Here is a 123,677-nt window from a genome sequence, read left to right as displayed (position 1 = left end):
TCACAGCACGAAAGCCAAGTTTAAGCAAGGCTTCTGTTGTGTCTGCTAATGCTGCCTATTCCACAAGGCAGCGCTGTAGCACTCTAAAGACTTGCTACTCTTTACCTTGTAGTAAAACATCTTATCTTAAATGTGTGGGATAACAAACATTCATTCAGTTATCTTCAATCATATGAGGGATGTGAGGGAAGGGGAGAAGTGCAACTCCTATATATATGGGTAAATCTGCTCTACAGTCTTGCACATACAAAACAAGTTGAGGTTTTCTTCATAATTACAGAAACTAAAAAAAAACAACTTCAGAAGTAATTGGAGACTATTTCCTTAGTTTACGTAAAGACAAAAGTAATGATCATATAGACCACATAGATATAGATCATGTATTTTTTTTTTTACTAAGATAAAATTTAACTGAGATTCCTTAGTAATCCCAGACAATGTGATAGGGATATACTTGTGATATAACCTGCCTGTTAAACTTGTCCTACATAGTTATCTACAGCCTTCTCCATTTTGGTCAATATATACCTGTTATTTTTCATTACCATAAACTTGTAAATCACCAGCAGAAATTCTTCCTTACAAACACAGGAGGAACATACGATCGTGGATCCAAATCACGCTACACAGATGATGCAACTAACTTCAAATACAGTGCTTTATTCCTCAGTGTTTACAGCTGTTAACAAAAGTGTCTCTCTCAATTCCTGAAAAAAATCCCCAACCTATTTTTCAGGTCTTGAACAAGACAGTGTTCATCTAGGTATTCACTAAGTGTGACTAAACACAAAAATACTCACAAACATATATATGAAAATCTTTTACTCACAACGGAATTTTTGAAAATACTTTTTTCCAAGACAAACAAAACTTGAGGTTGAAATCAATTATTCTCATGGTGTTATTGCATCATTTGATAAACTAAAAGCATACATTCTGACAAAAGAGGACAGCAAAGGATACCTCTATGAAATGTGGTGGTGCTTACTTTAGTTTTCAACTCCTGACTTCAAATTTAAAATTATTTAAGAAAAACTGAAATTTTCTTTTTTAAGAAAAAAAATCTTAACCTATTTAAATGTCCATCTTTTACATGGTTTACACACATATAATTGAAATATGATATTGAAATAATTTAACTGTTAGAATTCAAATGGGTATGGACCTGGTTCACTCGACGATTTACTTCATTCAGAACTGTCCTGCCTACTACAAACAAGATGAACTGATGAGTGTAAAAATACCAACGCACATGCACCTTCACATTTACAACAATTCAACTAAACTGGTGCACCTTTGCATCCTAAGACTAACAAAATCTTTAAGCATAGAGAAGTAGTTTGATTTTCCTTGTGTATTTCCCTGGTGAAGCAACATGCTTGACTGTTGATTACTTGTAACAAAAAGTAACATTGGGATGAGCAAACAGAATTTTCTCTTAAGGCTTTGGTAGTTAAAAACTACTATCCATTCTTTTGCTGACCAGTACTTCAAGGCCAGCAGTCTCACTTGGTATGTCATCAGTTTCTGAGCTATTCCAGAGTATTAAGCAAAAACCATGCTCAAAATCAAGAGAACCAGTACTATGTTCCCATGTGACCCATGAGGGTCTCCCCATAAAAACTGCAGAGGCTGCCAAGGGCTTTAGGCCACAAAGGAGCATAGGAAAAAAAAAACAGCAAAGGAACTATATTGCTAGCAGCTGGGTGACATTTAGCCATTATTGCAAAAGTTCACATCCAAGCTAACATGTTCAAGCCAGGAAAACTCCTGCCTCTTTTTGTCAGGCACCTGCTGTAACCCTAAAGCCTGGGTAAGGTCATATCTATCACATTAGAAGCAGCATTCTCAGGCAAACTATGATCAGAGAGGACATAACAGGCAAAAAACTTTTGAAGGTTATCTGAATTAAAATTTCAAATTAAAAAGTTGGTGATGGATAGTTAATAAAAACTGCACAGGTTTTTGAAAGAGATAATAATTTGATTTTGAACAGAGCTTTACATTCATGCATAAAGCCGGCAATGAAACAGGACATGATGCATGTGTTTATGAAGGTAAAAAAAAAAATCTTTAAAGCATACCAATGGACTCCAATAGGAAATTTGTGCAGAAAGAACTTGTAACTGTGAAACATAAACCCAAAATCAAATCCTAAAGTTCAACCTGCAGTTAAGCCTATAGCTACAGGTGCTTCAAGGCTGCCACATTATTTAATCAACAGATACCCCCAGGCTTATCAGATGCCTTTCTGAATCTCTCTGTAGTAAACTGACCCTGATAAATGTTGTCATGAGTATGTACTCAGGCATCATCCCCCTGTTCCACCTCTGTTGTCAGGAGAGGCCTCACAGCAGGGGAGGAGATCTAAAAGTCACTGGACAGCAGAAACTGTCTTCTTTAAGTGACAGTTCTAAATTTCTGTCTACATATATTTACAGCCATAATTGTGTGACAGCTAACTCCTTCTAGAGTAACACTGAACGAGGGAGAAGGCACCCATACTGTATCAAGACAGAGATTCTTTCAGATTGGCAGAGTGAGAGAGAGAAATCACTGAGGAAGGCTGACTGCTGTATGAGATGTCATTAACTGGGCAGTTTGTGACTCCCAAACACAGAGCAGACAGGGGAGGAAAAAAAAAAAAGATGGGAGAAGAAGAAATGGTATGATTTTTCTTAAGAAGCTCAGCTTATTCAAACTTTATGTCTCAAGGCTGATTCAGAAGGATATATACATGAATTCTTACCACACATGATGGCTGCAGGTTTTCTGCCCAATCTGGTCTTAAAATACTTTCATGAAATGCCAATAAAATGGAATAAGACCCTATCAAAACTCACCATGATTCTGAGTTTACAGTACATGTTCAGACCTTCAAATAGTCTCTAATACATTATGACCATAAAAAACAATCTGATTTTATTAGTTTCTGTAAGAGTATTAATTCAGAATGTTAATTTAATGTGAAGTTCTGGAAGAATAATCCAATCTAACTGAATAATTTTAACCAAAGCCTTAAGGATTTCAACATTTGAAATTAAAATTCACTTGCATGTCCCACATGAAAACTAGATGCAGAGAAAAAGCCTGAAAACATTCTAGAGTCTTTTAAAAGTGGTTTCATCTGGTTCTTTGGCCTATTTTGTTGGTTTTTTTTACACAGCATTTTGGAGCAGGGGAGTAGATATGCAACATGCAATAACTAGAGAAGTCTGAACATTAGTATATTTTTGTTTGTTTAGAAAGGGTTTTATTCAGTTTTCTGAGGCTTATTTTAAATAAAATGACATAAAAAACACCATATAAGCAATATGAAAAACAAGGACTTTAGTCATCACATTTTAGTATAAAAGCTCTGTTAACTAAAAGGACTCAATGAGAACATCAGTTGGTCTAATGCAATGATTCATATGGTCATACTTAATTCTAACCTAAGCCCAAATCAACATACCTAATGTCTAATACCAGTAAACACCACCACTATATTTTGCCAGTTATTCTGTTAAGATTTACAGTACTTTAGTATCTTCGGTATCCTCCTCTTCCACCATATGGATCACTATAGCCTCCCCTGCCACCATAACCTCCCCTGCCACCTTGGAAGCCACCTCCACCTTGGAAGCCACCTCCACCCTGGAAGCCACCTCCACCCTGGAAGCCACCTCCACCTCTCCCACCACCTCGGAAACCTCCACCTCCTCCTCCTCTACCCCCTCCACCCCCCCAGTTGCCCCTTCCACCACCACCACCACCTCCCCAGCCACCTCTTCCACCACCTTCTTGTCTTTTTTGCCACGGAGGCATTTCAGGAGGAGGTGGTTCAATCTCTGTTGGTCTGCCTCCACGATCCGGTACTCTCCCCATCAGAACCTATATGGAAAAATAGGTCATTTCGAGTTAAAAAATAGTATTAATAACTTGAAGAGACATTGGATTCTTCTGCTATGGACAGAAAACCACTTCCAGCTCTTTTAAGGAAATATGGCCTCTCAGTGAGATGCTTGACAGCAGAATCACTATTCCCTGTGCTTGTAACACCACAACAGAGCTTTGAAAGTGTTCTCATTTTCCACCTATAAACAACGTAACAGCTAGCTAGCTCATATTATTTTTGTGACATTTTTATGAAGAACACTACACACAGGTGAAGTATTAGTATTGCAATAAGCAATGTACATCATTCATACATAATACATATGAATACCCAAATATATATATTCATATAGAAATGATTCCTTATGATGTGGCTCTGCTGCTTAACTCTCAAAGTTCAAGTTCAAACCTAATCAGCTGGCAAAAAAACAGATTGTCAAACTAATGTGCAACTCTCAAAGGAGTGGGTATTAGCATGAAATAAGAGAGACTGTACTGGACAAAGTTACACAAAACGTTAAGTTGAAAAACAAAGAGGTATCTGAGTAGGGGTTTTTGTTGTTGTTTTCATATTTTCTAAACTGTGTGATTAATGTTTACATTCTCTGGTCAGTCCCAGGCACTCAAACTAAAGTCCTCTCAAGAAAGAAAACAACTTTCTCTGAGATCCTAAAATACTTAAGACATTTCAGTGTCTTTCGGTTCAAAACATATTAAAGGGTATCTAAATGAGGCAGAAAACTTTAGAAAAATCTGTAAATACAGGATTAATAAAGCAGGTTTAGTCATCTTTTGAATGTCATTGCTTGCAAGCTTCAGCTTTTATCACACACAAGAAAGGAGTACCATGTTGATTTATTACTGTAGCCAAACCAAATAATTTTATTTTGCAGGAAAATGACATTTCTACCAAAGTTTTTGTGATTTATAATACACTGATGAACTAAGAATGCTGGTTTGCAAACCAAACAACACAGTCCTGACAACAGGTAGCCCAGGAACTGATACCAGAAATACTGACACATACCCTTAAACTTGAGGGTGCAGTTCCACTGAACTCAGGAGGTCATTTACAAACAAACCCCCCTGCACATGCGCACACATGAACACCCCCACCACTGTTCCTTCTCATCCACACCACTGTTTCATCCTGTTGCATGACTGACTGTGTAGCAAGATAAAAAAAGAAGTTGCTGCAACATTCACTGGAATACTGCAAACCTTCTTAACTGGAAAAAATGATATGAAAATGCTAAGCAAAGGATATAGTTCCGGAATTACTTTTGATAGGTCTGTAAACTCCCATGTCCTTTTATCACATCCCAGAAACAAAAAGTATACCTTGTTGATAGCACAGACGGTATTTTCCCGTGTTGAACCACTACTTGTTCTTATGATCTTGGATAAATCTTCTCGAGCAGCAAGCAGGTGAGCTAATGTAATAGTTGACTTGGGAGATAATGCATAGCGCTTGGGCTGATAGATACGTGCAATTTCATCTGTTTTTACCTAAATGATAAAATCAAACACAACTTACTTGCTATCCATAAAACACACCAATTTACTGTAAACCATGTACTGCTCTCAGTAAATTTCAATCTGAACATGAGGTATAGCTTTTGTAAATATAGGATTACCTTACAAAATACAGTACCAGTTATTTTACCAATTCTCTTCATATTGGTGGAGCTATTAGACAAAAAGTACTGCTGATTATGTATAATTGATGCTGAAACTTAGCATCATTATAAGAGAAACTCCTCTATCCACTGGCATAAAACAGATACTTTAATGTCTTCCAACATGTCTACAGATTAAAACTTAAGAGTCCACACTGCTCTCTCAAGAGCTTTACATAACCATATTTAAGAGATCACTTCTAAATGTGATGTTAAGAGCGTAGTTTCAAAGTAAGGTAAATTTGTGGAAACTTGAAAATGTATTAATGCAGCAAAATACTTGTGCAAGCCATGAAAAAGTGAGACCGAGAAGGGCAGAAAATAAGATTTTTTCAGGCATACTTTGAAAAAAGTTTGTTTAGCGAAAAAGAAAAATAAATACACTTTCTGGGAACATCTAGAATAATCTTCAGAGCAAAAAAACCATTTGATCTTGGCTAGACCAGACAACAGGTGCTGTTCCTTTGACTTGACTGTTTTGCTAGGTAATTACTGCACCATTTATGGACTCATTTCAGTCTGCAAACTTACCCCTCTTGGGGACTGAACAAGTTAAAAAAATAAAGACTAAAAATGCCACACCATCCAAATCAGAGAAACGTATCAATACCTATTTAGAGGTGGGGAAAATGGCAAGCTAATAAATAAATTAAAAAAGACAACAATTTGCCTCTTGGCTTAAAAAAAATAAATCCAAAGTATATCAATGCCAAAACATATTCCATCCCCAAAACTGTCTTGAAGAAGTCATGAACAAATATTCCTGCAACATGAATAGGGGAAAAAAAAAGATTAAAAATAATATGTAATTTTGAATTAATATGTAACCTTTTTATTTCTGTAACTGCACATATTTCACATCAATAGTCTTAAAAAGACAGAAAAATGAATAATGTGACTATCATCATTAAAAAGCTCTTTAAACTATTTTTCTGTTGCAAAAGTGCATTCATTGTTTTTCACATTGTTTGAATGGAACAATAGCAAGTGACTCAAATTTTAGTCTGCTTAAGTTAGTCATCAGTTAACATCACCTATATTTTAGAAGTATCCTTTACATTTGAAGATACATAATTGTCTTGGTACAGCTGTAAGGAAGTTATGCACGTAGGAACAACTCCTGGTTTCTGTGAACTAAATGCCCCCCTCTTCCTTTCTTGCAGCATAAAAGCATTCACAACCCTGTCAGAAAATACATAGTGAGCCATTCCAAAAAAGCACAGCAGCATCTAGACTCAGTCTAGACTCATCTAGACTTTAGTATGCATGTGTCAATGACAAATTGTAACACCACGAAGACTTGTAACAATCCATACTTTCAGTAAGCTTTTCAAGTTTTAAGGTTTAACCACCTTAAGCATTCTACCTTTGGAAGGAAAGCTGATCTCGCAACTCATGAGCAAAAGCATCTGTCTCCAGCTTCTCACATGTATATTCATCAAATTACAAACCTGGTGTATCTTATCTCTCCATTCTTTTGGAGAGAAACAAGATCTATTTCTAGATCAGAAATATCAGACTATCATGACTATTTTTTAATATACAGTTTTAGGAAATAGTACAAATGAAATGATCACAATTAAAATGATACCAGCAGGGCAAATCCAGGGAGCGCTCTGGAATTTTTAGCAACCTGAAAGATTAAAGTAATTGTGTGATTGTCTCACACAAGCTGCTATTCAAACAACCTGTTCAACCAACCAGCTGTTCACTCAGTAGCACTGAATGCAAGATAGGCAGCAGTTACTGTAATTTCAGTGACTTTATGAGCAGTCACTTTTTGCACCCGATCTCTGTTAAGGCCCAGTGTTTGTCTTCCTTTTGTATCTGCATGAGAAATGCTGAAGTTCCCTCCTAATTTACATGATAGGAGGGGGTTAGATATAGAAAATAAAAAAGGGAGATTCAAACTTATTAAAGTGAGAAACCCCAACAGAGGATGCTAGAATGTCTAACTGTGCAGCTATAAGCAGTCAAAGAGAATGGACTGTACCATCTGATTAAATCCTTCCCCTTCCTCAATACCTAGGATTTGAATATTACAACCCAAGATGAGAGGCTGGAAAAAAGACAACAGTAATGAAGTGTATTTACATGGTATGCATATTCTGTAGGAAGACCAGGGAACTGTAGCCGACTCCCACCCACAGGAAGCGAAGACAACTTTAATTTACCTTTGCTCTATCAGACCAGCCAAAAGATTGTACAGTCACATCGAGCCTCTTCATTAACATGCGTCGTCGACATTCGTACTCACTCCGAAGAGCATCATTGATTTTTTCCAATCTTTTCTGCAGTGTTACAATAAAAAAATTCAAACACTCAAATATATAAAGTTATAGAAGTTAATTCAAAGTTAACCCCATTCATCAAGTAAGATGTTTATTCCTAGGTGACCACTATAAACTACATTATATAGATGCTACTATATAATCCAACAGTAGTATGTATATAGAAAACATTTCGAAAGTTAATAATGGATGAATCAACACAAGGTCTGTTTTATAATGTTAATTCTGGAAGTATTTGATTATCATAGTTAATACTTAGCAATTGAATTTTAATACTTAGCAACAGAACAGTGACTACAAAATAGGCAAAGTTAAATGAAGCTGTATGCATTAATTTTGAACATCCTGTTAAATACTGAAAATAAATGGAGAAACTTTTCTTTACCACTTGGTCAGAATTCAGAGGTTTTGTTAGCAGTGATTTCCCCACATGTTTGTTTTGAACTTTTGCAAGAATGTCCTTTATCTGAAACAAAACACATGCATCTCAGAACACAAATGATATTTAGATTTATTTCAGCCCAATTCTTCACAATCACATTTTGCTACTCGTAAGATCAAACACAGCAAATCTGTTTTAGCAGACTCACAAAAGCAGGTACATATCTTCTGGCTTATGATCCATTATAAAAAGATTTCCTGAAGACTTGCATAAAATTACCAACCTCTACACAAAAATATTTTATGTCATGTTGCTTCTCCTGATAATAGAACAAAGCTATACAGCAAATTTATCAAATGGATATAGAAAGTAGGACTAGTTAAATTACTCGTTTTACACAGTACCAAATGTTCTAACTACAACAACTGGAAGCTAGCAGTTCTGTTGCAAAATGCTAGACGGGGCTACAAAATCTGGTGACGGGTGCTAGTAAGAAAGGCAGTAGAGATGATATGTATGCAGTCATTCTCTCAAATTTTGCTCTAATCCTATAATTGGCTGCAGCTAACATTATGTTTAAGACTTTTGCATTCACTCCAAATCAACCTTGCTTATACTTCTTCCATTAGCTCTTGCCCTGAGCAATCCCATCCAGAATGCTCTCTCTGCCTCCCAATCACCACTGCATTCTCCTCTCTCATTACAAGAAACATCTACCTCCTCTTCTTGAGTGAACTTCCTTTGGTACAGCTCTTCTAAAACCATTACCACGAATGCCTGCAACACTTGTACGTATCTTGCCAGCCAATTGATTTTTCAGCTGGAGTAGACTGCATGCATAATACTGTTCCGGCAAGTTTCGTATACAGTCTGATGGGGAGAAGAACTACATCTTCATTTGTTTTAGTAAACAGAATCATAGAATAGAATCATAGAATCAACCGTGTTGGAAAAGACCTCTGAGATCACCAAGTCCAACCCTTGATCCAACACCACTGTGGTTACTAGACCATGGCACTAAGTGCCACATCCAGTCTCATCTTAAAAACTCCAGGGACGGTGAATCCACCACTTCCCTGGGCAGCCCTTTCCAATATCCGATTACTGTCTCTGTAAAAAATTTCTTCCTAATATCCAACCTAAACCTCCTCTGGCACAGCTTAAGACCGTGCCCTCTTGTCCTACTGCTGGTTGTCTGGGAGAAGAGACCAATCCCCACCTGGCTACAACCTCCTGGCAGGGAGTTGTAGAGAGTGATGAGGTCTCCCCTGAGCCTCCTCTTCTCCAGGCTAAACAACCCCAGCTCCCTCAGCCTCTCCTTACAGGGCCTGTGCCCCAGTCCATTGCCAGCCTTGTTGCTCTTCTCTGGACCTGCTCCAGCACCTCAATGTCCTTCCTGAAGGGCCCAGAACTGGATACAGTACTTGAGGCATGGCCTCACCAGCCCTGAGTACAGGAGAAGAATCACTTCCCTGGTCCTGTTGGCCACACTGTTCCTGATCCAGGCCAGGATGCCATTGGCCTTCTTGGCCACCTGGGCACACTGCTGGCTCATGTTCAGCTTCCTGTCAATCCAAACTCCCAGGTCCCTTTGTGCCTGGCTGCTCTCCAGCCACTCTGTGCCCAGCCTGTAGCGCTGCAGGGGGTTGTTGTGGCCTAAGTGGAGGACCTGGCACTTCACCTTGTTGAACCTCATCTCATTGGAATCAGCCCATCTCTCCAGCTTGTCCAGGTCCCTCTGAAGAGCCCTCCTGCCTTCCAGCAGATCAACACTCCCCCCCATCTTGGTGTCATCTTGCAAATTTGCTAATGGTACACTCAATCCCCTCATCCAGATCATCAGTAAAGACATTAAACAGGACTGGGCCCAACACTGATCCCTGGGGGACACCACTGGTGACCGGCTGCCAACTGGATGCAGCACCGTTCACCAGCACTCTCTGGGCCCGGCCCTCCAGCCAGTTCCTAATCCAGCACAGAGTGCCCCTGTCCAAGTTGCGGGCTGTCAGCTTTTTCAGGAGTAAGCTATGGGAGAAAAATTATAATTATGGGGAATCAAGTAAAACAAGACTAAAACTAGTGTTAATTTTCTTTTATATGTCAAAAGAAGGATTAAGGTAGTGCATGATCTACAGTAAAACCTGTAGCTTGGGAGAGCCATTAGATACATCTGCAAGAATTATAAGACTTCATGTAGGCACACAGGCATTTACATTACATTTATCATAAAGGTATGGTTCAAAGCTCAGTTTTGAGCTCCATATACTACAGAAATATCATCCCCAGTGATTGCTAAACTAAGGTGTACATATTTTGTTATTTTACATCACCTCTGGGCAGCACTGACAAGTTAAAAACACAATACCTCAGGAAAAAATATTGTGCAGTGTGCAAATTATGGCAAAACAGTATTTTGACTCCAGCAGAAAAGATGGCTTAGTAGTATCTGAAAAGCAGTCATCTAATTATTGTAATATTCCCTGCTGTTATATTCCATTCGTATAAAAACCCACATTAAAATAAGAGGTAAAGTTCAGTTCCATTTACTCTACTGATGCCCAACACTCCTCTTTCTCTGATAATTTTTGCTTCTCTACAACCTTTATTTTCTTTACAAAAAGCACTCCAGGGTTGTCTGTCCATCTCCTAAATGTAGCCAACTTTTTTTTGATTTTGCTGAAGCACGTACATGGTGCCTCTCATATTCCACTCCAAAATTCAAATGCACCTAAGTGCAAACCTTTTTTGAATTTATACAAATGTCTGAAGAATCAAAATCTAAAGTTAATAATCAACAATAAAACAAGATCAGTATGACAGCAAGAGATGAAGAAATCAGTAATGAGTATAGAAGAAGGAATGAACAGCAGATGAATTAAAAATTCTACTGGGTAAGAAGTGTCTATCCATGTACGATTAAGGTCAGAAATATAACCTCAGAAGTTCTAATGAGCTGAAAAGAAGACAGTCTTATCAACATGAGACTGGCTGCTGGAACAAAAAACCAACACAACAAAACAAAAACAAATCCTCAATGTAATTTGCAGCTAGAATGTAAAAAAAGATCTGAAGACCAGTGATGCTGAATATTATCTAAAGATTAGAATTACTGCAAGTCACTGAGCTCCACATACAAAAGCCATACATTGTGCCACCACAAATCTATCAGCACTGCATACTCCTGACTCCTATAGACTGAAAAATTAAAGGAAGTTTAGAAAGAACAATTAAGGAAGATAATAAATGAAAATCGGAAGTAAAAGAAACAAGACCAGCTAAATAAAACAATCCTTTATTGACTGAGAACTACCCCCAAATTTCTGCAACCTCTTCTTTTCAAGTTAAAGAGAATACCTATGTAATTTTTCTCCAGTACTGGTTTACTAATCAAGGAGCAGCTAAGGAAGAATCTTTTCACTGGTGAACTTGTCCATGTTTGTGACACACTGTAAAGTCATACCCAGATTACTGAACCTCCACTTTACTCCTCACTCCCACCAGCAGCCTCATGGGGAAATCCTATTACTATAACAGTGAAATAAGCTGAGCTGCCTTACAGCTGCAGAGTACATTGTCCAGCCTTGACTGGTGACAGAGCTATGAGCACAAGGACTTTGACATACACTTGTCTGCCAGAGGACAAGAATACAATAAATATGAGACTCTACGCTATAAACCACATTCCCAAACATGACAGTTGCCCTAGATTAAGAAGGATAAGCGTGAGTTTAAAAAAACCCACCACAATACCAAAAGCAGCGCCCAGATAAAAGAGCAGTGAAAAAATACTCAAAGAAATGCAAAACAAATTGTCACAGCCAAATCATCCTCAAGTTTTCACACATTCAGCTGTAAAAAAGCAAACCAAATAATTAAAACTAGATGGAGATGAGTATACTTGACTATTCGACATACTGTGTAATCAATGACCTTGGTAACACTAAATATTTATGAAATTGCTTTGGAAGTTCACACACTCTCTAAAAATTGAATGAAAATAAATCAGCTGTTGGATCTGTTTGAGACAAAAATACCAACTTCAAAATCTGCTATATAAAAATACACAGTTATTCTACTGTTATCAAAAAAGCATATCTTTATGTATTGAACATGACATTTTTCACTTGTTTGTAATTTTGTACTCCTTTAAAAGCATTTAGCTCACATTTAATTATCATGTTCAATATATTTATTAATTATCATTATCCACTGTCAAAACACAGTAATTTTTGTTTAACACCTTTTGCACAGATAATCATGTATACATGCACCTCCAGGGTTTCTAAGATTTTGAAAAATCCTGACCTGGAGAGAGGCATAATTTTATTATTTTAAGTTAAACTATTAACATTTTAAGGAAAGAATATTGTCCTAATTAGTCATAAGGTGTACTGCACAATTGCAGAAAGATCACCTAAAATCACAAAATAATTTTAACCATCCTCTGCCTCTCTTCCATATACCTGCAGATAACTGCAGTATTTATCTAACTTTAAATACATTTTTGTTTGACCTTTATATCTGATGAACAGGACAACTCTTTTGTTTTGTTCCCTGAAACTACGTAATAAACTACGTAAATACTCCACTGTACAGGCATCATTACAGCTGTAAAATTACTACACACCAACAGTTAAAAGCAACATATTAATTTAAATATTAACAAATTCTAGGAAATGTACCCAAGTATTTTAAAAAGCATTCTTCTCATACTTCACTTAAATGTTATTTTAGCTTAGTTTTGATTTAGTTTCTTTGGTAATATTTTATAGTTTTTTTTCATTCTCTACTGATACGTAAAAAATAGGGAACTACTTTTCACATATCAGAAAGCAAATTACTTGGGCAAAAAAATTTTAGAAGTCTTTTGAATAGCATAACTTAAGACATTTTTCAGCTAAACAGTATTCCAATGTAACTTTGTAATTAGGTGTAAAATTCACACTATCTTGACTGGAAAAAAGCCAGATGTGAGCATGAGTTAAAAAGCACAACATTGGCATAAACTTTTCTGAATCTTTAATCAGATTCAGAATCTTTAGAATTTATGGGGCTTTTGGCACTAAATTTCAGAATGACTCCTAGAGTTGCCCTTTACAAACACACTTTAAAAGGGAACAGCACCTTAAAAAACTAAAAAATTGCTATTAGTTTTTCATTTCTATACAATAAAATAAAATATATTTAGTGGTAGAAGGCTGTAATACTGTCAATTTCTCTCTCACATTTTCCTATGTATGTTGATAACCACTATCCCAGTTAACGACAGGAGATGCAGAAGATATTAGCTATGACTGTATATTCAAAGTTTGAGCTACTACGAAACTCAGTTTGAATGAAGAAAGCAATTCTCATTTTATACTAGTCTTTTAAATAGACTAAAAATTATTTAAAACAATCAATGTTCTAACGTTCCATACCAAAACACAATGTGTGATCTGTCCCTTTGGTAGATTGCTGCTGCACAGCCAAACTACGCTCAGAACTACTCCCACAGCTACTGAGAATGCTGAAGATGCTAGACAGAGACAAAGAGCAGACATGTTGAAATGCTACAGATACAATAAATACATACACTAGATCACTATGTAAGTTTCTATTATGAGTGATATAATACTAAAAATCAACAGTGCAACTTTATGCAGAATCTAATTAAATCAAAAGGCACAAAATATTTGCAAAAATATTTTGCAATCATTTCATGTGAATTTTTGTGAGAATATTAAAAAAGGTAACAAAGGTGCTCAAAAAAATGTTTACAAAGCCAATGAAGTTTAATTGGTGGTATTACCTTTCTAATGCAGCTATACCTATAAATGTAGGTCTCTAACTCTATAATGTATCAAAATAACTCTGAACCTGTCCTATATTAAAATAATGGGTGAAGGACAAGTGAACAGATAGTAGAAATTCTACAAAATCTAAGAGGTAGGAAAAAATCCTTTGTTTATAAGGGATGAAACGTAGAGAAAAATTTACACTATTAATTTAGAGGCACAGAAGATGAACAAACTACTTTTGCTGCATTTCTAGAGACTCTGAAGTGAGAACAAGTGGTATAACCACTACGGAACTGACAGACCTTAAAACTACTGGAAAATAGCCCAGACAGTACTATTTAAAAAAATAAAATAAAAAAAGATAACATGCTTTAAAGATTCTGTTCACTTCAGTACTTCTGAAACCATAACAGTTTACACACTGTGACAGCAACACTACACACACAATTGAAGCCTGTGGTCTTATCTGATAGGAAATCTCAGACTTTGCAAAAGGTGGCAGATACCAGGTGTCTAATAATTCAAATAAAATCTTCTAGAATCACTACCCGTGTATGAATGAACTGGTGCACCAGGTCTGGTCTTGCTGTCCCACAACTGCAGAACTAGAGTCCTATCCCCATAATGGGATGAAAGTAAATCTGTACCTGACAAGTGAAGCAAGGAAGGCCACTGGCCATGGCTGCAGCATACAACACAGGAATGTAAACACAGGTAACACCCACAGAGGGAGATCAGCAGTAGCAGGCCAGTTTAAATCAATTAGTTATTAGCTGTAACTCAGACATTTTAATTCTCAGATAACAGTGCTAGAATTGTTTCTTCATCCTTTCAAAAACACATAACAGAAAGACTAAAGATTTCCTTAGAACTAAATAGATCAAGCAAAGTTAATAGTGCAGGAATAGGCATTTTCATTGTCACCTTAATTTTTATAAGTAAAAGGTTTTGTCTTGTCAGGCTAAAGACATAAAGATGTAACAAAACCAACCCCTCTTAAGGGGGGGTTGGTCACCTACTCTCTAAAGAGAGAAATAATACTAGAGAGAAATAAAAGCAAAACTTTCAGCTGTCTGACACAAAAGATAAATGCCACCTCAAGAGCCTATTTACATTCTGCAGTAAGGAAATCAGACTAAAGATCAAGACAGTGAAATGAATTAGAACCTGGAGGGACACTACACAAAGAACTATCCTGTCGAATAAGGTTTAAGGTGGCTGACTTTTAATATGGTTGACTACTGGCAATTCAGGCATTTTCATCCTCTTCTGCAACTAAAGCAATGGCACTAACAAATCAATACTTGCAATTAAGAAATTGACAAACTAAAAAGAACTAATTTAAATTTTGGATATTACATTTAAATACATGCCAGAAATAACTAGAGGTACACAAATGCACAATCAGTTATTACCCAAAAATCTTCTGCTTGCTGCAGCACATTTGAATGGGTAAGAGGAAATCTGACACCTTAAACTTGCATGGCAAAGTATGTCTCATTAAGTAGATGGCAACCTCAGGGAAATGCTGAAATACTTCACCTCATAACTAAAACAGTTTAACTTAGAACACTAAGCTGGATTTCAGAATTAAAATTCCCTCACATTTGTCAGGTAGGGCTTTTACAGACAAGACTGCTGGACCCTTAACTCTAGGATGAATGCTTACAGAGATAATGCTTATAGTTTAGCAATAGAGAGAACACATAAAAGCCCATACCTTTTGTTCCACATTGGTTAACAAGGGAGGAATACCAGAAGACGAGGAGTTTGGCAGACCCAGTGCATCGCAAATAGCTTGCACTTCCTGAATAATTTCACTGTGCTTTTCCAAATGAGAGCCTTTGATTTTCTTGCTGTGCAGTATCTTTAACGCCTGAAGTTCTGTACTTAGAAATACTAAAGAGAAAAGTGTTATAATGGCAGATTTAGAGACATAAATAATTCTGCATCCACATTCACATATACACTTAAAAGACAACCATGATAGATGGAAGACTCTCAGTTCTCTTCTGGACAGGTTAGTATCAGTTTCCTATTCTTTACCTAAACTCCTCTCACCTGACTTCCTACATTCAGTCCACAAATTGCATTTAACTGCTCAACTCACTTCCACCACCAGTTCCTTGGCTAGTTTTGTATTATCACACTGGTTCCTGCTGCCACTCCTTTGTCCAGCTTAAACTTTGACTTTGCTTCTCTCAATCCTGCTTTCACTGCTTTCAAATCACACAGCACTTCTGTTCAAGCTGTGCAGAAACCTCTCAGAAAAGCAGGAAGCAAGGTCTCAGTTTAGGTGAACTGGAACTGGATCAAGAGAAGGATCAGGAGGCCTCAGTAGGTTGAACCATAGTTTGAAAACAAATTTTAGTTTCAGCTAAACCAGTTTTCTAACACTTTTCTATTTTCCACTTCTGCACAAGTGAGCTGATGTGTGCTTAGCTGAGCTGCAATGATTGTACACATCAATTTAAAGACACATATAGAACTCTTCAATGTAAATCATACAGTAACGATAAGGCATGCACGTAAAATACTGTATTATAGATGGGAAAAATGGTAACTACTTACACAGGAGTTTAAGACAATCTTCTTTCCCTCTTAATCTGTCCTTGATGTCTCCAGATATAAGTGATGAATATGGACAAGCCATTTCTCTCAGAAAGCCACTCATCTCAAGCTGGAAGCTCTCTATATCTTTCATACCTATGGAAATAAATGCAAAGTTTATGTCTTTTTACAAAAACATCAAACTGCAATCTAATTTTAACTTATACACTTAAATTGCAGATTTCAACAGCCCAGACAAAGATTAACCACAAACCACACTAGTAACATTTTCTTTTTTTCTTGAAAACGTCCTATGAGCAGACAAGCCTTAAGACAGTGTATTGTACTCATGCTTTGAATGAGGTGAATTCATGTCTCTGAAGACACAAATGCAAACGAACATCCCAAGGAAGTGAACTGTTTATGTCACAAAATAGTGGTCAATGCAGTTAATTTTCTGATGAAGAAACTACAGGAGTCATGAGCCCATTATTTTCAGTTAGTTTTACTACTTTTTTGGTGAAAACATAAGTAATATGAAATGTCATCCAAATTCCAGCACTCAAGAGAAATTATCAGGTAACACTACTGAGCATCTCACATATCTACACACAGTGCTGAATGGAACATTGCATTGGATCAACAAGATGAAAATACCAGGCACTGCAATTTAAGCCATAAAAATATGATTACATGGGTGAATTTCTTTTTATATTTATGTAGACCAAAACCCATCCAAAATAACCTTCTTTTTTTTCTTTTGAAACTATCTTCACAACACAAGACCTTAATCTAAGAGGTACATACACAGAAATATCAGCCTCAGCTTGGCTATCTTTCAATTATTTGTAAACTTCAACACTGTAACTTCATTGTTAGCTGAACAATATGGGTCTAAATCCACTGGACAAATACAAAATTGCTTTACTAAATTTGCATTCATATACCATCTCCTGAAGTGATGCTTTCTTCCATATTGCAAAGTGATTTTATTTGGGAACCTAACCAAACACAAAGCTCAAAAAATTCTGGTGAAGACAATCCATTTTCTGCTGCTTTGTTCAGTGCTTCCTCCTCTAACAGGGCACCCGTGTACCTGCACAGACAGATAAACATTAGCAATAAGAAGCAAGTTTAACATAAAATCTACAGGCTTTTAAATTATTTTACTATAAGCTAGTTAGTAACTACACTTGAAGGAATTAATCCTTGGAAGTTACTTTTGTCAAAGAATAATATAGACTTTTTTTTAAACACACCAAAAAATTATTGGTCATTTAGAAACAAAATAGTTTATCACAAAATAGGAGGCAGGCATTCTCACATGATACGTGAAAACGGACTTTCAACTCTCAGTACATCCTTAATAGAGAACTTAAGTATTAATTCAAATGTTTAGTTAAATTTCCTTCTAATATTAGCAATTCACAGTCCTAGCAAAAAGACAACTGAAAATTAAACTAAATTTTACACCGTTTCTGCTCCGTATCATCCGAAGCACATCCCGGAAGGTCAGCAGGCACCAAAGAGCGAGGTGCTGCCCGACCAGACCGCGCGGCCGCCGCTGTGTGACCGGCCCCCGTGTGCGCCCCCGCACCCACGGCGCGGCCGCGCCCCTCTGCCCTCCCCCGTCACACCCAGGGCGAGCCCCCCGCACCCGTGACCGCGCTGCCGGGCGAGGCCCGAGGCCCAGCCCCACCGGGCCCACCCGGCACCACCGCAAAGCGGGGCCCGTCCCTCCGCCGACCCCTCGCTCCCCTCCTCTCGCCTCCGCCCCCGCCCCCGCCTCCGGCCCGGCCTCCCGCCCGCGGCGGCGTTGCCCCGCTCCGCGCCCGGCCGGGTTTTTCCCGGCCCCCCGCAAGGGAAGCTGCCGCTGTTCCCCGGTTACCCCAGGGCCTCCAGCGCGTCCAAGATGTCGCTCTCCATCGCCGGGCCCGGCGGCAGCTCCCTCATGCCGGCGCCGCGCGGTGCGCGCCCCAAACCGGCCCTCCGCAACCCGCGCCCGCCAGCGCGTTCCGCTGCCGCAGCGCGGGAGCCCGGGCGGGGGAGGCCCCGGGCTGCCCCCGCCCCTCTGCGGGGCCGCCCCCGCCCGCAGCTGCTGCGGAGCCGCCGAGGGCCGCCCGCACGTGGCTGGGGACGAACCTTTCGTGGAGGCCAGGCTGGCTCTGCCTTTCCTCCCGCACTGGGGCCCTCACCCTTCCCCCGGCGGGGCTCGTCTCCGGGCCCTGCGGCTGTGCCGCGGACGTGGCCCAAACCCTGCCCGGTGCATCGGCTCACCCGACACCTACCCGCTCCATTGGGCACCAGGCCCCTGAGAAATGCAGGACCAGGGGAGACCACTGCCACCGTTTGGGCCTCCGGACGTGGCTCATGCCAGGGCAGCCAGCTCTGCAGCCCTTAGAACTGCCCCAGGCCACTCTAGGACATGGTTGAAAAAAGCAGGTTTTTAGGTCTGGACCTCAGTGGTATTTCTGGGATCTCTCAAATTGTGAAATTCTGCCCGAGATGGTGCAGACCTTGTCTCCAGAGCACCTGTAGCCCTGACTTTCCTCGATTCTGCTGTGCTGGTTTTGACTGGTATAGGGTTAATTTTCTTCCCAGTGACTGGTATGGGGCTTCGTTTTGGATTCATGCTGAAAACAGGGTTGACAATATAGAGATGTTTTTGTTATTGCTGAGCAGTTCTTACACAGAGCCAAGGCCTTTTCTGCTTTTCATACTGTCCAATGTGTGAGGGGGCTGGGGATGCATGGGAAGCTGGGAGAGGGCATAGCTGACCACAGGGATATTCCACACTGTGTGGCCTCATGCTCAGTGTATAAAGCTGAGGAGAAAAACGAAGAAGGGCAGTGATGGCATTTGTCTTTGGAAGTAACTGCTGCCTTTGGGGTGGCTGAACATGTGGCTGTCTGCCCATGGGAAGCAGTGAATTAATTCCTTGCTTTGCTTTGCTTGCATGCATGACTTCTGCTTTACCTATTAAACTGTCTTTATCTCAACCTACAGTTAAGTCAAAAGTTTTCTAGCTTTTATTCCTTACTTCTTAACCTATGAGTGTTCTCAGTTTTACTTTTCAGATTCTCTCCCCAGTCCCACTGGTGGGGGAGCAAGTGAATGGCTGTGTGTTGCTTAGTTGCGGGGTGGGGTTAAACCATGACAGTCCTTTTGGGTTTTTTTACTGATGTTTTCCTACATGGGCCTTCAGAAAATCCAGCAGCTGAATCTGTGATGAAGACCCATAAAGACATATAATCAGATGGAAGTAATTACAACATAGATATTCTTAATGCGGGAAATCTCCACAATTTTTGAAGCAACTATTTTGAATTATTTCTCTTTAACAGAAGACGTGGTTTTCTTGAGTGCTAAGCTTTAAAAAGTGGGAATTAGGACAGCCACGACATCGTCCTGTTGCAGTTGGAGGGGTTTCTGGGGGGTCACTGCTGGCCGCTCTGTGAAGGTTTTCAGGGCTGGAATCACCCCCCCCGCCGCCCGTCCCTCGTGGCAGGGACAGGCGGCGGAGGTACTTAAGCCAGGAGACAGAGACCACGCAGGGAATCCAGTAGTGAAGAAGAGCTTTATTCAAATTTCCCGCAGCTTATAAGGGCTGCTGGGCCAAAGAGGGGATTGGCCATTTGGCTAGCCAGTGGAAGGAGACAATATAATAACTATGGCAACACAGAAACCAATGGTAGACAAGTGAGTTAACAACTTCCAAACCCCGGCATCGTCCCACACCCACAGACGGGAACTTAAAAATTAAAAACATTGTTGATGGCAGTTAGTGGAAAGAAGAGCATCCTAAAGCCTGATACGCTTATGTTGACCATATGTGTACACTTGGTGGTCTCTTTCACAACTCTCAACTGCCATGTACCATATGACTGAGCTTTAAAACGACTTTTGTTTCAAATGGGTTAACATGATAATTTCTGTAAATGAAGGAGTATGCATCCGAGAGCAGAGATTCTGAACATAAACTCTTGCTCCTTTTTAAACATTAACATTCAGCTAATAGAATGAGAAAACAAGATACACAGAAATAGACAGAAATAGCCAGTTCTTTTTGCTTTTGCTTTTCTTTTTTAAAGCTGTATCTCTGTGCTACCTACAGTAAATCATCACTGTACAGTTGTTTTGTAGTTTTCATATCACCCAACAGGGCAGGCTAAGAAAAAGAACTGGGAACAACTGGAATTGAAAATAGCATAACATAATCTATCAAAACTAGAAAGTAAACTGGTAATTTAAGAGATGCTTTCCCTGGATCTCTCTGTACATTTTCCTACATACCATAAAAGTATTTTGCTAATTTATGTTACAGGACAATACATAAACTAGTTATTTCTCCCACTCTCTTTTGATAATATTGCATACCTATGATAGCCAAGGACATGCATCAGTCGCTGCTTTAATTGCACGAGATTTCTTTGAAAAATCATAACTTTTCTCTATAGTAGAGACATTATGAGGAAAAACAAGTTTGAATTTCACAAACTGTATATGAACACCCACAATTGAAAGACATTTTTGCTTGTGGTCATATACTTAGGTTCTTCCCACAGGGTTGCCATTCTTTCACTCCACAGCTTTCTCCATGTCCATTTCTGAGTTTCCCATCTGTGAGGGGAGAAAAAGAATCTTGATAAAGCTGGCTAAAAAACATTTTGTAACAATCTGTGCCCATGGGAGTGGACTTTGCATTTGCCCCGTGCCCTCTGCAGTATACAGACATGAACATAAAAACACAAACACACAAGCAAGAACATTGAAGGAAGAGATCTCAGCATACAGCCAATACTTTCAAACAAAAGGCGCATGGAGCTTGGGTTAGGTCATTGCCCTAGAGCTTTTCAGCTTTTGTCAGGAATTCTTTTTCAATAGTCTGCCCATTAGCCATCTCCCTCAGCAGTCAGATAACTCTTGGTACTAGCATAAGGAAGGAGTAGAGGTGCATAGCCAAGGTTAGAAAATGAAGATAGCGCTGGGATCAACAGTGACTCGAGTCAACTTGAACTGATACAAAATGGCAGCTGCAGCTGTCTGCACAGCGAGATGAAGACAAGAATTTCAGGGACAGGTCTTTTGCCAATTCACATTAAATCTCTACAATTACAAGTTGCCTGTAATCTTACTAAAAACCAAAACACGTAACTCAATTTTCTATTGAGGTAGGTAAACCCCAACCACTTACCAAACTACTTGTATGAATATGACAAGTCACAAATGGTTATGCTGTTCAAAACTCCTTGAGCAGTGTTCCTTCTGCTAGGCTTGCAATAGGCACTGGGCATTCTCATACAGCCTAATGGCAAGAATGGGGTGGAAGGGTCCTGCTTACTCCTGCAGCAGACCTCTTGGTCTGCGCTGCCAACAGAGCAGACTGTGGGTTCTATGTGGTGGGTACAATCCCCCTGCTCCTAGTATGGAAAATAAAGTGCCCACAGATGTGCTAGCTGCATGTTTCAAAAGATTCTGTGCTTTGTTCTTCTCATATGCAGCACAGGAATGAAAAATGAATAAAAAGTGAGTTAAATTCCTTGAATTCAAACAAGGAGAAGACAGACATTGCTTTAATGCAGAAGAGGTACAAATAATTTGTAGTACTAAGAAACATCTAGCAGACAATTAATTGACCACTAGGGGGGATCATAAGAGTGGAGAAGGGATCGATTGTACAACACTTTCCTCTCACAGAAGCTCGCCTATGTGCGATGCTGTATTTTATGAGTACAGTTCAGAAATGATTGAGAAAAGACATCCCTTTGTGCATACTTAAGTTGATATAAGCAGCTGATATTGAGTTTTCAAAACAGATCAATAACAGGTTTAATTGTTACAATGAAGGAACTTCTTTACACAGATATTTTTTCATCAGTTTAAATTAGTATAGGATAAGTTCAGCTTCCATCATGAGCAAATGAAGTAGATGTGAATGATGTGATACTAACTTCACCGAACCTGATAAGTACAAGAATCCTTCCCATCAATTTATAGGCTACCCTACTGAAGCTGATGTCTCATCATAAACATTTGATTTAGAAATCACCCTTCTAACATCTTCCAGACCAAACCAAGCCACCTGAAGTAGTGACATCAAGTTGTCAATCCAAAATTAATTCCTTCAAGAAACTATGCACAGTGATAAGTTCTGCAGAATTCAAAGCTCAATTTCTTGACAATGGACTGCTCTCAAACTAATTCCTCAGGGCACATCTCTCTGCACAGGTAGTGGGGGAGAGGTCAGAACCAGGCAATCATCAATACCATGCACAATGACTGGAACATACAGACTTGTACTCTTTTTCCAGTATTTGACTAAGAAGATGGTGGCTTTTCATTGTCCTTGAGTTGGAATAAAATGAATAAGGCACAGACTAGTTCTGAATATTACAGACTTATTTGCACATAGTTGAAGTTACTGAAATTTTTGTCATTTACTTTAGAAGTAGTAGGTGTGGGGCCTAAATATTTCAGTGAGATGTGCTCGTACCTTTTAGCATCACTAAATAAATATAAGTAATTTGCTTTTGGTTTCTTCTAGTGGCATATTACAAGAGAAGTATTATGACTATTGAAAGAACCTAGATTTCTATTGCTTAAATGGAGTCTCACATTGAATATATTAATACACAACAATACAGAGCATTTAATACAGACAATACAGGCGTTGAACATAAGCAGTTTTACAAAAGGGAAAGCTGAGTGACTTGTGGAATTACCAGCACCTTTCACCTCTATCAGGGGACTCAGTTTAATTGTCTTCTCACTACCAAGATAGTAACTACACCGTGAGGACAAATTACTTCTGAAGTTTCTTGGCTTTTTTTTTAAAGAGAAAGTGAGAAGATAATTTAGCCTGTAGGTGCCCAGTGAACATTTCCTTGCAGAAGAGGCTGCGGAGTACTGGTCATAATTTCCTAGACACTATTCCATTATGAATGAGTTTGAAGCCACAAACTAGTGCAACACATTAAGTGAGCAAAAAAAGACAGACCTGCAGTAAGTCTGGCCCCTGCTACAGCAAATGTTCAGCCTGGCAGGACAAAGCAATGAATATTCCAAGTTCAGATTTCTCATTCTTTTAAAAATAAACTGTGCCCGTTTTGCTCTTCAGTCCATATGGCATGAATCATTTCAGTGAAGCATTCATCACATCATGATTTACAATGACATTATTTCTTAGAAGTTAAGTGGTGGGGCTTCATTGTGAGGAGCTTTATGTATTACAGCCATTCTCTGTTGTCTTTCACTTGTTTCACTGAAAGGTAACTTTATTAATCTCAGCTCAAAACTGGAGTTACTGGAGTGAAAAACTAAGCAGAAAGTGGTCCTGCTTTTAGGTTTTCTGGTTGAAAATTGATTTCCTTATAAGTGTACACAAGCTTTTTATTTTAAGCTTTTATACTCATGTATGATGTAGGCATAAGTGCTTGATTGCTATTTATTCTGTTTTCATTTTAAGAAAGTACAACAGAGATAAGTCTTATGATAGTTCTTATGCCAATGCAAATTTACTTAGAAAATTATGAATATTTAAGTGGCAAAGAAGGTATATGACCACGGGTGTGAGTTATCTGAGAGGGATTCTCTGATGTCAGAAACCTGCTACTGAGTCCCGATAACCTGTGTCAGTAACACTGGAAGGCTGCAGAGTTCTCTAGGAAAGTGTGTGTGTGAGGTACACACTGTACACAGGAACTGTGCTGCATCCACAGGGAAACTGGCTATATAGATTTGCAGCAGCCCCTTCTTTCAACTCATACCTTTTTTATCACTACCCATTTCTTTATTTCATGGATTTGCCATGGAATTAAGTGAATTTTCTGTGGTTTTTTTCCCTATTAGCTTCTTTCTGATGAGAAATCAGAGAAAGAAAGAACTTCTGCATATAGTAAGATAAAATTATTTCTGTGCTAGCCATTACAGAGTGTGACCTTGGTAAATTGCTTAAAGCTCAGTGCTTCAGGTGTAAAAACAGTGTTATCCGAGTAGTAAAGATGGTAGACCAGAACTTAATACATTTAAGAAATAATAATAATAATTGTACTCTCCCTGACTGATAAAATGTAAAGTATCAGACTATCTGTCTTAGTTAAAATATAGGAAACATGGAATATTATTAAATGATGGGAATAGTTTACTTCTTAAAAAAACCCAGGTCAAAACATCACAAGGTAGCAAATGTTGGATCTTGAATGTAAAGCTGAGACTTTCAGAGTATGAGACATCCATTCCACTGGGGCTTGACTCACAAGTCATACTTCACAATTTATAGCAAAACTGGATTCTTAACATATTGGAATAAAGATTTTAACAAGCTTCCATCTGTTAAACCATCAAGTTGGCTTGGTCTGATCATGCTTACTGTTTTAATAAATAGCCAGCGTAATTTTTCAAACCATAGCTTTCAAATTAGTTTGGAGCATTTGAACTTGCACTAGTTGTGGCCAGTCCTGAAAGATTGACGTTGCTTGTACGTTTGGAGTAGCCCACACCACAGGGAGGGCCCAACCTCCCGTCCCCGTGGCTTGGAAGAAAGGCATACCAGTGCCATTTAGGAAGGGTGGGCTGAGAAGTGACCTCAGGGATAGCCACTTCCTTGACTAATGGTATTGCAAATGAGACATAATTGGTCTCAAACAGGAAGGGAGTGAACCACTAAAGTCCAAATGGAACTCCCTGTCTGGAAGGTGTGTTTGCCACAGCAAAAAAAAAGCTTCTCTGTTAGCATGGGAAAATGAACTGAGGGCATATTTGTCTTTTTGTTGTGTTTGTCTTTTTCAACAGCACAAACGAAAACGTCAAAAAAGAAGTGTGTGTGCAATGAAATTCTTGCTTTTCCCTCTCCAAAATAAGACCCACTAATAATGTAAAGGCTTCGGTAGTGCAACACAAGCAGTTTTCAGGGAGCCTGGTAATGGAAAGGCTTCAACAAGCAAGATTAGATAGAAATTCCCTCCTAGTTAGGGAATTAAGGTCCAAATCAAAGTGTGACGTGAATGTAAATTGAGATAAACTTGTGATACTGAAACTGTACACAAGCTACTCACTTCTGTGTGTATAACTTGGAAAGTAAATAATGATGTATCAATAATAGGTACTTTGTGATAATCATGTTTTGAGGGAAAAATCAACAAACATTCCCCCTACCTTACCTGTATAACACATTTATCCTAGCAGTCACTACTGCCAAATTGCCTTTCCTTTATAAGCACTGTATGTGAGAATAGAGAGAATTAATTCAATATCCTAAATGGTTTTCTCTGAACAACAGATATTAAGTTAATAATCTGTTGTATGTATGCTCATTGAAAATGCAGGCTGCCAGAGTTTGTGGATAAGAATCTGAAGAGAAGCAACAGGAGTCTGTGAGAAGGTGGGAGAAGGAACATTTAGGATATATCTATATTTTTGATCATTTTATATATTAGTATTAAAGGTTAAAGCAAAGCATCAGTAAAGTTAAAATTAATGTTTGTGGTGCAAAGTAAAGCATTCAAGAAGCCATCAAAAAGAAGTCATAATGGGAAAGGTGATTAAAAAAAAAAGGATTAAAAAATGGCTAAATATTAACAGCTAAAAAGATACACTAGTAAGAAAGCCTGAGCATGCTTGATTATGTCCCATTCTTTTTAAACCCTGAGTGATAGGAGTATCCAAAATAGGAAGTGATTTGGATGTTAACCAAATTAAACCTATACCATTAAAAGTTTTCTTATGAGACAACAGGAATAAATGAATTGTGCAAACTTTTGTCTCTTCTTCATCTCTGTTTCTCCATCCATGCTCATCAGTTTCTCATGCATGCTTTCATGGGGTCTTTGATCCGGACTTTTTCTCCTCTCCTTCTCAATCTTGTCCTTGTCTCAGTTCCCCTCATGAACTTCAAGAGACTGCAAAGCACAGGAAGTGCTAAGGATTCAGTGAAATGCTTTCTTATATAATCTAATCTGTGTGAAGCAGCTGGGATGACATGGCTGAAATAATAAAAAAATGAGTAAATAAAGGAGCATGAAGCATTTCAGCCCAAATTATTGAAGTCTGACAGTATTAGAAGCCAATAAAAAATGTATGATGTGGCCCTTAATGTATGCAATCTTCCTCTCATGGAAAATCTAGTACAAACTCATACGTGCACACATCTATACATATACATATGTATATATAAAAGTAATTCCCTAACTTATGTTTCAGGTTGGGGTGAGGTTTTGGTTCTTAGGCTTTGTCTTTCAAATGATTCACCTATCTATTGCTTTTGTGAAAAGTTCTTAGCATAATTCTATTGGATTCTCCTAGAAAAAAAAATAAGGTATTTTTAGAAAGCTTATTTAGTTTTGCCTCAAACTGTAGGCCCTTTTTTTTTTTTTAATAGTATCTCAGCCTTTTGGTTTTATTTCACCCCTTTCACCCCCTCTGTTGCTATTCCTTGAGAACTGTGGGTGGCCGATGAAGCAGTGAGCATCACATGATGTCACTTAGCAACCTGATGTTCATAAATAGCAACAATCATTTTTCTAATGGCTATTTTTCCCCATCAGAAAAAATGTTTAGATCCAGTCTATTCTGATAGTGCCAAATACTTCCTCTGACCTTCCAGTACATTTATTGCTTATACTTTCCTTTTTAGAGATCCAATTTGACATGATAGTATCATGGCTGATGCTATTAGAATGCTTCTAATATATTTCTGAGCTTACTGGTAATGTATAATAACAGGAATTTTTAGCACAGTTGCAGCTCTTTAAGAACAGTCTCTTCTCCCTTTTCCCAAATTCCTGCATTGCATAAATCTCAGATGCTCTCAACATACTGTTTGTGAGATGAAATTGGAAGGGTCATCCACAAGTGTTTTTTTTATATTTTAAATGCCTTTGGAGAATGCTCAGGAGGCTCAGAATTTTTTCTATTGTTTCAGAAAGAATCTGGCAGGATTTGTGCGTATCTTCTTAATATTAGTATAACTGTTTGAAATAAAATACAGTTTTGCTGTAAAGCACTGTCTTTGTTAAATATCAAGTTTTTGCAAATAGCTTATCTTCATGTGAGTATTAAGACAGAACCCAATACATGAGATTATAAACTATGAAAAGTAGAATCGTACAAGCCTTTGAAAAAGATCTTGCAAAAAATCACTTAAGAAATATAGCAAAATTATGCAACCACCTAAGCCCAGCTTATCCCCAAGGAGATCTCTGTCTGAAAGCACAGAAAGAAAACCAACCCTAAATCCTGTCTGTGCAGCATCAGTTCCCCTCTCCCTAACCATATGGCTGCTCCTCAAAGAGTTGGGGGCTCTGTAACTGAGAAGAGGGAGTAATGTGGGTGAAACCAAGACACTGTCATCATGTGTGCGTGACCGCTTCCACAAATCCTGCAGCTACTCAGTATATATTCTTCTCCCTCTCACTATTTGCATTGCTAATTCATACACCAAGTAAGTAGTGGCTGAACTACGTGATTTTTTTTAAAAAAATTAATATACTACAGAGCAGAGAAGTAAGGAAGACATGACTTCCTTTCTATTTCCAAGACATCTTTGTCACTCGTACCTTCTTTCTGTGGAGCTGCATTTCAATTCTATAAAATTGGGGAGGGGGGAAACCTCTGATAGGAACATTTATCCACAGAGCTTTATACTGCTCTCACATAGCTGTGCTATGTCATATCAGCAAACTTTTGCTATCTGAGCCACTTTAGGCATAGTGGCTCATATCTGGAGGGTGACAGCAATAAAATTGCTACAAGCAGTCTTGAAATTTCAACTTCAGTGTGTCTGGTGGAAGCCAGAAGAATAGGAACTGTGAAATATGCCACTTCCTCTTGTTGGGGGAAGTGAGGACAGAGGGACCTAATCAACAGCTCTCAATCTACTAAAACCTTTAAACTCCCCTTAACAGGAGAGGCAGATAAAGTGATCCATGTAATATATTACTTTCTACAATTTCTTCCTGCAAGCAAGCAAAGTTAAGACTACCGCTATGAAAGATGAATTCATCCAAGCTGGTATTTTATGTAAATTCTGAAGACTGAAGAAATGAATGAGAGATTATGGCCTCTGCAGATGCATGTTTTATTCCCTGCTAATGCAAGAATGTTGTTTTGTTTTGTTTTAATTCATATTTTTGTTACTATATACATGATGGGATTACTCACAGAAACCGTCACATTCAGGACGTGCTGGCTGGAGACATAGGCAGAGCAAGTCCTTAGCCTGATTACTTCCCAACATATTTTTATTTGCCTCACAATCCTTTTACATGTTATAGTGTGAATTAGAGTCGGAAGACATAGCTAAATCGAAGACAGATTGTGGGATGTAGTAAAATTAAAATCTCAAACAGTTATGAGCTGCAATGAAGATGATTTAGGAATATTTCTTGCTCTTTTGATGTCAGTAGATGGTGCTCTGTTTACTATATGCATACACTATATACACATACACAATGTATGTGCACAGAATGGCTTTATAGACAGTGATTATTATATAACGTCCCCTTAGTGCAATGGAAAGGATTTCTGGGGAGAAAAGGTATATTAAATTCAAGCTGTTAATAATTTTAGTTATTTTTACTTGAAAATATACGTTTTGCCCCTTATTTTCTTTCTAACTCCTCTTTCAGTTCACATTGGTTCATAGAGGGGTTTTGATTCAGTAGATCCTTCTGGCTTCTGCAGCAGCATATCAGGTAGCAAATAAAAACAAACTAGTGCATAAGTTTGCTTCACAACTTAACTGATTTTCATTGTAAACCCCATACACACAGCCCCATATATAGATCCATTTCGGTCCTTAACTGAGAATGATATTCTTTAATAGTCTCTCAAAACCCCCATTGTAGCAATAAACTTACTTTTAATACATTTAATGTTAGCTCTTGATGCTGATCTTCACCAATTATTATTTTCCTTATTTGTTCTGAACATTAGGGGACACCTATAACATATTGGTATTATTTAAGAGTTCTCTTGTTGGAGCTTTTGCTCATCCTTGTCTTATTTCTTTAAAATACAAACACCCATTCAGATGCCAAACTACCTAGAAGTTTTCCAATCATCAATATGAAAAAAAATTAAGTAGGGTTGAGACATGACCAAACTTTGAGGTATGCTAACTCCTCTTTGCTTTACTAAATGAAGAGTTCAGCATCTTGCAGGACAGGAAGCTTTTTGTTTGGGAACAGTTAGAAATCATAACACGTACAAAGTAAGTAAGATGATAATGGCCCACTACGGTGTCAATGGAAAAGCTCCTTTAAGACAAATTGAGTACACCTTGTGGCACTCAAGGATCTTTTCACCACTCCTTTCTCACACAGGGTTGGTGCTCCTTGCTGTCTATTTAAACATAAATATAAAATAAAGGTAGCGGAAATGTGTTTTTAGATGGAAAAAAGTGGTTTTAGTTGGTGATTCCACTGAGACACTGCTTTGCTTCAAGAAGAAAAACAGGGTGGACAGAAGGGAGGAATCAGGACAACATGTTGGAGCAGTTTCCAGGCCAGTTTTCAGCTCTGTCCATCTTCTTGCAGACAAATTAATGGAGTTGCTCAAATCTTCCTCAAGGTTTTGCATGCTACCAGCTGTAATGCATGCTGTGATGTAAGTGCCCAGCCTATATGCTACAAAGCATGAAAAGACTTAGAAGTCAAAGGGTGAAGCTTGTAAGACTGATTGATCTGAGCAAGAGATAGCTTAGTTATCCAGTAGAAAATGTCAAGGGACATGCAAGGGTCTAAGTGGTGCTGTTGTTCTGAGTAACAGTGATCACTAAAAAAATAGGGTTGGAGGTGGTATACTTCAGCTCACTATTTCTGCATTTTCTTTGTGGGGGATACAAATTCAAAGCTCTAATGTGTAGCCTTTGGTCACACCCCTCAGGTCACACCCCTCTAACACCCCCCAGACCCCTCTGCCAACCCCCCCCCGGCTGCTGTCCCCACATCATGCCCCCAGTCCCACCCCCCCCCATCACATCCCTGTCCCCATCTCACTAGGATGGCTGAGGCTTTCTCATGCAAGCCGCCTTCATAAAGATTGTCAATTGTTAATTGTTAATAAATTGGTTTCACAGAGAAATTTCTAGAACTGAGTCCTCCCCTACCCACAGCATGCCTTGAAAATGTGCCTTTTTGACATAGCAGATATGTGTTTCATAGAAAGCAAACTGTACTAAAGAAGTTTGTCAGAGTACCCAGTGGAGGGAACAATCATCTAGGAACAATTCCAACAGCACTGATGGGGCCCAAGCCTGGGACCCATAGGTTACTCAGACAGGCTGAACTACTGGGACTACCTCACATGCCCTTCTTACTGGAGAATTTTAGGTAGTAAATCAAGAATCATAGATAAAATATTATGAGGAACCTCTGTTTTGTGAATCCTGGGCAGAGCCCCAGAGCTGCCAAGCAACCTGCTGTTTGGTATGATTGCAACTTGATGCACCTGTATGTCCAGCCAATAGATAACATAAATTCACACATGAAACATTAGGTATTGAATGATTTGAGGTGCTTTTCAGTGTTGAGTAGATAAGGAACTGAATGTATCTCTAAGTATCTACAGAGACACTTGAGGAAAAAAATTCTTGCTCTGAATTGAGCTCACAATCAGCTGGCTGTCCATGAAAAGGGAATACCTCCTGGAACTATTGTAAAGGAAACTACTTGGTAAGATTGAGAAGTGTACGGGCAGTACAGCTGTACAGAAAGGGAGGTGGGTTAGTGTATTTGATAGAATAAGACACTTTCTTGAAATATAGATTTCAGAAGAAGAACATACATTTTCAACCAAAAATGTTAAGTAAGTTTCTTCCTAGATCCTACAACTGTAGTAAACATTTCTGAAGAAATGACCGACTTGAAGAAATGACTAAAGATTAACAGCTTTAGTTTTATATGCTAGCAGCCAAAGCAGTTTCTCACTTTGTGGAATTCATCCAGGCTTCTACTCTCTAACTTTAGTGGCTTACTCCAGATTTAAACCAGTGTAAGCAAGGGCAAGTTAAAAATACTTGTGCCACAATTGGCCTTGGAAAATACATTTCTCCATGATAGACATTAAAGTGACTGCTGAGGCAGACAGCATGTCTTGCCCATAATAATTTTCTATTTGCTTCTTTTCCTCAGTCCTTAAAATGAGTTCATGACTTCATAACTCTAAGAGTAAATACATTGTATAATGAATACACTTTTTATTCAATATTTGGAGGAAATTAAAGTAAATGTTGTATGTAATAATACTGCATGGAAAAAGCAATGATAATTATCTGATGAGGGAGTTAATATGAAGGGCACTTAGTTAATCTTGTGGTCTGAGGTAAATGGCAGACAATCAAGTAAACCTAATTAACATCAAAACAAAGACAAAGAGCATTACCAGTTCTTAGCTAATTTCTTATTTTCTTCAGAATACCATTACATGAAAAGGTTAGGGCTTATATATTCAATTAAACCTAACTCCATAAATGAATGGTCATGCTTTAGTCAAAGCTGACCCAGACTTTCAATCTACACTCCTGCAAGCAGGCCTTACTCACACAGATAGACCTTGGAGTTTTGCCTAATGGCATTTCCACCCTGTTATTCTGGTACCTGAGCACTGCACAAGGAGAGGGGCATTAGTGACAAAAGAGACAACCATTGCAATAATTATGATATCAAATTTCAGCACGGACACTTAAATGAGAGCAGCCTTGCTGAAGCACCAACACCTGGGAAAAGCTCCCAAGAACAAGTATATTTTCTTTGGATTATATTTTTGGTTTGGGGGAAGGATTTCTGACATTTTCTTTGGGGTTTTATAAAGTGAATATCCATAATGTATCATTAAATTTAATTTCTGGTCATCCTGTTGGTTCCTTCTGCTGTTCATTAATCCTGGAGGATTCTACATCACTTTTAGATAATCTTTCCATGAATATAGCACTGTGGCTAAACATTATGAGATGTACTTTGGATGTCACATGCGTCATTTCTTCATACATTTATACACAAACACTTGGACAGAATATCAGAGAATGAACAATACAAAACCTTTCTAAAACTGCCTATTTTCACAAATTAACTTAGAATTGAGCAAATGGGACTTAGAAAGGGTTTTGAAAAGTGAATATTTCTTTTTCTCTATGTGAACCATTTGAGGTGAACACCTCAGATGAGGAGGAATACCAGATTAAAATATCTACCAGTATGAGGAACTAGCATATTTTTTCTAGGGAAAAGAGTAATAAAGCATTTTCATTTTTTTTTCTGTTTATGCAGTACACAGATGTTGTTTAAGAATAAGCAGTTCACTTATTTCATGATGTTGACTGTTAAAAGGTAAGAACACTGAAATAGGGTGCCAGCCCTGAATCTTTGTCCCTCTTCAGTCCTGACCTGGCAGGTGGCCATCCCTAGGGAGAGTCAGTAGGGATTTTGCCATATATATTAGGGGTGACTGGGAAGGCACACAGAATAGCAATTGTCCATCTGCTGGAAATCTCTGTTATGTTGATCTGTAGAAATGCTCAATTTTACCTAAGCATATTCACCTACAAAAGGAAGAAGGGGATAGAAGAAGACTGGAATAGAGAACAGCTTTTCTACTTAGGATTTGTGCAAAATATTGTGTGCTTTGTCCATGATTCATGAAAGTCGATGAGCATTAGCTATAAACTGCAGAATTTTGTTTTGTTTTGCACAGATGTCACTATGATAGAGTTTGATTAACCTTTCTATGCATTTTGTAGGTTTTACTTTGTTAACAGTATTGCCCTTTTCCCGTTGCCTTTCATGTTTTTTTTCCTCCTAATGACAAAGCAGTGTCTAATTAGATTTGTAAAAAATTTACCCAAATATTAGTCTTTATTGGGAATTAATAGAATAGAGAACTCACTGTTAAGAAATAAAGCAAGTTAAGAGGGAATACGTGCATGTAGTAGAGAGGTGTCATGGAATGACAGGAAAAGGGCAGCACCTTTAAATTAAGAAAGGAAAATGATGTAATAATGATTAAACCACAAAACAGAACTCCAACACAGTGAATGAGCAATAAAAATAAGGTAATAAAAAGGAGTACTGAACTAGCTCATGAGACATGTTATTACAGTGAACATTATGCTAGCACTGTTTATTTTGCTTAGCATTATGGACACCTTCAAGGTTGCTATGACAAATGTGTGTGAGTGTTTAACGGAAAATGAACATTTTTTTTTTTTAGCTAAGAAGGCATCCACCAGTTCTCTGCCTACTCAATTTCCTAAATTACGTGCCACATAAATTTAACTTTATTGGCACTAGACAAATGTTACCGTTAACCACTTACTCTTTAAAACAATCTTCAAAATATTCAGTGTGTTTCTCTGTTGACATTCCTCAATCCATAAATTGTAATCCATGCAGTTTGGCTTGAAAAAAGTATTCACTCAAAATGTAAAGCACAATAATAGCACCTAAATAAGAAGTTCTACTAGCTAAAAAGATAAAATTAATATATACAGCTTCTACTGGATTCAAGGGAAATTACAGTTTTTTCATAACTGGCCTTTCAATGACTTTTTCATGGCATTGAAAGAGTCTTATTCATTAAGTGACACTTAAATTTATGCAAGCTTGTTACAGCAGAGGGAGTAAGGGAGGAAAAACTCAACAGGGTTTCTCCATGTGACTTACACAAACATTATCAATGTAGTTCATTCACTGATCCAATGACAAACTCAGAGGCCTTTTACCAGCTAGAATAGGTGTACGGGACCAAATAAAGAGGGAAAGTGGAACTGGGACAACCACAGACTGAAACTGAGCTAAAAATAGGTCACAACAAGGCCACACAGGAGGGTCACACATTGCTCTGAGGCAAGACTAAATGGATGGTGTAAAAAGATGAATATAAGATCAGGAAGCCCAACTAATCAGATCTCAGCATTTCAATAGGAATGGATCAATTTCCTTTCTTGGGACCTCGAGCTGAAGGTAAACTGCCCTCTAACCTGATAACTAAAGAATTTTATGGTATTATTGATGGAAACCTTGTTATATGTTTTTTCTCTCCTGAAACATTGTTTAGGAGATGCATTTTTTACCCTTTTCTTCTGTTTGTTTCTACGGGATGACTGGAAGAAAACTGTCATGTTTGTACATCATCACAGAGGTGCCTGATGAAATGTAACACTGTCACTGCCAGCCTAACAAAAAGCATCAGGTGGCTTCAAGTCATAGCATAGGAACCTGTAAGACTACAAGTGATATTGATCATGTTCTTGCCTGATGTTTGCAGTTGAAGATTCAGGCTCATAAGAGATCTCCTAAAGACCTGTCCGTGACACTGTCAAAAGAACTCTAAAGCAGCATACATATAGATGAGGCACTTCTACAAATGTTCCCAAAGTTAATGCTCTTCTAAAGCTACAGGTGGCAAATAACATAAAAGCCTAAACTTGCTGCTCAGGAAATACTATATGTAAGCAAACAAGTGACTGAGAACAAGAGGAAAAAAACCCAAACCCAGAACACTTTTCTGGGATGTATTTGGTGATGTAAGAGAAGCTTAATCTCCTAGCTGTGGAGATTTTGCTTGAGATACCACAGTCTGTTTCAAAACCACAGTGGATATTTTTGCCATTCCTCGAGATATGCTGTGGTTCACTCAGCTCTGCCCAGCTGAAAAGAAACTTTTCACTATGCCTCTGCAGAGTGCTGCATGAGATATTTGCATTGGTAGAAGAGCTGAAATGGTTGTGTTTGAGTTAAACACAAGAGTAGAACTAATGCAGGGGTTGAGCAAGGCTGAATACCAAGCTGCTAAGGTAAACTCCATCTCAGCTGTCTCATTCTGGTCAGTTAATGGCTTGAAAAAATGGAAGCAACCTTATACAGCTGATATTTAGCATCAGCCCATACTAACTTACCTGGATCTATTTCACCTGAAGAAAACTGTTAATAAGCCACTGTAACATACTGTCTACATGTTACCTAGCAGACTGATTAAGTGCTGCTCACAGACATATATAATGGACATAAGTCTTCAGCAAGCTTAAGTTTTTGGAAGGAACAAGACTGGGCACTCAGCAATTCTTTGCATTCAACACATTGTATAGGAGCCCAGTTACCTTTTTTTAAGCAATTTTACATCCTGAATGGATAATATGCATGACCATTATAAGTTGCTATATTTCAATATATAATTGACCTGGAGGATGCTCCCAAAAAAACCCCACCTGTTTGGGAAAGACCTGCAGTCTTGAATTGGCATTACAAATTACTGTTGACTGTGATCCAACAGTTCAGTATTATAAACAGAGAAAGGTAAGAAATTAATTTTTCAGATATTGTGCTGATATGTGATGACATGGCAGACTTATTGAATAACTGCACTCTAGCTGAGTACACTGACACTAAGAAGCACCAGTTGATCTTCTCTTGACCAGCTTTCTCCACTTTTGTAAAAAATGAAGATGAGTGGACTGACAATCTTTCATGATCTTCCTTAAACTGTCACTGTAGATGTGATATTGACAAATTACTTACTGTCCAAAAAGGGAGGCAAAGAACTCACTGAAAAATTATATTAGCGTGTTGTTACCAGCCATATCTCAGAAGTTGCTTAAGGTTTGGTGACTACCCAAGCATATGAGCAGCTGATGATATTACTGCAATAGAGTTGATCTTCAAAGCCAGAGATATAGTTAAGCCCTAACTACACCATGTAGTGGAAATAGAAAAAAAATCATTGCAACATGGACTGCAGCTGATTAGGTGCCATCTGATCATCCATGTAAATGTGCAATCTGAAATTCCCCTTAGGCTGCATCACAGATGTCAAAGTTCCACCAAATCCAGGCAGTGTGTTCACCAAATGCTCTAACAGCCAAGACTTTTATCTCAAGTGATGTTGTGATAGTATGTCAGTTGCTCTGTTTTTGCAGACATGAATCATTAATGATGTCAACCTTTCCTAAATGACCTTCGTAACACATGGGAGCAGTTCCATTTAAATGTTCTTACGGCCAGTTACCACACACACAGTTTCAAACTGAGCATGCTTGAAGACTTTTTCTACAATATAATCATTGATTACATGAGGTGAGATTTTTCACACATGCAAAATTTTCAGAAGGAAAATAATCCCTGAAGAGGTCCACATGCATAGCAGGACCTAGTCTGTCCATTTACAAATCTGTATCACTTTGTTATCTTGCAAAGGACAGTTCTTTAACTAACAGCCTAATAAGGAAGCCTACATTTGTTAAAGGTCATTTGTGGAAAAACAATAGAAACACAAATCATCACTGATTTAGTACATGCTACTCATGAATTGAAGAGAAAGCCCAGATGGTGTTCTGCTCAGGTGTACAAAAAGACTTGACTGGATTGCCTGCTCTGTGAAGAGGAAGGCTTCTACATCATCCTCAGAAGATTAAAAGTAGATTTTTAAGTGTAGGTGCTTAGGAAAAGAGTGAAAAATAAGCAAATTGAAGGACTTGAAATAAGCAGTTGTCCAGTGCAAGCAGCTTTGCACTTAAGATGTAACTGAAGCCTAAACCCCAGGGGTATGGTTAAAGATAACTTCTATCTCATACTTCAGCAGATCTCTAGCCAAATAGAAATACCTGCACTGGGCAAAGCACATTGTAAATGTTAGTTTAGAAGATCTGAAACTGTTCTATGTCATCTAGAAATACAAAAGCTCAACTGGTTGAGTCTGTTTTCTAAATTCTTCTAAGTAATAGTAACTATCCTAACAAACTGTTACAATACAGATCTGCTAACATTCTCATCCTTCTTTTCCCTCTAAATGTAAATGTTTGTGTTAAAGAAATTGAAAGGGAGAAACAGAGAGGCTGAAGAGGGAATGGAGTTAACTGCTGCAGTGAGAGAGTTTCAGGAGATACATCTGGGCCACAGCTTTAGGGTGTGAAGTTGGAGCCAATCTTACAGCTCCAGTGGCTCACAATCCTAACTCTGATGCCTGTGTGACATTTTCTCCAGTCCAAAGGTATATTACTGCAAGACTGAAGAGTGGTAGCATGGAAAATTAAAACAAACATAACCACTCCCATCATCCTTCAGCTTACTTCCCACCTTACTGGAAGGAGTATTTTTAGGGTTTTTTTTGGTTGGTTTGGGGGCAAAAAACATCTACTTTCCTTACACTACTGTAAAGCCTCATGGTAGTGTTTACCAAGAAATCCGTCATTAATAAATACTGGAGGACAATACTATCAGTGGTCAGAACTGCTGCCACACTCATGAATGTGAGTTGGTTCAGAGGTGTCAGGCTGAACAAATGAGGACTCGGGAGAGCAAAGACAGGACTAGTCTAAAAGGAAGAGAGACTTCAGGCAATAACAGAACATTTTTTGAAAAGACTGGTAGATTAATAGAGAGAAAAGCTACAGAGAGCATTAAATCATCAAGGATAGTGCAGGAAGGACTTGAGTCATGATCAGCATGTTACTGAGTAAGCTGATGAGCCAGACTTACCACTTCAGTGCTGGCTGGAGGTAAACTAGCAGGATCCATAGGCAACAAAACACCCAACAAGCAAATGATGCAGTTCAGGTACTTTTGAATTTTCCAGAAACACAAAAAGTACCAAGGTTTTTAGCATATTTCATTATTTTAAACTTCATGAGAGAGAAACAGGACTAAGAAATGTGAACTGTCAATTATATAGTTAAAATTTATTCTAGTATTCACTTGAGACAAATGTCTGTCTAAAAATGGGATGGATGTTTGTGTGCAGTAACATTACTTCCATTTTTTAGTAGAGGCATGAAGGAGAATGACTCAGCCTCCTCAAGTCCCCACCTATCCTTTGGCTCTGGCTACTAAGAACAGTTTAAATTTTGTAGTAGGTACAGGGTCCCAGAGCCTCTGACTAGCTGCTAACTCTGCCTGTGTTAGCACACCCACATCCAGTCTCACCCTGTTGCTGCTGCTTCAGTCTGAGCAGGTGCGTGTGCCTTCCAAATAAACACTGCTCAGACATTTTTGCCTGGCTTTGCTCAGGCCTCAGATTCCAGACAGGTTTTAGAGATGCTTTTAAGACAGATTGGTAATCTGGAAAAGGTTTGGAGGGCCTGATTTTTTTTTTTTTTTTAACTAAGCTATCTTGAAATTAGTTAGCAACTCTGGGAAAACATTTTTTTTATGCCAAAAGAGCATGTGAAGCAGCTGTTCACTACTTACACAAACACCTGTGCATACTTTTAAGCTTACTAACAGTTGGAATAGCTTTCCCCCTCACCTCAACACCATGTTAATACCTATTACTTATATTAAAAAAGCCTTTGTTCATGAAATATATTAAAATTTTAATAATTCTGATGGTGAAAAACATTGAGTTATAATGATGACATGACTAAAATGATGGTAACTTGATGGTAACTTGAAAATTCAAGCATTAACAGTAGTATTTGCCTCCAAATTAGAGACCAGATTTAGCAGGCACAAAATCGTATCACTTATTCTGAACCTGCTCTCTTGCTTCAAAAAATTTAGTTTTCTTGAAAAACAAGCCACAGAATTGCTGATGCAGTAACTGAGTTCTGGAGATCACCTAGTCCAACCTTGCCTGCCCAAAACAGGGTCAGTTTGAGCAGATTGAGTTCAGAATCCACCTCTCTGATCAACCAGCTCCAAATGCACTAAAGCCTTCTGGATACTCCTTCACAACCATGACTTACATAAGCTTACTCTATTAATGTAGCTAACAAAGAGATGTCTACGCAAGTCTGCCACAAGCTAGAATTACTCACAAGTCTGGATACCACCACCATTTTAGAACACAGCATTAACTGAAATGTCTGGAGAGCAGTCAACCTTCAATATCAACCAATTAGCTATTCATCTGTGCAAATCCTAGACATGCACTATTTACAAGGAGAAGCGTTCTGTACTATCACTTGGTGGATTTCTGAGACAGTGCCTATTATGGAAGAGCCAGGACATGGACTGTATCAGACTTAATCACAGAATATGCTGAGTTAGAAGGCACCCACAAGGATCATTAAGTCCAACCCTTAGCCCTTGGCCATCCCCAAGAGTCACACCATGTGCCTGAGAGGATCATCCAGATGCTTCTTGAACTCTGTCAGTCTTGGTGCCATAACCACTTCCTTGGGGAGCCTATTCCAGTGCCCAACCATCCTCTGGGTGAAAAATCTTTTCCTAAAATCTAATTTAAACTCCTGACACAACTTCAGGACATTCCCTTGGGTCCTGTCACTGGTCCCCACAGTCCTGTACCTGTCCCTCCTCTTCCCGTCACAAGGAAGTTTTAGACTGCAATGAGATTTCCCCTCAGTTTCCTCCAGGCTGAACAGACCAAGTGACCCCAGCTGCTCCTCATATGGCTTCCTCTCAAGGCCCGTTGCCATCTTTCTTGCCCTCTTTTGGACACTCTTTAATAGCTTAATATCTTTCTTATATTGTTATTTTTCCTATATAATTATAACTGCACACAATATTCAAGGTGAGGCCACACCAGTGCAGAGCAGAGCAGGATAATCCCCTCCCTCGACTGGCTGGCGATGCTTTGCCTGATGCCCCCCAGGACATGGTTGGCCCTCCTGGGTGCCAAGGCACTGCTGACTCATCTTCAGCTTGCCATCGACCAGGACCCCCAGGTGCCTTTCCATGGCATTGCTTTTCAGCATTTCATTCCCCAGTCTGTACGTATATCCGGGGTTGCCCCATTTCAAGTGCAGAATCCGGCACTTTCCCTTGATGTACTTCACGTGGTTAGTGATTGCCCAGTCCTCTAATCATTCACAATAAGACTCAAAGGCCCTGGGGAAGTCAAAAGGTGCATAGCTGTATTCAGAATGTTTGAAATCTCCTGTGAATACTGCATCACTTGTCAACTCATTCCAAAGAGATTAATTTTGTGAACAGGGCCCAGATGATGCTCCTCTTCCTCTGCCCTCCCTCTCCATTCTCCTGATTCCACACATAAAATTTAACCTCTGTCCCACGGTGTACCTCTTCAGCTTGTGGGGATCACCATTCTCACTTCTCATGTCTCCACTAATTTCCAGTTTTTTAAGAACTGAAGACCCCACACCCAGATAAGAAGGAACAGTCACTGCAGCATTCTCATAACAAAAGTAGCCCTGAAAGAAGAAGAGCTCTCTTCTTCATAAGAAGCATTTTTAACACTTAGCCATAACATCATGGAAAACAAGAACAGTGGATCCTGCCCCGCTGGTGCCTCAACCATTCGTAGTACTGTTGAAGGCCAATAGTGACAACCGTCTGTAATGGGTTTGTTACTCTCCCTGAGAAGAAAACAGATAGGACAGGTCATTTGATGTGTATTTTACCAATAAGGGCATTCCATACCATGTTACGTCAGCTCAGATATAAAATAGACAGGAAGGAAGCAAGTGGCCCCTTCTCTTCCAGGTAGCTCAGTGGAGCAGTCAGGCAGTTCCTTCAGGGGAGAAGAGCGTTGGTTGTGGGGAAGTATCTTTATTTTTAGTTCTTCTCTGCGTGAATAGTGTTTATAACATCTTCCCTCTTTGTGTAAATATTAGCAGCTTTGATTCCATGGGGTTTTTTTTCCCTTCTTTTGCCCCTTCCCCCCTCCCCTTCCCTCCGGAGGGATTGGGCGCAGGCCCAGAGGATACCTGGTGTTCAGCCAAAGTAAACAATAACACTGTCCCAAACTAATTTGTTCCACCATGTTGGTTTCAACATAGTTTCAACTGTAAAAATTATTTAACTGTATTACTGATGTGATTGTTAGAGCATGAGAGCAAACCAAGAATTGTTTAGAGCTTCAGGGTTTGGTTTTGCACCTCCGCTTGGAAAGAGTCACCCAATAATGTTCTGCAGAGTTCAGCCCATTAGTCATCTTGTAGACAGTTAAATGCAAATAGGCAAAAAACTTAGGTAAAACCACATCAGACTTGGAAACCAATTCTTTGGATTGGTCAGTCTGTGGCTGCAAGCCCACATAACAGAGAAAAAGTCTCAGTATTACCATATTCAAGAGCGATGCAATATTTTAAACCTTTTGGACCTTACAATACAACTTTTGAATACTGTTTATAATGGACACTTGGTAATCAGCAGCTATCATCATCAGATGCACACACAGCCTGTAAAAACCCTATATGCTGGCAGAGTAAGCTGAAGAAGACTTCAGACAACACAGAAGGAAAAAGGGAATGAATTATGGGAAAAACATAGGAAAGATCAAGTCACCATAACACTCCTCTCAAAGGCAACATAAAGCAACAACAGAAAAGCACCTAAGCACATTGGCAGGCACAAAGAGTCAGCCAGCTCCAGCAAAGGGACAGTGATAACTACTAACAGCAGTAATACGTTTTCACAACTCTTTTTTACTTCAGAAAAAATAGTCTCATATCCTCACTTTGAAAGAAATAGTTCACTTCACTACTTGCTGTTTATATGGGATACAAAATGCCAAGGTACCTACATGGACGGCTAGGAGATCTCAAAATAACTGTAAATGGATCTGTATCCTACAAATGTAGTATTGGAAGGAGAGTTCACACAGGAATGGTTTGGCAAGTTGCAATACTGAAGTAGGGGAGATAGCCCATAAACTCAAGGCCAGTTTTGCATGAAACAGGAAATTTAATCATCATAAAAGGCTTTCTTACAGCTAATTGTAGCACTGATAAGAGAAACAGATTTGATTTATCAATACTGGATCTATGTTTAGAAGTATCTCCTTCCCTTTCAAAGATAAGAACTGGCTGGAGGGTCGGGCCCAGAGAGTGGTGGTGAATGGTGCTGCATCCAGTTGGCAGCTGGTCACCAGTGGTGTCCCTCAGGGATCAGTGTTGGGCCCAGTTCCGCTTAATATCTTTACTGATGATCTGGATGAGGGGATTGAGTGTACCATTAGCAAATTTGCAGATGACACCAAGTTGAGGGGGAGTGTTGATCTGCTGGAAGGCAGGAGGGCTCTTCAGAGGGACCTGGACAAGCTGGAGAGATGGGCTGATTCCAACGGGATGAGGTTCAACAAGGTGAAGTGTCGGGTCTTCCACTTTGGCCACAACAACCCCCTGCAGCGCTACAGGCTGGGCACAGAGTGGCTGGAGAGCAGCCAGGCAGAGAGGGACCTGGGAGTTTGGATTGACAGGAAGCTGAACATGAGCCAGCAGTGTGCCCAGGTGGCCAAGAAGGCCAATGGCATCCTGGCCTGGATCAGGAACAGTGTGGCCAGCAGGAGCAGGGAAGTGATTCTTCTCCTGTACTCAGCACTGGTGAGGCCACACCTGGAGTACTGTGTCCAGTTCTGGGCCCCTCAGTTCAGGAAGGATATTGAGGTGCTGGAGCAGGTCCAGAGAAGAGCAACAAGGCTGGTGAAGGGACTGGAGCACAAGTCCTATGAGGAGAGGCTGAGGGAGCTGGGGCTGTTTAGCCTGGAGGAGACTCAGGGGAGACCTGATCACTCTCTACAACTCCCTGCCAGGAGGTTGTAGCCAGGTGGGGGTTGGTCTCTTCTCCCAGACAACCAGCAGTAGGACAAGAGGGCACGGTCTTAAGCTGTGCCAGAGGAGGTTTAGGTTGGATATTAGGAAGAAATTTTTTACAGAGAGAGTAATCAGATATTGGAATGGGCTGCCCACAGAGATGGTGGATTCTCCATCCCTGGAGATATTTAAGAAGAAACTGGATGTGGCACTTAGTGCCATTGTCTAGTAACCACGGCGGTGTTGGATCAAGGGTTGGACTTGATGATCTCAGAGGCCTTTTCCAACCCGGTTGATTCTATGAAAGTTATTATTGATTCCACTGACTATGGTTCTACAATCACACCACCCCCCCAGTATTTTGCATTGTTCGCAAGCTTTTTAATGTCTGCATATTGTCCGTCATGGTGAAATCAGAACTATCTCATAGTGAGGTTGCACATTATCATGGAAAGCAGCTAAATCTGTCTTTCTATAAAATCTCCATTTTTAGACAGCAGATCCTACTGCAACAGTTTTTCATTTAGGCATTGCTTCATTATCTACCTATATATATATATCTACCTACCATGTAAGCCTGGATAGGAACTAAAAAGAGCTTTCCTGGCCATGTGTTTTTTTTCTTTCCTCTCCATCTATCCTCCCACCAAATACTGAGTTTTTTGGTCAGCTTACTTATTACGCAAAAATATGATACATATTGCTCAAAACCAGAAGGTAGAAGAGGTTTTTGTTGGAGGTTTTAAAAAAAACCCCAAACAGTAAATGCCAAACATGAAATAGTTGTTTCTGTGCATTACCTCCAAATGACATAAATAATCACACATTGCTAAAAACCCTTTGGATATATTTTGTGGGTACTGAGATGTGCCTGGAGTCTGCCAAACCAGCACTTAACTGAAATCACAATTCATCTGAGCAGCTTATTCTGTCAAAGTCATTATTTTCTCAAATATTCTCAAACTTCTCAAGTCAGGGCATGGATAGCTGAAGATACAAGCTTCTTGAAGAAGAGACTTATCTCTTTTTTTTTTCCCTTCTAGGTAAAACAAAATATTGTTATTGTTTCACATTATGCATTACTCAAAGCATAATTTAATCAAATCCCATTGTGTGTGCACACACATGTTGTCCAGCCTCAATTCTAAGACATAAAATGTGGTATTATTTTTTATTCTCATCCATTTACTTGTTATGTCTGTTTCCAATCTATTAAATTAGAACTCAGTGTTCTCAAATGATGGAAGTGATGATATAATCCTACAGACCGAAGTCTTTCTGTCCTGGTACAGGAGCACATATCAATCCATGACAGTAAGCTAAAAGGTTCAAGAAACAGTGATGCAAAATACTGAGTATTAACTGCTTAATGACAAAGGCTAACTGGTATACTTTTATGAATTCTTTTTAGAAACTGGCCACCAGGTCTGTGGTCTACAGACTGTAGTCTGTGGATTAACTTCAGTTTTTCCATTTATTTTATAAGTTCCAGCAACTGAGTTTGATGTAGCTGTAAAGAAAAAAAGAACGAGGAAAAAAAAAGAAGAAACAAAAAATAAATAAATGAGAAAAAAGAAAAGAACAAGAAAAAAGAATGAGAAAAAAGAATATAACGAGAAGAGTTCCTTACCTATCCCTTCTTCTTGTTCAAAACCAGAAGACTGTGCATTATCCATAACATTAAGGTGGATTTGGCTGAGATGTAACATTAGGTTTTTAATTTGTACGAAACCATGTTTAATGCTGAGCCACTTTCTCATATGTGGTTTTTGCGTAATTCTATAATTTTCTCTATTAACCCCTCACCTTATCAGTCACTCAATCCATTTGTCTGTTTTATTTCTCTTGTAGAGCTGCATTTTCAAATCATCAATTAAAAGCTCAAGTATCAATAGTTAATAGTCCATGTAATGATTACACCTGGTAGTAATAAAATTATTCAAGTTAGCAACTTATCAAATGAACAGTGAGAATTACTCTATTGGCTGTAACCAATAATAAAACATCTGCAAAACCCAGAGGCAAATACATTTCAATTTAGAATAATCCATCCTAAACCCTGACCACTGAGCTTTCAAATTATAGCCTCACAGATTTCTACTTGTTCATTTTTCTTCATGGAATAATTACTTTTGCTTTGTTTTCTGGTGTATATCTAATTCTTTAACTTACACAAAGGTTAGTATTATATTCAGATACACATTTTTGTGGTGGGGTCAAGTGGGAACATATATATACGGTTTATAAAAGAAATCTTGACCTCCATAGCATGATGTCAAGGACAAGTACTGCTGTAGATAAAAAGCAAGCTGGTATAAGCACATTTTTCTTTAAAACATTATAACAGCTATTAAAAGTGGTTCTTACGATGGAAGATGCTGGAGCTTGAAAGTAATACTTCTATTTACTTCTTTCTGTTCTGTTCTTGAGCTGCAATGTTTTATTTCATATGCACTGTTCAGAGTAATCCCAGCACAGAATGGAAAAAACATGTTAGCTGCTTCATTTTTAAGATAGTTTTAATCAGGTAATTACAAGAAAAAAACATTAAAACAATTTTTATGGTGTTATCTGCTATGTCAACTTACAAGGATATGATGTAACAAACCAGTTACAAACTTAAAGACATATTTACATTATATACTCAAAGTAACAAGCTATATTCATAAAGGAAACACCTATGGGATGAGTTACCTAAATTATACATCAATTACTAGAAACAAATAGCAGTTGAGGTTTAATGGAAACAATATACACATGAGGCACTTTGAGGTCATTAGGGTGGAAAGCAAATGGCACCAAGCAAAAGAAGGAAAACCATGTACAGCTTATACTGCAGCTTTGAACATGAAGGCTGCTTCTTCACCAAATGTTTGATTTCTTTAACGAACCACAACTTTTGCAATTAAGAGAGAGAAACCTTCAGGGAAGAAAACCCCCCAAACGAAACCCAAACAAGCCCCCAACCCCTCTTTTTTTTCATCAGTGCACCAAAGGAAACAGAAGTTTTATCCACTGCTGGACTAACAGTACCATAAGGCATCTTTTTAAAGTTCTTGTTTTCATTGCCAGCCCTGAGCCTGATCTTCATTTTACTAATAAGAATGTATAGCTGTACTGGCTGCACACTGTGCCATAAGCTCAGAGAAGATTTAAAGTCTCATTTAAACCTGGGCATTATTTACATAGGAGTTCAACATTATCCTCCAGGTACACATGGACAGATCATTCTGAAGAGAACTCATCCAAAATGGGAATGTTATATTCCAACAACCACAATTAAGGCATTCTTCAAAATACCTTTCCTTCTCTAGAGGAAACTGCATTGGTTAAGACTGTTTGGAACATCCCTTCCTTAAGCTCTGGAAGAGTTTTATGCCAGCATTTGCTGCTGTTTACTAAATAGTTACCATAATAATTGTAGGATATTATCAAATATTGATTTAACTGTGCACACAACTGTAGATATACTTTTCGCAGCTACTGAATTGCATATGTGAGTGCACGCACCCACCTGTGCATACTCGAAACTTGATTTATATCACAAACCAAAAGGCCAGATTCCCTCCGTGTGAACATCAAAGCTCCATCACTTTGCTGTGGAAAGAACTTCAAGAGGGGAAATAGATAAAATAAGAATAAAAAAAATACTTCTTATAAACTCAGTGACAGAATCAAAAGAATTTTAATTTCATTTCTGATTTTTATGCTCCTGTGTAACAGGCCATTGTAACTATTTTAAACCTAACAAAATATATGGTTAAAGGATTTGTACTTCAGTGTTAATAATGGCACTTAAGAAGCATGATGAGATAAGAAATCACAGTAAGATTCCAAATTACAATCCTGTAAATTCATAGCTAAAGCGTAACATATTCGTGTAACTTAATCGTGCACCAATGGCCAGTTAAATGACGATTTAATCCAATACCGCGCCTGAACGTCACTTTTCCCCCAGTAGATGGTGCACGAGTGCTGCTGTCATTTAACTTCTTTCCGCACTTTCAAGGGGAAATACTTAATTTTCACGGTAACCGAGGCTTTCAACAAGCGAGGGACTTAATATTCAGTGACGGTTTCCAAAGGCTCGGGTCTCCTCCAAGCAGCACAAAGCTCTGCTACTACATGGCTGACAAACTACAACTCTGACATTAAAAGCAAGAGGAAGAGTATGGATTGGGGAAGAAATTCCTCTCTTTCCAAGTGCTTAAGAAAGTATTTCAGAAGAGATAGGATAAATGTAACATGCCACCAAAAACAAAAGATACGCAGATGTAGCAGCCTTTTCTGGAATGGGTTTGCCATATGTCCACCTTCCACTACTTCTCTCCCAAATACAACAGTGGGTAAGATTCTTAACACCAGAAAAAAAGGTACACATGCAGGCTACTAACACCAACCCTTTTGTAATCTTGTAGCTTTGCATTCAGTTAGTTGCTCTCAAACCAGGCATGCAGGCTGACACTTCCAGCACAAGAACAAGTGAGCATACGTCCGTTCAGTAACTCTTTTTTAGATGAAGCAATTCTTCAAAGAGAAAAGCAAAAGGTGAAAACATTTTAGCAGCAAAGTGGTTAAATGCAAGGTAAAAATATTAATGCACACATTCAATAAAAATATTAAAGCATATATGTTTCATACAAAATACAGTACAGGACCAGGAGTTTCACTGTGTTGTATAGTGCTCAGAGGAAACTGTTAAACTAATTTCTTTCTGAAGTATATACATAATACGATTATATAGTATTTTTCTATACAGCCAGCAAGTTCTTTTCTTAGGTTGTTCATACCTCGCCACCTTGAATGAGGAACCCAGCATTCAGAAATTATAAATTCCTCTCATTCACTAGGAAAACATCACCTTTTTTTAAATGAAAGTTGTTTTTAAAGTTAACAGTCTATTCTAGGCAACCAAGTTTAGCTGAAAATGTGTGAAGCATGAAAACCAACCAGAGTAGCAGCTTTCAAATATATAAACAGTAAAAACCAAGATTGCTGCTACCGTATCATATTCTTGGACTTGAGTCATCCAGTCAACTCTTAATACAAAACTAGAAGCTCTTCTGTAACTTCTATAGTTATCAAGATATTTGTCTTCTTTTTCAATGTGAAATAATACTTTCAGATGATCTATATACACAAGGTGGCCAATTCAAGCTGTAATATAAATATAAATGTTTTCTTTCAAAAAGTATTTTACAGAGAGATAAAGTTATTTACATTTGCTCATTTTACTTCTGGGCTACAAAGGAAAATTAAGGGGACTGGTACAGGCAGAAAAAAATTACACAAAATATACTGAAAAAAATGCATAGAAGTGAGAAAAGTAAGTCATGTGCATCTTTTAAAATGACTCAATTAGGTCGTTTGTTTAATAACAAGGGTATACTGAGGAGAGTCTGTCCCACTCCAGCCAAGATGTCAAACAGGCACCTTCACTGATAAATTATGACTGTTTTTAGTGTTGTACGTCTTTAACAAGAAGTAACATGTTTGTTACTTCATAACAGAGCAAAACACGTAATGTTTTAAAAAAATTCTGTATGGGTTAATTAGTTAATTCTTACCTGAAAGTTAAAGACTTGGTAAGTCCAAAACCATAAGAAATATCATAGACAATATATCATCGTGCATACACACACATACACATGCTCTCTCACTCTCCACCACCACTCCCCCACCGCCGCCTTGAAAGTTCCCAATTAAGAAGTTCACTCAGTTTTGCCTAGGCTGTAATTTATTTCTCAAGCTAAGTCTTTTGTTGTTGTTTTTGAACAAAACACACAGTACTTTTGTTCTTGCCCATTCAAATTAGAAAAAGTTGTGGTTCAAAATAATGAGAACAATTTCACTTTTGTTATTAATCTTTTGTTTTAATCATAGTACTTGATAAACAGCTGAACAGGATCCTAGTTTAACAGAAGGATAAACAAGAACACTGATGACAATTTGTTACAACTGCCTTAATGTACCTTTTGCTTAATGAACATCTGAATATGCAAGAAAATATTTTTGGAGGACACCCCAAAAGAAAACAACTTGCTGGTTGAACAACAGAAAAACGTCCTTTTTGCTATTATGTTGAAATCAAAGTCATTTATATATAAAAATAAATGTTATGTTCTAACAAGAACATTTTAGACAATTACATCTGTGCTTAACAAAAAATATTGGTCACTTGAGACTAGAATAATTAATATTTTAAAGGTTTTTAGATTATCAGAATGTATGGATACAATTCAACACAAACTGTAGCTGAAGGGAACCAGGACTGAAAATATCAATTCGTCCATCTGGAATAAAAATGCAACTAAATTAACTAATTAAATATTTAAAATACTACCATGGAATGTGACAGTAGATATGGTCCATACCTACTATATCGGAGGGAAGGAAAGTTTAACATGTAATAATTCGTACCTTACACATTTAGTTAAATATAAACATTTGTTATTTATACATAAAGTCGCTTCCAAAAAACTATTAATAAGTGATTTAGTTGCACTTAAAATCAGTTTTATTTCTCATTTGCCAAGTATTAACTTTTCTTAATCTTAAATCAACTGTCACTAGTGCACTTTTAGTTAAAATTTCCCATCAGGTAAGTTTAATCCTTTTAAAAGAGCCCCCTCACCTAAACCATGAATGTACAAAGTGGCAAAAGTTAATCTCTTTTAGTATAATCATAGTTTATATACTCATTTTATAGCCAATAATAAGAACAGGCTTTCCTTTGCAAGATCTCCTTCACAACTCGCAACAAATGCCACGCACTCAAAGGAAATAGTTAGGCGTGGCTACCACTTGTAAAATGCCAAGGTCTGACAAGTCTTGTTGCTTCCTCCACATCAAGCATCTCTTATGTGAAAGAAGATTCCCTTCAGCTTGCCAAAAAGCTTCCACAAATCCAAGTTAGATGCTTCCTGGAAACAAAGATTTTTCAGCTCTGTTTGGCACAAGACTGATTCATCCCGCAGCTTTATGCTTTCCTCCACAGCACCCACACACCTCACCACAGTGATGGCATGCTCTCAAGGGGAGGTAGCAGCACATACATGGAGCAATAAAAGAGAGTGCCACCAGTGCTAACCAGCGTAAGCAGAACTTGTCATCACTAGTGTCACACGAGCAAGGATCAGAGAAATCTCCTTCAGAGTCTGACATGCAGTGATACAGCATGCTCTCTGCGCAAAGCATGCAACTAACTTGGTAGATACATCTTTTAATAGGATCTGGCGCATCTTGACATTTTCCTCTGCCATTATCTTCATGATTAAACCTTTCCTGGCAGTATATACAGCGGGAACGCTCACCATCCTCTTTTCTTCTTTTTGAGTTTTTAAATTTTGATGAGGAAGGCTGAGTTTTAAATACCACAGAACTCTTCGAGTCTTTCAGGGAATTCAACTTAGTTCCATCCCCACATGGGTATAAATAGTCAGATTTTTTACTGTCTGATTTAGAAAATGGTATATTTGAGTCTGCATCATCCCTCTCCAGGTCGTTCTTCCACATGTCAGGATGCCTGTAGTCTGCATAACGACGTATCAAAATGTCACGAGGGTTTATCCTAACAATTTCATCTTCGTCCTGAAAACTAACGTGTCTGATGGACTTCAGTGGGACCTGAAATGGCAAAGTAAGAGAAGTTTACTACAGTGAAGTCTCAAATTTACATCCACCTACAATGTAAAACTCAAATTAGAAAATTAAAAAACGACACTTTTTTTCCTTGCTGCTTGACAATAAAAAAATCCAGCTTATTTTCTCACTATCACAATTTACAAACTTCCCCACAGTAATGAGTCTTTTGCATGGTATTAGGTCCATGAGCTTTAGTATTCTTTCCTGACTTTTCAATACCTTGTAAGATCTTTGAACATTTTGCTATCCACACAAAACTTGATGCTGCTCTTTGAATTATGCTCAAAATTAGGGTGTTAACATCTTTCGGTGGAAACTAACTCCACAGATTAATTATGCCTTACGTGAACGTGCTGATTTCACGTCAGCGATGATCTGCTGCTTTAGGACTAACTCCCTGATACATTCACTTTTGTATTATCTAGGAGAAGCTTTCCTTTATTCCTGTCTTAAATTTTTGAACTCTCTCCATTTTATAACAAGAGTGCTCAATATTTGTTACTTATTCTCAAAGCTGCATTCTAAATGAGGATTTTATCATGTGAAGAATAATATTCAGTATGATGATCCATCAGCTTCTAAAGACATTTCCCCTTAGCCAATTACAGTACTTAAATTACTACAATTACAGTACTTAAATTCATTAGTTTAGGACACTAGCAAACACCTAAGTACTTCCTAAATTCTCAGCTTGTAATGAACTGACTATAATTCAAGACTTTAAAAAGCAGGTAAGAAGGAACGTGCTAAACATGCACAAAACAAACAGTAGAGAAATAAGAGAGAGTTCTTGTTCTGCCTTACAATGAGAGGGCATGGGGGCATAGGAAAGTTGTCAAAGGTGGCAAAATTCATAGAATCATCTGAACTGAAATACTGAAGACCTCAGATAAAAGTGTAAGATAGTGGACTGCCACTAAGTGTTACTGAAATCACATTACAAGTGACTTGCAAGAAAAGGTGCAAATAATGACAAGATAAAAATTTCGCATGTGTATCAAAGTAGCTCCTGAAAATAGCAGACAGTGCAAAGGTCTCAGTACGTCCCAGTATTCCTACCTTACAGATAGGCAATTATTTTCCTACACTGTAGGGCTATTATAATCAGAGACAGATTAAAAGTGGGCTTCAAGTCAAATTCCACCTTCTCCTTCTGTCAAGTGCACAGCCTGTAAACCACCTCACAGAAAGCACCAAAAAAATCTCCACTCCCTAACCTATTAGCCTTACAAAGTCTCCAGAATCGTGAATTATTTGGGAATGCATCTTTGGCACCAGTATGGTTGCTTTGGGAGCGTTTACCTTATTAATACTCAAATTAATGAGAATTAATGTGTCACCATTCCAAAGTCGAGGACAACAGTTGAACTGCATGTTCCTAATCTGTTGCAGTGTGTGACAGAAAACTACTGAAAATGATGTTAAAACACTTCTACTTTACTTCTACACTGAAGTCTGCATGTCCTGGTTTTGGGGTAGGAGACAGAGGAGGGAGAAGGGAAGGCAGCTGCGAAAGAGGAAGAAAGAACTTATTAAAATATGCCATCTTCTGATTATGTAAGAATATCTGTAGCCTGCTCTAACCATCACTTCCCTGCTCAACAATCCTTGTGTGATAACTACAGAACTGTAATTAGAGCTGCTTTGCCCTGAGACTCTCAACTGGAATATGCTAACAATAATAATGTTTTTTTTCCCGTGGCTCTAAGCCACATAGTTGGACTTCCACAAGGTCTCAAGGATATAAGAAGAAGAAAGGTTATATCCTATTTAGCTAACATTGCTTCTCTTCCATACTACCCCTGGCTCCTATACAAGCAGTCAGGCTTCCCCTTTGCTTATAAAAGCAGAGTTCTTCTCAACTCTACTCTGTTTTCAAACAAGAGGAAGAGTATTGTTTAGCGCCAATAAATAGCTATGGCTAATTGGCTTTCTTGAGCACTTTACAGCATAAATTTATTTAAGGGGAAAAGCAGCAAAAATGTCATTAGAGTCCCATGTGTTACAGGCATAAAGGATCATTACCCCACTGTCCACATAGAATATTACGCACACATTTAAGACATTAAATAAAACCCATTGTTTAAAGGAAAAAACCCTAAAACCTCAAACAAAAAAACCCACCCTCAACCTCCCATTCCCCAGACAGCTAATAGCCATTAAAGATCACTACAAATGCTAACAACTGTAAAATCTGACCTCTCCTCAGCCTTTGAAGGCTTTTTATTTGCTTGAGCAGAACACATCATATACACATAACTCATTTAATTTTTTCGAGTCCCCAGCCCAACACCTAAAAATATTTAAGAACTGACATGTTACAAACAAAACACCGCTACACGTTCTTTATACAACTGATGTTGAGAAGTATTTTTTTAAGAAAGAAAGTGGGAAATGCTGAAAAACAAGCAAACTGGAGAAATGTTGGAAAAGCTTTATTTAAATGAAGTGCTTACTCGTTGGGTGTTTAATGGGACCTACATGAACACATGAAAACTTAAGAACAATACACAATTCAAATTCAGTTAAGTACAAATACCAGCAAAATTCAATGAGAATAACAGACACAGTCCTCTAAACATTCAAAATTAAAACTCGGTATGCCATCTCTGTATGCCAGCTGAAGCAGGAAGGGAGTAGGAATATTACAGCAAACTGAAATTCTACAACAAATCTGATTATGAACATGATTAGCCAGATGGAAATTAGAGAGAAAATTTTTGTTGACACGCCTGAACCCACAAGTATTGCACCTTACTTGAAGGGATGCACCTCTAAACAAGGCACGGTCACTTGCTTGGTACTGTAGCCTTTGCTGTTTCTGCCCAAACAGATACACCTGTCTTTGCTGAGCTTGCAACTTCACAATATGAGGACACCAGCAGCTGAATCTATCATCGCAAACCACTAAATTTAAGTTAAACATGCATCCACGTATCAGAAGCTGAAAAGCTGAGGGACTTAAGTATTTTCTACTAATAGCCAAAGTACTACAGGTAAAGATCTGAATTGTCATTAATCACTTTAGTTTGAGCGCACACTTCTCAAGCTGTTCAACTTACGAGCACAGTAAGTGTGTTCAAACTTATTTACGTAAAATTGAAACAAAACAGGTAATTAGCTCAAGATTTGCTGTGCCACCTGGTCACATGCATGGAGTTTAGCTGAGACAGTGCAGCATGTGCATATACAGAATGTGAGGTTTTGTTGACTTGCCTATATTCTAAATGTGTGTACCACAAGACCATGCAAAAAGCATGGAATATCAGTTGCAGATGGTGACAAAATATGATAAGAATATTTTAAAGAATATCTACTTAAATTTTCATGGAATCTCTCATAACTGCAGTTTTCAATTGGAGCATTGTAATTTCAAAAAAATTACTATTTAATTTCTATTAGACAGACACAAACTACTCAGTATACCACAGCTTAAATTATCATTTACTCAGTAGCCAATTTTATACACGCTCTTAAAACAGGTATTTTAAGCTACTGCACTTTTCTTTACAACTCAATGAAGACTAACAGCACACACATCATTGGTTACTGTAGTTATTACGTTAGCTGCAATAACCTAATCACCTGTCCATTCTATTCTAAAAAATATTTACAATTCTATTTGCAAGTAAATAGGAAGAGGGAAAAATATGTACCTCTTGATGAACAGAACAAACAAAAATATGAGGTGGCTTACACAAAGAGATAACCAGAGCAGATCAATGATTAAAAATCAGAAGTTCAAAATTTTGAGCTCTTTACTTAGTTCTCCAGATGATACTGCTCACCTCTTTTGCCCAATAAAGCAGTTTAAGAGCAGCTGATACAAGACTTTAATACAATCCTATCTTTCTCTGCAAAAATGACTGAGAGTACTAAAAAGCTCTATTTCAAGGAACAGAAATATTTCTGACAAGTCTTTAAAACTACTTGAACTTGCATTCTACTTTGACTGCTGTTATTTACATATTCTAACAGCTTCCCATGTGTTTGCTTCTTGACATAAAAGCTTCCCAGGCTTCTAGACATAAGACCCTCAAATTAATTATTATCCAACTTACTGTTAAGTCTACTTCTACAGGCTACAAAAACTGTCAAATTCTTTGAGCTTTAGAAAAAAGAAAAATGTATAGTGCTAGAGGAAAAGCTGTACCAGTAGCTGAATACTTTTTATACATAACTGATACATTCTTTTCCTTTGTGAACCAAAATAGAGTATTTTAGTTTTAATAGGCAGTTAGAGAGGATAAGCAATGTTTCACTAAAAATATTTAGCAGAAGTGCACTACTTTGCAATCCATCCAAGAAATCAGTTTTAAAGACACTTTTCAGTATTTCTAATCAAAACATTATTAGTATACGTATAACCAAGATTGAGCTCATGGCCAAATAACATTTTCTGAAAAATTTTTAACAGCTTTTCAAGGCTGCAGATACTGAAGTCTGTAATACAAAAATTGAATTCAAAGAAAATAAAGATTTATTAATGTAGTCTGGTGCAATACAAACACAGGTAAATACCTTCACAAAGCTTTATCTCTGCCATAATAATGCTATAATATTTCAGCTGCAAAGCCTATATTGGTAATTTCAATAAGTTGAGAGTATAATACTACACACAGGGACTTAGAACAAAGTGATTTCTTGTCAGAAACTAAATACTGTGCCATTAATACAGCAAGCAAATAAGAACAGCTTCTTTTATTGGTATTCTTACCTGGTTAGGTTGGTTAGGAAAACAGGCTCTCCTGGTGTTGAAATCCTCAAATGCTGAAGGCCTTAAATTCGCACTGTTGTAGGTTTCACTGGTTACTACAGTTTCATGTTGAAAAAGGTGATCTTTCATTAATGAACCTGATGTATTTTCTTGAGCAGTCTAGAACACATAAGAACTCCCTTGAAATGATTTTGCATTTATACAAAAACCACACCAAACCCACCAAGTTCACATATAAATGTGTTAATATTCTATGTAATGTGTTAGAGGCATCTAAAAATAGAAGTATTTTTAAAGCACTTAGAAGTAGGCAAGTATTTTCTTTACTATGAGTCAGCCTTGGTAAATACAAAGTTTCATCTCTGCAGAGGGTACAACTGGGCACTTCAGATACACACCTTCCGAACTCAGTTGCCAAATCAGACTTCTTTAAGGAAGCAGAGATTAGCCCAGTCTCTGAGATTATGCTTTCTCTAACCACCCATGAGGCTGCCAGTATTTACAAAAATACAACTGGAGAAAAAAAAAACTTCTGAGACTAATAAGACAAAAGCTAGTCAGACCTTTTAATAAATTAAAAGCAAGATCAGTTGGAAAGGATCAGAAAGTCAGTTTTAACATACACTAATTAACAATATCTAATTACAGCAAGTGTGTATTAAACAACTAATGACTGACTTTTAAAGAAATTAAGGTTATATCAGGCAATTTGATACAAAAGTGAGACCATGTGGCAACATATCATTATATCTGCAGGACCTGTGCCATTTAGAATAAAGAAGAGGATGTATGTTTGCGTGGAATACTGGCTTGTGAGGTGATCCAGCTTCTGAAATGAATAGAAAAACAAACAGTCCTCATTCTTTAAGCTTAACTGACTGGGGTATACTTAGGATACAGCAGAACATTTTGATACTAATCCCATTGGGCTGCCAAAAATGTACTGTAGGATGTTTTGTTTGTATTGAGAGATGCTGTAAAGTTAACTGGCTGTCATCATCTGATAGCACTGAGAAAATTCTGGCATCATCCAACTTCCAGCAATGAGAATGTTTTAGCTTTATTACAAGGACTTGTATATATCAAGAAAACATTAAGAAGAGAAGAATAAAAACACTGCAGAAAACTACTGAGGCAGAGGCAAACTGAAAGTTTTGTCAGGTTCATTTATCAAAATACTTAAGGAACTTATTCTGGGATTACATTAGCACCTCATGTATGTAAAAGCCTAATGTATCAAGTTCTAAGACTATCTAGAGAAACTGGAAGTAGCGGGTCTGTAGCTGATTTTTAGGAGAAAGGAAATCATCACATCACTAAAAAATTTATGTATTGCTTAAAAGCACTGAGTGGAAAAACATTAAATTTAGTAATTAATTAATGATCAGCTTAATGAATACTAGAAAGCATACACCCCAAGAAAGATAATAGCTTACTCAATCAGGTTAAAGTTCCCATGAAATTTTGAAGACAGGCAAAACTTCAGAAAGAAGTACTTTTTGCAGATCCTTGAGTGTGACAACAACACTAAGCAACTGACCCTGTTATTGTCAAAATTCAATATTCTGGTCAAACACTCTCGAGAAAGGAGTATTAAAGAAATGTTGAAATGACTGGCAGTTAGACTTCATAGATGTACATTTATTTTAGGAGCAAAAAGCATCAAATATTAGTGCAATATCAAACATCTTCCTAGCAGAAGGCATTCCTGCAGGTATATTGCCCAACGACAAAAAGCTTCCAAACAGTGGTTCAATCCACAGAAGAGCTGCATTCAAAACAAGGAAGAAATGCCTACAACTATTTTTGGTTTGAACAACGTTAAAAGTTATTACAAACATTTCAGCTAACAGCTAGAAGCCATTTTATAGAAACCACAGTGATAAGCACCCTGTTTCCCCCTTGCTCCCCTCCCCCTGCTATTATAAATTTGAATGGTCTAGGGAGAATGGAGCAAGCTGCAAAAACTACTACTCCTTCCCAGGGAAAAAAGATACTACCCGCAAGCCAGTCTTTATCCCTGGGTGAGATTTGCAACAGCCTGCATTATTTCCTGTCCCTGCAGGTGACTGACACCTTTTTTCTTCAGCAGTAAACTACCTACACTACAGAGCAAAAAGGACACGTATGCGCTCGCAGTCAAGGAAGGCTTCATCTAATGAAGGACACAGGCAACAATCATCTATTTCAGTGCTAACTAACAGTGCCAGACAATGATGTATGAAAAACAAACCGTACTCTTAAAGCAAACCTTTGTGCCCTACACGCAGCAATTATCAAAGAATGCTTTTAGAAAATTCCAAAATGAACATCACAATTCAAGCTAATTGACTTCAAGGACAAATTTCGGGGTGGCAGGAGACAGAGAAAGGCACCTGATCTTTTGCAAGGCAAGAACTCATAAGACAGCCTTTTCGAAAGCACAATGCTCAGCTTACCAACCTAGATACTACAGGTAAGTGGACACAGCTGAACTTCTGATATTTATGAAAACCAAAAAGCAATCAGGTCAATTATGATCTTTTTTAGCCAATAAATATTCACTATGCAGAACAACAGAAATGCCAGATGAAAATCATGAATTCTGTGGTTTTAATTAAACTGTAGTTTAGATACAGTCAAACCACGTTTATTCGTATCCAGAAAGCTTTTCATTGAACACTTCCTACTCCAATCTGATGTTTTATGATAAGGTCATAAACACCTGAAACCCCACATTTATAATGGAAATACTGACAATCTGAAGTAGGAGGCCCTAGAAAACAAAAAGGCTTTTGTATTGAAAATCCATTTAAGTAAAAAGCAAACATATAAAGTTTTCCACAAGAACTAAGCTTGTTATATTAAATATACAGAATATCACACACAAACACAGAAGCACATATTCCCCTTTTCTACTGTCCAAAGCAATTACACCGCCCACATTTGATATCCTTTAACCACAGCCTGCAGAGTACACTACTGGCATAGGTTATTCAGTATCATCTGTAAAGTAACCTACGCCAGTTTTTAATGCACAACGGAAATCTGGTTTGCTCCCAGCTGCTGGTATAATAATTACTGTCCTATGGTTGCTAAGAGATACTCTGATTTTTTTTCCAAGACTACTAAAACATTTCTGTGCGCACAGGCAAAAGGATGCTGGGTAAAGCAATAAAATGACTCCAGCTGTAGCTCTCCAGCAGAATTCAAAGCCAGATGACAGCTGTAGAGAAAATGAAAACCAGACTTCTTCAAATTTTCTCTCCTTACTTCTCCCAGTTTGCCAGAGTTAAGTCCGGGAGAGAATTCAACATTGTTCTGCAAACATTGTTAAAAATGTTCTGCTTTAAGTAAGTTTAATGATTACACAGAAGGATGGATGAGAGACCACATTTCCGTTGCATCCCAGTTCTTGCATTTACTTCCCATGAGGCCTGAAAATCTGCTGTTTGATGCTAACCAACACAAGAATGTTTAAATGTTTTTTCCTTAATTTTTCAATTGTGACTAGATGATACAGGTTTCAAAAACATCTGAATAACTTCCTTCTGCTTTAGCTATTTCTAAGACTGATGGAGCAGTATATTTGGCAAAGAAACTACTATTTTCAGGTATGTGTTTCTGACATGGAGTGAAATATGAACTAGATTACTCCGAATATTTTGTACAGTTTGAAGTAAAAAATAAGACATTTGACAAGCTTCTTTCTTCAAAGGCTGTTTTACCTGAATATATACAGCACACTAGATGCAAAGAGGTTGTTAGGGTGAGGAAGAAAAAATATAATTCCTCCTGTTTCTAGAATACAACTCCAACAGAAAAACTTAATAAACCCAAATATTTTAGCACAGTATATGATTAGATTTATTTTAAATTGATAATGTGAATTAGTATTACTTTTAGTTCTAGGAATTGGGCCTAGTCAATTTATTAACTGCACTAAATATTGCTAATCTTTACTGATTTACCATGTAGTACTGTCTTCTCCATAAAAACAAGGGTAAATTATTTCACATTTCCTCATAGGTCATAATTTATTTTAGAAAAATAATACTTAATACAAAAATAACAAGTTCTTCAAACCTTTTGTTACAGACAAAATAAATTGAGTGGTCACTAAATAATGCAGTTATGAAAAGGTCTCTAAATAGTGTATTTACAAAGAGGCATATGAACTGTTAATGTCCTTCCTGACTGCACCAAAACCACTTATGATGTAAGTTGCAGGCCTTTTCCAGCTTTGTATTAGCAAAAAGCCCAACTTACTTACTTCTGAAAGAACAAGCCAAACTTTTTCTTCTGCTTATAATTTATCAGTCTACAGTTTTCTTCTGCCAGTACTAAGAAACTGAAAAGCATAAGTGATCCATTTCTTACTACTTCAAAACTGTTAAAATGTGCTGGTAGCCTATAAATAACACCAGTATGGCTGAATCAACAAAACCTGAAAGAAATTAAGACTCAACTGCTCTATTTTTCAGTTCTCAAAAGCAAGACTTATGCACTTCAGGATCCAAAACCCACATAAAAATAATTTTAAATGCATGAGTTCTAGATTTCATTGATTAGATTTATTCTAAGAAAAAAAAAATTCTGATTTTTATGGCTTTTTTCTTCAGTTAAGCTATATGAGTTTTAGAGCAAGAAGTTTATATTTGGTAGAGGAAAAGAATACAAGCCAATATTTTAACAAACAAGCAAACTGACTTAAACAAGATGCTCATCTACTACATTCAAAATGCATCATTTTATACCAAAACCATCCAAATTTCCTACCCAAACAAATTCCCAGTGTATATTTCCACGTAAGTATATATACATTTGCAGGCTCAATTTACCAACATTTCACAAAGTCAGATACCTCTTCATTATCTCATTTGTATATTTCTATTTGAGATTAATCTGGTAAGACTAAGGTTTATTTGATGATATAAGCAATTTACATCTAATAGGTTAACTAAACAACTAATAATAATCGTAATAATTTAAGCAACCATTAGAAACAAGTATGAAAACCTTTGATTGTATTCTTTTAATACTGAGACTAACATTATTTGTGAACTCAGAACAGTTAAAGAAACTATAATGAAGCTATGTCTTCTTAAAATGATAAATTTGATCTTCAGTAAAAAGAGTGCTTTCTCTGTTTGATTTTATTTACAAAATGTAAATAAAACCCAAAAAAATCTAGTAACCCAAGATACAACATAGGAAGCCAAATGCTAGCCTAGAAAGCACAAGAATTCAGTTTTTGGATCTGCATTTAAGAGATGAACATACAACCTTTGGACAATCACTGTTTCTGCTTGCTACTTCTATAAAATGTAATAATAATTATTACAAGGAGGCACTGAGGTTTCACAACACTATCACTGAGAAGATCAGTTTTGATCTTACTTGGGTCATTTTATTTGCTCTCTGTAGCACCAAATAAAATAACTTAAGAAGCATGTTTAGCTTTCTTCATCACTGGTCATCTTCATTACAAAAAAATCAAAAACAATGGTAATAAAATTTATGTACAAACTACATACTATATTCATACTTCAAATATACACTAAATACAGGATTCCTGCTGACTAGAACAGTATAGGCAAAACTGCCCTTATATTCTACCCACACTCTAAAATGCCCTTGCATAGATACACTCCAAAATTTACTCAAAAATACTATTAGAGACTTGGTAAAAGAGCTTATAAAACAGCAAAACAAAAAATCATTAGGTCTTTTAAACTACATAGAGGCAAGAAGTGGGGGAGTGGAAGTCAACATGACTCTTCAAATACACAGTCATTATCTTTAAAGAAAAATGCACCAGTTAAAAAACCCCGGGGTATTGAGTTTCATTTACAACAGTATCAATCATGGAAGGGGAAGGAATTAATAATGTGAGGGAGAATGTACACTATTTGGTATTTCAAAGGTATTCTTGGTGACTAGACCTGGTGCCTGTAACTAAAATGCAGCTTTTCTACAATGACATTCATAACCCTGCAGTTACAGCTTCGTTACTGATACATAAACCTGCTAAAGCAGGGTGTGTTCAGTCTTCCTTGCACTTTTTTTCCCCCTCTCTTCTGGTATTGTTATTGACAGGCAATGCTAGTATCACTTATTTTACTTTGGTAGGTAGAGATATGGTAAGAGATACTGGCTACCTTTTTTGCCTTTTGAAAGCAAGCAATTCTTGCCACTTATCCATGGCACAAATCCCCAAATGTAATGTGTGAAATTACATTTTATATCTAGAATGTAAAAGATGGTTCTACCAAATAAAAGATAGTTTGTACAACATACGATTGTTTGTACCTGTAATATATATATTGTGTATATATATACATACACGTTTTATAAAGAATGTTTTTAAAATATATGTGTTTATTTTAAAAAATATATATAAAGTAAAACCTATATTTAGATACGTAAATAGGTGATGCATTTATATTCACGTGTATATCGAATAGTTGTTGTAAATACACTTTTCTCCACTTTCCCAACAACAAACTTTGTAACTCTAAGGGACCACAGATATTTGCTTCAATTTTGGCATCCTTATATAGAAATATAATAACTAGGCAGCAAAATCAAGAGGCAATTCATTTGTTCTAATCTCATTAGGCCTGAAGAAATTGTTCAATAATTAATCCTTGCAACAAAGCATGTTTAAGCAAGTCTTTTAAGAGCTGATTAAGGACTGAATTAACTTTGGCACACATTTCCTCCATCCTGTAAAAATCTCATTCCTTTTTTAAATCTGAAATATCTAATATTTATAGCAATTTTACTTTCAAGTGCCTTAAAATAAAGCACTGCAAATAAAGAACAACAGGTGGTTGCATAGCCAACACTCACACAAAGAAATAAAGTTCTTCTATCATAAAACGGAAAGAAATCAGGAGATTTCTGCATTGCCACTGCATTGCAGTATCCTTTCTAAATACTTGACTCTCAGTCTACTATTGTAATTTCATTCTTACCCATATTTTCTAAGTCTGCTGCTAATTTTTTTGATTTTGTGTTGCAGAGATTCTACACTCGATCTATCTACACTGATAAAGAATTTATGCTGGCATATATGACAAAACTATTTCCCTCAAGAAACCACTTAGGAATACTATCAATTTTCTGAATAGCCACTAAGACCCCTGAATCAACTTGTTTCTTTATCAGCTTCATATTAATTTAAATATTTGCACTCTGAAAACTGAGTATGTGTGTGAATAAAGGCAAGGCTTTCCCTAAAAATGTAAATAAGAAGGAAGAGATAACAAGCATACATAGACAGGAGGAGGATTTACTCACTTATATTACAGCTTTTTACTCTGTGTGTGTGTATACATATATCTACCTCTATATCTATATATAGATATTCGTAATATTTGTTTATCCTGGCTTTTTAATTAAATGGATTCTTGGATATTACCAGGCAGTGCTACCCACCAATGTCACGGTACTTATGGTATATGATATGGTATTTGTGTCAAGCACTATAACTCTGAAGCATGGTTGGACATAAATTTTTACCTCTTAAGCCATTATGACCTATAGAAATTAGTCAACTGAATTAGTCAAATTCAATAGTGCAAATAAGGATCCATAAAAACTTGAATCTCAACAAGTGATTATCTTCAGTGTGTTTTTAAAAACTGTGTGAACTTCAGCCCTTGTCTGGACTAGATTCTCTTATCTCAACATCTTTTTAACTCTAACCATCCAATGAAGTGTCTTATCACTGCAGAGTGAAATCTAAGAAAACAAATAGGATATGCAAGTAAAAAGATTCTTGATTCCTCTCTTTTTTCCATAAGAATATTTCAAGTTCCAATAAATTTAAAGAGGACAGACCTGAACAGACATTCTGAACTTAAAAATTAAACTCAAGATGACTAATCATCCTATTGATTAAATAATGCCTACTTTGTTTAGGATAGACAATACTGTAAATCTTGTAGATAACTGTTCAGGAATTTATTTAATTTAACTGAATTTTGCTATTGCTCTTATTTTACTTATTCTCACTAATGAGAACAAAATCTGTTCAGTATATTTCTAAAAAAAAAAAATGCACAATTCATTTAAAAATTTACTCACTTGAAAGCAGTCTTCTGCCACTTCAACATCATTTTGGGAGGGTGGATAACCTACACAGAAAGAAGAAAAAAAAACAAAGTAGACAAGGTTATTTTCTTTCTATTTACAGCTTACTGCTTCCAGTAGTCCATACATCTTTCAATATCCAGCTATGATGATATAAACATTCTTGTTTACCTTTTAAAACCTATTAACCAGTGTATTTCAAGTTGATTTAAGTAAGCATCATTCATTTCTACATTCTATATTTTATATACTGAGTATTCCTACCCACACTGCTCTCTCCTGTTCACACCCTTCCTGTGAAAGTATTTTCAAAGTGTCATCAGCAGTCAGAAGCAAGGGAGTATGTTCCTTTTAATGTAGCATTTTGAAAATTAAAAGCAGATACATTTGGTTGGCACAAATGCACACTGTGCTGTATTTTGCTATAAATCAGCAGAAATTGGAACTGTAACACCCTAAGAGAGAAAATTACTCTTGTGTTCTCTAATTATCTTGATATCAACACAATTCAAAAGAAGTCATTCTACAATGTCAAAAAGCATTTTCCTTCAGAAGTATGTTTCTCCCTTTGTTAATAGGACAAGTTAAATCCCTAACATTACTTTTTACAAGCCTGAAAGAGATGTTCTTTCAATTCAAGACACCTGTTCTCTTCCCTCCCTCTCACAACGCAGCAATACATTTATCGTATTTTCAGCTCAGAATCTAGGCTTGATGATGACATCAGTGAAGCTCTGGAAGCAGTTAGCCATATTACTATCTGAGCAAATTCTTCTACTGTTCCATAAATACCTGTCCTCAGAACTACACTGTCAGCTGTTAGTAAACAAACAACACTATTAACTGAAAGTACGTGCAGATAAAGAGAGAATTCAACAGGTTGCAAATCATTCAACTTCATAGCTTATCCCCTAAGAACAAAACAGCTGTAAAAAGCTTCTGAGATTAAGATCCAAGTGAGACAATATAACAGTGTAGCTTCCTTCACTTCTTCATGTCTAAAAGAATGAGGCAATGCTATATTATGTAAGGATATTTCAGGAAATTACCTTATTAGTGTCTCTAAAACAATTTAAGACACTTGGATGAATGGTACTTTAGAAATACCAGAAGTGCTATTAAAAACTGTTAATACTATAGATCAATCCATGTTCTTAAATACTGTCAGCACTGATGTTACATAAAGTGCTTTGACGTTTCATTTAGTAAACACTCAATATCTCTCTGCCCCACCAAGACCTTCACCTGAAATATGTACCTTGAGAAATATCCTCTACTGCTCTCCGAATACCTCTATCAAATGCTCTTGCATCAGCAGGACTCTGAAATGTGAGGCCAAACTTTTTGTCATCAATCTTCCAGTGGTAAAAAGTAGGAGTAACTTTGTTGTAAACGAGGTCTTTCTTTAGTGTGCATTCCAAGACCACCTTCCAAAGAGAACAGAAGGAAAAGGTATCAGTAACCAATATATCTGAGAACAAAAGGTAGTCATACATCATAAGAGCAGATAGAAATCTCTCTTTAAATTTCTTCCTGTTAGAAGGATGTAATTTAAACTTAATTTCCTTCATGGCCAAATTATTCACTATCAGTTGCTGATAAGGTGGTAGGGATTAAAACCACTATTCGTATACTAAGTCAATCTTTGCATTTGAAAATCTCACCAATAAAAGTATATCATACCTGCAACAAGCACTTCTGTCGGTACAAACTTGGTAGATATTCAGCAAATTAAATAGGTCACATCTCCTAAAAAACATTACTGTGCTGATACCAAATTTTACTGTATCACTGGGAATTTTATTTATATACTTATTCTATAAAATTTTTGAGCACTAGACTAATTTCATGCTGTTTTCAGGCCACATCAGATTTCTCCTACTAGAAAGGCTACTAGACAAGTGAAAATAAAACAAGACAATTGTTTTAAAAACTGTAACTAATAAAATCTAAATCTTCATGAATGTATTACTGCCTGCACCTAGACAATAATACATTTATGGCTCATGTTCAACTATAACAAAAATAGTAACTATGAATAATGAACAGATTTATTTGGCTACAAAATCTTTAAAGGTATACATGCACATTCAGTTATGAAGCAAAGTCAGTCTTCACACAGAATCATAGAATGGTTTGGGTTGGAAGGTACCTCAAATATCACTTAGTTCCAATTTCTCTGGACAACCTATTCCAGTGCCTCACCACCCTCACAGTAAAGAATTTTTTCCTAATATCTAATCTAAATCTACCCTCTTTCCATTAGAAGCCATTCCCCCTTGTTGATGCTCTTGTAAATAGTCTCTCTCCATCTTCCTTGTAGTCTTCCTTTGTGTATCAAAAGGCCTCATCATTTCCCCACTTTAAGTAGTCTGGTTTTAAAAATATATTTGCCTATTTACTTTACTGGCAAAAATTATTTTAAGCAACACTGTTACACTCTGAGTGTTTCTTGATTTTAAAAAATCAAATGTGAACAATAAAGTACGGAGAGAGATGTGCTGATCTGCTCTTGTAGCGCTAGGTATAATAAAGCTTGCAAAAAGACAACCTATCTCTGTATTACTATTTGATGCTGAAAACCTACACTGACAGATGAATGAGAAATTTTAGTATTCAATCATTTCAACATTAATGTACTTTCAGAACTTTAATGTTTAGTTTTGTTACATATGCAGCTTTTTGAGAAAAAATACAAAATTCCTCACAGGACGTGGTAAAATTAATTTAATTATAAATATAACTGAGAAAAAACCCCTCACATTTAAAAAAAATATGTCTGTACTTAGGTTATTCTTACATATTCCTTATGTTCCTCCTCTCCTTTCATATCTAATTATTACATAGACAAATAGGGTTTTCTTTTGCTCTTTATTATTTATTCTCCCTAGACCACACCAGTAATCATTGACTGCTGACTTTTACCTGTCTCTAGAAGGTCTTTCTGAACATATAAACTCTTTCAGCATTAAAAAAATTTTTGTTACTCCACTTGGAATTCCCTAAATGGTCAACAATATGTAGGTAAAACTGCCTATAAGAAAACATAAAAAGGAATCTAACTATTTGCTGTAGGTGTGTAGGAAAAGGTGCTGCAGAAAGAAAAATGTCATGCTGCAGTTCTACGGTGTGTTAAATGATCGTTCTTTGTTCCTTTGGATGATCTCAAACTTGCTTCTTCCTTAAAGGAGGATTTAAAAATGAAGATTGCTCATATCAGTGCCTTTTCTAGGTCTGTGAACTTTTTTGTGGGATGTCTAATACATTAACACCAACTGCTTTCATGCTACATTTTGTGTGTACTTTCATCCAAAACATCAACAAAAAGTACTGGAAGCCTGATTTTACAGCACCTCAATGAACATCTGGTCCCAAAGGAATTACTCTAGATTACTTTATCCTGAAAATTTTACCACTAGAGATAAATAACTGGATTAAAATTTTACTGAGTAGAAGTTATGATTTCCAAAGATACCCAAACCAAACCAGAAAACCCCCAAACTGACTCCCTCCAACCCAAAAAGCAACACTGGTACCACACACCCCCCATCTCCAGCCCCCACAACACTTTATATGACAAGATATCATTAACAAAACAAGCAAACATCCTATCCAACATTAATTGTTTTCAACTTAAGGAAATAACAAATTTGATGGGATAATGTGGGGAATAGGGTCTGGAAAAAAACAGACCTTTGCAGAGAACAGAGTAACTCATTACAGGAGTGAGCTGTAACTCCAAAAACTGCCATTTCAACTGCCGTGACAGGTAGCAGCCAATCAGATGCTGCGGTCACAGTTTTTACCTTATAATGTATGTTTGTCTGTTGTTCTGCTGCTGTTGGGTTATAAAAGGGGCTACGACCCAAATAAACTTGTCTCAGCTTCACCCCTGAGTCCATGCCTCAATACACCACAAAATGGCACCCAATGTGAGGCATGAAAGAAAGTAGCTGTTTCTCTGGTGGTGTAGCTCAGCTGAACACAAGAAAAAAGCGCTGAAAGGAAGCAACGAAAAAGAGCTCTTAATTATCTTAAGCTGGATGATAAGGTAAGCAGCTGAGAATGAAATGGGAACTCCTTTAATTAAACAGCAAGAAGCTGTATTGCAAGCCCTTGCTGAAATCGTTAAACAATATGGGAAAACAGTGAAGGAAAAAAGTTTAGAACATCTCTTGTTCTGGACATTGAAAGCCAATCCCATGTTAAATAACAAACTTTGGGCAACCTCTTTATTAACAACATGGAGAGTAGCTTTTAAGACTCTGAAAGCTCATGCCAGCTCCGGAGAGGAGCTGCAGAAGCAGAAGGAGCAGTGGAAGCCTGGAAAGGAGCATTAGGCAAGCATGGCATTGCAAATTGCAACAATAATGGCTGCCTTCTGCCAGAATTCTGTGCAGAGCAGCAGCTCACCATCACCAACACGATCTTTCAGCAGAAAAATAGTCTGAAGACAACCTGGATGCATCCTAGATCCAAGCATTGTCACCTCATCGATTATGTCTTGGTGCGACAGAGATGTTTGCGATGTTCATCATACCCAAGTGATGCCTAGTGCAGAATGCCAAACAGACCATCGACTTGTGTGCTGTAAACTTAACTTCAACCTTAAGTTGAAACCCAAAAGGGGTGGTATTCCAAGAAGGAGACTCCAGGTTAACGGTCTTCAATCAGCTACAAGGAGAGACAGCTTTCAGGCAAACCTTCAAATTAGGCTCGAAGATCATTCCATAGATTCCTCTCCTGAAACACTTTGGCAATACATTCAAATAGCATCCTGCAGTCCTCTGAAGAATCCTTAGGGTTCTCCTTCAAGAAGAACAAGGACTGGTTTGATGAAAACAATCAAGAGATCCAGGAATAGTTGAAGAAGAAGAGAACTGCTCACCAAGCACACCTTGCACTGCCATCCTGCCATGTAAGAAAAGCAGCCTTTTGTCTAGCATGCAGCAAGCTCCAACAGAAACTTTGTGACATCCAGAACAAGTGGTAGATCAATCTAGCTGAAAAAACTCAATTATGCACAGATACAGGTGATCACAGAGGATTCTATGAGGCCTTGAAAACAGCATACGGGCCTACATACCAGGTCCAAAGCCCCCTACTCAGCGCATATGGTCAGGTGCTTCGCACACATAAAATCTCCATTCTGAATCGCTGGTCTGAACACTTTCAGACTCTTTTCAGTACTAGCCATGTAATGCAAGACTCAGCAATTCAGTGCATTACACAGCAACCGGTGAAGAATGAATTGGACATTGTCCCTACTATGGGAGAAACTCTTAAGGCCATACAGCAGGTGAAAACTGGCAAGGTAGCTGGAGTTGATCGAATTCCACCTTAAGTCTGGAAACATGGGGGCCTTGCACTCCATGCTAAATTTCACGAGTTTGTGGTGCGCTGTTGGGAACTAGGTGAACTACCATCAGACCTACGTGATGCAGTCATCATCACCTTGTATAAGAAGAAAGGAGTTAAATCAGACTGTTCAAATTACCGTGGTATTACTCTGCTCTCCATTGCTGGCAAAATCCTGGCAAGAATACTTTTGAACAGACTAATACCCGCTATAGCAGAAGAACTTCTACCTGAAAGCCAATGTGGTTTCAGAGCCAACAGAAGTACCACAGACATGGTATTTGTTCTCAGACAACTGCAAGAGAAGTGCAGGGAACAGAACAAAGGTCTCTACGTAACCTTTGTTGATCTCACCAAGGCTTTCAAAACTGTGAGCAGAAAAGGTCTATGGCAGATTTTGGAATGTTTAGGATGTCCCCCCAAGTTCCTTAAAATGATCATCTTACTTCATGAGGATCAGCGTGGCCAAGTCACTTACGGTAACGCGTTAATTACCAGATTGCTTCACTTTTAGGTATCTCTAACAGGCACACCGTGACCAGCAAAACAAAGAAAACCCAACAACACCCCCCCAGCCCAACTCTGCTTCCAAAAAAAAAAAAAAAAAAAAAAGGGGGAGGGGGAAGGAAAAGAAGCAAGCAAGCAGCTAACCGCAGCGAAGCAGAGGTAACCTTGCAGGTTTTAACAACTACTTCAAGTCTTTCTTTAAATAAGTGATGTTGTCTTATAATGTAAACCAATTCGAGAGTATTTGTAGCAGTTTTTCAAAAACAATTACAAGTTTTCCTTAGTGATGCCTAATTGCTTTGAGAACAGGGAATGTATGTATTATCTCCAACCTATAGAAATGTTATAATTTGCAATTAGTCAAACTTTAATGATAAATATTAAGATCTACTTCTTCCTTGTTGTTTATTAACAAATTCACAGTTTTGTTCTTTATTATTAATTTAGAAATCTCCACACACAGAAGGCACTCAAAAGGCGAATATTCCTCAGGGGGGATATTCGGGGCTGAACCCCCACACAGGTTCCCAAAGTTATCACAGCTGGAATAGATAACTTTGGTCCCCAAGATGAAAGACTCTTGGGTCAACCACTCACTCATATACCCCATGGCCTTAAGCTATATAAGGGGTATACACAGTGGAACAGTCTCCTGACACAACCAAGGTCTAGCCTAGTTGATCAGGATGCGTCAGTAACCAGGGCTGAGGCTGCCCTAACTGGCTCGGTTTGAGCACCCACACATGCTCGGATTGGAAGCCTCCCTAACAGGCTTGGGTAGAGTCACCCAAACAAACTCAAGTAAAATTTAATTTGGAGATTTCTCTTTTTATAATAGGAACATAAATTTTAAAGGTTACCTGATTTCCCAAGTTCAATAAAAATCGTCTTACTCACTTTCTCATTTTTATATCAATTTTTACCCCAGGTTTAACTAAAAAACCTTCATTGTTAAATCCCATGAAAATTACAAATGTTGTCTTTATTATAAATAAGAAGGGGTGAGATGCTGGGGTTTAGAAGTTGTTAACTCACTTGTCTACCATTGGTTTCTGTGTTGCCATAGTTATTAAACTGTCTCCTTTGCACTGGCTAGCCAAATGGCCAATCCCATCCTTGGCCCAGCAGCCCTTATAAGCTGCGGGAAATTTGAATAAAGTCTCTTCTTCACTGCTGGATTCCCTGTGCGGTCTCTGTCTCCTGGCTTAAGTACCTCCGCCGCCTGTCCCTGCCACGAGGGACGGGTGGCGGGGGGGGTGATTCCAGCCCTGAAAACCTTCACAGAGCGGGTGGCAGAAACCCCTCCAACTGCAACACTTAAAATTATCATCTTACTTCATGAGGATCAGCGCGGCCAAGTCAGATATGGCAACACATTTTCTGAGCCCTTTCTAATAACCAGTGGTGTGAAACAAGGCTGTGTTCTTGCCCCAACCCTATTCACAATCTTTTTCAGCATGATGCTCTCCAAAGGGTCATGGCAGACCTCGATGAAGAAGATGGTATTTACATTCAATATCGTACCGATGGAAACCTATTCAACCTAAGACGACTGAAGGCCCAGACTAAGAGCTTAAATCATCTTGTCTGGGAGCTGCTTTATGCTGATGACGCCGCCCTGTCGCCCACACAGAAGCAGCTCTGCAGTGTTTAACATCCTGCTTTGCAGACGCTGCTGAGCTTTTTGGGCTGGAAGTCAGCTTAAAGAAGAAAGAAGTTTTCTATCAGCCTGCACCTCAGGAAGTCTTCTGTCATCCCCATATCACCACTGGCAAATCAGAGCTCAAATCAGTCCAGCAGTTTAATTACCTAGGTACCCTCATCTCCTTGGATGGTAAGATTGATGGAGAGATAGACAACAGGTTAGCAAAGGCATATAGACCTTTCGGAAAACTCCATAAAAGAGTTTGGTGAAATAAACACTTGAAGAAAAGTACAAAGATCAGTGTTTACAGAGCCATAGTGCTGTCTACTCTCCTATACAAATCTGAATCATGGGTCATCTACCGCCACCACCTGCGTCTCCTAGAACGCTTCTATCAACGCTGCCTCCGTACAATCCTAAACATCCACTGGTCAGATTATGTGACCAATACATCTGTTCTAGAACAAGCAGCAGTCACAAGTATTGAGGCCATGTTGCTGAGAACACAGCTGTGTTGGGCAGGACACGTCTCCAGGATGAAGGACCACCGCCTCCCTAAGATCTTGCTTTATGGTGAACTTGCCACCGGCTGCCGCAAGAGAGGAGCCCCAAAGAGAAGATACAAGGACTCCCTGAAACAACATCTCAGCCTTGGCCATATTGATCACCATAACTGGTCTACTCTGGCCTCCAATCGGGAGGCCTGGAGACACCCCATCTATAACGCTGCTGCTTCCTTTGAGAATACACGCAGGATCACTCTCGAGGAGAAAAGACAACACAGAAAGAATCGTGTCTTGCTGATACCATCCAAGGAGTCTTTCTGCTGTGCCTTTTGTAACCGGACTTGTCTATCTCTCATTGGCCTCTTTAGTCACCAGCACGCTTGTAGCAAATGTGGGTAGAGCGCTTCCCAAAGCTTCATTCGCGAAGCCTAGCCATGATGATGACTACATGTACTGAAATGTTTACAATGTTTACGATGTTTACAATTGAACAAGTTCTCTTAAAAAATAATAAAAAAGGGGGTTTTGTGGGAAACAGGGCCTGGAAAAAACCCAGATCGTGGCAGAGAACAGAGTAACTCATTACAGGAGTGAGCTGTAACTCCAAAACCTGCCGTTTCAACTGCCATGACAGGCAGCAGCCAATCAGATGCTGCAGTCACAGTTTTTACCTTATAAGGTATGTTTGTCTGTTGGTGTTGCGTTATAAAAGGGGCTACGACCCCAACAAACTTGTCTCAGCTTCACCCCCCTGAGTCTGTGCCTCAGTACACCACAGGATGACAGTGATTTTTCACATCTAAAGCTGCATGAAGTTAACACAATAGATATAAGTGAAAGGGCACGGAAAAGGGAAAAATTTGTTGCACCAAAATTGTAATTGACATAAAAATTGACATGTTATCAGATAGAAGAATCCATATAAGCAAGACTTCATACCTGCCTCAGCTGAGAGAAAACTCAAAAACTGTAGGTCAAATATCAAGATGATCTAAGGTTTGTATTACAGTCCATCAAAATCAATCTTTTCTCAAACTTTAAAGCCAATTTAAAAAGTAATTTAAAAAGTAAACAATTAAGTTTTTAAACAGCAGATTTTTAGACAAGAATGGTATTTATATTTAGTTTTAGCTTTGTATCTCTCCCTTTACACAACTACCTGTTCTTCAAAGGAAAGATTTTAAACTTTGTCATTCCTGACTCATGATCCAAAAGATACTAGTACTTTTTTTTTTTCTCTCCTTCGGTAAAAACTTGCATGGCAAAGGACTGGAGCAGAAAATAGAAGTCTACCAGACTTTTCATTCAAGAATGTAAAATTCACCAAAGCCTAAAAACCTGTAAGTTTGAGCCCAATGTATGTTTAACACTAGTGCTATTAAGATAGAAGAGAGCCACTGTAAACACAGTAAGTGAGAGCAGGAGACCTGACAAGGTTGGGATGGAGTGCAATTGTTCCAAGCAGACTGGCTGGAACCAGATCTAGGAAGGTGAGTACAATAAAGTAGGAAATGTGTAATTATGTAAATAAAGGCTTCACGAAATACCCTTACATTCCAACACGATCTAAACAACCTGATCGAATTAGCAGGGAACATTCTTTCTCATTAATTAATGCAATGGTGCCACCACTTTGATTTTCTTCCCAGATAACTAAGATGCTTTTTGTGAATGCCACGAGATGTTTTAAATAGCTCTGTACTGCACAAAAATTTTGGACGTTCTACATGTAGTCTGAAGCTCGTTCACAAAAGGGCTCATAGCAACCTAACTCTCAGGTATATAAAGAAACAATGAGAACCCTCTCCAACAGGGAACTTCAATATTTTGAAGTTCAGTCCAGAAGTATTTCATTTATACAGCTGACTTACAGACAGAGATCTACACTCCTAATTAAATGCCTGCATAGCCTATAAAATATATGAAAATATCTGGCACATTGGAATGGAACTGCAGTGTAGTGTCAGAAGCAGCACCTGGAGAAGCAGGAACTAAAGCTAGTTCATTCCTTTTCAGCACAAGCATTCAAAAGGTATCTGGAAAATACGTCCATCAAATACCTCACCTGTGGATTTCAAGTTGCTTTGGAATGAATTCTACCTTTATGTTGACACATAGGTTAAATAGTTACACTGGCATTATGATTCCCATGTATCTTAGGTAAAAGCCTGAATTCCATTTGCTCTGTAACCTCAGGTATTTCAAAACCTATGCTTCCCTGTGTCCCAGAAAAGTGCTCCAAGTTCCAGTTCCCAAAAGAAAAGACTTACTGGCTAGAGGAAATCAAAATATAATCTAGTTTGGAAGATATTTTAACAATGTACAATGTGACTTGGGGGGAACTTCATTTGTAAAGATGACTTTCTTTTATAATCCACATAAGTATTTTCAGAAACAGCTGTATGTACCTTGCAAAGAAGTGAGTGAACTGAAAACCATGGCCCAGGTGACTAAGCTGTAATGACTTCTAGTTATTACAACAGATTAAACATTCCTGAATGTTTAAGTGTTCTAAGTCTGAATAACTGATGTGTTCAAAATGGTTTAGGAAGTTGTTTAAAAAAAAATATTGTTACTTTCTCTTCACAAATACAATGGCAGAGCAACCAACTAAACAGTGATATGATAACTTCAAAGATTATTCAGGCATACAGGTTTACCAAGGGCATTCTAAAATGAGATTAGAGTGATAATGGAGCACAGAAACAGCAGATTCAGTATAACAGTTCTTCAAAATATCAAGGTGATCACAGTATTTGGTCTCTAATCCATAGCAAATGCAATAACAACTTCCATTTTTATTTTATTTTTAAATAAAAAATAAAATGTATCATTATTATGAAATATAATAGCCAACTGTCAATTCTATTTGGACTAAAAACTCAATTGTTTGGTTTTATTAAGGAAAAGGTTAAAAAATGTGCTTTTACAGTGACTCCACAGAAATATCCTAAGAACAAATGTAAAACCATTAACTATACTGAAAGCATAAGGATCAGAACAATTCTAGAATCAGTGACTAGATCCCTGTCCAACAGAATTTGTCTTTCAGTCCCTGCTACCTACCGCCCTTCTGAATAAGCTTCACGACCTAAAGATGACCTTGCATATCTTGGTGTAGGATCTTGTTTCTTTTATGTTGAGAGAGGTCTTGTTGCATAACATACAACGTTGTTGTTAATTCATTACACATTAGCTGTTGCTTATAAGCACATTATCTGATGTCTGTGGAAATATGTGTACACATAGTGTCCTTTTACTCAGTTATCAAAGAATCTCTCGCTCTCCAGTATTCTTCCACACACACTAAATCTGTATTTGTTAGTTCTCTGAGCTTTTTATTCACTATACACTGGAGAGATGTTCTTCCTAGCTTCATTTCTTCTATCTTCTATCCTGTGTTTTTGAGGGGCTGATTTCCAACAGCAACTTCCTGAAACTGCAGCAAGATCACAATCTGCCCTGACAGACTAGCAGAGGTCACATTTGGGGGCAAGCAGGGGGAGGACAGATGGACACAGGATGGAACACACAAAAAACCCCCAAACCAAAACAAACTGTTCAAGACAATAAAGTTTTGGAAAATGTATTCACGCTAACATGAACTTGATTTTGGACAGGAAGAGGAGCAGAAACATTTAAAACCTTCTACCAGAAGTGGAAACAAAACAAGGCTTGCTCAGGGGAAACAGCAGAGTGCAAACAGATCAGGACACTGATGGTTTGACATTTTCATATGCATGCAGGCGAAACATTAAACCAGCCTTCAGTTCCGAGCATTTTATTACCCTCAAATTCTTAAGGCAAGCTGTGAATGTTCCAAGTATTAAGAATTAAAAGAAAATTATCAAGTATCTCTAAATGCAATTAAGCTTCTCAAAAAACAGCCTCAATAAGGCTAAAAAAAAAGTTCTAAGGGGAACTACTGCAAAGTGAGGAAGGAACTGCAGGTGCACATAGCTGTGCGGGAACACAGGGTACTCTGCTAATAGCACTACGCCTCGCTGAAACAACTGAGTCAGCAGAATTTCTATTTATATGCTCTCTTCCTACAATAGTCACAGTCAAGGCAGGAAACTCAGCAGTCCTGCTTCAAGGGAGAAACTGGTGTGCTTGAGAAAGGATCAGCAGTATGGTGTAAGGTAATTCTACCTTTTAAGCTAATACAGGAGTCAAAATCCATTGGTAGAAAACAATTAGTTCTTGATGAAAGTCATTAAGATGGAGTTTTTGTGCCTTCTCTGTCTCTTTGTTTCCACAATAAGACACAGCCTCATTCAGAAATCTATTTGGTACACAAGTATCCAAGCAATTCTTAGTAAGCCCGTTTTGTCTTCCATAGGTCTGCATGTGGAAATGGCTCAGATCCTACACCAGTTTTCCTTTCGTGAGGCTGATATTCATGATGCTACTTAAGACACATTTATTGGTGGGATTTTATTTTAGGTAGCTGAGGAATGAATACTGTCTGTGTGTTCACCAAAACAAAGTAATTCTTGGACCTGTTTGCTTAAGTTCTCCTACAATACAAAGTTGTTCTCATGTCAAATGGCTACTTTCTGTCATAGTCAAATTCCACAACTAGCCAAACCATTACTGAGGAATTCCTTCTGATTTCACGTTCTTAAGAAATTATCCCATTTCCAACACTCATATTAAATGTAGTATCACTGGTATATAAACAAAATAACAAGACTTAACACTCCACTGGGAAAAAAAAGTACCAAAATGTTTCCCCAAGTGAGTGGAAATCTGCAATGAAAAAAATATGTAAAGTTTCTAAAAGATCAATGTGCTTAATTCTAAAAAAGCATGGCGTTATACCTAAAACAAACAATTGGCTCTTTAGGTATATAATCACTGACACAAAAAAGCTCATCAACAGCTGAGACTATAAATTTACTTTCTAGTCTACAGGTAACAATAAGCAAGCATCTATACTTATGTCCCATGTAGTTTTAATATCACAGAATATGCTGAGTTGTAAGGGACCATGTCCAGCCCTTAGCCCTGCACAGGACCATCCCCAGGAGTCACACCATGTGCCTGAGAGTATCATCCAAAAGCTTTTTGAACTCTGTCAGGCTTGGTGCTGTGACCACTTCCCTGGGGAGCCTGTTCCAGTGCCCAACCACCCTCTTGGATGAAGAACCTTTTTCTAATATCCACCCTAAACCTTCCCTGACAACTATGATCATTAAATGGATGCAAATTGTTACCGTTTTATCCCTGAGTCGTTCTCCATGGATAAGAAAATCAGCACAGCTATTCTCTTCCTGGGGAATGACTTTGAAGACTGTGACACAGCTTAGTCCACCCCCTCCAAGTGGTAACCATCCACCACTTGAGTCATCCCGGGTCATCACCACAGCTCGCACTCGTGCATAACTATTACTGAAAGAGATGCAAAAGAAGAAATTAGTTTTTCAAAAACAGAAACCAGCAAAGTCTAGTTAAAAACAAAACAAAACAACAAACCCATAACCAAGGTCACAATAATTAACACTGTCTTTCCACAACTGTCATCTTAGAAGAAACCCATAGACCACACTCTAAAAAATGTTCCTCTGTACTTTTATGACTTCATTAGGACTTTTTGGAGCTTACATGTAATTTCTTGTAAAGAAACTTAACCAGAGAATATAGTTCCCAAATCAAAACTGATATCCTTCTAAAAACTTCACAGTCAGTAATCTAGCTAGAGGGTCAGGAAGAGAGTAAGAATCAACTCCCGATTTATTTTAGACTAATCATGAAGCCAGTCAGTCACCATGAAATTGCATAGAAAAGAGAACAAGAAAGCAGAAAGAGGTCAGGCCTTCCGTCACTGAAATCTAAACACGAACAGGCTTCTAGCCAGAAAACCCTGCTTCCCTTCATCCATCCCTCCTCCCCACACACATAACCTGTCCTTTGCAAGGGTGGGTCGGGACACACACATTGTGGGGTTCAACAACAGAACCAGTTACAGATACTTAAAATCACTATTTGCAGTATCTACTAGCTGGTTGTCTCCTGTAATGAAAGCATTTCACAGCTTTTTCCCATCATTTAACGTTTTTATAAAATACACAAATGATTATCATGTCATTACTTAGGAGCCAAATCGCTTTTCAGAAAGGAAAAAGAGGTTTTGGTGATCTCTCTCTCTCCTTTTATTTCTTCCTTTTCAATTAAATGACAAGTTTTAATTTTGATTATGAATTTGCCAGTATATCACTTGGAAAACTCCATGGCTTACCAAGGATATTATAAGATCCTATATTCGAAGTATGGTTTACTGCATGAATCTAACAGTTGATGAATGAATATTCAAACACCTTAAATATGATTCATGTTATCTTTTGCAACATATTCTGGATTGAGGGTTTAAGTACTTATGCCAGCTGACATTAGTGATGTCAAATTTAAGGGCTGAAAAGGAAATATTAGAAGAGGACAAAGTTATTCCTTCTGTACAAAATTACTTGTGATAAAACCATTCACCAAGCTACTGTACTTTTAAAAGATCACTGCTTTATTTTTTCCCCCCAACTATACTAAAATAACCAAGGTAGGCTTTTTTATGTAATTAATATATTACATTCTCAAACACACATATGATTCACACATATGATTCATTTGTGTGTGTGTGTATATATATATATGTGTATAAAAAGGAATTCTGCTGCAAGCATCTAAGCTTAAATACATAATGGTTTGCAAAACGGAAAATAAAACAAGATTATAAATCTTTAGCTTACAGGCAGCTGAATTTGTTAATAGATTTTGTTTGCCCCCTCCAAGCAAATCCCAGCCCCCTCCTCTCTCTAAAAATCACAGTTAAAATGACAGTTCAGTCAATGTTTCTCACCATTTCTGTACCAACTTACTTCAGTAACTACTCAAACACAGCAGACAAATATCATGAAGAAAAATCCAATCCTTCTCTGTATGCATCTATCGCAATTCTAATATCAGCAAACAAAAATGGCTACATCTTGATGCTTAATACTGTTACTGAAAGTTGAATCATTCATTCATTGGTCTCTATCACCCTATTCACTCCAATACAGGTTCAAATTGTAGTTGTACACTTCAGACACAGGTAGTCTTTCGTCTCATTTCTCTCAGAAGAGCCTCTTCTGACAGAAACTGAGGACACCGGGACTTTTCTCTGAAAAAGTAAGAAACAGGATGCACCAACTGGTTAAGCCTACAACTGTTTTTGCTATTGCCCATTTAAGTGAAACACAAATTTAGCTCTGAAGTTATTAATTCTATAAATTTGGTTGTAAAGAGTTCAGTTAAACATTATTTAGGGATATCACAGAACTTCCCTTAGGCTACATAAGAAAACTTAAACTGTAACGTATTAATTTTTCCTAAAATGAAACTTTACACTCCACATTAATTTTCTTTCCAAGAATTGCTAAGAAGATGTAAAGATGGAGGTTTCTTTATCATACCCTGTCAGTGTTGGGGTTTTCCCCCCCTCCCTATACTGAGATATCTAGTCTAATTAACAATCTTGTGTTTTGCTTCCCATATATTCCAAGTGGTTTTAAACATTTATGCTTTCAAATATTTTGGAAATGGCTACCAAATCCACTGCATTAGTACAAGAGCCCAAAATAAAATTCCCCAACAGTAAATATTACTGAATAACCTCTTAAATTGAAATAGTTTTTCCATACAACCTCCCTGTAAATAAAATAGATAAATTCATTACTTTACTTGCAACAATTCCAAAGACTACAAAGAGATTTTTTAGTTTTTTAGTTTCTGTTGGTGGCTGGTTTTTAACATTATTTTTTATATTTGAATGGAACTCACAATTGGTAACAAATGCTATTTTTAGTGACAATACAACTGGTTTGCAATTAGCCAAAATGCAGTGGCAGGACTTACAAATGATTTCCATTTCCAAAATCCTCTGTAAACAAAACAGCATCTGCCTGTCTCACTACTGGTGTCACCAAAAGCACTCAGATGTCTTTTATCTGTAAGTACTATAACCCCACCTACTCCTGGGAACTTCAGAACAAATTGCTAAACTGCTGGTCTAGCTTAGCTGTGGGAAAAAGGGTAGACAAGGCTCCAGTGTTTTGCTAACACACTCTAACGTTTTTACTTCCTCCTGCATATTTAGTAGCTCTATCAGGAATACCTGAACAAAAAAAAAAACCACAAAAACAGGGCAATCAGTTGAGCATTGCTCTTATGAAGCCTTTTACCGGAGCTACCACGAACATGGGAAATGGAGCATGAAGAGCAGCATGCAACTGCAGGCCCAAACCTAGTGTACTGCAGCCAGCTTTTCCTGAGACTCCCTGATTTTGCTTGTGGCCACTTGCTCTTGAGGCAGAGCAAGGTTTACAGGAAATGGTATTCTGGTCATAGGAGTATGCTGCTTCCCAAAAGTCAGTGCTGAGCACCAGTGAAAAGTGGGGACAAGAATATCGTCCAAGATCAGTTCCTAACAACAAAGAAAACAGATCTTCTCTCTCATGTCCGAATGCCTCCGGTAAGGACGTAAGAGTACGGTATTCTTCTGTGGTTACAGGAAGTTATAAATCGAGATAAAGGAGAAAAAGAAAAAAAAAAAAAGGTTATCTACAGTGTTTTTCCCCCTAGTAGTTAGGACTTACTGAACAGTACAGCATACGTTTGAATGCTAAACCTATTAAAACTTAAATAAGGCAATTTGAAGATAGCATACACATAGATAATATGTGTATAATATTTTATATATATTGTATATATCTTATAAATGAAAATCCAGTCCTTGCCTGCCATCAAGTTGCAAATTTTTTTTTTTAGTACTATAAAGCTCCTATCATTACCATCAAGAAACCTGGATGTGCAAGTGGAATTCTAAACTGAACCATAGGAGAAAATGACCCTCTTAGATTTGGTAAAAATATGGTCTCTTTCAAAACTGGAAAGCAGATTTGCAGAAAAGGACCTCAACTTTCATACGGATACCAAGCTGAACATAAGCAAAAGCATGCCCTGGGGACAAAGGAGGCCAACAATATCCCAGCTGCATTAGAAGTGTTGCCAGTAGGTCTCAGGAGGTGATCCCGCCCCTCTTCTCAGCACTAGTGAGGCCAGATCTGGAGAGCTGAGTCCAGTGTTGGGCTCTCAAATAATGAAAAACATGGAGCTCCTGGAGTGGGTCCAGCAGAGTGCAACAAAAATGATTAAGGGACTGAAGCATCTGTCATATGAGGGAAAGCTGAGGGAGTTGGGGCTGCTCAGCCTCAAGAAGAAAAGACTCTTGGGTATCTTATCAGTGTATACAAATACCTGAAGGGAGGGTGCAAAGAGGATGGAGACAGGCTCTTTTCAGAGGTGCCCAGTCAGAGGACCAGAGGCAACAGGCACAAACTGAAACACAGGAGGTTCCATTTGAACATCAGCAACCACTTTTTCACTGTGTGGATGCCTGAGCACTGGCCAGGTTGTCCAGAGAAGTTGTGGTGTCTCCATACTTGGAGAGTTTCAAAAGATATCTGGACACAGTCCTGGGTAATCTGCTTTAGGATGCCCTTCCTTGAGCAGCAGGTGTGGACAAGATGAACTCCAGAGGTGCCTTCCGAGCTCAATTATTCTTTTTTTTTTTTTTAAATTTAATATCATATTTCAAAGCACAGCAATTTCAATAAAATACAATTTCATAAATATAACCAATATGGGTTAATTTATGAGAATTCATGATACTTCGAAGCAAGAGTTGTCACTGTGCACAACTGCTATTTAAACACTTCTGACAAGGGGAAAAAAAAAAAGGTGTTCTGAAAAATCGTGACACACTCTGCTATGAGATTACACTATCTTTGCTGGCATGCAAGTAACAGCTCCAGGCTGATCTGCAAATGTGAAACGGTCATGGATCAAGGTTCTTTACCTTTGACTGGCACTTTACACACGTACTTTAACCCTTCCAACTTCTGGTGCAATATCCTTCTGTGTTTGTAGCCTTACCCAAAGAGCATACATGAATCACACTTGGCTTTTTATGGTTCTTATTATCCAAAAAGCTTAGCAGAAGATTTTATGATTCTCAGCTAGAGAAGTGCTCAGGAGTACATAATACCAAACCATCTAGCTAAAGTCTGTTTTACTTACAGATAGCCTTTTTTGAGTATTGACTCAATTTAGAAAAACAAAATAATGTCACCGGTATCACATGAGTGTATGGGTGCACCGCTGATGTTATAAACCCCTTGTTACTAAAGGTTTAGAGAATGAGTGCCACCAGCACAAAACATTAATGACTTGGCTAAAGCAAAAGAGATGCAAATATAACACAAGTACTCAAGAAGACATATTTTTACATCAAGAAAACATATGACAGTACATATTTTTTAACAAAGAGGAAATTGCTGTAATAGCAGCTACATGAGGCTCTGCCTAACATGACTATTACCTTTCTCCTCTCAAAATTATACCAGCAAATCAGAGTATATACCAAACTCTTACACTGGTAGAACTCAAAACTTGGTAGATTTTCTCCTTTAAAAAAAGAGGCAAAAGGTACTCTTCAGAGTAAACAGCAACCATACATGGCCACTATGCCTAGGAAGTTTATTTCTGTGAGGAGTTTAGCAAGCAAAGACATGTATTTCCAGGGAGAATTACATACAAGTGCTGTTACATTTAGGATATTAGTACCTACACTGATTCACTGAAGAGCTTTGGATTTTGCCAAAAAACCTGAATGAAGCACTACTGCTCAAGCAAAAAAAAAACCCCAAAACCGAAAATAACAACAACAAAAAAAATCTTACAGAAACCTGAACTACCAAGCAAAATGGCTTGAAACCAAAATCATAAAAAGGAAAAGCTACATGGGAAACTGTATTACATAAGGAGGGGATAACTGGTATCCTGAAAGAGCCTGAAGTACATGATTACAATTATTATTTAGCAGAAGAGGCTTATTAAATAAGGGATTAGACAGTGTACCTACAATTCAAAAGGGAAAATGAGATACAAATGAACAAGTGTCCAGAATAGGAAACTGTCAAAACAGTATATTGCTCTCATGAAGTATTCTCTTGGACACAACATCAGAATAAAAAAAAAAAAAAAAATAGGAATGGAGTTCTAATGCTCCTATTTTAATACAGACAATTTAAGATTTGTGACCATGTAAAGTAATCAATGCTGCAAGGAAGAATGGCTACTGCTGTAAGCACTTTTGCAAAGCACAAGAGCACATGAAGAATGGAGAAGTTGTTAAGATGATCTCAAAACCATCAAAATTACATACAAAGTAGGTATTTGACGTTTCTGTGAACAACATTTTAGCTCTGCTCCCCAGCATCTTTTCTTGTTTAATAATTGTAGCTAGTTTCTGTTAGTTCTGTATGTGATCGGTGAGCGCGTGTTAAATGAAGTAATATTTTAGCAGACTAAAGATGACAACGCATATTTGGATTCCATCTCTTTTAAAGAAACTGCAGTTTTCCTAATAGAATGGATTCTGTAACACCATCTGGTGTTACAGAAAATGGCATCTGATATAAAATACAAAATCAAATAAAAAACCCAAACAAACTTATTTTTCTTTCTACCCTTCCCCACAGAAGTTAAAAAGAATCAAAGTAACATTTAAAGATGGGTCTACAGGTTTTGGACATGTATAGCAGAACTACATAAATAGCATACTTCTCACAGCTGCTTGCTTTACAACAGGGGACTGCTGATATGAAGGACTCCTGGATTAAATTCCATCCAATTTTAGACAGATAACTTATACATAATTTGAGTGGTCAGATCCTGGTACTCCTGTGCCCCCCAAGTTTAATGGGCTTCCTCCAGAAAACCCTGATTTTGTCTCATTTTTAAAAGTTGACAGCCATAACTTTCTTACCAAGCTCTTGGGTACTGATGCCATGAATTAATTTTGATTCATGGAAACACATAGACAAAGATGAAAGAGCCCACAAATAAAACAAGAGAAAGAGGTTAAAAGGCTTAGGATTTTTTTTTTTTTTAGATAAGTTAACATTTCTTTCCAACCTTGCAAAAACAAAGGAATGTCTAAAGAATCCACGGAAGATGAGCTTTTCATTTTCTCCAGTTCTTCAGCAAACTTAAGACAAGCACAAGTCTGCAGCCTAAGGCAGATTCTACTGCAACTAAGACAACTTGACACTTCCAGTAAATGTCGTCAGACAACATCCATCCAGCTTAGAAAGAATTTTTTTTAAAATGAAGCTTATAGATTCAGTTGTGCTTTTTATTTTCCTGGGAACAGCAGTGATTACTACAGTTTAGAATAACATAAATTATGGAAAGTTCTTCAGGTAATAGTTGTATCTGAACAGGTCAGAATTCTCTCTTCTCTCAGAGACATTTTCCTCCAGCCTTACATGCTCACAAAGTCCAAGTATCAAGTATGCAAGTACAATTAGATTCCCCTCATAGTCAAAGCCACTGGTCATCTAGTCATTGAGATTACAGATGGCAGCACTGGAGACCTCATTAACAGGAGATGTGAACACATTAATCAACAAGTCAATTTGTAATAAAGTTCTTGACCACTAAGACAAGAAGAAGGTAACTAACACATTCCTTAGCTACTCTAAAGAATGACGGGCTGTACTGAATATTTTATTTTCAAACAAGCATCTGTGTACATTCTATTTCACTTCTTGTTGTATTTAGGAATAGTACCTCACAAATTTCCAGAAAGCTATTATTTTCCTCCTAACACACCTAAGAATTTATTTAGCAAAAATAAAGGACAAACCTGTTATACTTTATCTAACACACCAGAAAACATTGTCATGGATTTTTCTATTTACTATGTCTAAATTGGTCAGTTTATCCTGGATGATACACTCTTTGGGACAGGGACCATCAGTAATGAGCATGATTCAATAAAGACCCGAGTGCACGTTGGTATACAGAGCTTAGATGGTGGCTGCTACATACTCTTGATATTTTGGCAATACATTATGGAAGAAAAAATCACAGGCCCATTGAGCTTACTCACCTAAAACAACACTTGATATCAGGCAGGAAAGCACAAAATTTAAATTTATTCTTAGCACATTAAAAGAAATTTATGAAAGGTCCAGATCATTCCTGGCAGGCGTCTCTCACTCAGCCTGCACAGAAAAGGAACAGAATCTGGAACCAAATAAAGCATACCCACACTTATAAAAATAATCTTCCTTTAACAGCCTTGCTGAGTTGTGAGATTGCTAATGAATGTTGTATACAAACAACATTCATGTATTTTAAAACTATGTGAATTGAAACTGTAGTATCATTCATTGATATTGTTAAATCTAAAGCTTGTCTCAACAGTTACACTGACCTGGTTTTTTAAGGACTTTAACCAGCCAATACGAAAGCATTTTAAAGTAAATTATATTCTAAGAAAATCCTAGTGCCAAATTCCCCCTTTTAACACAGTAAGAAAACAGTAAACATCCAAAAGGATGTTTTGAATGCACGAACAGACAAATCATGTGTCTGCACTAACAAAACAAAAAGACTACAAGCGAAACTGCAAAATGCTTAACAAATAACACCAAAATCAGAGTAACAAAGGAAGTCTGAACGAGTCTTAAGAAAAATAAGCTCGTAAACCTACTAATGTATTCTAAAGGTGTATCTGCACTGACCAAAAGGAAGCTACTATTCCCTAGCTATGCAGCGCCACACTTTTGAGTGTCGTGGTTTGAGTCAGTCTTTTCTGTAGTTTTAACAAACCATGAATATTTGGGAGAGAGGAAATAAACTGAAACAGACAAGTGAAAAACAAATGCAAAGATTTCTATTACAATAATCCATCAAACGAGAAGAAACAAAAGATTAATAAGATTATACAAAATGTTTTGATGGTAGGGTTTTAATATTTGCCATATGTCAGCATGAATAATGTGACTTATATAGCCAATATATAATTGTATGATCTATGTTTGATAATCTCAGTAATAATTAGCAGCCTAACAAGCAGTCTTAAGTATAGAAACAGGTGATTCACAAGGCCTAGAGTCAGAACATATGGATACTAATAGTGTATTAAAAAACGGTAGAGCTAAGCCTTTGTTTACTACATTCCCCACGGCAACTACTACTACAGTAATACTTTTCACAAGTTTCTGCAAAAAACTGCATGTAATTAATACATGGGTCATGCATGAACATAACACAGAGCGAAATAGCACACTAAAAGGCCTCTCAGTTCAAAATGAGGATTATTTAAGTTCTATTATTTGCTGCTATTCCAGAAGACGAGTTTAGAAAATTGTAACCAGCTGCAAAGAAAAAGAATAAAAAGTACACATGCATTCCCCCTCCTGTGCAAGTTTCGAGCTGGCTTCCTGCCAAGTCCCCGAAACTCGACAACAAGGACCTGCCTCCCAGAGAGGGAAAAGAAAAAAAAACCAAGCAGCCAAAGCTATAGCAAATATATATATATATATATATATATATATTACATATGAGACAGATACACAAAAGGAGAATACCACACACAGAAGGGGGGGGGGGGGGGGGAAAGGGGAAGGGAGAAGGACAAAAAGGGGCAAGGACCGAACAAGCCAACCAGCCGACTGAAGGCAAACTAGCAAAAATCTCACCACTTCCCTTCGAACAGGCAGGATGGCTAGACACGGCCCAAGGCTCTCCCCTCACGCGTGGCAGATAACGGTAGTCACTGTAGGCCTCAGCTCCAGATAAACCAGACCAAAACAGGGACCCGCCGTTCTCGAACCTCGCCGGAGAGGAAGAGAGCGAGATGCCTCCCGCTGGCCTTATTTATACCTCAAGTTACGTAAAGGAATAGCATGGAATACTTCCGTGATCACTTTTCTAGTTCCTTCCTGGTTACAAGTTGGTCTCCAGGAAGGCCTAGAGTGAAACCACCACATTCTCCACCCCTTATTCCATACTATTTCTTTACGTAACACCTATGTCTCACGTTCATCTACATCCCGCGCATATATATACACATTTGCATATATATATATATATATATATATAGTTCTTGTTGGTCTCTCGGCACAGTTGTCTCGTCATTGGAAAATCAATATCGATGTCAGTTCAGTCCAGATCTTTGGTCTCCTCAGTCACCATTACAGTTCTGATTTATGGCTGTTTCATCACTGGACTGTCTCATCACCGGATACCAGCAACAGCTTAGCTCAGGTCTCTCTCTCATCTGGTGACTGGCTTCCTGTAAAAACACAACTTAGGACATACAATTAGTTTTTCCCCAAGGCTAAGTTTCCTTGAGGCACACACTGGATGACTCCATCCTTCCTCATTACCCACCACGTATGTCCTGGCCCTTGAGCAAAGACAATCCCACGAATGGGTTTGTCTTGGCCTGAGGCAGGGGTAACCCAAACAGCTTTCCCTAGCATTCCCCTCAAATGGATTGCTGGAACTTTATCTCCATCAACAATGTGAAGGGATTCTGCCTGTGCAGGGCCAGCTCGATTGACAGAACCCCTGGTGTTAACTAGCCAGGTAGCCTTGGCTAAGTTCTTGTCCCAGTTTTTATAAGTCCCCTCACCTAATAACTTTAGAGTGGTCTTCAATAATCCGTTATATCTCTCAACCTTCCCAGCAGCTGGTGCATGGTATGGAATGTGGTATACCCATTCGATACCATGTTCCCTCGCCCAAGTGGTGACTAATTCATTTTTGAAATGAGTCCCGTTGTCTGACTCGATACGTTCTGGGGTCCCATGTCTCCACAAAACTTGCTTTTCAAGGCCTAGAATGGTATTTCGGGCCGTTGCGTGGGGCACTGAAAAAGTCTCTAGCCATCCGGTTGTTGCTTCCACCATGGTAAGTACATAGCACTTACCTTGGCGGGTCTGTGGCAGTTTGATATAATCAACCTGCCATGCCTCTCCATACTTATACTTATCCCATCGTCCACCATACCACAGGGGCTTCAGTCTTTTTGCCTGCTTAATAGCGGCACAAGTTTCACAATCATGGATAACTTCAGAAATTACATCCATGCTTAAATCCACCCCTCGGTCTCGTGCCCATCTGTGGGTGGCATCTCGGCCCTGATGACCGGAAGCATCATGGGCCCATCGAGCTAGAAACAATTCTCCTTTCTGCTGCCAGTCTAGGTCTACTTGTGACACTCCTATCTGTGCAGCTCGGTCTGCTTCTCTGTTGTTATTGTGTTCTTCATTAGCTCGCTTCTTGGGCATGTGGGCATCTACATGGTGGACTCTCACATTCAGATTCTTCGCTCTGGTAGCGATGTCCTGCCACAAGTCAGCAGCCCAGATGGGTTTTCCTCCACGCCTCCAGTTCATCTTCTTCCATCGATCCAACCATCCCCATAAGGCATTGGCTATCATCCACGAGTCAGTGTAGAGGTAGAGCCTTGGCCATCCTTCTCGTTCAGCAATGTCCAGGGCCAATTGGACAGCTTTGAGCTCTGCAAATTGACTTGACTCGCCTTGACCTTCAGCAGCTTCTGCCACTCGTCGGGTGGGACTCCAAACGGCCGCTTTCCACTTCCGGTTCCTTCCTACAATTCGGCAAGAACCATCAGTGAAAAGGGCATAACGCCTTTCTTCATCTGGCAGCTGATCAAATGGCGGAGCTTCTTCAGCTCGGCTCACTGGTTCTTCCTCTTCTTCTGCCAGGCTGAAGTTCCCACCTTCAGGCCAATTTGTGATAACCTCCAGAATTCCAGGGCGATTTGAGCTTCCCAATCGTACACGCTGCGTAATCAAGGCTATCCACTTGCTCCATGTAGCATCCGTGGCATGATGCGTAGGGGGCACCTTCCCTTTGAACATCCAGCTCAAGACGGGTAATCGGGGTGCCAGGAAGAGCTGTGCTTCGGTACCAATTACCTCTGAAGCTGCTCGTATACCTTCATACGCCGCTAAGATTTCCTTTTCCACAGGGGTGTAATTGGCCTCAGAACCTCTGTAGCTTCGGCTCCAGAAACCCAGTGGTCGCCCTCGCGTCTCGCCAGGCACCTTTTGCCAGAGGCTCCAGGAGGGACCTTTATCTCCAGCTGCAGAGTAGAGCACATTCTTTACATCTGGTCCCATTCTAACTGGTCCAAGAGCCACGGCATGTGCAATTTCTTGCTTGATCTGCCTGAAAGCTTGTTGTTGCTCCGGACCCCACTGGAAATTGTTCTTTTTACGGGTCACAAAGTAAAGAGGGCTCACAATCTGACTGTATTCTGGGATATGCATCCTCCAGAAGCCTATGGCTCCCAGAAAAGCTTGGGTTTCTTTCTTGTTTGTGGGGGGAGCCATTGCTACAATCTTGTTGATGATGTCTGTTGGTATCTGGCGTCGTCCATCTTGCCATTTCACCCCTAGGAATTGGATCTCTCGGGCAGGTCCCTTGACTTTGCTCTTCTTGATAGCGAAACCGGCCTCGAGGAGAATCTGGATGATCGTCTGTCCTTTTTTGAAAACTTCTTCTGCTGTATCCCCCCATACAATGATGTCATCGATGTACTGGATGTGTTCGGGAGCCTTACCCTTCTCTAGTGTGACCTGGATCAGTCCATGACAGATGGTTGGACTGTGTTTCCACCCCTGGGGCAGTCGATTCCAGGTGTATTGAACGCCCCTCCAGGTGAAAGCAAACTGTGGCCTGCACTCTGCCGCTAAAGGAATGGAGAAAAACGCGTTGGCTATGTCGATGGTGGCGTACCACTTTGCTGTCTTGGACTCCAACTCATATTGGAGTTCCAACATATCTGGCACGGCAGCACTCAACGGTGGCGTAACTTCATTTAAGCCACGATAGTCCACAGTCAGTCTCCACTCTCCATCGGATTTACGCACAGGCCAGATGGGGCTGTTGAAGGGTGAATGGGTTCTGCTGACCACCCCTTGGCTCTCCAACTTTCGGATCATTTTGTGGATAGGGATCACAGCCTCTCGGTTTGTCCGATACTGTCGTCTGTGTACAGTTGTTGTGGCTATTGGCACTTCTTGATCTTTAACTCGTAGTAATCCTACAATGGAAGGGTCTTCTGAAAGGCCAGGAAGGGCAGACAATTGCTTGGACCCCTCTTCAATCACCGTGGCTACACCAAAAGCCCACCGGTACCCTTTCGGGTCCTTGAAGTATCCTCTTCTTAGGTAGTCCATACCAAGGATGCAAGGGGCTTCTGGCCCCGTCACAATGGGACGCTTTTCCCATTGGTCTCCCGTCAAGCTCATGTCCGCCTCTACTACTGACAATTCTTGAGACCCTCCTGTCACTCCAGAAATAGTAACAGTCTCGGTACTCTTATACTCCGAAGGCATTACAGTACACTGGGCTCCAGTATCTATCAAGGCCTGGTATCTCTGAGGATCCGATGTGCCAGGCCATCGGACCCACACAGCCCAGTAAACCCGGTTATCTTCTTGGTCCCTCTCCTTCTCCTGGCAGAAGGCAGGGCCCCTCTACTGGTCTTGATCAGAGCATTCGTCGTCAGAGTTTGACTTTGACTTCTTAGACTTTTTGCCATTGTCGAAGTGGACCTCCATCTTCTCGTGTTTCGGCGATCGCAGTTTCTCTTCTAAGAAATCTCCATCTACTACATAGACAACTTTCTTGTCAGTCTTCTTTCGCTTCAGCTCCCTCACTCTAGCTTCAAGCTTAGAAGTGGGTTCACCATCCCACTTCTTCATGTTTTCTCCTTTACTACGAAGGTATGCCCATAGTTGGTTACGTGACCCACGCTTAGAGTTCTCTTTCCTTTGACGTGTGAATGACAGGGATCGTGAGCAAGATCGAGACCAGGATCGAGGTCTAGGCCGAGGTCGTCTTTGTCGGTCCCGCCGTGATCTTCCCATTGGCCTTTCTTGGTAATCTCTATACCTTCTGTCCTCTCTGTCTCTAAGGTCGTCCTCATATCTGGAATATTCATAATCTCTCTCCGTTCTTTCCCTATCGTAGGTGCGTCGGTACAGGGGATTGAAGGAGTCTTCCATATTTTCCTCGATGGTTCTTATCCAAGCACACATAGTGTCCACGCTTGGTTCATCCATCTTTGGATTATATACGGGTATCAAGCAGGAAATATATGGTTTAGGGGCACCTTGAATTACCTTTTTCCACATTGGTTGCGTGCAGGGAACATTCTCAGGAACTTGGATATCATAATAATCTGGATCAGAATAGATGATCTCCAGCATGGCCAATTCCCGTAGGTATTGGATGCCTTCTTCCGCAGTCCTCCACCTTCTTGAAGAACTCTTCAGGGACTCCTTAAATGGGTATTTCACTCTTACCGCGTGGAGTATTCGGAGCCAAAGACTGGACGCCATTTTCTCCCTCCCCATTTCTTGCTCTATCACAGGGTCTCGAGCAATGGATCCCAACTGTCGTGCTTCATCACCTTCAATTACATGACTATCAGCTCCCTTGTCCCAGCATCGCACCAGCCAGGTGAGGACTTCTTCACCAGGCAAGCGCATATAATCTCTCCGTAAATCTCGAAGCTCTCTTGTGGTCAGTGATTGTGTAATTTCGCTTTCTCGCATAATTTCTTGTCCATCTCTCCCACGTAGAATCTTTTCCACCTCTCTCTTTACTCTTCCACTCCTACGTGGGACTGCTCCCACTTCCTCCCTATATCTCTCATGTGGAGGTGGAGACTGAGCATGCCGTGGGGATAAGCTTCTATATTGTTCACGCCGCGGAGATGGTTTCCTATGCCGTTCATACCGTGGGGATGGACTCCTATGCCGTTCACGCCGCGGAGATGGACTTCCACGTCGTTCATACCGTGGGGATGGACTCCTACGCTGTTCGCGCCGCGGAGATGGACTTCTGCGTCGTTCACGCCGTGGAGATGGACTTCTATGCCATTCACGCCGTGGGGATGGACTCCTGCGTCGTTCGCGATACCCAGCAGGTGGAGGTAGTGAGTAATCTTTCACGTGGTGAGATAAGGGCCTCTTCCTCCAATCATTCACACCTCCAAGAGAAGGTTGGGTCTGGAGGGGTAGGGATAATTCCCCCTCCAATTGAGGGGGATGCTTTGGCTCCTTCTTTGCGTCTTTTGTAACACTGAATGTGTAGTCAGGATATAAATCATCAAGCGACAATATACCACCGGCCGTTTGTACTGTTGCTTTCTTTTCTCTTGATGCTGTTCTGTATTCCTTTGGGCGTGCCCCTAGTTCTCTTGGACGTGCTCCTTCCCGTGTAACCGTTTCTTCCCCTCTGGTACCTGCTTCTTCTCTTCCAATCGCTCCTTCCTCAGTCACAACCACTACTTCCTCTCTCGCAGTCACGCCTTCATCACTTGCTGTTGCTCCTTCTCCCATTGCTGCCGCTCCTTCGTCCACTACATCTTGAGTGAATTGGATAGGTTCTTCTGTTCCTTCTTCTTCTTCTTCTTCTTCTCTTTCTTCTGTGCGTTCTGGTTGGGGAGATGAGTCTGTAAGTTCCTTGATCTCTCTTACCCACGTCTTCTTCTTCTTCACAGGGGCAATGATGACCTTCCGGTTCTTAGCTTGAGTCCCGGTTCTAGTGGGCTTAGTAGAAATGGCATTGACTTCAAGTTGTGTTTGGACTCCAACTTCTGTGGACCTAATAGGGACATCACTGGTTTCAAGTGGCGTGGTTTGGGTTTCTGTGTCGACCTTAACCCTTTGAAGGTGGTCTATGGCAGCTCGATAAGCATTAGCCAGGCCCCAGCACAAAGCGGAGAATTGCATATTCGGATCTTTGTAGGAAAAACACCCTTCTGCCAAACAGTGGGCCATCTCACCAGAATCAAACATTTGTTCTGGTGTGAACTCCCAATTAATGGGGGGTGACACATGTCCTACTAATCTACCGAAATCTTCCCAAGCTCCATGCCACCCGGGGACTGGCCTGTCTGCAGCCCTTTCCAAAGTTCCAGCGAGTCCCTTTGAGGTGTGATCTTTCCTACAAGAGGGAAGGCAACGGAACCCCATTCTTCCAAGTTTAAGTAGCACTTCCAGTACCTTTATCAATGACAGTACTGTTGCAATAAGATTTATATAGTAATTAGAGCCGATTTTAACCATGGGGATTTCCTTTACCAAACCTTCGATGTCAAAATTAAAGGATGGAAGCAATTTGTTCCATCCATCCTCAAGGTCTGGACGTCTCCCTATACGGTAGCCTAACACAGGTGTAAAGGTGGCTAGAATTATAAGACAAATTAATGAAATAGCCATTGTTTTTTGTTATTATTTCTTCTTGATCCCAAAACAAACCTTTGTTTATATAAACAAAGTTTCCTTGGCTGCTTTCCCAGACTCTGGCAGTGTTCCCAGACCTGTTCCCAAAACAATAGATTGGTTTTGCAAAACAACACCGAGCTTGGCTGTCTTCCTGGAAAAACGTTTATCAAAACAAGCCAAACTTAACCAAAATATCCCACTTCTGACACCAAAAAATGTTGTGCAAGTTTCGAGCTGGCTTCCTGCCAAGTCCCCGAAACTCGACAACAAGGACCTGCCTCCCAGAGAGGGAAAAGAAAAAAAAAACCAAGCAGCCAAAGCTATAGCAAATATATATATATATATATATATATATATTACATATGAGACAGATACACAAAAGGAGAATACCACACACAGAAGGGGGGGGGGGGGGGGAAAGGGGAAGGGAGAAGGACAAAAAGGGGCAAGGACCGAACAAGCCAACCAGCCGACTGAAGGCAAACTAGCAAAAATCTCACCACTTCCCTTCGAACAGGCAGGATGGCTAGACACGGCCCAAGGCTCTCCCCTCACGCGTGGCAGATAACGGTAGTCACTGTAGGCCTCAGCTCCAGATAAACCAGACCAAAACAGGGACCCGCCGTTCTCGAACCTCGCCGGAGAGGAAGAGAGCGAGATGCCTCCCGCTGGCCTTATTTATACCTCAAGTTACGTAAAGGAATAGCATGGAATACTTCCGTGATCACTTTTCTAGTTCCTTCCTGGTTACAAGTTGGTCTCCAGGAAGGCCTAGAGTGAAACCACCACACCCTCCCCACCAAATATGTAATAGACCAAAATAAGAACACATTCACACTTTATAAATGATAGCTAGTCATGAGAACACATACAATAATCACTGAACCTCTCACTCTACTCAGCAACTGAAAAGGGATCCACCAAATACAGCTTCCTTGTTTTTGCAACAACACAATCTTAAACAAAGGGTTACAGCAGGGAGATAATGAGATTATTTAGTGTTATAATTATGTCTCATTGTTTCCTGTTTGGACTTTTAAAACCATTAATACCATCAGAAGAGCAACAGCCTTAAACTGATGGTGGGCAAGTTTAGGTTAGACATTAGGGAGAAGTTCTTTACTAGGAGGGTGGTGAGGCACTGGAACAGGTTGCCCAGAAAAGTGGTGAATGGTCCATCCCTGGAAGTATTCAAGGCCAGATTGAATGGCGCTTTGAGCCCTGGTCTAGTGGAAGATGTCCCTGCCCATGGCAGGGGGCTGGAACTAGATGATCTCTGAGGTCCCTTCTAATGCAAATAATTCCATGATTCTGTGATAAATTATGGGTTTAGGGTGGAACTTCACCACAAGGAAGTTCTGAAAAGGGAGACTGGAGACAGGTAAATTGAACTGCTCAAAATATATTAAAGTACCAAGAATCCAAGTCAAACATGATGCAAGCTCAAAATGGTTTTTAGACAGTAGAATCCAAGTCAGAGTGAAAGAAAGGTCTTCTAGCTTCAGTCAACCTATGAGACAAAAATGTCATGAAGGAACAACTCTACAGGTTGGTTTTTTTTGGTGCAGCTCTGACATCTATGTTGCACAGCTTTACCGAACAAAAATGAATGCTATCCACCGTAAAAATGTTTTAAATGGCTATTTGCCATTTCTATTACACAAAATAGTACATAATAAAATACCTAGACTAAAGTATGAAATTGAAGAATCTTACTAAGTTGATGTGATATATATTAAGCCATTCCAGAAATGTTTGTGTTCTTGTATTTAACAGCACTGGAAATGAATCCTGACTGCATAACTGAAGAAACAGAACCAGAAAAATAAATATCTCTGCTTACAGAGACAGAGGAGGTCATTACATATTCAATAAATATAAGGAGAAATTAAACTGGTAGAATGAACAAACGGGTGTAGATGGAGAAGGTAAAACTTAAGAAACTTAATTAGGCTGTTTCATTTGTACTTTGTGTTTTATTATACACTTTTTCTCTTATTCCAGCAACAGAAGGATCTTCTCTACTCATATTCCAAGCACAGGGTCTAGTATTAAAACAGTGAGAACTACAAACAATTTTCCCTTTTTATAAATAGCAATGAATTTTGAGTACTCTTATCTGCAAGGATACTGTTCAAGTAATCCAAATAAGCGAGGAGAAGTCGTTAACTGTTTTATTAGCTGAAGAAAAGCAATCAGCATTTTATTATACATCCTGAAAAGCAAGGTCAAAAGACCAAGAGCATATTACAAGTAACTGCTTTAGTGGTGCTAACAGACAATCTCTAATTTTTCAGCCAAATTTTTCACTATTTAGGAATTTAAGCCTCAAGTACCAGCTGTATCATAGAAGTCCATCTGACAGAATTGTGTAGACTTTGTTCAAAATCCAACATTGGGAATGCATTCATCACATATGAGCTTTACATATAGGAGGTACAGTAGTGTTTTTCAGGACTCTACTTCTTTAATTTGGTCATTCAAATATCAAAAAGTTGTGTTGGGAGAGAAGAAAAAACATTCTCTAATCATGCAGTAATTCCGAAACAGAATTCATTTGCCTTTGATTTTAAAGATACTGTGAGGAATGGATAGAAGACTTTTTTAGTTCTTAATAATTGTAATAATAGAAGTGACTATTTGAGTTAAAGAATTCTAGCACTGTCACTCTGCAATTTTAGCTCACCCTTGTTTTCTTAAGCCTTGTGTTGACTGGGAAGTGTTGTGTGACCAGTACTCAACACAACCATCTAGCTGAGGCAGTTTCATAAAAGACTAAGTTAAAAAGTGATATTGACTATTCCACATAAAAAGCCCATTAAAAGAACCAAACCAAAACCAACAACAAAAAAACCCCCACAAACCCAAGCCAAAAAGCAGCTGACAGTTGTTTCTTTAGGAAGCACAAAAAAGAAGAGATTGCCCAAGAATTATGTAAGGGGAAGAAGAGGGAGCTAAAAATGCCAGAACTCAAGTCACAAAAGTGAAGTAATAGATGTTTCAAAAGTCAGTGACATGAAAAGAGTGGGGGGGAAATATGGCTTGCATAAATTCTTCCCTACCAAGTAAATAACATCATGGGGAAAAAAAAAAAAAAAGGAAGAAAAAGATAAGGAAATAATCCCAATAAAATAAAACAAGGGATGCAGAAGGAATAGGAAAGCGAGAAGAAGCACCATCTCTTTTCCCCAAAAAAGCAGCAGACACATGAGAAAAAACTGGGCGCCCTTCATCAATGAGATTCATAATCACAATGCATATCACTGTTTAACATGCAATTCTTATGCTATGGCTTTCTATAATACACTGATTTTTTTCCCAGAATTAAAAGGGCAGCATAAAATCCTGTAGCTAAATTTAAACTTGAAAAAAATCTGTTACCCTGGTTCTAAATAAAAAAAATAAAAAATAGAAATTTCTCATTTTTAACTGATTAAGTAATTTCCAGCAAATACAAGTTATTGTATTACAATCAATATCATATTAACAGTTTTAAATAATACAGGTGGAAAACTGCTAAGCATCAAGGAGTGGAAAGAAAGGTTCTAAGAAGCATTTCTACAGTGAGTATGCAGAGACAGCTGAAAACACACAGCAATCAGATTTCTTTTAATCTTTCCTGTAACTACTCTCTGCAGTCTGATCTCAGGAGGTCCTTTAACACAGACTGGAGAGAGAATACAAAACTACTGACAGTTCTACACTATCTTCTATTAACAAATCCAAGGCAACTTGCATACCTGCACTACAATTACTGTTATAAGCACTTCAATCTGGCACTGTTGCCAGAATCACCCTCCATCCTTCTCTTGCCCTGATAATTTATTCCTACCATGCACTTTCTCCACTGCTTCTGCAGCTTTGCAGTGATCAACACTGGGAAAGCTCATGTGAATCCAGAAAAAAGAGTAACTTCGATCCAGAACAATTATACAACCCTAATCAGTAAATTACTGATTTTGTCACAAGGCCATCCTGTAACTGCTCAAAGTGGTTCTGCAGATATGATACTTCAACACAAGTTCCACAGCAGTGACTGAACACGTGTATGAGTGTTTGCTTCACTATCAGCAGCTGCTGCAGCCAAACTCATTCATGTAAGTCTGTATGGATCAGAAAAAGAAGGGGTCAGTCACGTTACAGGCCAGTTGGAGCCTGCCTGCTTATCTACATTATATATGTATTTTGAGATTAAGACACAACTAACAATACAAACCCTCAGAATTTAAGTCACAAAGTTTGGTACAATTGACCTTTTTCTGCAGTATTGACATAACTTAGGTCTTAAATTTTCCTCTTTTTTTGGCTTCATATGTGTGGAATTACGAAGACAAACCATGTGAAAAGGTTACGAACAGTTTTCCTCCTAAGAAATGTACATTTTCTATCTCAGAATTCTTACTGTGAGAGGTTTTGGAGCTCTTTGTATTTAGTAAAGCCCAGTTTATAGGCTAACAAAATAAACTGAATTTCCTTATGTAATTACTGAATACACAAAGGAAAAGCACTCTTGATTCCAGAAGATGCAAGGGGATTAACTCTGGTAGCACAAAAAAATAGGTATCTTGAACAATGCAAAAAGTTTATCTCACAGTGTGGTGAGAGAAACTACAATTTTCAAGAAATACAACCAAAAACACATCACAAGATGCGCATCAATTATAAGCACATATAACCCACATGTAACTTTCAATTTTCCTATCATTAATCCATGTAAAAGCTAGTATTTTCAGTACAGAGACAAAAGAAACATGCAATATCTTGCTGCTTAAAACATTGATACAGCATATCTGGCCAAACTTTCATACACATAAACCAATAATTTTACAAAAAATTAACACTAAAGATTGTAGTCCCACTATATGAATTTAGAAGCCTGAATACAAACTGCAATAAGACTCAGGAAGGGTTAAGCATACTCAGTCTAGATCTCTTCACTGAAAAAGAATTATAGCAGCTCCTATTTGGAAGTTTAATATATACCAAACAAATGTGATTTGCCTGAAGTGATTCATCACTTCATTGATGCACAGTCACCAATATTCAAGGAAATATCACCCAGAAAAAAGCTTTAAAATAAAAAAGTAGCCTTTAAAAACAACCTAGAAAAATTCACTTGGCAACTGAACCTTTTCTGCTACAAACCATTTATTCATATTAAAGAATAACAAAAACTGCAGAAGTGACTATACTGTTAATTGACTACTTGTAAGGGAAACTCTTTAAATTTAAATTGAGACTCGTCAATTTACTGGTACAACACATTTTCCAAATTGCAGTACTACTGGCATCATGAACCACTGTTGCTTGTTACCACTTTTTTTTCCCCAGTTTGTGTGCTTTCATTATTATGCCAAGCACATAAGGGAGAGGAAATACAAATCTCCCCTCTACAAAAGAGGAAGAAGAAAAAACCCACAAAATGTGAAAACTCTACAAGTTTTGCAGCTATTCATCTTTAATAAGGATCACTATTTACAGAAAGTTATTCAGTATTTGTTGAGAATGCAAGGAAATACAAAATCCATGAATTTCAAGCTTTAAACACTGGATTCCAGTATACTGGCATTCAGAAGAAAACCAGCTTCCAGATTACACTCATGTAAGCATTTTGACACAGACAGACGATCCATCTCCAGGAGACAAATTAAAGGGCAATGCTCCATTGAACAGTTATACGATAGGAGTATACTATACTAACTATACATAGCACATAAATGGTACACACATCTCTCATTTTGTGAGTTCCTTATTAATTGCAAGGTATTATTCACAGGAGATGTCTAAACAGCCATACATGTGGAGTTCTATCAGTAACTCAGCATCTGTAGGTCTGCGGTAAAAATTACTCACTTCTGTGGGAAAATGGGAAGGCAACTAAACCTACACACCTAAATCCAGCCTGAATTCTTACCCCTTTCTTCTCCAGTCTTGAGGTACAGTTCTCCTATTTCCTTTGTTCAGTATGCAACTGTGAAGTAAACTGGTTGTGCAACCAAAACAGAAAATCCATCATCCCAAAAAGATTGTTCTGACAGATCAGTGCCCCAAATCACCTACAGTCATGTGCCCCTTATATCTAAGGCTAGGGCTGTGTAGGTGAATGCAAACTATTGCTTTCAGTGGCAGCCTGTAACTGTGCTTCATCATTAGAAATGCAGGTTTACACAGCTTTTTTAAGACTCATCTAAACTATTCATTTTGAGGGAGGCATTTATGTATAAAATCATCTTTAATCCACATGAAAGCCATAGAAGTTGCTCTCTGGTCTATACAAATTTTTTAATTCTAAATAGATTGCTCTTCTGTTTGTCTTATTTACTGTTTTAACTCAGTAAAGCAGAAAAGGTTTAAATCAGGCTGAAACTGATGACCAATATCATAGCCATTTATGTAACATAAAAATCCATTCGTTTCTCCTGTTCTCTCTGGGAACAAACAGACAACACTACCCCTTTGCTTTAAGGGACCCAGAAACCAGGAAAAAATTTCTGTTGCATTTGGCATATTTTTCAATCACTGTAGAACTATTTATACACCGGGTGTAAACCTTAGGAAAGTCTCAGTCAGTCAGGATACTGCTACAGTAGTGTTTTCCAGATACAGCCTGTAGTGCACACATTCAATTGCACATAAATTTTGAAAAAAATAGAAGTTAAAAATAAAAAAAAAAAATCAAGCCATAATTAACTTTACACAACTAGAGGCTGAGAGCACCACGGCCTTGTTTCAGATATGAAATAAATACTTTTATAATTTTAAATTGAAAATAGCCCTGTAAGTCTATTTATGCATTTACTCTTCATACTCATGTTCCAGCTTCCTCAGCAGTATATACATGGTTAAAACCCATTGCCTATTAGAATAAACTTCTGGTGGGAAGTGCTAAGAATTCACCCCACTGCCTACAAATCTATCCAGAAATCTGTTCTCACTCCTACTTCCTCCTGTCTGTTCCTTTCTGAAACAGCAGTAGGGGGGTTGGGAGTTTGCCTTTCCTCTACTGGATCACGGTTGTGTACATGAACTATACCAGACCATATGGCAAGCTCTCTCAATTCGTAAGAGGCAAAACAAGCTCCCTACCAAGCCAATCCGAAGAGAAGCAGGTAAGGGCTAAAGCCTAACAGATACCAGCATCCACGTGCCTATGTTCATAGAGACCAGTTACTACATCTTGCCTATATATTAATGTAACGAGCAGGAAATATAGATAATGTTGCTTCAAGGATAAGAGCAGCCCTGTCCATACTCCCACAAGCATTTACAGCATGCTGCAGCTTCTCTCACAAAACTACCCAGCCGTCTACACACAACTTCAAGTAGTCCAGAGAAAAATCAAGGACTTGAATGCATTGTTCAGCACACAACATGGGTTTGACATAAAGCAAATTACTGTATTGCAGAAAAAACAGTGCCTGTTTGATGAGCAATGCATGCAGAGGATAAGCCCACCAGTGGGAGAGTGAGACTAAAGAGAAAGGTTGAAAGCTGAAAAGAAACCTCCATAGCTGCCTGGAAGCTGCCAGGCAAAGCCAGGCCAAGAAGAAATATAGTGGAGACTGATTTTCCTTTCTTGCAGGGAAAGCATTAAAGTTTTACTGAAAATCAAACTGCAGAAATCCAATAGGAAAACCACCCCAAGACACAGTACCTCAGAAGATAGTCTACTACTCACTCTCAGTGAAGAGCAGATAAGTTTCTCAAAAAGGCCCAACCTTTAGATGCACGAAGTTGTGTTTAACTCAGGTAAACCTAGGATTGTCTGATCAAATACAATGAAATAGGATCTTGCTTATTTCCTTTGCTGGGAAGTTAAAACTCATTTTTACAGATACTTTATTTTCAATTTACCAAAATAATAATTGCCTTTTACAGCAGCTTTTAGCCCAGAAAAAAAGTTCTTATATAAAATAGTACAAAATTCTGTCAACATTTTTATACCAAGTTTTAGGGAACATGACTTACATGAACATGCAAGGAAGTGACTTGACAGAAAATAGCTCCCTCAGCTGGAGTTGTGTGATTTTTACTTTTAGTTTAATTCAACTAGTAATTATATTTGTATAAGAGTAATGTAATTTTCTTATTTTACCTCTTCTGCTCACTGCTATGTTCTTAAGTTCTTTACTACCACACAGATAGCTTACAGAGAAAAACAACAAGCAGCTCTACTAGAGGGAGTAGGGAGACAAACCAAAGCAGCAGAAGGCATTGTCTATTACCAGCCCTAAAGAAATAAAAAAACCAGAGACAAACAACTGTCAACTAGCTGGAGATACATCCAGGCTCTGCCTATACTGAAACATAACTACAGTAAAAAGCAAAACTAGACCACAGTTTGCAATTGCCTCATTTCTTCATCAATATCCTACACAATGTGGAGACAGACATGGGCTGTACAAGATAACACTGCATAATATTCTGCCTTTAATTTATAGGTATTAATGCACCTGTAACCTGCAACCAAAGATCCATGATATTTGATACAATAATAGCAGAAGTGTTATTGTAAAGAACCATTCAATCCTTATGTTAAGGTTAAATATTCACCCCTCTCAATTTAAGAAATTGAACATTTCACTCTGTCCACACTACATAAAGAAAATACATAAACAATTAAAGAAACAATGAATGAGGTGGCCAAGGGTTTTTAACAAAATCTCTAAGCACTCAACTAAGAGGAAGCGTGACCACATCTCTCTCTCCCTTAGAGAGCAAAAATCATCCTCTACTGAAACATGACTCTACACATGACAAAAGACTGCCACTTCCAGAATAGCAAAGAAAAACAATTTTCTTTTCGTTGGTAAGCAGCTATGAAAAGATGGCATCTTTCTATTTTCTTGGTTCTGTTTTATGCCATAATTATGATGATTAAGCATCTAAAAACTTAAGGGTTCAAATGTTGGAGTGAAAAAGTTGAAGGGTTATAACCCTCGCTCACTTAAACCTTACAATGAATACTGGTAAGAGGATGTCAAAGATGCCAGTAGCCTATAGCCAACCAACAAACAAAAACCACCAACAAAACCCTAATAAACCCACCTTTGGCAGAAACTTCAAAATCTGTGTTTAACAGCAGTGAATTAAAATACTACATAATCTAATAGTTAAGATATTAAATCTTACAAGTTCTACAGGGCAATAGATTTCAGAAAGCTCATGGAACCTCTTTAGGAACAAGATTCTCCAATTCACACAACAATAATTTGAGGTTCAGTTAGTATCAAGAACCATTACTTCTTAAAGGGCTTTTCCCAGACAGATTATATGTCAAACAGATTTAACCCCAGAGATGTAACATGATCTTATAATAGTTATGACTAAATTACAAGTTTTAAAGTAGACAGCCATCAAAGTAAGGAGAACGAGCAATCGTGGATTCAGGAAATGTACATTGCCCTATAGTCAGCTAATGGCAACTTTAATAGGATGTGATGGATTTTTCTCCACCAGGAGAAAATACTGCCTGCATTTCTGCTTCAACAACCCACGCCAGCTGACTAATGGAGTTATATTTTTGTCTCGTATGAGGATGGTTACTTGCCCATCCTCTAGCAGTTGCAGAATGAAACATTAACAGCAGCTGTGGGGTGAACAGAAAAGCTGCTCTATTTGGTAGCCAAGACCCAAAGTACAGGCCTTTCCTCTTGAACAGTGGAGCTCATTTTCTGCCCCAGTGACAAAAAGACACAGCACAAAACAAAGCCACTTTTAGGGCTTGAAAGAGCTACCCGAAGATACTTTTAAGGAGTAATAAATCTTCATGGGGAATAAAAGTAAAGGATTCACAGAAATTAAAAATAGGGTTCTTGGACAGATAAGAGCCCTTGGGAACTTAGAAGCTGTTGCTGAAAAGGAATCCTCGTGGATCCAAACAGGTTTCTTAAAACAACTCTTATCAAGTACCATTAAATATAAAACTCGGCATAGTAACAATCCGAATCCTAACAGACCAATCCCAAAGAAGCACTTCTGCCACACTACTGAATAATCAGCATATGCCTGCAACTAGAAACATCTTTTTATGCAAGCACTTGGGCTTCAGTCCTGCAAAAATTTAAATATATCACTCTAAGTAGACCTACAGATCTCTGTGGAAGTCTGTAGAGTTTATCACACACATAAAAGCTAACATATATTTATAAGTCTTGCAGGATAATTGCTTTTGGCAGAATATAAATAACACTGCTCTAATGTGTTTCAGCATCATGGTCTCCTGCTTTAGGAGCCAGACATTCTGGTGAAGCCTGTCATTCTTCATATAAAGAATGGCAGCTGCATAGCCCACAGAGACATTTAAACTTCTCTTTGCATTTTCTTTAAAGTTTCAGAGAATAGTGTTTGGGCATTCTTTAAAAGTAGCAAGAAAGCTAAAAAGTGAAGCTGATAAAAATTGCCTAAAAATGTTTTCTTACTACTGCCATGGATACCAGCGGTAGGACTAGAAGCAATTCTTAGACAAACTCTCTATAGCTTCCAACACTTTCAAACAGTACATCAATTAGGCTGTGGAGTTTACCAGGTATTTTTCCAGAACCCAATGCACTGGGTGACAGGGCAATAACTCAGTAAGAGAAGCCGTCTTAGTAACGGACTCTAAATGTTCAGTGTACTATATACTTCAGTGAAAAAACTTGAAAATCTGCTACAAGAAGATCTTTCAAATAGCAAGATAGGCATCTGAAATAATTTTAGAAACTTAATGCCAGCAGTTTGCCTAATTGATTTTTAAATGCATACCTAAAACTAGACATTAGATTTCTCTCCTTGTCAGTCTTCTTTATCTTTTCAGCATTGTCTTACTGTCTCTATTGCCTTTCATTTTAACTTGCAGCAAGGATAGACTTGAGCAAAGAAAAGAAACTTTGGTAACTGTCAATGCCATTGAGAATTAAAAGAATGGTATATATCACTTCCTGCAGTCACTACGGCTTCTGCAAGCCCCAGCTGGAACAGTAGAACTGTCTCGGCAGAAGGTCCAGCTCAAATAAGGGGAAAGGAATGAATATATTTTGTAGACATAGGTAGCTCTTACAGAAGCTTTACTTTTGCCCTTCCACATCCCTCCCCCGTATTTTTATTTGATACTTTCATCCCTCTAACGCCACCTTGAAAAAACAAGAGTTTCACTGAAGATACATCACCAAGATTTTACAGCTGAGAAAGTGTTTCATGCAACAAAACCAGCCCTGGTGTAATTTAATTCTAGTCCAACACCACTAACAGCAATGAGCGGAAAAAACTTATTTTAAAATACTCAGCAGCTCTCTCAAAGCCCTATGATTTCACATTTACAGTCTGTATTGCCTTGGTCCAAATAAACAGTTAGAATTTCCTTGAATTCAATTTATTTCCATTAAACACATTTTGTTTTTGTACAAAAGTGACGGACCTACAGTTAGGTGGAACACACAGACAAATTTTGAAGTATTTACCTAACTTTTAATCAATAAATCCTATGTTTGAATCTCAATTGTATCTAGTGTAAAATAGCATCTTAAAAAAAACACACACAAAAAACCAAACAACGAAATAAACAACAAACACACCCACTTTCCAAGTGTTAATGAATGAGCCTTGACTGAATGAAGACTGAAGAAAGGTGACACAGGCAATCCCCTCCCTACTTCATGAGGTCCTTGCCCAAGGCCAAAGCCCAAGAGCACCAGCACCTTTCTCCATCTGCTAAACCACTACTTTGGCATCAGAAAGCATGCAGCTGACACTAACATGACCATAAATTCAATGCATTTCCTAACAAAACTGAATTGCTAAGTTCTTCCCTAGAACATCATGCTTACCATTTTCCTTCATCCCCTTATTCATGTGGTTCTTGTGAGACAAACCATTTAAAGAAATACCCATGCAGTACACAGATACTGAAGTACTTCATTTAGATACTAAGACTAATTTCAAGTTCTAACATAGAAACATGAGCAGCAAATTATACCAAAAAATTAAAACTGAATAAGTTGGAATAACAAATTCAATTCACTTTAACTTCTGAATGCTTGAAAACATAACACTTGAATTAAGAAGAGATAAATCATCTGAAACTAAATTATTGCTAAAGTCAAATGAAGCCCTACCAAACAATTACATGGCAAAGTTTCCTGACAAAGAATCCAAAATCAAATAATGTATTTCAGCTCAAACCTTCTAATGAGGAAAACAGATGCACATGGAATTTAACCAACTTCCATAGCAAGTAGAAAAGTCAGAAAAAGGATGACAACAAGAATTTTTGCCAGATCCCTTATGGCAACTCCTATGTTTTTCTGTAAAGCATTAATAATACCAAGGTAACAGCAGCATTAACATCTTAAGATAATACAGTACTAATATTATTCATTTGTGATGCTCTTGGAACACTCTGTGCAGATATTAATTGCATCTTTGAAGATCTTCAATACGTACTAAGTTTCTCAAACATTTCCAAAAGAAGATTTCCAGTCTCCTAGAAAGGAGAAACTGTAGCTGACTCCTCTGAACCATCACTTGCCTTGTCACAAAAACTTCCCCAAACCATTTCAAACCACAGATCTGCTTTACCATTAAAAAGCAAACAAGCAAGCCTTTAAGTTCAGTGAAATTTAAATAAATCTACTCCCACTCTCCCTCATTAACTGATTTCAACTGTAAATTTGCTTTAGTTGCTTTAAGAGGTAACTATTAACTACATAGAGACAAACTTATTTTTTGTCAAAATGACAACACTAGTACCATTATATTTAGTGAAACTGCTCATGTTCTTACACAGCTGTAGCTTATTTTGAAATACTTCACAGGTTAACAGAAATGGTCTGGAAAAAAAAAACACAACAAACCCAAACAAAACCCTCAAACCCATTCTGAAAAGAATTTCAGATTATGCAGTCTATCAAAACCCATTAAAACAAACCCACCCATAGCACATATTAGTTACATCATTACAAATCTTCATACTGCCTGGGGGAGGGGGCATTTAAAAAGAAATTCACACTTACCTCTTAAAAACACCCATAGAATTATGAAGATTTGCTTGTGAGTACCCTTTTCTGTATAGTTTTACAAAGGAGCAGAAACTTTCAGACCCTTCAGAGCCACAGATAAATAATTTTGTACAATCCTAAATGATATGATTAATACTGAAGTCAACTGAACTCCTCTGGATCTTGGAACCTAACTGGTAGCAGCCTCAACCACGAGACTGGGCAACTACTGCTACAAGGCTAGTACTAAAATGAATAAAGCACACACTCAACATTTTCCTTTGTGCAGAAAATGGTATATAATGGAGCTGGAGAAACTGAAGATTAATGAAGAGAAGTTTTATCATTAGGAAAAAACAAACCTTACAAAATCATGGACAGAACTAATACATAATCCTCCTTGCCTCTGCTGTCAGATACTAGAGCAATTTCTGATCATGCTCTCATGGGAGTTAAAGGCATACAAACACTACCTGGCTATTTAAAGTGTGAGAAGTACTGATCCGAGCTTCTTGTGATCTACTGGAATATTGTGGGAAGAAAGGGTTAGACCAAAAGATTTTCCTACTTTTTGACCAGCACTGTTATTGACAAAGGACATATTCCAGAGACAAACAGAAGTAAATTCTGACAAAATTATTTGGAGAGCTATAGTAAGAATTCATTACTATGAAATGTAATGAGGAAAGCAAAAACAGTCCTTTGGAGAACACCATTTTCCAGTGTAAATAAAGATAACAGAAGTTATATCCTACTGTAGACACGATACAACCAAAATTTTTTTTTGTTAATGATAAAAGCTTGAACAGTATCTTTCAATTCAACTGTTAAGGCTGAATTTGTCAGGAATCAAATATACATTTTATTATGTAGACAAAATAAGGGAATATTTGTCTCAGTCAAGGAGTAACAACATTGAAAAAAATCCCCTCTCACCAAATACACCTTAGATCACAGATATTAATGCTCTGGGAAAGGGCAGTTATGTTTTCTCCACTGTAAAATACATAGCTATAAGTTAGCAAAGAAACAAAAAACACAGAAAGTAGATAATCTCTACCATAGGATATTACAATTTCTGCACTATCTGATTGTAATTGCCTTTAAAACTGTGAAGCAATCTCAGAAAACCTGACCAAAAATCACTCTTGCCCTTGAGAAGTGACAATTGTTCCTTCCTCCTTGGCCATGTGAAATTTAGTTAGGATATCTCTTGCAACTTCTCTACTGAAATGATCTTTTTCTAAAGCACATGGCAAAAGTTTGGATCATTGTGCCCTATTTGGGACGATAAATCATTGTTTGCATGCTCTTGATGAAAGGAGTATGAGGATCTTAAAACTAACCTGAAGCTTTTACTTCATCCATTGAGCTTCAGTTGTGGGGATCAAGCTCAAACAGCACAGATTGACCAAAACACAGAAAAGCCAATCCTGTATCTGCCAGTAGCTGCTCAGGCCTAAAAAGCAGCTGAAATAACACTCGTTATTCTTCAAGTTTAATCCATACATTTGATTTCGTTTGGAAAAGGAGATATACCTATAACTGCAGTTCTACTGCAGGAAGATTTATTTGCAAATATCAAAAAAGTTGAATTTTCTGTAGCAAAGAAGTGACTCAACATTGATTTTCGACATTTCTGTAATGTCTTCTTCTTTCACTGCTGAAAGGACGATGAACTTGTAGCCTGTGGGAAGCATTCTGTCTTTCTACAGCAAAGGAAACACATGTTTGTATTTGGGTTATGTTTTTATTGTTCCAGAGCAGTAAAAAACAGGCTTCTTACTACCATTGCTCAAGGGTAAAACCCTGGTATTAAGACCTGTAAGGGTGCTCAGTGCACCAGTGAAAACATCTCAAAGAGACACTAACCAGTGCATTATTTTCCAGAGAAGCTTTTCGGGATAAGCTGTTAGAGAACATTAATACAGAGAAATACTCAGAAAAAAATGCCTCCTAAAAATGTTAAAACCAAACCAAAACCTACAGGGATGAGTCTCTAAAAGCCAACACACCTCCAAACATGGAAAAGATATGCCATTTCAGAAGTAACAATCAAACAAATGGAAAACAAACAAAAACACACAAAGAAACAAACCCAACAAATAACTAAGTAATCAATGCAAAACCCCTACAGTTTTAGAAAGGTACAGCAGAGAAGGAAAGAGAGGAGAGAACCTGAAAAGGCTCCTCTAATTAGCTAACTAAGCTTATCAGTTTTCCCCTAGTTAACTACAACTTACTCCAGGATAAGGAGAATAAAAGGTCCCCACAAGAATTACACTATACGGAACTACACCACTCTAAATTCATGTCTTGCTCTGGAATAGCTTCCTTGAAGAGACCTGTTCTTCATACACAATTCAACTAATAGACGAAGAAGAGCTCATGTTTTCTACCTTGTTTCAGGGGAATGAATGTGGACATATTCTCCTTTTGCAGAATTTGCAGGTGGCCATAACTGAGAAATGAAAGCTAGTGAATTCATGCACCATAAGCCTAGAGAGTTCAAAGAAAAACAAAATCAGGTTTGTATCAGTGACAAACATAAAACTTGCTTGCCCAAGCATCTCCTTTACACTATGCAGAACACCCTAAGTATATGATGGAGGATACTTAAAAAGCATGTGATAAGGCAAAGCTACTTCAACTTTTGAAACTATTACCAAAAAGTCATCTTCACCCCTCAGACAACCTGAGGGGGAAGAGGGAAGCATGTAATCCCATAACAAGATTCCCTCAGCCTGTCTGCAGCCAAGAGGCTGAGGTGGAGGTTTGGTCACCAACTCAGTTTTCAGTGCCCCAGGCAGATGCTTAACTGATTTCTGCAAATCCTCCATTACCTAATGCAGGGTTGTTAACATGCACGATTATTCTCCATCACCATAGTAACAGAGCACGTACATTTTAAGGTGCATATGGGGGCTCTTCTAGAGGATGTGTCAAGTTGAATACAGCTAGGACAATATAAGATATTTTAAGTGAGCCCCGTTCAGTACAAATACAGAAAGCATGAAAGTACTGTGCTAGAGATCATCACAAGACTGCTCAAGCAGTGGTTACACATCCATTAAAAAGTTTTCTGGAGGCTGAAAGAAGTAGGAGATGAAGCGAGATTCTGTCAACGCTTATGGGCCTTAATGCATTAAAACAGCTGTGTAATAATGGCCTGATTTTACACACACAAACTTCTTCGGGAAGCACAGAGCATAACATAGTAAAAGATTTTGTGAACACCACAGTTTACCTGTAAGTTGCCCTGCCTGCCCTTCCCCCATCAAAAAAAACGAGGTAGGAAAAAAGATCCAGAAAGAAAACATACTGACTGATTAAGAAATGATAAGCAACTGGCATTTTCATTTCAATGAGAGCTGCAAGTACTTTGCACTTACATGCTTTAAGTATGAATGACACTATTCCTCCAGGACACAAGTGACACCACAGAAACCCTTATGTTAGGTGCCTCCACAGCAAATAAAAGCCCATACATGTCAACAGCCAACCCCTAACAAACCTGTCAGAACACTGCTTTACCTTTCAGTATTAGTATTTACAGAATTTTAACGCTTATTAAGATGCAATCTTCAATTACACAGCATGACCAGAAGGTGCACAGGCACCACATCTGTGAGTGACCAGAAGGTGCAGTCCTCCTCCCTCACACAGGAGGAGAAGCAAATGAGGCAAGCAAGGATCTAAAAGAAAGAAAATGAGTATTTCCTAGTATTGAAGGTTTGAGAGCAGAACCCAGGCTATCTGATTATATTCCTGGATCTGCCTTATTATCAAAATCATCAAAATTCATACACCCTGGCCACATGGATTGTATCTGCACAATCTCAACTCTCAAGCCTGAAAATTCTCAAGCATTTAATTTTACAGCTTTGCATTCCCTTGGCATGCTCATTGTATACCACTGGTACCAGCAATCAATTTCTTCTCCATTTTTTTCTTTAAAATCTTGCAAAATTAGAAACAGCAACCCCAATTTTTTTTTGTATCCAGTAGCCCAGACATCAGTAGCATCTGAAACACAAGTGGAATTTGTAACAAGATAGATAATTGCCCTCAGAAGAGAGCACAAACATACCCATCCTAAGTCTATCCTATTAGGAAACTTCCAAATTATTCTAAAGTGAGCAAAGACCAGTGATTATCAACAACAACTAGTGCTTAAAAACATACAGCTTTGGTACCTCAGGTCAGCTACTTCTGTAGATGAAAAACCCCCTCAAGATTCCCCATTTTAAATGTATGGGCCTCAACTTGAGCTTCTTTACCCCTTTTAAAAATTGTGCTCCTATTCAACATTCAACATACATTGGCCTCAATCACAGGCTTCATATTAAGGTGTGCTGGACTGGGATCCAGAGTAGAGTAAGCACATCATGCAGAGAAAGAAATACCCAGGGCTCAGAATACTTTATCCTATCTGAGAGGCTGAAAAGTTTCTAAGTCAGAGCAGGTTCTGTACTCCCACCTTTCGCTACCCTTACTTAATTCCTTCAAGAGGTTAAAGAGAGAGAAATAACTTCTGCCCTCGAGGTTTGTACCACTTCACCAAAACAGTTCTGCACAATTTCTGAAAGAAAAAAAGTGCCAGGCAGGAATCCTCACTGACAGCTATATCTTACCAGTCTGGGGTTATGCAGTCTGACCCAGAAACAATTTTTAATAAACCTGATACTAGTTTTCAGTAATGACTTGCTTCATTAATGAAATTCTCGATGCTCCTTGTTGGTTTGCTTGTTTGGCCACAGCATTTGACTTGAAACTGAAATAAATCAGTTTCGTTTTTGCTTTGACAAACTTCAGTTTAGTATCGCAACTAGTCAGCAGGACCCAAAGAAAAAAGGGTAGTTGTCAACAGTTGTCAGATCATCTTGGGGAAGACCTATTTATTTGGTACTGCTTTCCTGGAGTTTCTTAAAAAAAAAAAAAAAAAAAAAAAGACAACTTTTCCATAGACTTTAATGATACCTGCTCTCACAAACCATTCAAACCAACATCATCTCACAAAACCATTCAAGTCAAACATCTGGGTCACAGAATTTCTTCTGGGGTCCTGAATAGAAGAGCGTTAAACTCACTTTAACAGAATTAGACTTCCTCATCAAATTAAAATATCACAAATAGCAGTAGTGAAGACACAACAATTAATACATCTGGGGGGGGGAGAAGAAGAAACAGATCCTTTACCACCTCATTTTTAAGATGGTTCAGATGTTTCAATTATATATATTTGGGGAATTCTTGCATAGCACACACATGAAAAATATTTTGTTCTAAATGGAAGCCTGGTATGAGGCAGCAATGCAGAATGGAACACAGTAACTGATGAAGCTTCTGTGGCCTATTTTCCCTACTTGAATTGAATTATTTACTGTCATATGACAGTGAGTTCTTAGAAAAAAAAATGCTTGTGAGTGACCTCCTTGTATAGATGCATTTATTGTCACTATATTGGGACATTATTATTATCACCATCTATTTTCCCCACCTTATTTGGGGCACTGGGAGTTAGTGCCTGCAATGGCATACAAGTCAGTTGTTATTTAATCAGAATCACATTTATAAACAAATCTTAATACTCAGAGCATTTAAATGCACATTTTTTTTTTGTCCCTCAGCATAGCTAAAGATTTGTAGGTTGTTTATTTTTTTTAAATTCTTTTCTTGTCATATGTAAGGGAAAATTAAAATAAAGCAATGAATATAAATAAATTAACATATTTTTTAACAAACTGATATCACAGATATCAGCATGATATTACATAAAAGATAAGTCTGAAAAGATTTGAAAACACATGCACTTAAAATGTCTGCTTATTTCGTACAAGTAAGTATTGTTCAATGCCACCATAGTCTTACAGATTGATTCCTATTACAATTTTCAAGTAGGAGAAGTACCAGGCTTACCCTAGTAAAATATACCATAAAATATGTTACCATATACAACATATATGAATGAATGAGAAAAAACACAGGGAGTAGTGACAGTCAACAGATTTTACTAGAGCATAGTCTAAGCATCAGCAAAAAAAATCTTCTCTTACAGAATACAAAAAAAGTAAGTGCAACAGAAGTATATATTGCTATTGTCTTAAGACTAGAAATATATGTCAATACAGAAGAGCATCCAGTCCTCTTCCTTCCCTCAAAAACCAACCATTGCTGAAGATAATTTCTGCTGACTACCAAGACTGGTTAGGGGACACACCTAACAAAGTATTAGAAAGTATAAAAAATGTTGCAAATGTCTTTCCATCTTATTGAATTTTAATTTGGAATATTTGTACCACATTAATGGCCAGTAATTAAATAAATACTTAACAACAGAAAGTGCTTTCAGAAAGAGGCATGAATATTTTTCAAGGGAGAGAAGAAGGAACAAATTTTATATTTTTAGTGACCATTTAATTTTTGTTTACAATCAATTCCAGCCATTCAATAATTGTGCAAACTGTGTTAGCTAAAATTCACTTGCTTAAATGTTGTTGCACACTAAAACAGAAAGGGGAAAGACAAAGATTTTTCCTTTCTAAGGCAGCCATAAAGCAACTGGGATTCTGAACAAAATGGCAACTTCCAGATATCTTTCAAATTCCTTTAAGGAAACTGCAAAATGTTCCAACTGAGAAAGAAGATTAAGAGGAAGAAGGCAGACATTTAAACATTTGAACAACAGCATTTAAGACAACATACACAGTATGTCCTATCATAGTTACTTGTTTTGAATCAGGGGAATGAAAACCAGAAAAAGACAAAATTATTTCTTCTGCCTCCTTTTTAAGCTTGTATCAATACTCTTAAAAGTATTTTTTATTTCCGGTGTTTGTTGTAATCCCATCAAGTCATCACCAATACATACAATTTCCCCAGATATACACAAGAATGGGTAAATAACAAACAAAACTGCCAGTGTTTAGCCTAAAAACCACCATATTGCCCTCAGCTTTAATCCTGTGACTTCCAATCTTGTCAAGATATATTCCTTTCAAGAAAGGTCTCTACTTTTAAAAGGCACACTGACATCCTCACTGTCACTTTAACACTTCAAGAGCATTGAATTTTAAATGAACAAACAAGGGAAACACTCATCATTCTTTAATTGAAATATTATTGCTGGCTCCAGTTATGCTGCAACATCCCAAAAGCATTTTTCTGCAGTATCACAGTAATCAAAGATTGTTGCTAGAGTGAATCTTTTAAAAAAAAACAACAAAACCACACCAAACTGACTCTCGGATTATGTAACATGCAAATTCAGTTTCACCTTCAAAATAGCGTCACGTAACATAAAGCCAAACAGACAGCAAGAAGCAATTCATAAGACTGGAAATGCTTCCCAAGGACTCTATAAGGAAACATTCTCTCAGAAGAAAATACATCAGAATTGCAATGATTTAATACAATCAGTTGGGTTAAAAGATGCTTTCCTTAAAAAAACTACTTCTTTTTACAAATTCCTTTCATTAAGGGATGAAAAATTTATAAGTCTATATATGGCCCAAACAGCAGAAAGAATACTAGCCTGCTGACAAGTGTTAAAATCCTCCCAGAACCAATAAACCTAAAGTAATTAGCATTACTTTTTGCGATACAATTTCATGTTCATCTTTCAGTATCTTAGCTTGTAATACAAATTCAACCCAATTCTGAATCACAAATGAAGTACAAACAGTATTTTCATATATACCGAAGGAAAATATAAACAAGTACCTTATTTAAAAACATAGTTCAGTTTTACTTTTCAAATCAGCACTTGAAGATGTTTATAGCTTCATAATCTAGAGGCTGTTAAGCACACAGCATCACTATATACTCTATCTAATTCATAATCTCTTTATTAAATTATCTAGGAAAATAAGTATAAGATTAACCGTATTTATGTGGTAAAACAATTAGCATATGACAGTGAATCTGTAAAAATACAGTATGTAAAAGCACCTCTGAATACAATTCAAGAGCATAAGAAAGTGGCCACCTGCAATACAGAGGAAGGTAAACAAGCCAGTAAAGCAGTGTTCCCACTTTTCAATAGCAACAACTCAGACTCCATCTTAAGCCTGTCATCATTCATCCCTACTGAATGGGGACTACACAACATAATTATTCTGTTGTACCTAACACTGAATTCAGTAGCATTTCTATTCAGCAACAAAATCTGCCACCAAAACAGGAATTTGGTACAGTGCTCACTGACCTCCCTGCTTTGACATTAAGTTGCATGAATAGCAAATCAACCCGTGAGTCCACAAATCTACAAATTCCTTAATTGAAAAACTGATAGTATTTGTGAACACACTGCGTTGATGCTGTCCACACGGACTGCAAAACACCACTGAGGGGGAAAAAGACTAAAATTATCTGGAAGTATAGAAACACTTCCACGTAACTAATGTGTCACGTAACACCATCTGACAAGTACAATAACATCACTATAAGAACAATGTAAAAGTCACCAATGAAGACTCATCTGTAGCAATGAGAATTTTATAAGGCTGCCTTCCATATGTTCATGATCGAGAAGAAACCTGTAGTCCTTAATGCAGCTTTTTAATTAATCTTTCCCACCACTACTGAGAATTTAACATCATTAACTGAGGTCAAACTCTAGACACCACAAATATTTATATCTTACTCCATAAAATGAAGTTTTATAAACAAATAACACTCAATTACCAGAATATTTGCTATAGCCACAATGACACAAAATGCATTGCAAAGTACCGTATTCACTCTTATATGAGAAAAGATCTGTTAATAAGCTCAAGGCCATTGATATCATCAATGATACTGATAAAATTAAACACAGTGAATTTTGAATATATGATCAATTTCCATTTGTGGATCTGTCCTGTTTTCACTAATGGTTTATCTGGTGTTTCAATCGAATTTCCCAACCATTTAAAGTGACATGCTTGTACTGTGTGCAAAAGGAACAAGAGAGAAATAACAACTCTGGCCTCACCAAAAATGCTGTCAAAAAAAGCAGAGCAACTGAGAAACACTTTTTATTTTTCTTCTGAAATTCTAATAACTGAAGTAAAAAAGAATAAAAATCTATTCTTTGAGAAAAATCACTGTTTACAGTGCTTTGTAAGACTATACACATTCAGTTCTATAACTGAATAAACTCGAACCAAATACTGTATGTGAGCTTTCCTTTCTCATATTAAGTAAAGGTTAGTAATATTTCAGGTAGTCTCTTAGGCTGCAGTAACAACAGGCCTCCTCCACTCCATGAATGTATAATTAAGGATCACCTCAGTGTAATTTGTTAGGCTAATGAAATAGGTACTCGTGAGCAACGAACATCACCATTTTAATACTTGCAACCACAAAACAGTTACATCAAACAAATGTATTGTCTGCTTTAGGGATTCTTCCTCAGTAAATTTCATTCAATTTTATTATCTTTTTAATTTTCAATATATTTAAAATCAAAGTTAAGACACTGACCTCTAAACAATTTATGCCAGAATAAAAACATTTCCTGTATTCTGATATTTCAGAGGTCTCTTTAGCCATGGCATAGATTAAGGAGAAATAATGACTGCTAATCTGCTGTAAAATTCTCAAAGTAGACAAAAATGAACCACAGTGCTGATTTCTATCAATTTAGTTGTCTTCACTGTCATTTGTATTTTACGATGGGCAACATTTTCAGATGCCTCATTAGGTATGATCGACTCCCTTCTGCACCAGGTTGATATTTTGCATATCTAAGACAGTATTGTTCAATAAAATGTAAATTACTCCAAATGGATTAATATACTGTTTTCAAAGCACGTTAATAATAATGAATTTGAATTTCAGTATTCTATTTTTGGGTCAATATTTCTGGAGGGGAAAATATTTCAACATTTTCTGAATATAACTCTTCCTAGCTTAGATGATACAGTGAGAAGGCACTTCTGAATTAATGGTCCTTTATAGGAAAAGGACAAACTTAAACTATAAAAATAAGCCTTCTCGTCCTCCCTACAGCCCCTTCTACAGTGACTTCCCATGCTCGCAGCCATAGGCCCTCTTTCTGTTGCCTTCTCCGATAAACCTGCCGGCCTGGCTGCCTCTCCCTTCCCATGCAGGTCTGATCTGCGAGGCTGCTGAATGCAGACACTGTACTGCACTGTGAATGGACAGCCAGGTATTTTATGAATGGAGCGGATCACGTGCTCCCAGCACCTCCCCGAGCTGATATTTCCCACATAACTGTGTCAACAAGCAGCGAACAGCACATATTAATACAGCAGGTCCTGGAGACCTTCCGCCGCCGGCCGCGGGCCGCAGGCTGGCCCTCGGCGCGGGAGCATCCGCTCCGGGCGCTCCGCAGGGCAGGTTCCGCCGCAGGTCAGCGGTGGTGACAGCAATTCTTTTTCTGTAATTTTTTTTTTTTTTTTATGAATGGAGATTGTGGTATGCAAATGAGAGCGATTCACAAAAAAGGAAACATGGCGGCGGCGGCGGCCCCGGCTCCGGCCCCGCGGGCGGCGCGGCGGCTGCCCCGGCCCGGCTCCCCTCGGCCCGCTCAGCGCCGCGGGCGGCAGCGCCCCGAGCCCCGTCCCGCTGGGCCCCGCTCCCCGCGGGGCTCGGCCCGCGCTACTCCCCGGGGACCCGAACGCCTCTTCGGGGGAGCGCACGGGAAGGTGTGCAGGCTTTGCCTGCAGGGAGGCAGTGAAATGGGAAACCCTTTTTTCCTGCCGGCGGAGCCCCGTCCGCACCCTGTCTGGCACCCCGGCTGCTCCCCTGCCCCTCATCGCTACCCCCAGACACAACAGGCGCAGCGCTCCCTCTCCACCGCCATGGCCGCGGCAGTCACCGCATCATTCATAAAATCAGCCCGAGCAAACCCCGACATCGCAAATCGTAATGCTACGGCTCGGAGACCGCAGCAATCAACTCTAAACTTCCCGATCACAGGAAAAGTTTCAAAATACTTCATATTCCTTTTTCAATGCCATAAAGAACTCGGATGTTTTCTGACAAATATTTATCGCCTCCGACCCAAAATGTATTTCAAAGACAGATTACATTCAAGGGGATACAGCCGCACACACACAATCTCCTCTGGATTGCCTTCAAACCCCTCACAGTAAAAATATTAAGAGATCCTTGAACTGTCCCTTTTCTCTCTGAGGAGAAATAATAAAAAAAAAAAGTCACAAGTGCTCATTAAAAGAAAAAAAAAAAGAGCTTTAGGGTAGGTTTAAGCTGTATTTACACTGGCTGACTCATCCAATTAAAATTCAGGAGCAGTTTCCTGCAGGATGAAGCTCCCACACACTAGTTTCCATGTGAAATATCTACAAGTAATAGGATATTATCAGAGGTGGTACGTGCTGATACCTCTCTGGGCATACTAAACCCATCCTCCCGCTCCAAGACACCATCGTTATCTGCACCGTTTTCTGTCGGGCTTTAACTAAACCAAGCTTTTCTGGCCGCCGGCTCGCAGCCCTTCCAAACTAAGCTCCTTCACAAAGAGGGAGCTTCTGGGCTTCCATGAACGCGAGCAGCAATGCGCAGTCCGCGCAGGGGTAGGACAGGACACGTACGTGCGCGGGCAAAGGCCCCGCGGGGCGCAGAGCCGAAGGGACGCGCCGAGCCCCATCCCCATCCCGATCCCGGGGCGGAGGGGAGGTGAGGGCACGGCCACTTACTCGTTGTTAGAAGTCGCCGTCTCTTCGCTCATTTTCTCCTCACCACGATCCGACAGGCACACGGAGCAGCACCGACGCAGCCAGGGCGCAGCCAGAACTCACCAGAAACTTCACCATTGTTACCCCCCCGGTCCGCCGCCCCCGGCCAGGGCACGGGCCGTGCGGTGAAGTGAGGGAGAGGAAGGGAAAAGGGGGAGGAGAGCGGTCTTTATCCTGGAAACGAGAAATCCTGTTGTCCGGCGGTGCAGCGTATTTCCCTTATCTTAAAAGGTGATGATGGTGGTGTTGAAGGTAGTGGTGCAAACAGCAGCAACAACCACGGATCTTCTGTTCTCGAGCTGCTCCCGGTTAAAGGGGGACAGAGTTGTAGAGACAAGGGATGGCTCCCTGCCGCAAAAAGCTGCACCGCACCGTCCTCCCGCTGCAGCTCATCTCCCGCTGCAGCCGCCTTCGCTGCTGCCCTCCTCCTCCTTCTCCTCCTCCTGCTGCTCGGCCGCCTCCCTCCCTGCCCGCCCGCCTCCCGCGCACAGCCGGGGCAGGCGGCGGCACAAATTCCTCCAGACACCGGAGCTGCCACAGGCCGGGACAGGCGGGGAAGGAAGGGGGGGGGACGGGAAAAGGGGGGTAGAGACGCTCGACGGGGCTCTCCCACCCCCTCCAAAGCGACGCCGACCACTGCGGAGGGAAGACGCGCCGGCCCCAAGGAGAAGGCTGGTGACGGGGGGAGGGAGGCGTTTTAAACCAGCCTGGGGGTGGGAAGGGGGGGGACGGCGGAGAACGAGGATGCGTCACGGCTGTTTGTGTGAGGAGAGGCGCGGGTAGGGAGGGGGAGCGGAGCTGCTAGGGCGAGAGAGGAGCCCCCGGCCGCAGGACGAGGGGGAGAAGAGGGAGAAAGCCCGCAGGGAAGTTCAGCGGCGGCGCTTCCTCCCCAGCAGTAACTCCATTAGCGGCCGCTGCCGCCGCCTCGGCTCCTCGCGGCCGCCCCCGCCTCCTCCTCACAGGAAAACTGGGCGGAAGCGTTGACTTCAGGCTCCTTCCGCCGCCACAGCTTGATCCAAAATAACCACGGGGGAAAGGGAGGCGGGAGAACGGAGAGAAGAGCAAGGGAAGCAAAGTAATCCCCTTGACCTGCGCCCGCCGGCGGACGGGCCCGCGCCGCCGCCTTCCCCCCGGCGCCCGGCGCTGCCCGGCGCTCGAGTTTCCTGAAAGTAGTTCCCTCCCCCCGGCTCTGCCTCACGCGCGGCCCGCGGAGCCGCCGCCTCCGCTACACACGCACGCACGGCGCCGCGGAGGGATACGCGGCTGCCCCGCCGCCACTCCTTCCTGGTCGGGGGGCGCGGGGCAGCCGCTCCCGGGTCTCGCCGGGCCCGGGCTGGGGCGAGGGCGCAGCGACAGCGCGGCGGGTGGGCTGGGCACGGTGCGGGGCCGCGCAGAGCCCCCGGGCCGCCGCTGTGGGCCGGGGAGGGCATCCCGGGAAGTGATGTGAGGGAGTGGGCCGCCGGCGGCGAGGGGCCCGGTCCGTCCGCCTGCAGCGGCGGGGGGCTCGGGGCGGGCGCGGCTGAGCGCTGCGTTCTCCGCCCGTGGGCTGAGCTCCCACTCTTTTACTACTTTTTTAAGACGAAGTGAACGCAGCGGCTGAGTGCAGGTGTCTCTCGGGAGCGCGGGAGTCTGGTGAAGCAGGATCCCGTGCCTGGGAGCTGCCAGCGGCCTCTCCCCCCGGAGCGCCCGCCCTCGGCTCCCGCGTCCCGCGGGAAGGCTGCGCGGCGGGACTGGTGAACAGGAGCTGTGGTCACGGTGACCTGGGGCTGCGCTACTTTAAGTGATGCCATGTGAGGCTGTTGCCAATGTACCCCGCCGAAGATGTGGGAAAGCGGGGCCCTTTTTGTAATGATTTCCTTAACTCTGTAAATCTGCGGTTCGAAGTGGGTGACGGCGCGGGAGGGTGCGTGTAAACTGAGCTGTCCTTTTTCTAAACGCACACCGAAATGGAAGCATTCGTAGTTGATCCAGGTAATGCGGTGAAATCAAGAAGCAGCAGCAACCAAATCCAAATCCCTTTTCAGGAACTTACATGGTAAATGTGCTGCTTGATCTGATGAAATAGTGGAGCAGTGCTGCAAACCCCCAGGACTCAAAAATCATGAGTCAGACCATCAAGTAAATTAGGCTATAATAAAAGATTATACTGTGGTTTTGTTTGTCAGTTGGATTTTGATTTCTTCCTGCTTAGTCTTTGTATGTATGCTTTCCAGCTGATATATTTCATTGTCCAAAATTCATGGAGAACCAAAACCAGTAGTGCTACTATAAGAGACATCACTTTCCCAATGCACATTTGTTATTCCCAGCTTCTTGTCTTCTTCCTCAGTTTTTCACAGCTGCTTTCAGAGCCTTCTCTGTCAACTGTAATCTCATTTCGTTTCTTCATGTAACTGGGGGATTTTTTTCCCAGTTGTGGTGGTGCCGTAGGAATGGCAATGAGTGTTCTCTCTTCCTGTTTGAAAAAGATGGGGCAAGATCCTCTGGTAATAATAATGTCTCTGATTCCCACACTACTGTTTTTCCCAAGGAAGGGAGAGCCAGGAACATGGGAAATCAAGGGAACCTGGAGTACCTCACATCACTGAAAGCCAGACTATAAACTTGCAGCATCTGTTTGAATGCACAGAAGCAGGGCAGTATTGCATTTCTGAAGGGTATTTGTTAAGGAAATTGTTCGTTTTCACTAAGCATATACAGTTTCAGTCAGGTTTTTATTTTGCAGGGTGTTAGAGCATTTTAAACATCAGTCTATTTTTATCTTGCATAGCAGGCAAGAAAAGGCACATTGCATTTCTAGATGGTTTATGTTCATTACAGTATCCCTATGGATTGAAATTCCATGTTTCTATAAAAGGGTTCTACCATAAACATAATGGAACAATTACAGTAAACTGCTATCGTGCTTTCTCTGATAAAGATCCTGTAAATTTATTTCTGATTTTCTTCTGTCTTCAAAGTTGAAATATTTAACATTCTGTAAGTTGATGTTTTGATTAAGATAAGTTGATTAATGTGATCCTGTACAAGAATGCTCAAGAATCAGTTCAGTTTGTCAGATGGTGGTATAGCTCTATTCACTGCACCTGAAGAATGAGACACGATGATGACAAAAAGATCATTAATCTAGGTGTACCTTTTTAATTTTAATTCTTTAAATATATTCAATGTGAAAAATATTTTCACAGTGGCAGTTCAATAAAATGAGCTGTTTTGTAACATACCACAAATAATTTCAAATCATTTCAGTCTCCTTAAGGTTTTTATGAGTGTCTTTATTAAGAACCAAATGTGTATTCGGTGGTCAACTAAAAATGTGAACTCATCTTGTGACTTTTATTTGTCTGTGTGGAGGAGGTAAGGGGAGAAGGACCCACAGCTTCTTTACCTATGGTAGCTCTTTGACTTCTGCAAGCAGTCTCATGGTGCAGTATATGAGTCAGAGGTCTTGCAAGCAGTTTCTCTCACTTCATCTGAATATCATGAAGACGACAGAAAATCTGCACTGGTCTGCGTCTCGATTTTGAAATTCTGTTTGTTTGTTTACCTCTGCCCAGGTTAGAAAGACTGAAGAACACAATCCTGGAGTACTGGTGTTCTTTTGCTGACCAGCAGTTGGTTTTGGGGCTTTCCAGGTTTGATTTTTTTGAGCAGAATTAAATGATCAGGTGTTTTCAATGCAAGTGTTCATTTCAGAAGTACATGTAAACCCTGCCTGTGCAAACAAGGCAGAAGTGGGTTAGGCATATGTGTCAGAAACCTCATATTCAGAAACCTCAGACGAATGACTACTTTGTGTCCCAAGCACCACATGTTTTGGGACCTTGTCTTTCTTTGTACATCTGTGCCTCTTTTCTTTCTCTTGTTACAAACTGTACAATTTAAATGTCCTGAGTTGAAATCTGGTCTTCCTCACTATGACCTGGAAAAGTTACCTCTAAAACGAAAAACTTCTGGGAGTTTTCACTGGAGCTGCTGAAGCGTACTCACTTTTTGGTGTAGGTACTGGAGTGACTCCTTAGCTAGAGACAAGATATGCCCAGTATGGAATAAGTCAAATATGGTTAAAAATAACGATTTTTTACATTGCATTTGCTGTTTTCCCATATCCAATGCCTCTTTAGCTGCACTTTAGCAAAACTAGTTTATATGTCAATGCCATTGCTCTGCTCTAACATTTTGACAACTGTAGACTTTGAAATGAGAAATGGGGAGGCAACAGTTACTGCTGAAGCAAAATGAAGGCAATGTATGTTATTAGGAAGCCATATAACATACAAGAAGTGTATCTAAGTGAAACAGTATGTATTCTGAATTTCTGTATTTTAGTAATTTTCACACATATATGCATCCCAAAACTCATCGACTTTTGTCCTTTTGTGACTAGCATTGGAGTTGAAAATGCTCAGTTAACCAGGAGTAATTATGATGAGGCAGCAGTCAGCTCTGTGTTACAAAATATATTTACTTGACGAAGTAGGACTAAAACATTTCTCATGCTATAACTGAATGTAGAACCAGTGTACATTTGTCCCAATCTGCTTATTCATCATTCCTTGAAATGGCTTCATGTGTGTCTATGAATGTCTCTGATGAAAGAAGTGGTCGGGGGTGGACACGGAGTGTAGCAGGACTGAGTCTGTGGCAGAAGAATTATATATAGTTGTATTATGGAGGTTGGGTTGCATAATTCCGATCAGCATGGCATTCACATCTTAAAATCCATAATAGGATCAGTGGAAGTTAAGTAATGGCAATCCAGATTAGTCAGTCATTGCAGAATTTAAGCGACCAATTCATAGCTCTAACTCCCAAATATGGAAGTTTTGAACTCTGTGTCCACAAAACGCAGTGATACTTATATTTGTATGCAGATGCTAATGATAAGTTTACAAAAAATGGAGGCTGGATGGATGTTTTGCCATTTTGAGGAAAATTAGTAGAGATCATTTGGAAATTTCTTCATTCACAATCCTAGTGTGAGTTAAACACTGGGTGGTCATTACACACATCTTAAGGTTTCAGCTAGACCGAGCTAATTAAATCTATATTAGTATATCAGCAAAGTCAGATTTTGCTAAGTTACAAGCAGGAAGCCTATTATTGCATACAGGATAAAAAAGTTGCCTGTTCTACTTGACACTACTGCCTCAAAAAATGTATTCCAACAAGATACAAAACAATGTTAGCGTCTAATCTGTATCAATTCCAATGTATTCGAGATGGATCTAACTCATCAGAATGGCAAAGTTTCATAAATTATTCCAGTTACTGATTTGCAGTAACCTGGAACTATCTATACTGGATGGAAAAATGCTAGCAATTGCTGCTATGTGTTGGAAAAATGGAGACCCGGGTGGGAGGATGGGGAACACATCTTGTGCGTTTTCAGATGTACAAGCTGTTGTGTCTTTGATGTGGCAGATGTGGCTGATGTGCACAGCAATTGCAGTGGTGATCTGCAGTATCAGTTGTTCAGGGAGTTTATTCTGTCCTTTTTGAGCATGCTTACAGGATGTTTTGGGATAAGCATATGTTTGATTTTGGTGATACCTTATATGCCATAAGGTATGGCCAGCTAGGGCAGCATTGCCACTGAAAGAAGCAGCCTCAGCTTCCTCCTACTCTGCTCCCTTCCCTGTCTTGCACGTTAGGTGGCCTAAATATTTGTGTGTTGGGCAATGAACTGCACTGAGAAATTAACCCAGATTAAAACTAGTGGGGGAAAAAAACCTGATTTATCTGAGTATTTCCAGTTAACCATACCACCCATGCTTGCCCAAGAATGGATAACATGGAAGAGGGAGCAAGAAGATGGTGACAGTGCAAAACTGCTTTTTTTGGAGGCAGTGGTGATTTTTGCCAACTGTGTGTCTTGGTAGAATACCACGAAATTTGTGTAAATACAAGAAAGAAAACAGGCAATCTAACTACACTGAAAATAAACAATCTCATTTATTCACAAATGGTTAAGAAGTAAATATTCTGTGGAGAACATGCAAAAATCTTATTTAGAATCTTGTTCTTAATATAAGCTTTCATATGTTTCTTTTTTTTATAGCTTTTGATTTGTTATTATCAATAGTCACCTAGAAAATCAGTCCTCAGGATCCTCCAAAGGGAAAGTCCCAATTATATTCAGAAATACCTGCTGGCCAGCAGCTGGGTACAGATCCATTGCTGTCTTTTCAGCCTATATAAAATAGGAACCAGAGACACATTTCTGTACCACATGCAGAAATGTGCTGTCTAGGGGAAGCTATGGTCTAATGCACCGAACACAAGAATGACCCATCAGCAGTTCTGGTTCTCCTCCCAGCCCTGCTGCCCCTGTGTTGTGTAGTCTTTGGCAATTAACTTTAAAAATGGGCAAG

General features: G+C 38.9%; 2 protein-coding genes and 1 long non-coding RNA gene across 7 annotated transcripts; 1 reads left to right on the top strand and 2 right to left on the bottom strand.

The window, feature by feature from the left end:
• Positions 1 to 640: 640 nt before the first annotated feature.
• FAM98B (family with sequence similarity 98 member B) lies at positions 641 to 18,617 on the bottom strand. The gene is made up of 8 exons (XM_051791814.1): positions 18,447 to 18,617; positions 17,506 to 17,654; positions 16,580 to 16,714; positions 15,729 to 15,907; positions 8,232 to 8,312; positions 7,730 to 7,846; positions 5,218 to 5,385; positions 641 to 3,873 (listed from the first exon to the last, which is right to left on the bottom strand). Exons 1-8 carry the CDS (start codon positions 18,509 to 18,511, stop codon positions 3,523 to 3,525), a joined length of 1,245 nt encoding a protein of 414 aa, XP_051647774.1. The 5' UTR covers positions 18,512 to 18,617; the 3' UTR covers positions 641 to 3,522.
• Positions 18,618 to 20,117: 1,500 nt separating this feature from the next.
• Positions 20,118 to 118,250, bottom strand: SPRED1 (sprouty related EVH1 domain containing 1). 4 transcript variants are annotated; one of them, XM_051791809.1, is made up of 9 exons: positions 117,265 to 118,250; positions 76,674 to 76,848; positions 64,697 to 64,865; positions 63,433 to 63,482; positions 55,360 to 55,518; positions 50,205 to 50,624; positions 46,513 to 46,607; positions 45,366 to 45,452; positions 20,118 to 21,178 (listed from the first exon to the last, which is right to left on the bottom strand). In XM_051791809.1, exons 1-9 carry the CDS (start codon positions 117,294 to 117,296, stop codon positions 21,049 to 21,051), a joined length of 1,317 nt encoding a protein of 438 aa, XP_051647769.1. In that variant the 5' UTR covers positions 117,297 to 118,250; the 3' UTR covers positions 20,118 to 21,048. The 4 variants fall into 4 exon arrangements, with proteins under 4 accessions (XP_051647769.1, XP_051647772.1, XP_051647771.1 ...); XM_051791811.1 differs by lacking the exon at positions 20,118 to 21,178 and adding an exon at positions 44,805 to 44,918; XM_051791812.1 differs by lacking the exons at positions 45,366 to 45,452; positions 46,513 to 46,607 and having other exon boundaries at positions 21,044 to 21,178.
• Positions 72,704 to 85,053, top strand: LOC127472911 (uncharacterized). Of its 2 annotated transcripts, none has more exons than XR_007905206.1 (3): positions 72,704 to 72,794; positions 79,837 to 79,960; positions 80,257 to 85,053. It is a non-coding gene; the product is annotated as an uncharacterized LOC127472911 (long non-coding RNA). The 2 variants fall into 2 exon arrangements; XR_007905205.1 differs by having other exon boundaries at positions 72,704 to 72,944.
• Positions 118,251 to 123,677: the final 5,427 nt, after the last annotated feature.

Source organism: Manacus candei, unplaced genomic scaffold (genome assembly GCF_025592945.1).
Source record: "Manacus candei isolate 608988 ecotype Guabito, Panama unplaced genomic scaffold, ASM2559294v1 h1tg000033l, whole genome shotgun sequence".
Lineage (NCBI taxonomy): Eukaryota > Metazoa > Chordata > Aves > Passeriformes > Pipridae > Manacus > Manacus candei.
Note: the sequence above shows the minus strand (reverse complement) of the source record. Positions and strands in the feature narration are given on the sequence as shown.

Bases quoted from the DNA above. Each gene is read 5' to 3' on its own strand.
- FAM98B (XM_051791814.1), bottom strand. From the start codon at position 18,511: ATGAGGGAGCTGCCGCCGGGCCCGGCGATGGAGAGCGACATCTTGGAC. The intron at 7,847-8,231 runs GTAAAGAAAAGT...GTAACACTGCAG, and splicing joins CTCTGAATTCTGACCAAGTG to AAAAGATTGGAAAAAATCAA. The intron at 3,874-5,217 runs GTATACTTTTTG...TTTTCCATATAG, and splicing joins CCGTCTGTGCTATCAACAAG to GTTCTGATGGGGAGAGTACC.
- SPRED1 (XM_051791809.1), bottom strand. From the start codon at position 117,296: ATGAGCGAAGAGACGGCGACTTCTAACAACGA. The intron at 76,849-117,264 runs GTAAGTGGCCGT...CATCTCTTTCAG, and splicing joins ACGGCGACTTCTAACAACGA to TAATAGTTATGCACGAGTGC. The intron at 63,483-64,696 runs GTACATATTTCA...CTTTCTGTGTAG, and splicing joins AGTAGAGGATATTTCTCAAG to GTTATCCACCCTCCCAAAAT.